Source organism: Pantherophis guttatus, chromosome 2, assembly GCF_059756535.1.
Source record: "Pantherophis guttatus breed Tessera chromosome 2, ASM5975653v1, whole genome shotgun sequence".
NCBI classification, from domain to species: domain Eukaryota; kingdom Metazoa; phylum Chordata; class Lepidosauria; order Squamata; family Colubridae; genus Pantherophis; species Pantherophis guttatus.
The window spans coordinates 115,271,467-115,415,645 of NC_142064.1; the positions used below are offsets into that span (position 1 = coordinate 115,271,467).

General features: G+C 39.9%; 4 protein-coding genes across 10 annotated transcripts; 2 read left to right on the top strand and 2 right to left on the bottom strand.

The window, feature by feature from the left end:
* Positions 1-5,437: 5,437 nt before the first annotated feature.
* Positions 5,438-18,527, top strand: PODNL1 (podocan like 1). Its single transcript, XM_034434400.3, has 11 exons — positions 5,438-5,509; positions 6,951-7,211; positions 7,368-7,461; positions 8,110-8,174; positions 11,330-11,439; positions 11,699-11,855; positions 13,101-13,216; positions 13,365-14,022; positions 14,440-14,588; positions 14,860-15,028; positions 17,376-18,527. Exons 1-10 carry the CDS (start codon positions 5,507-5,509, stop codon positions 15,008-15,010), a joined length of 1,764 nt encoding a protein of 587 aa, XP_034290291.1. The 5' UTR covers positions 5,438-5,506; the 3' UTR covers positions 15,011-15,028; positions 17,376-18,527.
* On the bottom strand, positions 18,394-74,251 carry CC2D1A (coiled-coil and C2 domain containing 1A). Of its 6 annotated transcripts, none has more exons than XM_087888602.1 (31): positions 74,049-74,251; positions 71,535-71,657; positions 69,298-69,430; positions 68,117-68,226; positions 67,825-67,893; positions 64,532-64,669; positions 63,478-63,844; positions 59,343-59,467; positions 58,067-58,139; positions 56,092-56,205; positions 53,893-54,023; positions 52,656-52,728; positions 47,325-47,440; positions 43,326-43,458; positions 41,113-41,285; positions 39,464-39,586; positions 36,578-36,636; positions 34,936-35,052; positions 32,497-32,570; positions 31,573-31,631; positions 30,889-30,940; positions 28,698-28,797; positions 27,388-27,478; positions 25,951-26,082; positions 24,368-24,423; positions 23,109-23,175; positions 21,755-21,881; positions 21,554-21,630; positions 21,326-21,373; positions 20,850-20,890; positions 18,394-20,261 (listed from the first exon to the last, which is right to left on the bottom strand). In XM_087888602.1, the coding sequence occupies exons 2-30, from the start codon at positions 71,604-71,606 to the stop codon at positions 20,885-20,887; spliced, it is 3,015 nt and encodes a 1,004-aa protein (XP_087744728.1). In that variant the 5' UTR covers positions 71,607-71,657; positions 74,049-74,251; the 3' UTR covers positions 18,394-20,261; positions 20,850-20,884. The 6 variants fall into 6 exon arrangements, with proteins under 6 accessions (XP_087744728.1, XP_034290289.1, XP_060539440.1 ...); XM_034434398.3 differs by lacking the exon at positions 74,049-74,251 and adding an exon at positions 73,278-73,451; XM_060683457.2 differs by lacking the exon at positions 20,850-20,890.
* Positions 74,252-75,619: 1,368 nt separating this feature from the next.
* Positions 75,620-102,873, top strand: BRME1 (break repair meiotic recombinase recruitment factor 1). Its single transcript, XM_060683370.2, has 8 exons — positions 75,620-75,700; positions 79,678-79,855; positions 86,055-86,130; positions 90,073-90,171; positions 90,993-92,687; positions 93,675-93,799; positions 94,356-94,445; positions 102,574-102,873. Exons 1-8 carry the CDS (start codon positions 75,670-75,672, stop codon positions 102,731-102,733), a joined length of 2,454 nt encoding a protein of 817 aa, XP_060539353.1. The 5' UTR covers positions 75,620-75,669; the 3' UTR covers positions 102,734-102,873.
* Positions 102,874-103,111: 238 nt separating this feature from the next.
* Positions 103,112-109,078, bottom strand: NANOS3 (nanos C2HC-type zinc finger 3). Of its 2 annotated transcripts, XM_087888604.1 has the most exons (3): positions 106,339-109,078; positions 106,210-106,251; positions 103,112-103,934 (listed from the first exon to the last, which is right to left on the bottom strand). In XM_087888604.1, the coding sequence occupies exons 1-2, from the start codon at positions 106,813-106,815 to the stop codon at positions 106,246-106,248; spliced, it is 483 nt and encodes a 160-aa protein (XP_087744730.1). In that variant the 5' UTR covers positions 106,816-109,078; the 3' UTR covers positions 103,112-103,934; positions 106,210-106,245. The 2 variants fall into 2 exon arrangements, with proteins under 2 accessions (XP_087744730.1, XP_087744729.1); XM_087888603.1 differs by having other exon boundaries at positions 103,796-103,934; positions 106,210-106,967.
* Positions 109,079-144,179: the final 35,101 nt, after the last annotated feature.

Below are 144,179 nucleotides of genomic sequence, written 5' to 3' on the forward strand. Positions count from 1 at the left end.
GAGAAGAATCAGATCTTCAGACCTTTTTAGAAACCAGGCAGTGGAAATGTCATCCATAGAGCAGCTGTGCAAATATTCAATGGCAGGAAAATGATAATCTACATTCTAAACTGAATACCTTTTAAACTGTTGCCAGAGTATTTTAGCCTGGACCAGATTAATTTGGTTTGGAATCAAACTGACAGGCATGGCATGGTGGGCATGGCTTGGTGGGCGTTGCAGGGGAAGGATACTGCCAAATCTCCATTACCATCCTACTCCCGGGGGAAGGATATTGCAAAATCTCCATTCCCTCCCCACTCTGAGGCCAGCCAGAGGTGATATTTGCTGGTTCTCCAAACTACTCAAAATTTCCACTACTGGTTCTCCGAACTGCTCAAAATTTCCGCTACTGCTTTTCCAGAATTTGTCAGAACCTGCTGGATTTCAACCCTGATTTGGCCATTTGGGGGAACAGAGCTAATTGACCTATTTACTGTGTAATCCAATGCATGTTTATCAGATTTTTCCTTTTTTGATGGGATTTATTCCTAGAATAAATCGTTGTGTTTCCAGCTAAACTTTTCAGTGCTAGATCTTTTTCTGAATGCAAAATATTGCCCTTTTTAGATTGAACTTCATAACAGATTGAAACTCATCAAGCTGAATGCAACTATGTCTAAGCCATCTGTCACAGATGTATTAAATGTCTTATCTTGATGCCTCCTGAAACTGCCAAGAAGGAGTTGGAAATTGAAATATCTGGTGAATGTCAATGTATTAACTGAACAGTGTTTGGCTAGATGAGCCTACAAAGAAAAGGGTATCTTATATGAAACAGGATTAAATTTGGAGTTGAGATAAGAGCCGCTGAATGATTAGTATTTCTCTGTTAAATAAAACTTCCCTCAAGTCAAGTTTGACGCCTCGTGACTAACTGGAGACACCAGTGTGGTTTTCTTGACAATAATAAGGAAGTGGGTTGTCATTGCTCATTTTCAAGATGTACTTTTGTTTTTTCCAAAGTAGCCTACGCTCCAGGATTCCCTGGTAGTTTTCCATCCAAAAACCAACCAAATTCAGCGCTGTTTTGCTTTTCAGTATCAGCTGAATTCTACTTGATGCTGTTACTTGCTCCTGGATTGATATTTCATCCATGTCGGCATGCATGCTATGCATACATAAGGCCTAACAGATCACATGATGTATTGTTTTTAATTTACTGTTTGGGGAGACAGTTTATCCACAGTTGAGCACTCCAGCATAAATATGTTAACACCAAATTTATATGTTTAGGGGCTGAGTGTTGGCACAGAGCTTCTGAAATTTAGCTGTGGGTCAGATTAAACTTCATATGTAGGAGCCAAATAAAACTGAGGCCTTGCCCATCACTTTACAGCATTTTCTAATCTCGTACGTAATTTTCAGGAAATTATAAATGAGGGTTCCAGCGTCTCTGGGAATATTTGGCATCAAACATTGTATAAATATGCATGACAACAGAAAAACCAAAACCGCCTGCTCTTATTTACAGACTCTGTCTTTGCATAATCCATTACTTCCCAAAGATGAGTTGCCTGACACCTTCAGGACAAACCTTTAGAGACAAAGGCTGGGAATGCTTTCAGTAAAATTGCAATTGCTTAGCTTTGTATCGCACATATGTCTAAGGTGCAATATTTAATTTGCTAGCAGAACTTTGAGTTTTTAAATCCTGCTGCTTCTTTGATTGATCTACAGAGAATGGAAGAAACAGCATAGGACAACTTTCTTCTAGGAAAAAGAACCCATTAAGATTAGTGACCATTTAATCCAGCTCTCTGATTTCAGTAGTAGTTAGCCAGATGTCACTGCAGAGTACAAGGCCCACAAACACACTCTTGCAAAAATTCATTCCTGATTATTCCCTAATAGCCAGTATTTGGAGGTAGGCTGTCAGCCTTGGAGGCCATCTTTTTCTTTGGATCTTCAGGGCTGCCACACTTTGGGCTGTGGGAAAGTGGAAGGGGGGGTTGCATGGTAGAGTTATTTAGCCATAACAACATTCTTTTCTCTGAGAGTCAAGGACTATGAGCCTGCACCTGGAGAGGTGTGACTGGGAGACATCTCCAGTTGGGACAGTGGATTGATTGTACCATGTGATGGACATGTGGGTGCAGGGGAAGGGACTTGGACTTTCCTTTGGGTGGAGAAAACCCGGGAATTTTCAGATTCGGGTTTTCCCAGATGTGCCAATATGACATCTCTAATAAAATGGATCTTTAAGGAACTGCCAGCCTCGGAGTCTTACTTGGTTGGGGGTGTTACTTGGAACCCTGACATAGGCTTCCTCCAAATATGGACATTCCTTTTTATGCAACCATAGCTAATATCAACTTCTAGTCCACAAACTTGTATAGTTTTATATAGCTTGTGGCTGTTACCACATTTTAAGGGAGCAAATTCAAACACTGTTAATTGTATGTTGTGTAAAAAAAGGACTTTCTTTTGTCTGTCTTGAATCAACCACCCATCAATTTTGCTGAGTGAATGTGCACTCTAGTGTTTTGAGAGAGAGAGAGATGTCTACTCAACATCCTGTTTTTAGTTATTGTTCTCTTAATGTCATAGAGCAGGGCTGTCAAACTCAATTTCATTGGGGGCCACATCAGGGCTGTGGTTGACCTCAGGGGGCCAGGCGGGTGTGGCCAACTCAGTGGGCGTGGCCAGCTTGACACCACTCACTGGGCATGGCCAACTGGATGGGTGTGACCAGCTTAATGCTACTCCCCAAACTGCTGACATGTTTCCTCTTCACCTTGGGTAGACCGGGCCGAAGCCATGCTGGCCTGATGTTTCCTCTTTGCATTGGGTAGACCAGGCCGAAGCCATGCTGGCTGTCCCCTTATATTTTCCAGGACAGCCCCGTGGGCCAGATCTGACATTATCAGCCTGCGAATCTTGAGTTTGACACCCCTGTCATAGAATATACATTAGGAATCAAAGAATATTCTAGTCTTTTATTGATTGATGTATTTATTGTGACATAAAGTTTTATATCATGTTCATCAGATGTAGTTAATATTATCTTGAGATAGTTGCACTTAGATTAAACATTGGTTAGGAAAATGGATCAATTGCATATGTTGAAATAAAAAGGAAATTAAATGTTAAAAATTAGAATTATTACTTGATGCATTACAAAATGGGGTGCCTTCAAGTCAGTGTGGATTCTTGAACAATTTGATGTAGTTTTCTTGGTAAGATTTCAGAAGTGGTTTGCCATTGTCTGCTTCCTAGGGCTGAGAGAGTATGACTGGCCTAAAGTCACCCAGTTGGCTTTGTGCTTAAGGCAGGGCTAGAACTCACAGTCAGAGGGGTCTTTGGGAGTAGAAATTAAAATGTTTTTCTAGATGAGCTATGAAGATGTTGGCATGTTGTGGAGCCATGCAGTGTCCCATGGCTGTACCACTAATTTATAAATATATGTTGTGCCAAAATTAAAAAATTATCACTGGGCACAAAAGGAACTGCTGTACTGGATGGTTAAAAGAAAAGCCTTTGTCTTTGCACAAATCACAGATAAGAGCTGAACATTTTGATATATTGTACTCCCTTCTTTGATGTGGAAATATGCTCTTGATGTCTTACTTAAGTCAGAAATTACTTAGCAACAGAAATTTTAGGCTCAATTATAATCATAAATCAAGGACCACGATTTTGACATTGGAAGATGAGCCAGTATACACGCCTGATATTCTTGGTGAAATTACTGATTAGATCCTATATTAACATTGCCAGAGTACATACAGAAAGGCATTGGCATCTGGCTCTGATTCTGAGTTTGGATGTATGACTATGTCTAGGTTCACAGAATCTGCTAAATTACAAACAAACCACATGAATGGTTACTTGTCTGAATCCAGACATTGTCGTTTATTCAGTAACTTGGTTAATGGAAGGTTTAATGGAAAGTTACCATATGATTCCCTGTGGCATAGCATTGCTAGTAATATTTTAGGCTTCAGAGAGGAAAAGGTAATTGACAAGACAGCAGATGTCTGTTTCCATCCTCAGAAGACTTAACTCCATAGATTGGAGTCATACCCAAATGTCTTGCAATCTCAAAAAAAGAATGAGTTATGTTCAGGACATAATCCTTTTTTCCCTCCTCTTATTGATATGCGTGCTCTTAAATATATGACCAAAATGAGATATGTTTGAGCTATAGTATTCCTAAGTGTGTACATTTGGAGGGGAGAATGGAGAATTGGACATTTGTGATTAAATTCAGCTATTGGATCAAATTTTAGCTATTAAGCCTCAAGGCAGAAGTGATAGTGGTTCTCTTCTCTTCCAGAGCTAAAGAAACAGACATTGGTGCCATCTGGGCGAGTGATAACATTCATGCTGTCAGGGTCTTAACAGCACTTCTGCAGAGGACTTTTAAGTGTTTCTGGAGAGCAGGAGCTGTACAAAAATGCACGCAATGTTAATATTACTGCCATCTTATGTGTTATTAATTTCATTACGATATTGACCTTAGCATTTTTACAGTACAAGTTTTGACTATTGAAGCTCCAACTTTCAGGTCCTAGCAGGTAATAACTGGTAATCTGGCTGAGTTTATCTGAGCTTGGGAACTAAGCAAGGTTGGGTGTGGTTATTCATTGGATGGGAGATGATAAGATCTTGAAGGGATTGAGCAACTGAATAACAAGCTAGACTAGCAAATCAGAAAATGTTTTGGAAGGTGAGAGCAAACTATTTATTTGGCCTGTTGTCACCAAAAAAACCCTGCCTTGCTTTCCTGCCTTTTGGCAGTTTGTAGAGTGTTTTTCCCCCCCAGCATGTGTGGGATAGGTTTAGAGGTATTGAATATTCACTATGATGCACTAATGGTAATTCAGGTCAGAACAAACTTTTTCTGCTACTGGTTTGAGGAGGGCTGCAAGGTCTGATCCAGGAAGTATGGTATAGAGAAAGCAAAGGTGTACTGCATCCTGTAGCTATCAGAGGAAGAGTTGAAGAGATGCCTTGGAGGTTTTGTGGCTGTAGCAGAAACTTTCTACTGCACCCGAGAAAACAAGCAAGGCGCGCAGCAGGCGAACCGCAGCTGATCGGTTCCCGAAGAGTAGCGGCTGGTTGGCAGTCCCCCAGCCTCCTTTGGCTAACTGAACATTATGCAATAACAGCCCCTCCTTCTTGACTTTGATCGGGTGAAAAACAAAGAGAAAGAAACATACCATTCTTCTCCCTCACCCTCCCAGTCGCCCGCAGAAGTGACAGCTGCACGGCTGGAGCAGGTCCGCCGGTCTGTCCCAGGCGCCTTAGGGGAAGAAAAAAGGGAGGAGGAGGGTTTCTTTCGTGCGCTCTCGGGACTCCTCCGTAAGCCGCCTATAGGCAAAAGAGTTTGGCTTCGGAAAGAGAAGGGAGGAGGTCGCGCAGGGGTCGTGGGGGAGAAGAGGTACCGCCCTGCGCAGGTCTAGATCCCATCTGGGATCCGTGGCATCCGTCGGAGGAGAGACGGCTCCGGCCAAACAGGGCGATGGTGAGCAAGCATGAACGTGGCCCGGGAGGTTTCTAACCGCGTGGTACCCAGGCGCCCGGCAGCTGCACGACAGAGACGCCTGTAGGGGCGGAGCGGGCTTTGGACGGCACCGATCTGAGCCGTAGCGGAGGCCGGCAGGGTGTGCACTCCGCCGCTCCCATCTGGGGCTGAACAGGAGGAAGAGGAAGGAGATCCGCAGACAGGTCACAAAGGCTTGAATGGGAGGGCGGAGGTGCGGCTAATTTGGCTCTTTAATTCAGATGCGTTACCTCCGTTGCGTGGCAGCTGCCGAAGGGCGATCGGACTCTTAATTCTAACCACGCATGCCGACTGACAAAGTGGGAATCTGTATTCGAAATGCTTACGTCGGGAAACAGATTGTTTCGAATTAAGGAGTGCCAGCGTTTTTGTGTGATTTGTGGATGTAGCAAGAAAACAGGGAATCTCTCTTATTAGTATGAAAATTCTTTGCAGCTCACGAAGTTCATGCGCACATCGAACAGCTATATCAGGCAGAAATTCTACAGCTATTTGGAAGATTTCTTTTATATATTTATAATTTATTTAATTCGATTTCTGTGACACCATATGGAAGAAACTCTACCTATGAAAATTGAAACTGTCATAAAGATGTTAAAAGGAGAAGACCTCCTCCCCACACCCCAAAAAAAGAATCAGAAAGCAGATACTTTAGGAGCTAGGACCAGGAATGCTAGCTTGGATTACTTTTGCTCAAGAAAGTGGTGTCTAAATGGGTAATATTGATTGGTTCCTGCTTCAACAAGATTATAGAGTCCCCCCCCCCCAATATTTTCCCCCTGCACTGTGGCACCTGTCACAGAAGCCCCTTGAATATCAACATACTTTATTTTTTCTCCCTCTTTCTCATTTACCCAGTTACAAATGTAATGCTCTCTAGATCTCTCTGTTGCACTTTGGCCTTTAATTTTTGCTTGAAATTCCTCCTTGTAAGGTCTATTGTGTGGGATTTTGCTCCCTCTTTTCCAATAATTATTCAATAAAGCATTTTTCCACGCCAAGTTAATGAAAATCTTGTGTAAGCCCATTCCCAACACTTTTGACACTGTTCCATGTGTGCATGAACTTTACCCAAACATTTAGTGCAAGCTTCTGTTGTGCCTACCCTGCATGTGATATTTTTGTCATCCTCTATTTAAAAAAAAAACAAAACCATCATTTGCTTAACACTCCAAGGGAGAGACAACAGCCTAGTGGCTTTCGGGTACCCAATGTCAATTAGTAAGGCATTTCAATACTATGAAGGACCTCTGTCTACATTCCCAAAGGCACAGACTTGGGAAGGGAGAAGGGAGGGGTGTTTCTTGGCCTACCCAATGGAGCAGACAGGAGAAGCATTGAGAGAAAAGCACATTATGATATTATATAGAGCACCATTGATTAGCCCTCTCTTCTACCCTAGCAGCTGTGTAGTGGTCATATACTACTACTCCTGGCAAGTATTCCTTATAGCTTTCTGCTGAAAAACTACGAGGAGGATGAGGATGAAGATGATGACCTGTCACTATCAACATCCCAGCCCCGTGGGGACCCTGCCCAGAAAGTGTCTGGCTGTCCAGCTAAATGCACATGCCCAACAGAGGAGACAGTGGATTGTGGTGGCCTTGACCTGCACATTTTCCCCAGCAATATCTCTACAGATATCCAGCATCTTTCATTGCAGGTGATGTTACCCTGATAACTATTGGGGCAGATGAGCTTTGCTCTGTGGGGTAAAATAATAGCTCTCATAAACTGCAGGTGTTCAGAGAAAGACCACGCCATGGTGGTATGGATGCCTTCCTACCCTTGTTATACAGTGCTGATCTTCCTTCTGTAGAATAACCAATTGCAAGAGCTACCCTACCATGAACTATCCCGTCTGATCAACTTACGAACCCTCAATCTCCATGACAATCTGATCACTTCTGATGGTAAGCGGGTATTCCTTGGTATTTCCCTGTGTTTCAGAAGGTCCTTCTGAATGTACACAAGCAATAGTTAATCCTTAATCTGTTTAAGATCATTGTTCTCTTTAAGAGTAAATGGCTTGGTGGGTGGAAGGGCTCTTTCAAATGTGAAGTATCACTTGCTTTTCTTCCATCGAATAGAGGGTTAAAAAACTGAACTGGTTAGAAGAAGGCCAGTCCATCCTAAACCACAGAAGCTCATTAGGTGACTGTGGGCCAGTCATTCCCTCTCAGTCCAACCTCCTCTTACAGGGTGTTTAAAGGGAAAATAAGAGGGAATGCTAGATACAATATGTTGCTTCAGCTCCTATAAAAGGCAGGATACAACTCAAGTATATTTTGCAGGAGTGGGGGTGGGGTGGGGCTGCTCTGTGTGGAACGGCTGATAAATAGCAGCTTGGTCTCAGTCATAGCTGACTGACTCAGCAGGAGACTGTAAACCAGTTTTCTTTACTTTCTGAGCATGGCATCAGTGGATAGCGAGAGGTGAATACTAAGTAGATGAGTAGATACTGAGAAGTCTTGCATGGGGTAAGAAATCTAACTGGCACAGCAATTTAGGCAGGATCCCAAATATAGATAGACCTTATCCTAGTTTGTCCCATTTTAAAGGTCTCCCGGATGAAGCCTTTGAGTCACTGCAGTCACTTCAGTACATCTACCTGGCCAATAACAAGGTGAGTATATATAGATCAATAAGCGCATACAGTGTAATGATGTGGGTTTTTACTTGCACAAACACAGAATAAACACAAATATCAGCAAAGAAAATTAAAAATGCTAAGTTAAGGAACCACAAGATGAAAAAATTAGGCTCCGAGATTTCTATATAAAAATCAATGGTTAATGGATAACAACTAGGATTGTTTAAAAGAAGGAATCATTGATTTTTTTAAATTACACTTTTGCCCACTTTTCCTCCAAAGGACTCAGGGTAGACCATTGGATCACTGGACTATGGTCACCATGTATGACCATTACTTTACCTCACCTGGCCAAATCTGGCTGGTTTAGAAAAGTAAACAGGGTTTGACTTGGTTAGTACTAGGATTGGAGACCACCAAGGAATACCAGGATTGTAGGCTAGACTGAGAAGAAAAAAAACCCCAACAACTCTTGATGAAGGCAGTGACAATTCACTTCCAAGAGAATTGCATGGTTATGTCTATGTAGCCAGTAGGCATCAATCTTGATTTAAAGGGTTTTTTTTCCTCCCAGGCCAGAAATATATAACTTCCTTGGCTGATAAAAAAAAAACAAAACCAAAAATTAAGAACAGACATAATTTATGCAAAGATGGACCGCCTCCCTTCCTATTTAGATTTATAAATTTGAATTGGATTTCTTAGATAGATTTATTTGGATTTCCAAACTGCTGAATCAATTCAGAAAAACAATATTCTTGTAGAAAATCCCATTAAATTATCTTTAATTTTCAGACTATTTGCTCAATCTTTTTTCTAACCCTTTGATAATAGTCTCCTCTCGAAACTCAAATCTCAAGCAGGGAATTATAGCCAGCCTAACTATCCCATACATGCTTTGGCATGCTCTGGGCTAGAATATTGGCTTTACCTCCCAAATCCAATAAAATAAAAAAGCAAAAATTAAAAAAACCAAACCAAATTTAAAGCAATAACTAAATACAACAAAGACAGTGGAAAATAAATGTAATTAGGATTTGAAAACCAAAGAATGAGGAGATTTCAATGAAATGCACTAAAACCGCATGAATAATAAATTAGGAATAAAGAAAATAAAAATAAAAACAGAAAAACATGATGTCACCACTCTACGATTAGGACTTTTTATGCCTTCTTGCAGAAAGCACGGAAAATAGAAACTCAGCATCTCTATTAGGAATAATAGGCTTCTGAACTATGAATGGAAAAGTAGCTTCACCCTCATTTTTGTTAAGATTTGGTAAGAATAGCCTGCATGGAGAATAGGCCTACTTACTTCCCATCTAACACCAGAGGGTAACTTCATGATTGAATTCATTTTCTGCAATACTTCTTTGTTATTTTATTTACAGCCCATATGTAAGAAAATATAGAACGGTGATAACACCCTAAAAACTCTCTATAAAAAATAGAATAAAAATACAAATGGAAGTTAGCTAGATAAACTTCAGCATTCTTAAAGTACAATAAGAGCTTATTCATTGTAAAAGTTTCTCAGAAAAGTAATTAGATTTTGGCATATCTATTATGTTTAATAAATTTCATGTTTATGATATATAATCAAAGGCTTGTCATCAATAAAAAGACATACATATCTCCCTCTCATATTCTTTTGCTCTCTCCATTATTCTTCTTAAGTATTAGCTATCTGGTGTCTTTCTCTATTTTCTGAAGCCTAACTAGTTTTCCGCTTTATTGGAATTTTGGTATTTATTTGTTCAATTGATATTGCCACCCATCTCACAAAATAAGCGATTCTTCCTTATTTAGGAACTCCGAATGTTTTTAAGCTGTTTTTCTCAGTAGTTTCTACAGCTTATATTTGTTGTGAGTTCATTAACATTTGCTTTTTTGAAGTCCAAAATATGTATTTGACTATGCTGTTTAAGTTTCTCTTTTTTTTTCTCAGTTGAGTCTTTCCTACTGGTTAACAGCAAGTCAAGAACAGTTTGTGATTTCTCCATTTTTTGAAGGAAGTTTGTTCAGAACCTGTTTTATCTTTAAAAGCTCCAATAATTACATTTCCAGACATGTAATCCTCTTGCTCCTGATTGATACTATTGTCTTCTGCCCTTGCTTCTCTCTCTGTTTTCATATTAAGGTTATTTCCACTGTGCTGCAAATTTATCTCGTTGTTTCTAGGCAAGAAGACCTGCTGCAAACATTGCAAATCATAGTTGCCCACTGTTCAGTTTCTTTTTGTCTTCTTAGAATATTACCAGTAGAAATGCTTTTATTTCATTTTCTAACTCTTTTTAGAATCCTTAGTTAAATACTTGACTCTTGATTTAGATGAAAATTTGTTAGTGACTTCCCCTTAATCTGCCTTGACAGACACTTATTAATTTCCACTGTTCGCTTACTCAGTGATCTTTTATCTCTTTAGAGTCTCTTTCATATAATTTGTCCACCAGTTAAAATCTGGTACATCTAGCGAATTAATTTTCAAAGTTTAATCCATATATTAACATTTTTATTATTTTATTACTTTATTAGTTTATTACTCATGCACAACCTGAACCTAGACTGGATTATATTTCTCTATATGGTTGGTTTTGTTGTTATGTTGCATGAAGTAGAGGTTAGTGATAAAGAAGCATTCTCTTCACAAAACTGCATTTAACTTAGTTTCTGTATTGTTGTGTTTACCTAATCCATTTTTCCTCTAATTCCAGGTTTCTCCTTTCTTCCAACTTTTTCATTCCAATCACTCGGTAGTAGCACATCTATCTTGATACCATATTCAGCACCTCCTGCAATTTGCCATGGGCTTCTTTGGAATCTTTCCCCATTGTATCTGTAGCTGGTGCATTTGGTTATACAACATCAATGTTCATTGAATGTTCACTAATTTGAATAGATGCTATCGTGTTATTTATTGGATTGTAGCTGAACCCTCACTTAGCAAAATCCTTTTTGAATATTATGGCTACTTGATTCCTTCATATGCTTTCATGTTCTGAATCATGCATCCATGATCCCAGTCCACCTAAGTTCATATTATTAAAGCATTCATTTTAGTACACTTTATTTCCATTTTAACCATTTTGGGTTTTTCCAGGCTCATGTTTCCCATTTTCCATGTTCCAACTTTATGCATAAAATGAGAAAATCTTCCTTCAGTACATATCTTCATGTTTCTTTTCCAGCTATCCGTGGCACCACAGTTCCTACCCCACACACTACGCATTGTGGACCTTGCTGCCAACCGCCTGACATGGCTCTATCCACTCACCTTTGGGCATAAGCCTGGTCTCAGGTAAAGCTAAGATAAAAAAACCTCCACATTTTATTAGAAGTAAAGCCAGCACTACCAGGTGCTGGCCAACTCCTGAAAAACTACATGACAAGAATGGCATCCTGGGGCAGGGGGTGGGAGGATGGGAATAATGCCGATTTTTGGAAAAGTCAAGCCACTGGAAATCACACCCATTGTTCAAGAAGCAGCCAAAGGCCTGACCTGAATTACTAAACAGGGAAGGTTGAATTTTTTCCCCTCCATTTTTTCCTCCATTCAGGTCTGTTTATCTGCACAACAATTACTTGAACAACACTGGTCTGTCCTTTGATGCTTTCAATGGCTCGGATGCTGTCAGCACCCTGATCCTTTCCAACAATCAACTCACTTATGTGCCCCAGAATTTGCCCCGTGGTGTTGTTCGCCTCCATTTGCAGGTCTGTAGCTCTCTCCCATCCTGTCAGGATAGGAAAAAAAGGTTGGCTAGAATTATATGAACTGAAAAGCTGTAAGTGAGGGAGTGCTGTTAGCAGAAAGAAGGCAATCTTTTGTGTTAAACTCAGTTTTTCAATTGTTTCTCAATTGTACAAGCTCATTCTCCATAGTGGAGAACCTGGAACGGATAGGAAAGGGCCCCAAAAGTGGCATAACATATATGCTCACAATCTTTTATATGTTGCGAATTCCTTGTCTGATCTTGTCTCCTGTGTTAAATAGAAATGTTAACTGATAATCAGAGCTAATTCCTTTTTTAGGAAACGCAGTTGTGGGCTAACATAGGAAACCTACAGAGCTATGAAAATTGCTCTTTAACAGTATCCCTTCAGAATGTCAAGGGCACTTTCCGTGTCTGAAGAGACTGTATTTTATTTATTTATTATCCTGCCTTTATTATTTTTATAAATCCCTCAAGGTGGCAAAATATCTAATATAGGTAGCCCATTTAGCTTGAAGATATGACAGCACTAAAAAAAGTGACTTATGACCATTTGTGGCATCCCCACATGATCACACGATCAAAAATTCAGGTGCTTGGCAACTGACTCATACTTATGAGTCCTTAGGGTCCTGGGGTCATGTGATTAACTTTTGCAACCTTCTGACAAACAAAGTCAATGGGAAAGCCCTATTCACTTAACAACTCCGTTATCAATTTAACACAAATGAGGTTGTAAAATGGGGCAAAGTTCACTTAACACATCTCACTTAACAACATAAATTTGGGGCTCAATTGTGGTTGTACCCACAATTGAGGTCAAGGATTGCCTGTACTCTTTCTACCTGTACTAGATAAACTATATTACTTGACTATTAGAAAATGTCTAAGCATGAAAAACATGCACATTCTTCCATGTTCTCCACATTTTAATTATGAGGAAATATATTCAAGAATTTAGGCTCTCTGCAGCTGGACTCAGTCCTGGAAGGTTAAAATTGATTTCTCTATTTAATATCAACTGCCTGAAAAGCCAAGGATTTTGGTTCTGAGATTCTGAGGAAGATGCCAGAGTTGTTATTAGTTACCACAACCCAGCTATGGATGTTCATTTCCTATTTATTCTGCTTCTGCGTGATAGCAATACCACAAGAGCTTTTTGGCCATTCTCACCTATAATGCCGTTTTAGATTGTTGGGGCAACGAGAGTGGAGCATTTCTTTGACCATAAGACTTCCTTTTGCAGAATAATCACATTTCTCGTATCCCTAAAGGGGCCTTGAGCAGCCAGGGGCGCCTCCGGGAGCTTTACCTGCAGAATAATAATCTATCCAGTGAGGTCCTGAGCCATCCTACCTTCAGGTAAGAATGGTAAAAAGTGAAACTGGCTGTGGCAAAGAGCAGTATAATTTAAAATCAGGGCTTCTGGATTTTGGGTAGAAAACTTGCTGGAGTAGGGGGCATTGGAAGACTTTCTAGGCTTTTTATCCAGCATCCTGTATCTCTATAGCAAGCTGAAGAGCCTCGAATACCTGGATCTTTCCAACAACAACTTGACGGAGGTGCCTGCTGGTCTTCCTGCCAACATAGTAATACTACATTTGGGCCGAAACTGCTTGAAGGGACTACCGCCTGAGCGTCTTAGCCGTGTGCGAGGCCTGCAGTATCTCCTATTGCAAAGCAATGCTTTAACAACTTCAGGGATACACCCAGAAGCCTTTGCCCACTTGCGCTCCCTGCATACACTCCATTTGTACAATAATCAGCTAGATGGAATCCCACCTGGACTTCCGCGGCGTGTCCGATCCTTGATGCTGTTGCACAACCAGATTGCACGTGTTGGCTTGAATGACTTTGCGGCCACGTATGCTTTGACTGAGCTCAATCTCAGTTACAACCGGCTTTATAGTGCCCACATCCACCGTCTGGCCTTCCGCAAACTTAGGCTCCTAGAAACTCTGGACATCTCTGGCAATAGGCTCACACTTCTCCCTGCTGGGTTGCCCATCAGTCTTCAAGTCCTCAACCTTCAGAAGAACCAGCTCAATGCTCTTTCTCCAGAACGGTTAGTTAACCTCACCATGCTTAAAGAGCTGCACCTGGCACACAACCGGCTGAAGATCAGCAGTATTTCTCCAGGCACTTGGCATGAGCTGCATGGGCTCAAGGTGAGGCAAGAAGGAACAGGGAAGGAGTTGACTGCTCAAGTTGACTGCTATATTTTTGTGGCTAAAAAGGTCATTTTAGGACAGCAAAATGGTAGAGCTTTTCAGAATAAACTCCTATGTGTAAGTAAAGCAATTGGGAATTGACATTCAAAATCAAGTTGAAACAAATATAGACACATACATGCAAAATTAAATTTGAATTTGCAAATAAATAACATCATATTTAGTTTAATCTAGTAAAGTTATATTATTATGGATTCAGGACAGACAAAAGGAAAAGCTGCTTTACATAGTGCATTATGAAAGTCTGCAGAAATTACAGATTAGGTAGGTTTATGGAGGATAGCTTCTTATCTCTGGTTATTGCCATTGTAAATGACAACCAAACCTAATATTTAGTGGGTTTTTCCTTTCCAGCTCCTGGATCTGAGTTTCAATGAGTTGTCATATGTTCCACCAGACCTTCCAGAATCACTGGAATATCTATACTTGCAACACAACAGAATTATTGTCATTATGGCTAAGACTTTCCTCACAACATCCAATATACGGGTCATCTCTCTCAGGTAAATGAAAGACCAACTAACTGCCTTTTATAAAAGAATGAATACCTAACTACTGTAGTCTAAATATTATATGCTTACAGCTCATAAATTAAGGATCTGTGAGTTTAGTTTGTGTGTACCTCTTCCTCTTTAAAACAATTTCAAACAAAACAAATGGTCTGTATTTTAAATGAAAATAGCCTCCTTTGGAATTCCCTCCAAAAATCTTTTAAGAACCAAAAATGTCAGGCTCCAGTTTTTGTGACATTACTCTACCCTCCTTGTTTTGTAGATCCAATCGCTTATTGGCAGCCAATGTGTCGGAAGTGGCATTTGCAGACCTGAAATTCTTGGAAGTAGTAGACCTGGCAGGCAACCCAGAGCCTATCAGCACCTCTGTCCTGCAAGCTGGACATCAGGCCCAGACTCAAATGGGCACCTAGGAAAGCAGCCTGGAAGAGGTTAGATTTAGAGCACACCGTGGGCCTAACTTATAAGTTTGCATTTATCCTATATACACTGCTCAAAAAAATAAAGGGAACACAAGCAGAAGACATCCGAGATCTGAATGAATGAAACAGCCTTATTAAATACTTTGTTCGTTGCATACAGTAGTTTTGTGTTCCCTTTAGTTGTTTGAGCAGTGTATAAACTACTGTATGTAATGAACAAAGTATTTAATAAGGCTATTTCATTCATTCAGATCTCAGATATCTTCTGCTTGTGTTCTCTTTATTTTTTTGAGCAGTATATTTTTCAGCTCTAGTGGAATCAGAAATTTCTGATAAGTGATTTAATGATATAAAAATTATTAAAATTATTAACTGATAACAGATTCCTTATAGTTTTCAGCTGTAGAGGAGCTGGATAGGAAAAAAAGTATAGAAAATTATCTCTTGAGTGTATGCTTGAAAGTTGAACTACAAAGCTGAGTGAGATTCATGAGACTATACAAAATAGCTTTCATTTTCATCACAGAGCAAGTACAAGAAAAATTGATGCTGTTCCCTACTATGGTAGTTGCCTTCAAGGAAATGTGTACAGGTAGTCCTTGCTTAACAACTAGCCACTTAGTGACTGTTCAAAATTACGATGGACCCACAAAAAATTACTTATGGTTTGTTTCCAGAGTTCTGACAATTGCACCTCCTCATGGAGACATGATTGCATTTGGGATGCTTGGCAGCTAGCTTGTATTTATAGCCATTTGTACTACAATTCTTGCTGGTTTTTGGCAGTACTTTCATTGGATTTATTTATTTAATGACTGCCACATTTGTTTAATGATCCTGGCATTCACTTGATTGCTGCAAAAAAAAGGTCATAAAATAATGACCACAATTTATGGTCTTAAGTCAAGGACTACCTGTCCATATAAAAACTGACAGGGGGAAGAGTGCCTTCAAGTCAGTGTTGAATCCCAGTTGTTTGCCTGGACAAATCTTTGCTGTTTTCTTGGCAATATTTCAAAAGTTTGCCATTGCCTCCTTCCTAGGGCTGAGAGCATGCCTGGCCCAAGGTTACCCAGTTGGTTTTGTGCCTAAGATGAACTAGAACTCAAGGTCTCCTGGTTTTTAGATTGCACTAAGATGGCTTTCTTGTATGAATGATAGGATGTAAATGCCACCTGCAATTTGATACAACCTAGTTGCAGATAGATCGGTGGTTGACCTAATCATTTGTACATTGCTTTTTAAGTTTCCCAAAAATGTGTATGAGTGTAAATCCAGTGGTTTATAAACATCTATACAGTGTAACAGAATGAAACTGCAGCAAACTGAATATCCACAGAAGCTGTAGTTAATTTTATTAATGTCTTCACCCAGCACTAAAATGATAGCAATAATTGTGCCAGATCCTACCAAAATGGGATAATCCCCTGCTGGGATTGGATCCTTGAATGAGGATCTCATTACCCAAGGTTTGTTTGGCAATTTTTATCAGTTTGAGCTTTCCTTTCGCACCCTAGTCTTTTCCCAGTCCACAACGCAGTTCAACCTAAATGTGTAGTATTGATGTCAGTGCTTCCCGTCACTTCTCGTCTGGACTATTGTAATGCTCTCTACATGGGGCTCCCCTTGAGGAGCACCCGGAGGCTCCAACTGGTCCAGAATGCAGCCGCGCAAGTAATAATGGGGGCGATTCGTCGTTCCCATGTAACATCCCTCTTGCGTGAGCTGCACTGGCTCCCGGTGGTCTTCCGGGTGCGTTTCAAGGTGTTGGTTACCACCTTTAAAGCACTCTGTGGCTTAGGACCTGATTATCTACAGGACCGCATTCTGCCACCCATTTGCCTCCCACCGACCAGTACGCTCCCACAGAGAGGGCCTCCTCAGGGTGCCGTCAGCCAAACAATGGAGGCTGGCGACCCCCAGGGGGAGAGCCTTCTCTGTGGGGGCCCCGGCCCTATGGAATGAATTGCCCCCGGACATACGAAGGATCCCCGACCTCCGCGCCTTCCGTTGTGCTCTGAAGACCCTATTATTCCAGCAAGCCGGTCTGACAGGATAAAGGATTTTAATTGGGTTTTGATAGGAGTTTTAAATAACGATTTTAGCTGGGTGTTTTAAATTTGGCCAGTGATTGAATTATTTTAATAAGTTTTTAATTTTTTTGTTTTGTATACTGTTTTTATCATGGCTGTTCACCGCCCTGAGTCCTTCAGGAGAAGAGTGGTATATAAATATAATAAAAGTAAAAGTAAAGTGCTGCTTCTGCATGTGCAGAAAATCCCGTGTTATAAGTATAAATACAGCCAATCTTTCTAGACATGTCACATCCAACTGATTGTATCTGTTTCTTCTGCAGATTACCATCCGGAATTCTCTGCACTTCCTCAGGCCTTTTGATGAACCTAACCTACCTGCCAACTTCTGGAAGGGGTTTTGTTGTATAGTGTTTACTCTTGTGGTTTCCGTCAGCCAAATACAACAAAGCCAGTGCAAGCAAGCTGCTTTTCTTTGGAGCAAAACTGGAATGCTGATTGCCAATGGCTTGGAATGCCAATTGACATTTGGCTTGGCTAAGCTTTCCAGAAACTAATGTGACAGTCCTACCCAGAAGAAGCTAGTGCATCCTCCTGCACTCATTTGCAATATTGGCAAGGACATATTCAGTGGAGCACTTCCCCCACAGTTCCTTCTTCTGCATCACTTCTTATATGTATTTCCAATCTAAGAGCCCAGCTTGCTGCAGTGAGCTAGAAAGTTGCAAATGCCAAGGTTTTCTTCCCCATGTGTCAAATCCCATTTAATCATTTTGCAAAGAAGATGACAGAAATGACAGCTAGGCTGTTCACTATCACATAGAATTACTAAGTCAGTGTTTTGATCTTCCACATTTATGACTGGGGGCAACATTCAAAAGAACTTACCTCTGGAACGTGCCTCCAAAAATCATAGGTGCTCCATCACTGAAGGTTTTCAAGAAGAGACTGGACTGCCATTTGTCCAGAATGGTATAGGATTGCCTGCCTAAGCGGAAGGTTGGATTGGAAGACCTCCAAGGTCCCTTCCAGCCCTTTTATTCTATGTTCTAACTAAGGGTCCATCATTACAAGACTAAAGTCATAAGGCTTGTATTTTTCTATGGAGAATATAACTTTAATTGAGATCAAAGGCACCATGCCTGTATCAAGGATGAAGCCATAGAAACTAAATTATTTCAACATCAAATGACTTCATAAACTAACTTGTGTTATTTTAGCAGATTAAACTCTTTATACAGAGATGGATGGGGAAAAAAAGAAATTAAAGTGGTAAAATAAATGGAAGTTTCCATAAGAATGGCATCTTACTGTTGAGCAGACACATAAACAGAATCCAGATTAAAAGGAGGCTTGGAGAATTTATTACTGGTACATTAAAGATTTTTTGTTTTGAACAAAGTTTCTCCCCTCCCTCCTTTAAAAATGTTATATATTTATGTCATCCTACACATAAAATAAAGCCATAACACAGATTTGCAGCCTTTGCTTTTAACATTAATTCTGAAAACCTCTGGCTGAACAATAGTTTCAGAGACAGGCACTTTTATAAAAATGAGATTGTGAAAATGGGTCAGGAAAGAAAAGGGTATATAGTACATTTGTTCTCCTTTTGTCATCTTTACAATAAACTAAAATTTGGTTTTAAAAGGTATGTAGGCGGAGGCAGGGAAGACCACCTGGATACAACCCACAGTTCATCACCTCATTTCATCCTGAGTAGCAGCAACAATCCTGAGTTATTTTCTTATACTCAAATCTTACAGAAAAAAGAACTAGGAAAGATCACATTTCCATCTGTCAAAATAGATTATACAAAAAAAAAAAGAAAAAAAAGAAAAAAGAAACACCCCAACAGGTTTCAGTAGCTTCTCTCTTGTCTTTGTATGGGGAAGAGGGAGCTAAGTGACGCAATCTCTCTCTATAATGTATCAGGAAGTAGAGGTTATCAGACACCATTTCCCATTCAACAGAAATAGTACAATTACATATATTATGAGAAGAAAATCTAACCTTCGTAAGAGTACCATGAATGAATTCCATAAACTGTACACCAGAACTGAAAAGTTATTCCTTCCTTAGGAGAAAGACTGCTCTGCTACTCTCTATACACTGAAGAAGGGAACCATCTCATTTAGCAGTCTCATAGATGCTTTGCCTCTTGGTCCCTCCAAGACAAGGTAGAAACAACGAGAAAGTGTATGTTACAGGTCCAGACCCATCAAAAAGTATGAGTCTTGTGGCTACGTTCTTCTCCATATTAGAGATTGTTTAAGGAGCAGACTAGTTAGCTCTCAGTAGAGAAGGATACCACATATGCAGGACCCTCAACTGGCATATAAGACTGCACACACAAGGAATCCCAACTAGATCTATTTGACCACTGAGAAGTGATTACATGAGTCAAAAGTGAATTTTCAGTTGTCAGAAAAGTGAATTTTCAGTTGTCAGAAAAGTGAATTTTCAGTTGTCAGAATACACCAGTAAGGGCCAGAAAATCAAAGAGTGTTCAAAGTGCCTGGTGCAAAAGAGAGCAGAGTGATGGATGTAGCTATAAGGAAATCTAGGAAATGAATGCAGACTATATGGCTTCTGGAATAAACTCATTAAACACACTGAAAGTGCCAAATTCCAAACTAGGCCAACTCAGTTAATTTGGGATGTGATGGAATCTTTCCATCATTGCAATTGATATCTACATTACACACCTAAAACTATTAAATACCCTGGTCAGGGGAGAAAGACCATGTGAACGGGACTTCTTTCTCAACCGGTATATAAGGTAGTTTTAAAAACTGGAATCCCACAGGCCTGGGCATATAAGACTTCATACACAAGGGTCTCCTTGACCACTGAGAAGGGGTTAGATTAGATCAGGTTAAAAAAAAAACAGAGCTCAAGTGGCATGTGCAAAATGCTTAGTGCAAACGGAAGGAAGGAGTGGTGGATGTAGCTATAAGGCACCTGTCACGTGGATTGTCTCTTCAGGTCATTGGGGTTATAATGTATTTATGGTGAAGCCTAGGAAGAATTTTCTGCAAAGTCAATTAATCAAGAATCAGCTTGTGGCATTACTGATCCATCAGCATACAGCCTATGCATTTTGGTCTTTCCACTACCCTTCACCTGTAACAGTGAAAAGACCATGGTTGAAAGCATTGTTGCTTGGATAGATAAGTGGCTTAGCTTCATTTCCGAAACTTCTGCAGCTGAAAGACAAAAACATGCAGGCACATCAATGTTTCCAAGAAAAGACAAAAGTATAGGTAAACCATCTATGGCACTCATAAGAACCAGTTTGGTCTAGTGGTTAAGGCACTAGCGTCCCACCTTATCATGCAAGGGGTGACCGTGACCCAGTCATTCTCTCTCAGCCCGACCTACCTCACAGAGTTGTTGTGGAGAAAATAGGAGGTGGAAAGCATATTAGGTATGTTTGCGCCACCTTCAGTTATTTATATAAATAGTACAGGAAGGATAAAAATATATATAAAAAATAAAGACCACTAACATATAAATTTTCCCAAGGCTGATCAAAAGCTGGCATAAAAATATAAAAAGTAAAAAAATTAAAATAATCCAGGGTGGACACACTGAGATTTTAAGAACCACCGTGAAGACTGTCTCCCTGGCAGCCACCAGCCTAATATTTGATAACAAGATCACCTAAGAAATATCTGTGGAAATTGGCAATTGTTTAAATAACCTCCCTCAAAAAGTACAAAATAGCACTCTTAAATTGGACTCAACTTGGGAACCAGTGCAGTTAGTATAACGTAGCCATTGAAGTGACTTACCACTTAGACTGGGAAGACCTCAGCAATGAGCATTCCTATGCCTATGGAGACAGGAGAAAGAACCTGCCCCAGTCGCAGCTACAGGAAAACCATGCACCCCAAAGTGGAGAACATTTTGATTTAGGAGGACTTGGAGACATGGCCTTATCGTATGTAGCAAGGGTTGCCAATATTGACAACTTTGAGACATGTAGACTTCAACTCCAAGAATTTCCCTTTCTGGGATATGAAATCCACGTGTCTTAAAGTTGCCAAGATTAGGTACCCCTGATTTGTAGAACACTTTCAGTAGTACAAGTACTCAGTTAAATTGTACAACTTAAAATCCTTCAGGAAAACCATGTCTTCCCGCCCAAAAGAAAGAAGGGACTCCCCAAAGGGGAACCCATGACACAAGATGGAAAAGGTTCCGGACTTGTCTCAATCTATTCTGACCAACTGGGCAGGGAAAAGGAGAATCTGCAGGCACTACTCACCTCCCTCTCCACCAGATTGCGCTTGTAAAGAGCATCCTTAGCTGCCTCCTGCCAAACAATAGAGGAGATAGTATTGTAGCTGAGGCCTGTGTTCAGATACTGCCCTAGTATTGACACAGATTCCGTGCTCTTTTAAATAAATGGTCCTCCACTGAAAACCAAGTTCAGGGGTTTGAAAATGAGTCTTTTCCCCTCTCCCTACCACCATTCTATACAATCACTCCCTACCCGTTTTCCGTCATTTCCAAGGCGCCTTGCTGCCTCTGTGTACCATTGGAGGTACTGCTCCAATCGAGTCAGATATTCTGTAGAATGAAGATCAAACATGGTCAGGAACAGTCGCTTGGATACCTTAGGGCTGATTGGTGTACCAAGGTCAGTTTGGAGGAGAAAGACAGGTTTCATAGCTGAGCCTTCCTATCAAAATACCTTTCATGATTGCAGCTCCTCCATGCTGTAGCTGGGACTTTTGCCAGTTGATCTTCTGAATGATGCTTTGATGCTGCTCTACCAGGTCACTGGGTGGAGGCTGACCAGCTTGATTGTATGTCACTATCTGTTAACAAAAGTGAGGTGTTTGTAAATCCCTAACAAAATCATTGGAGAGTGCACAATATACAATAAGAGACATTCTAGGACCAAATTCTAGCAAGTTAATTGCTATACAGGTTGAGTAATCAGCCCCCAGAAACGTCTTCTTTTCCAACCTCAGAGCGTTTCTGAGCTCTCTTGAACAGGTGCCAAGGGGGAGACTTACAGACACTGAGCACCAGAGGCCTTGAACAAGCACTTGAATCTCCTACTGTCTCTTTTAGTTTGGCACAAGTTTTTTTTTTTTCAAAATAAGACCTTAGGAAGGTTAGATATGTTTCATAAATCAAATCTAAAATCTAGTTGTATTTTTCTTACTTTGAAAATAAAACAAAACATAGATTATGAAGCAGCAGGACCAGAAAACAAAAATAACCCACAGCAAAAATGGGCAGAACATAAAATATCCATCCATCCATCTCTCTCTCTCTCTCTCTCCAGCTGTGACCAATGCTATTCTCAGTGCCGTGCTATACAGGAACCAGGGTTCTGATTATGTGTAGAGTGTGTGTAGATATGCAGTGCAATCAATATTTGGTTTGCAATTCTACTCTGGAAAGTTCTCATGACCTTTATTTTTCTATGAAAAATAAAGGTGAGAACCAAAACCTTTTTTCTATGAAAAAAGATGGTGAGAACCAAAACCACAGAATTTTCCTAACCTATACAGCATTTGTTGCATGTTTCTTACTTCTTATCACCTATCTGTCTCTCGCCCTGTCAAAATTTAGTTTACATTGTACAAAGTGAATAATTACTAAATATTGGAAATTTAAACTGCTTGTGATCAAACTCACATGCAAGAAGAACAAAAGAAAAACAGGGAAATGTTTGGTAATATTAGGGCTATTCATTTCTCATTTACTGAATTTTGTGGAACAAATATTATAATACCTATGCTTATGAAAAGATAAAATGTTTATAAAAAGATAAAGTCAACTGAAAAGACACTCCCTTGTTGTGTAATTATGTATGTATGCAGGCACACATGCATCTTCCTTTCTTCCTCCCTCACTTCCGAGAAATGATTTAATCTGAAGGGCAGAAAATTGGGGGCCTGCCTTTTGGTGTAAATTAAATTAAAGCAAAGCAAAGCAGTGTATACTGAGGTTGTGCAATGTGACTGCCTCATCCCCTCCCTGCGTGCGTCTGTGCGCATGCACACACATACAGAGAGATCCACATCACTGACCTTTTTCTCCAGCCTCTCCTTGTCCAAAGTTAATATGCTGAAGCTTTGCAGAGAACAGGCCGGCTTGCTGGAGGGAAAAACAAACACAGCATAACCTCAAAATTGGCCAATCACAGAAACACAGTTACAAGGCCTAAAAAACAGAAACCAAAAACAGAAACCAAAGGCCATTACCACTACTTTTGGAGAAAACATACTTTCAGAGGAAAATTATTTCACAGAAAGAAAATTGTCTGAGCAATCTCCCAATCTCTTCTATAGGGGAAAAATAATATTCTCTTTGGATTTTCTACCGCAGGCATCAAAATATCCCAGGTGGACTCTGATTTAGTTATTCAACATGTATCTCTCCTCTTAAAGACTGCTTAAAAATGCCTGCTTAACATTTTTCTCTTATCCAGAGAGGAACAAAATACTCCTTTGTGGAGTGCAGAAATGGAGCTCAAATCCTGAATTTTTGAGCTCCTTTCCTGCACCTTGCCGAAGGAGTTCCCTTCTGCGCATGAAAGGGGAGCTGCTCTACAAGCTGCTCTTTCACCCTGCCCCCAGAGATGAGATGGAGATGAAAGCCAAGCAGAGAGGCAGCACAGTAAGGTGAGGAGGGTGGGGTGGGGTGTCTCAGACAGGTGAGGGAGGTCCAGTGCAGGCTGCAAACATATGTTTCTTTGCTTAAGGGCTGAAGATCCTTTTTGGATTTCAGCAGGAAGAATTTTAAAGTTCCTGAGCGGAGTCTCCTAGGGTCTCCCCTACCTCCTCCTGAGGAACTCCATGCTCCTTGCCTGACACTGCAGCCACTTAATGACCCACGAGATTGCAATTGGAAGTCCTGTTGTTGAGCGAAGCAGTCATGTGATATCTTAATGACTGCTTTGCTCAATGACTGAGATTCAGGTCACAAATGAATCGAGAACTACCTGTGATTGTTTATTCTCATCTATTATTATTTACATAGAGGAGGGTACACACATGCAAGAATGATTATGTTTGTATGTGTGTATGCATATGTATGTGGTTATAGAGCAGACATTACATGTTGAAGGATGCCAATGGCTCAGAAATGCAATTACAAACCCCCATAAGATGGCACCTTGAGACATTTGATAGCAATATCCAACCTGAACCAGGCAATTCTCATTTTATCCTTTGTGCAATCACTACTCAACAGGCAGGCATAATATAGTATGTTTTAAATTATAACACAGATCACTGTGTGTAGAATTCAAATCCTGAAGACCAGTATAGTCAGAGAACATACCTACCTAGTGCCTGTATCTTTCACAGGAGCTACTGCTGGCTTAGGTTTGGGAAAGGCAGCCTACGTGAAGAAAAGAGAGTCTATTAACGTCTTCTGTAAAAATGGTCATTTTCTTTTTTTTTTTCAGCCAATAAAATCTTTACTTGAATCATAGACCAGCATATACACACATGTATATGAAAAATGGTCATTTTCATTCAGATGTCTCAGGATGACATAAACCATTAGTGTAAACTGTAAATAATTATATACAGTAATGGCCAAAATTGTGGAAACCTTTTCGGAAAAGTGTATTTTTGAGGTTTGATGGCTAATAACACCACTTTTTTTTGGAGTTTCAAGATAATCATATTCCACTGCTGGAATGGCCTGGGAATAGCCCAGACCTTAACCCAATCGAAAATCTATGGAGCTGACTAAAGAAACTTGTTAGTCAGAAGCGACCCAGCAATAAAACCCAGTTAATAGAAGCAATCATTCAATCTTGGTTTCACATTATAACAGCTGGAGAACTAAAAGACTTGGTTCACTCCATGGGAAGAAGTTGTAAGGCCATAATTCATGCTAAAGGTTACCCAGCTATTAACTGACATGGTGATAATTCTTGTATATCTTGTTTTTTCTACATGTTTCACTTTTCTTTATACTGTAACTGCTATTCTAATAGCAAATCCTTCATAAAAGTTATTGCATTACATTCTTGATTAAATTGTCTTTCCATTGATATATAATTTTATGGTACTACTCCAAAAAAAAAGTGGTGTTATTAGCTAGTTTTAGAAAATACACTTTTTCCAAAAGGTTTCCACAATTTTGGCAACTACTGTACATATTAAAGATTCTATGGCAGCACAGATAAAGATAGAATATGTGGTTCTGGGCATGGAATCCAGGTTCCTATTATTTCAATTTTCATTTGAAAGATGAAGGAGTAAGTTTATGGTTCTGATGGGTTGTGAAGCTAGAGATGAAATAGTGTGAAATAAGGTCTGGTAAAATCTCAAGGGACAAGCATCAGAGGCAGAAGACAGAGCTTTAATGCCCTCTTGGATATCTATTAACACATCAAATTCTTACAAAATTGAAATACAATATGCAAAGTAATTAACTGTTGCAAAATAATTTACGCAAGCCAACTCACACATATCTGCCAGATCTGTGCACACTACAGAGTTTAGGATACCTTGGTGCAATTTTTTTCCTTATATCTCTAGAATGCACAGGATTGGATGCAATCTGACCCTTCACATCCCACAAGCTGTCCCTGAAGTATAAGGAAACCAGCCCCATAAGAGCAATAAAGGCTGTAGGCCTTGAAGTCTCAAAGCCAAGCGGGGCCCCCTGAATGTGAAGCTTGGAACCCACATCTCTTTCTGAAGACATGGCCTGAGATTTGGCCTCCGGATGTGCAGCTGGAAAATGGAATTGTACTCACTGAAGGGAACATTATAATCAGACTTTGCATAGACAGGAATCCCAGCTACAAAAAAGCTCAGACCAAACTGGAATTCTATGCAAAACCATACATGGAGGCTTTGCTGTCACTGAAAAAAGCCGCTAGAATGCACAGAGTGGTTCAGCTCTTACTGGGGGCCCAGTGAGAGGATCAATGACCAGCCACTTCTCCGTTGTGGTCTCCAGCTGCTGAGATGTCAATGGTTCTCTGAGGCGGACAATCACTTCTAACCTGCCTCCTGTGGGTCGTCGACCATCCAAAAGCTAGAAAGGGGAACAGGGAAAGATTGGCGATTGATAAATATGATGGCTTCTTCAAATGAAGCTGTGAGGCTCTGAGATACATTAAATCACTTCCATATGAAATCAGAGCCTGAGTGAATCCACATTATTTAAACTTGCATCTTAAAACCATTCAGCATATTCTCCCAAGCCCAGTTAAGGAATGAATTATCATATTCATCACAGATGAGAAAACACTTGCTATCAGGACACCATTTCTTTTTTATACTATCCCATTTTTCTCCAGGAGTTCCAGGAGACTCACTTGGAAACTTTCCTTCATGTTATTCCCACAACAACCCTTTGCAGTAAAATAAGCTTAACTGGAAGACAAGGACTGGCCTAAAGTCAATCAGGAAGTATCCATGGTTGTAGGTGAACTAGAACTAGCTTTCACATGTCCTAATTTAAAACCTTATTCATTCTTCTGCACACCATGATGGCACTCAGGGAGTGAACTACCCTTCCTCATGAGAAGCTAATTTGAGGCACTGAAACCCATTAGACACCTACAATTATATATCCTCTGTCTGTCCACTGTATTACCTATGCTACACAAAATTAAATCAAGTAACAAAAGTTGGAAGCCCAGAGAAACTTTAGGCACAGTGAAGACAGGGAGTTATTTTAAATGTATCAGCTTTCACAATGACAAAGGGGCCTAGTTTTTGCCTAGAATAGGTTAAAACAGCTTCTTCCCTGGAAGCTGAAATAAAATAACCTAAAGGTACACCAAGCTAGAATGCAAATAACGAATTTAATCAATTCAGTTTTTAAAAGTTTTAACAGAAAGTAGACAATAAACAATTGACAGTAAAAGGACCTTGATCTTTAGCACCGAAGGTTAAAGAACTATGCTTATGTCAAAAGTTAAAAAAGCAGCATAAAAACATAAACACTATCCTGTCGGATCAGACCTCCAATCCATCTAATCCAGCAGTCTGTTCTCATAACAGCCAACCAACTGCACAAGGAGTTCTACCAGTTTCCCAGAAAATGGCTTCATAGACAGTCAGGCTGCCAGCAAGGCTAACAGCCACTGATCCCCATGACTTCTGTGAATTAATCCAACCCTTTTTCGAAGCTAGCACCACATCTTATGAGAGCAAATCCCAAAGTTTAATTATGTATTGTACAAAAAAATACTAATCTTTTCAGTAAATCTTGCATAGAAACTGAGAGGCCAAGCAAAAGCAGCTTGCCCAATCTATTCTACCTAGTCTGGCCATAGGGCCCAGATTTTCATGGCTACTGACTCTCAACATTTCACAAAAAGAGAAGACTTACTTCCAAAATCTCCCGAAGCTCACACTTGGTCTCCAGTGCTTCCAACTTCAATTGAGCTGTTCCCACCACACGGTCATTTTTGAACAGCCCCCTATAGAGAAATAGCAATAATTAATTCCAGCCTCCATTCCATTTCAGAAAGAAAAATACCACAGAACCTCTCCAAAATAACCTTGCCTTATTGGTTATGAGTTGTTTTAATGATTTTTTTTTTAAATGATTCAACAGTCAAATCTACACAGTCAAATCTACACATCACTCAAAGCCCTAATCCAGACTTTGTATCTTTTAGAAGAGTTACCTCCTGGAGTACAGCCAGTTTGGTGTAGTGGTTAAGGCACCAGGCTAAAAATTATGAGACCAAGAGTTCTAGTCCTGCCTGAGGTACAAAGCCAGCCGGGTGACTTTGGGTCAGTCTCTCTTTGTCAGCCACGGGAAGGAGGCAAGGGCAAAGCACTTCCAAAATTGTTACCAAGAAAATTCCAGGGACTAGTCCAGGTAGTAACCAGGAGTCAATACTGATTTGAAGACATATAACCATCCTCTTAACAGATTTTGAGGTTTTGATGTAAAATCTAATTAAGCTTATGACCTTAGATGTGCCTTTACACAGCAGCCATTTTCTGCTCACAGATACCAATTGGCATTTAAGCAGCTCTGCTAACATAGAACCTCCGAATTGGAGAATCTTCTAGTCCAATCCCTGCTCAAGCAGGAGACTATATACCAGTACAATTTCAGACAAATGGCTGCCCAGTCTCTTCTCAAAAGTCTCCACTGTTGGAGCACCCACAATTTATGAAGGCAAGCTGTTCCACTGGTTGATTGTTCTCACTGTCAGGAAATTTCTCCTTAGTTCTAGGTTGCTTCTCTCCTTGGTTGGTTTCCATCTATTGTTTCTTGTCTTGCTTTCTGGTGCTTTGGAAAATAAATTAACCCCCTCTTCTTTGTGGCAGCCCCTCAAATATCTATCATGCCACCCCAGACTTTCTTTGTTGCTCTTCTCTGCCCTCTTTCCAGAGTCTCAACATCTTTTTTATATGTTGCCCAAAACTGGATGCAGTATTCTAGGTGTAGTCTTATCGAGGCCTTATAAAGCAGTACTAACACCTCCCACCTGTGAAACCCAAACAACACCAAGCACATAATTTCCCAGATTTTATTAAAAGGCATACGCTTTTATGACATGTAGCTGACTTCATCACAAAAGCTTCTACCTTTGAATAAAGTCTGTTAATTGGAGAAGTTACTACCGTAGCAGACTTCTGATTTCAAAGCTGTCTATTGGCATTGAGACGCATCTTGCTTACCCTTTATGGACAACTTCAAACTTGATGCCTTTGGACTGAATGGCTCTCTTGAATCCTCGATGGCTCCGATTAATGTACAGTTTGAACTTCTCTTGGAACTCTGCCAAAGCAAAATGGCAAACCTAAAGGTTAGCTGGGTTGAGATGCAAGTCTATAGCAACCTTAGCAAGGTCTATAACAAGGTCTATGGGGAGGAGTCATGCTTGCATTACTTGGTAGGCTGAAATCATTACCGACCTCAATTCAAATGTTTTTTTTTCTCTTCCTCCCCCCCCCCAAAAGGCCCTGAATATATGTAAATCAATGACTCAAATGAACGCAGTTGTGTTAGTTTGTGAGGCAGATGCCTAACCTCTACTTGGGAATTCTTCAACAGACTACATTATCCAAAAGTAAGGGGCAGGAAAAGTAGTAGTCCTAGTTTGTTCTTTAATGTAACTTGATGAAAATTTCTGAGGAATTATAAAATTAGCATACAGATAGTTGGGTGCGTCTTCTAAAGTTGTCACTGCCTGTGGGCTTTTATAAGTTAATTTAAAACAAATTAAAACAGCCACAGAATAAAATCAAAGTAAAATTAGCAATACATGTATAAGGTTCTAAAAAGAATCAGCACATGTTTAAAATGGAAAAGTTAAAAACTTGAGAAAACAGAGAAGCATTTGTTTGATATAAAAACACCAGTTGAGTCTCTTTTTGAGGAAGGCAATTATATCTGGGGCTTAGGCATTAAAAGCACCCACTGTTCTCTAGATAAATTCACAGAGGTAAATTGAATATGGGAGGAAATGATCCTTCAAATAAACTGGTCTCAAAATTTTTAAGAAATCTGAATTCTAATATGCTGAACTGGGGGCAGGAACTGACAGAAAGGCAAACAGAAGACTTAGTCACGGAATATTTTTTAGTTGTTCCTTTGCAGGAAATACATTCCCAAAGGTAACAGTCAGCAAATTCCAAGAAATGAAGACAAAGTTTGACAACTATATCCCCTTCTGTTCCAGTTTCTCCCCAAAAAAATTATGCTTTCTGGCTTTTAGCCTTGTCTATCAAGAAAGAAGATTGTGTTGCAATCCTCGCAAGTCCATGCCAGTAATAATGTTCCAACAGCCTTTCGTGAATTGCTCATAACCAACAACCCTCTCCTTTGTCTTCAAATTTCAACTGATCACATCTTTTTTAACTCTCAGCCAGCAAACAACTATATCTGCAGAAAGTTTCGCCAGGTAACAACAACTTCAGAGAAAGGAACTAATATGTTCTGAAGCCAACAGCAAACTGAAGGACCTGTAATAGCTCATCAAAAACATGTCTGAGGGATTGTTACTGCTCAAGAACACATTATGTCAAAGACTTTAAAGTCACAACCTTAAGAAGGAAATAAATGAAATCTGTGAAGGAGGGTCATTTTTAACTTTTCCTCTTTAACCAGGGGTGAAATGCTCCCGGTTCGGACTGGATCACCCGATCCGGTAGCGATGGAGGCGGGTGGTTCAGAGAACCAGTAGCAAAAATCCCTGCTGCCCCCCATGCCCAGCTGAGCCGCAAGATCATCAGAGGCTTTTTTTTTTTACTTTTAAAAGCATTTTTTCCACAACCTCTTCCGAAGAAAAAATGCTTTTAAAAGTAAAAAAAAAAAAAAAAAAAGCCTCTGACGATCGTGTGGCTCAGCTGGGATCATCAGAGGCTTTTCAAAGCATCTTTTTCTGCAACCTCTTGGCCAAAGAGGTGGTAAAAAAAATGCTTTGAAAAGTCTCTGGCAACTCCCAGCTGAGTTGCCTGATCGGCAAAGAGGTATTTTTTTAAATGGCTCTCTGACGATCCCAGCTGAGTTGCCTGATTGGCAGAGGTTTTTCAAAGCATTAGAAAAAATGCTTTGAAAAGTTTTTTTTGAAAAAAGTTGGCCATGCCCACCCAGTCACATTAACCCCCCCCCCCCACCAAGCCACGCCCACAGAACCGGTAGTAACAAATTTTACATTTCACCCCTGTCTTTAACCCAAATAAATCACAAATATCTAACCTGGGTTTCTATGGAGGGGAGTTAAAAATACAGTTGAGGATGATCTTTAAGAAAAGATGTTAAAACTTATTGTGTTTCCAAATACTATCTGCCAATGCACTTTTAACCTAAATCCGGAAAAATAAAATTTGCACTTGCTCCGTTTTCAACTCATGCATAGAGATTTACCAGGACAGTTGGAGTTTTTAATCACGCTTGTCTTGTCTTTCTGAGCTTCCTCCTAGAAAACACAGGAATGTGAAAGGCAATTAAGAATCACTGCTTCTTTGAGAATTAACAAGGCTCTGATAACCATCTGACACAAGCAGTTTTATCCTTTTATCTATTTTTTTCTATCTCTGTGTTACATCTCTTCATGTCAACCTTAATAAGTAATGAGTTCGTGGGGTTTTCTTGGCAGCAATATGGAATTAATTTGCCACTGTCTTCTTACAGGATACTCTTCTGACTGCAGTCTAGCCTACAATCTAGATAGGTTTGATATGATAAAGATATTCTCTAGGTTTCTCCCATCCAGCCATACACAATAATAATCAGGCATGACCCTGTTTAGCTTCCCAATCCAAACAAGATCATTCATAAGATGCCATCTGCAGAGACATATTAAGAGAGATAATTATAAATATTAAAAGTTTCTTTCACTTCCCAAGGGATTGTTAATGCAACACCATGCCTACTATAACATACTACATTGTTAGCTTGACACTCGTTACCTACGATAGCCTTTCCAAATGTTTTCATAGGCTCAAAAAGGGCAAGGACCGTGGGTACTATCTATGAACTCACTGGATGTTCAGATAAGCTAATTTCCATGTAGATGAAACAGTAGCTTTTAAACCAGCAGGAACTTACCGCATTAGGATAGTGAAACTCAAAACGCACAAAAGCATCCAAATCATCAGGAGATATGCCTGAAAAAAAGGTAACAGGAATATGGCAAATAATAGTCAAGAATTTTTTTTGACAGACATCTGAAAGCTAAAAATAAATCTTCACAAAACACAATCTTGCATGACAGCAGCTACAAACATTCATTTCAAACCACAAACATGATTATCTGCCACTTGAAGGCAAACAAATTTAGACTAAGGTGTGAAACAGAAATAGAGTCAGATATATTTTTGTACACCAGGGTGATCTCTACAAGAGAAGCTTGGCCTTTGGTAATCTTCAAATCAGCATGATTGGAGTCTAGTCCATTGGACATAATTGCTGAAGGATGCCCTTTCAGGCTCTTATTTTGTTTGATGATGCCAGCAACAGATTTGTTCAGAAATCAACAAAATTATGTACTTTTTGACTAAATATTCTATTGCAGTAACCAACTAGAATAGGTAACTGAAATTAGATAATCCAATCATTTCATATGAGGTTTATTGCTTTTTGGTTATTTCTTTTTTGCTGTTTATTTTTCTGATCCTTCTTTTGGAACCAAAGGCAGGGCATACACTGAATGAAAAATCAGCTCTTAAAGACAGCCACATTGTTGAAAAAAGGCAACAGAGACAAAACCATGCTTTCAAGCATCCATCTTGTCAATCTACTGGGAACAGCCAAGAATCAATGATTGTACCAATGATGAGGATAAATACTGGTGAGAATATTTTGGCTTCTGCCACTCTTAGAAAGCCAAGAGAGTAATAACACAGAAAAAGGACCAACAGAGGGGTATTTTACAGAACACATGAAGAAGGAAGTCAGTCATTTCAACATCCTTAAAAAGGATGGCAGCATTGGGGGTTCCCCCTCTTAGTTTAGTCTCATTTTATAGATTACCTGGAGGAGCTGGGAGGTTGATTCCTTTCACTATTGAAAGAATCATATCATTGCTGTTTAATTCTGGAAAGATCCTAAAAGGAAAAAAAAGGGGGGTGGGGCAGCAAATAGTTTTAGTCAGTTTTAGACAACTCATTGGGTCATCAGTTCAGAAATATTTCCTTACCTAACATTTGTGCAACTCTGCACACCCTCCCTGTGCTACCTTCACATCCCCACACTCCCTTCCTAACCCACATTGCATCCCTGCACAATCTCCCCAATTCACATGGCATCTCTTGCACAATCCACTCACTCTCCCTTCCTGCACAGCACCTCCCTGCACACACACACACACACTAAACCCCACAGTGCCACTTGCATACCCTTATACGTCATTGTTTTTCAAGCCAAGCATTTCTTCAGTCCAATAGTTTGGATTGCATATGGGCAACCAAGTGCATTTTAGAAGCTTCTAAGAATGGACAAGAGAGCCTCTGCCCTTTTCTACTGGTATTTGCAGCAGCTGGTATTTGAAATATGCTGCCTGTGATTAGAAAATTTATATACAACCACTGAGCCTTAACCTCAATAAATAAAATGTGGTTATGAGCACATCTAATGTCCAAGAAATGTCATGGTTTAACTATACACTATATGTGACAGCAATTTATTTTATTGGTACTGACAATTGATTGGTTCCCTGATTTGATTTCATTTTTTCCATTTTTAATACTATGGGGGGGGGGGGATCTTTTTACCTATATTTTCTATACCATGCATGTTTTTATATATCTATGTGTGTTCTCTTACCTGCTGTTGCCATTTTTCCTTTATAGGAAGATAGTCTAGCCTTTAGTAATATCAATTGCCTTTTCTCCTTCTTTACTTGAACTAAAATCTCTGTCTACAAGTGCTTTGGCCAGAAAGCCAGTTTGATGTAGTGGTTAATGTGCTGACCTGGAAACCAGGAAAGTTCTAGTCCCGCCTTAAGACATGAAAGACAGCTGGGTGATCACATGACCCTGGGACACTGCAACTGTCATAAATATAAATCAGTTGCTAAACGTCTGAATTTTGATCACATGACCAGGGGGATGCTGCAAAGGCCGTAAGTATGGAAAATGGTCCTAAGTCACTTTTTTCAGTGCAACTGTTACTTCAAACAGTCACTAAGTTGAATTATTGTAAGTCGAAGACAACCTGTATTTCCAGTTGTTTTAATGATTGCCAATACATGTAGTCCTTGACTTACAACAGTTCATTTAGTGACCATTCAAAGGTACAACGGCACAAAAAAAGTGACTTGTGACTGTTTTTCACAATTACGACCTTTGCAGCATCCCCAGCATCATGTGATCAAAATTCAGACACTTGGCAACAGGTTCATATTTATGACGGTTGCAGTGTCCCAAGGTCAAGTGATCACCTTTTGCGACCTTCTCACAATGTCAATAGGGAACCCAGGTTTACTTAACAATTGGGTTACTAACTTATCAACTGCAGTGATTCACTTAACAACTGTGCCAAGAAAGGTCATAAAATGGAGCAAGAACACCCTGTAATGGGTTTTTTCTTTTTCTTGTACAATAGCTACACATCTGAAGTCCTTTTTAGCTCCCTGCCATGAAAATACCTTTGCTTTCTATTTTTGTTGTAAGTGCTAGACACTGAGCCAGATCTATTTAAGTGAACAGTCCCCGGACGAGGGATGTCCATTATCCCTAAAAGAAATCTAGGAAAAAAAGAGAAAACCCAGTGCCATTTATCCTAATGATAAGGCCCCAATCCTTGTGTTCTTCCTATTTTTCCTACTGTCAAATCCTCAAAACAGTCATAGATTAGCATAATCAAGGATGAGCGCAGTCATTAAAAATGCATATAGGATATATCAAGAGTAAAAATAAATTCTAAACAATATAAATGGTTATCTTACTATTGTGCCTTCCAAGCCCCTTCTACAATACCATTCAAGTCCTGTGCCAGCAAAATAATTATAATCCCCACTTTAAGAATCTAGGCTTGTTGTTCTAAAGCCCCAGACCCACGTCAAGGCTGGCAAATTTGCAACTCATTCAGGTCACAGAAACAATTCACAAAATCAATTTAAACCATGATGGGCTTCTTGCAACCTTCAATAGTATTATCTCAATGCTTTGATTAAAATGCAATCTATGAATTTGGCAATATACCAATTCAAACTGTGGCCATTTCTATCCCATGTCAAACTGGGGATAGTTCTTCCTCGCTCCTAAACCCTACCTTGCTGGCACTACTGAACATTCAATTGTGGCAATCTTATGAAGACTGGATTGCACTCTTCTGGATTGTTAATTGTTGGGGCTCAGAGAGAAACTTAATCAGGATGTTCAAAACCTGAAACCACTTCTGATGAGGAAAATAACTGAAAAGCATTTCCTAGCAGGGAAAAATTCCCATAATCATGACAAGTTCACACACTTGATCATACTGAAAGTCCGCTGCTCATAATGATATTTTGGAAGTGGAAATCCTTTGGTGTGTGCTTGTTTTAAGATCTCCATATTTTTTTTGCAGTCTTCAGCCATCTTCTCAAATCTGGAGAGGGGAAGACCAAAACAAACATCTAGTTTATATCTGATTCATGAAATTTAACCAGACACCCTTCACATGCTCAGCTGGATGGCATGTCAATAGCCAGTTTACACAATGAATTGCACTGTGTAAATTTGGAGACTATGTTACCATTATCATTTTGTAAGTTGTCCAGAGTCGCTTCAACAGTGAGATGGGCAGCATATAAATTTACTTATTAAATAAATAAAATATTACAACATGTGAAGTGACCATTGAAGCAAAACGATCATCTAAAACTGTGAATGGTTGAGCTATAAAAGCAGGAATACACTGAAAATGTCACAGCACTAGATAGGCTATATCAGAAACAAGATTAGGTAACTCTAGACCCCAGTAAAAATTAGCTTTTAGTTAAACAAGAAGCTGCAGGTTTCCCCATTACCAATGAAGGAGCCCACACTGAATCATACAAAGAAAATCAGAAACTCTCTGTCCTAATGAGACATCACTGAAGACTTATTCCTAAAAAGTCCTCAGGAATGGCCAGAATGCAAATAAAGCAAACACAAATACAAATAAGATAAATAATATAAACAGAGATAATAGTGGTATTATCTGAGAGCAATTCAGTTGCTGGAATTCCTCCAACCCCATCCTCTTCATCACAATGCATTTTCTATAGAAACTTTGGCTTTTAGATAGCTGCCAAAGAATATGAAAACGCCCAGAGAATTCAGTCTAAAATAGTTAATTTTGACCCCAGCAAACAGAAGCAGTATTATTTGCAAACAGTGAATAAAACTGGAACTTCTCCAGTCACAGCTAACTGGCAGTGGATCTTGACGTCTGGGAACAAGTTGTGTTTTGCGAACTGCGTTGGCAAAGTGGAACATTCCAGGCAAACCAGAGTGCTTTGCATCAGTATTGGTCCCAGATCTGTCTAGCGAATGCAAATTTTTACCAAACACTGAGTAACACATCAGGCATATGATCCATGAATCATGCCATAAAAGCTATATACAAAAACGGACCTTTAGAGGTGAAAAAGATGGGACACATAGGGAAGATGTGATGCTTTAGATGTGGTACCTGAGAAGATTTAGTTATATTCTCATGATCTGGGGCAAAGAAGATCACTTCATCATTTACTGCTGTTTTCTAATTATTACTTTTGATTTAGGAGCTAACTCTCCTTAGCGTCAACAGCAACTAAGGTTTTAAACAGTAATATTTTCCAGCAGGGTTTGAGAGATGCTGTGAGTGAACTTATTGCATGAAAACATGCTTCTTGGCCTCTCCTGATTATTGATTATTTTTTTCCAAGAAGTTGCAGCTTTTCCTAAGGCAAAAGGCTTACTGTTATCTTTAATTACTGTATTTGCTTCAGGAATCTTTGTGGTTGTTTTCTCAAATCCAAAGGAAATCTAGTCAATGGCTTAACTCCCCAAAGGAATATTCATTACAACAAGGACATGTCTAGCCAATGTGAAGATCGTATAACAGTAACAGAAGAGAAGCGCATTGGTAAATTTACGGATATACTTACTTGATAGTTTCTGTGATGTTTCCTAAGTGGGTGAACTGCTTTGAGTAACTGATGCACATCTGGAACAAAAAGGAAGCCACATGAGGAACAGACAAACATGTGATAGATTTGGCTGCCTCCTCTCCATTCAAAATCCCTCAAGCAACACTCATATTCCTTCCCTTAATAAGCCCAACTCTTACGCAAGAGTCTGCAGCCTCCTTCCTCACTGAACCCAGGAACATATTTTTGATGTAATCCATCCCTCATCCAGTAGCTGTAGTTAACTCTATCCTGAGCCTTGTGGACAACCTATTCACAGTTGCTACTGGTTGTCAGAACTGAATCTTTGGGGAGATCAACAGACACATATATGATCCACTCCAATCTGATGTGCGGGAGCTAGATTTCTTTAGGTAGAGATTACTGGACCATCACCAGTTTCTGCAGAGCATGGTGCACTGAAGAGGGCACAGAACTGGCAAACAGAATATTTCCACCTTTCCCTCACTGTCTTAGCTTTCTGCTAAACAACACAGGATGTAGAACATGAAACCAGGACACTCTGGAAGTTGTTACACATCATGTGCAAATGAGCCAGCGGTGAAATCCACTTACCTTCACTACCATTTTGGGAACGGGAGCGTGCGGGAGTGCGCACGCACGCTATGTGCACATGCACCTCTTCTGCACATGCACAGAGGGTCAAAAATGGGACACAATGATGTCCCGGAGGGTGGGAAGAGCCTCCAGCTGCCAGTGCTACTAGTTCGTGCAAGCCGGATAGATCCGGCCGGATTTCACCACTGAAATGAGCTAAACATTTACATTTTCAAAGCATTAGATCACAAATAGTATTTCAGGAACTGCTACCTCATAGTCCTGAAGGGGCTTGCACATCCCAATGATGCTGTAAGGCAGGGGTGTCAAACTGGCGGCCCACAGGCCAGATGCATCATGTGCAGGCCATGCCTACCCCAGCTCCGCGAAGAGGAAAAACATCGTGATATGTCGTGTGACAGCAACATGACACTGCAAGTTTGACACCCATTCTCTAAGGCTATATTGCTGGGAGTGGATCCTAAAGAAGGATGACCCGTGATGGGTGCATCACAGATGGAAGAACAGACTAAATACAATCCAGTGGAATGGGAAATGACAAGAACACCATGTTGGCATGATACTTCAAGATGGGAGGTATTTAACAGGTGACTAGGGAAGAGCAGAGGGAAAATACAAATAGTACTGGTGCTGGCTTTGACAAGCAAAGTCAGTGGGGAAGTCAGCCGGAGATTGTAAATGACGATCATGTGATTTTGCATCTAATGGCCCTGCAGGATTCATTTAAATATGCCAAGTGAAACTACTGCAACTGCTCTGGTAAGTTGATGCAGTCACCTGATGCCACGCTTTATGATCATGTCACTTAGCATAGAGTTTCCAGTCCAATTACTTTCATTAAGTGAGGACTACTTGTACTAGGGAGAACAAAACCACAGATTTAGGCAAAATGCAGAGAAATCACAAATACTGTTAACACCTGGCTGTAAATGCTGGACAAAGAAAAATAGATGTCTCTGAATTATGGTACTGGAGAAAAATGTTGAGAATACCTTGGACCACAAGAAGAATCCAAATGTAATTCTATATAAAGAAGAACAAGTCTTCTCACTGGAAAACTAATAAGGAAACTAAAGCTTGATATTTTGGACAGTTTGAAGAGAACAGTCTTTGGGGGTAATTGCTAATACTTGGGAAAATCAAAGGCAATCAAAATGCGGTCAACAGAAGTCAAGGTTATTAGATGCTTTCTCTGATAGTGACAATATAATCTTATACAATTCAATTCAAAGCCTTTATTGTCACTGTTCATCATGTATACAACGAAATTGATTTAGCCTCTACTGATGCAGTCCATACAAGAATATAAGACAACATGAACAATATAAAGAATAATCCTTATTCAAGTAGTTAGGGGGGGAAAAACTAGTCATACGTTTCCATATGTACGTCATAGTACTCACGTACTCAAAATAATTCTTGCTAACAGACAATCCTGCTGAAATGATATCCATTGGTTCATTAAAAAGTGGATGTAACTGAACAGCAATGAAGTGAGAATCAAGTGAATGACTTTAGGCAGTTTTTATTTTCTTTTTTAAAGTTTTTATTTTAAAAACCACTGAACTGCCTCCAAATAAATTCTTTCCTTACACACATAACTTCTCTAATATCCCTTGGAATGGTAAACAACCTAAGAAGCCAAGTTCATCTTAGCCCAGACATCTGCTCCATATATGAAACAGGATTTTTAAAACAAAAGTAGCAAGTAGACAAACAATTCCACCCACTCCTAGTCTACCACCTAACTCTTTACCTGAACACGGTTTATACCAAAAATGAGTTTGGTGAGAGAAAAACTGCTTAAAGAATGCAGAGACATTTTCTCACCTAATTCCACACATCCTTTTGGATGAAATTCTCACTTCCCACCGCAAAAATGCACACATACATGCATACTGACAAGTCAGGTAAACAACAAATGTGGCTGCTACCATTAAAATTTTGCTCCCATAAAAGCTCTTTTAAATCAGACTCTCTTTCTAAGGGGCTGGACTCTTCTCCAGATGTACTGGATTATAACCAAAGGCCAGCAGGCTCCCTGAATAATTTAGGAGTTGACGTCCAGCACATTTAGAGAGAGGGCCTTTAGGCTACAACCCTTCTTCATCATTTCTGTCCAAGATCCAAAAAGAACGATCAGAAAAATGGTTTGGATGAAGAATGAAAGAACTACAAGGGTACAGGAAGAACCATGTACACAGTAAGGAAAGGTTAGAATCTCTTTTATCTCATCTCTTAGAAGAGAAGAGCTTCATGCCCCTTTCAGGCTTCAGCTTTTACTACCTCATGCTGCTGTCTCATTAGCTTCACAAGCTCAGTGTACTGGGCAGCTGTTGCTGGGGAAATGTTGGCTCCACTGCGCTGCACAAGCATGAATTCTTCCTTGTTCACAGGAGCCGAAGGCACCTAAATGAAGGAAAGAAGAAAGCAAACATTGGAATTAATCACTTCTAAAATACTATGTCTTAACGGATGGCATTTTTTATATCCCAGCAAGGGGAAATCATATTGGGGCTGTTTTACTTAAACCAAATCGATCTCTACAAAAAAGTGATGTAGGCTTTTCTTGATCATGGAGGAAGAGCCTTGGTGGTGCAGCAGACTAAAGTGCTGTTAAATAGCACTTAGCTGCCAGCTGCCTGCAATTACGGCAAGTTCAAATCTCACCAGGCTCAAGGTTGACTCAGCCTTCCATCCTTTCTAAGGTAGGTAAAATGAGGACCCGGATTGTGGGGGCAATAAGCTGACTTTCTATAAAAAAGAACACCGCTGCGGGGAGCGGGGGGGCGAAAGCCCTACTAAGCAAGTATATACAAAAGTATGAAGGCTATTGCTTAACGCATTGTAAGATGCCCTGAGTCTCTGGAGAAGGGTGGCATATAAATCAAACCAATAAAAATAAACAATAATAAATAAATAGCAGAACTGCTATACTTCAGCAATTTATCCTGAGGAGAGTTGCAGAAATATTCTGCAGCAACCAGAGACTCTAAGAAGATGCTTAGCTGGAGGCCCTTTTCTGACAAGGGACCATAGGGATGTAATATAGGGAGTACAATGAGCTCAAATTCCAGCCCATTATCCAACTGTCAGGCTTTAGGTGAAACTCTCATTGTCCCCTAAACTTTCCTCCAAACCTATTTGGCTTGCACCTCATTTTTCTCCTCAAGGGGGAAATAGAGGACAGAATTAAAACCAGTCAGCACTAAGAGGATCGGCTCCACTTTGCCCAGGCTCCATTCTCCCACTTCAAAGAGAAAGCCAAGTCCTCTCTGCAGGAGGATTTCAGAATAATGGTATTGAACAAACAAACAAACAAAAAGCCTTGGTGTGAAACTTCTGGCTAGAGATGAGGTTTTCTTTCTGAAAGCCCAGTTCCTAACATGATCTGGCAAATCCATGGAGGTGAAGGACCAGTCCTCCAATCTGATTCAGTTTCCATACCTGACATAAGAACTGCCCTGCTGGGTCAGACCAATTCATTTTGATTTGGCCCAGGTTCTATTGGTCTGATCCTTCTTACAAAGATGACATTCATTTGTACATTTGAAAACTTAAGCCATACCTAACTGAAATGAAGATTTCGACAGCCGTCGTTTCTTTAAAATCAAAAATGGCAAAACAGAGTAAAATCCTGGCTGCAGGCACTCAGATTAAATGAAAACATCCAATTGGCCAAAATCTTCTGAGATTACAATATTCTTGCATGAGATCATTAAAATCTCATCAGATTTCAGGCATTTCCTTGAGCTGAAAAAGTTGCCAAACTCATTTTAAATGAAGTTGTCTTGGAAATTTCATAACCCAGATACTCCAGTTTCTGCCATCAAAATTGCTTCACACTTAAAAGAAGATTGTACTAAACAAGTGGGATGTTTACAGATCATCTATGAGTCACACTCCCTCCCTAGATGGACAGAAAAACAACTTGCCTTACTTATGTCGACGGGAAGCCCACTTTGTGATGCCTCAATCATGGGGTCCAGCCCTTTGGCCTGACATAAGAACAGCTTGGCCCCCTCAATGTCATTCCGCTGCTTTGCTCGGAGAGCTGCCTGTCTCAATTGCTTCTTCCGGTTTTCTAAGAAGGTCAGCTGCTGTTGAGCTGCAGAGATGAATGGCAAGCAGAGGAAATACTATTCAGAGTAATTGGTAAACCCAAGAAAGGAAATTTTCCATGTGGATGAGGGAAATTCGTTGTACAATCCATTCTCTAATTTGGTCATGCTCTGTGCAAAACAGTTGCCATTTAACAACAGCACGGGTAGTATGAGAAGACATGTACTCAGATGATTTTGAAGATTTGTAAATCTATCCCCTTCTCAGGTCTTGCTATGTTGCCTCAGTGTGATGGGTATGTGTGTGTGTTCCTGGGAGGAATGAGTGAAGAACGTGTACACCAAGAAGATATACTCCCAACAAGAACACCCAATGGTGAAGGTCATCCTAGCTATCTAGCTAAAGCATGTAGGTACCTATTATTGGGCAGATGTGATACACAATGATGCAGGAAGGGAAAAGCTAAAGTATAATTTCATACTGCATGGTTGAGAGAAAGCAAGGAGAAACCTATAAAGGAACTAATACAGTATGTAGCTGGAGAGTTGCACCAGTACCCAAATACAAGAGCCTGTAGTACAGTGTACAGTGTAGTACAGTGGACTAAAGCACTGTTATTAACATCTGCTGCTTGCAATTACTGCAAGTTCAAATCTCACCAGGCTCAAGGCTGACTCAGCCTTCCATCCTTTCTAAGGTAGGTAAAATGAGGACCCAGATTGTGGGGGCAATAAACTGACTTTGTATAAATATACAAAAGTATGAAGGCTATTGCTTAACGCATTGTAAGCCACCCTGAGTCTCCGGAGAAGGGCGGCATATAAATTAAAGCAAATAATAATAATAATAATAATAATAATAATAATAATGATGATAATAATAATAATAAGGAAGTAATTTAAGGAAGTAAATAAAGGAGGCCTTTTAAAGACAACTAAAACAAAAGCAGAATATAAGAAAGAAGTAATTGAGCAGCGAGCTGAAAATTGGAAACACAAAGCTCTGCATGGCCAATACTTGAAAAGTATTGAAGGCAAAGCTGACCAGAAACTAACTTGGAACTGGTTAAGATCAGGAGTACTGAAAAAAGAAACAGAAAGCTTTATTTTGGCAGCTCAAGAACAAGCCCTAGCCACAAACTGTATGAAGGCAAAAATTCAACATGTTACCACCAACAGCAAATGCCGCCTCTGCAATGAAAAAGAAGAGACAGTTGACCACCTGATCAGTGGGTGCAGCAAAATTTCACAAACTGACTACCTACAACGCCATGACCGTGTTGCTAAAATCATTCACTGGAAATTGTGCCAGAAGTTTGGATTTGAGTACAGCAAAAACCACTGGGAACATCAGGTTGAGAAAGTTTTAGAGAATGAGAAACTCAAGATCTTGTGGGACTTTAGGATTCAGACTGACAGGCACTTGGTCCACAACACACCTGACATAACAATAGTTGAAAAGAAAAAAGTATGGTTCATTGACATTGCAATACCTGGTGATGTACGAATTGAAGATAAGCAGCAAGAAAAAATCACAAAGTACCGGGACTTACAAATTGAAGTTGAGCGACTGTGGAAAAAGAAATCGTGTGTTGTCCCGATTGTAATTGGAGCCCTCGGAGCAATACCCAAAGGGCTACCCCGCTATTTAGAAATTCTAAATTTGCCGGACTTGAACATTTTGACTCTACAAAAAACCACCTTACTCGGAACAGCTTACATCCTCCGACGATACCTTAACAGTTCCTAGGTCCTTGGTTAGGACTCGAGCTGCTGAGCTATTAACCAGCCTCAAAGGCTGTGAATCTCACTAAAGATTAACCAATAAATAATAATAATAATGGGAGAAATTTCTTGAGAAGTTCTGTCCATCCTAGTCAACCACCTGATCATCACCGAAAAGTGCAATGGAACAGATACTTAAATTTGCCTACTTTCTTCTTCCATCTCTGACTCACAATCTTTATGCACTCCAAAGAATGCAAGCCACAGGTTTACATTATTGACTGGGTTGAGGACACCAGCAGCAAGATGATGCAGAAGAAAAAGGAAATGAGTACAATTTTAAAAAAAAAAAACCCACTTACCTTTTGCAATCATCTTTGGGGCACTTTTACCAGTTGGGGCTGGTTTTGCAAGGGCAGCTTGTGGGCCTGGCTGATGGGACAGTTTCGGCTGGACTGAGGGGGCCAGCTTGGATGACGCTGGAGAGGTGTCAGGCTGAAAGAGCAAGGATTATGCCTATGAAATAGTTCCTTATGTGATTCAGCACCAATGTAACAATGGTATATTTCCACAGTTTAAAAAGTCCAAACAGTATTGGAGGTATGGCAGATGCTTTCACAGGTATCTATTGAAGAGTGCATTACTGCAATAAAATCACACAATCCTAGAATTGCCAAGGGCAATTTAGATCAGCAAGGCCAACCACCTGCTCAGTTCAAGACTCCAAAAGGAACCCACTACTTATCCAGATAATTGGTTCCACTATCAAACTGCTCATATCCCATTTTTTTTTTTCTTTTAACATTCAGCTGAGATCTGCTTTTTTATCATTCATTCCCTGTGTAGCATGCTGGAACAAGGGCTTTGATTACTCTGTCACATCCTTTCAGATATTTGAAAAGTGCTAGGAAATCCACACACACACACACACCAGTCATCTTTTTTCCAAGGTTAAACATACTCAGCATACACACTAAACATACACTTAAATCTCCCTTCAGGCTCCAGTGCCCAGCCCTGATCATTCTTGCTCCCATTTTCTCTTCTTAGGTGTGGTAGTCAGAACTGGCCACCATACTCAAAGTGGATCTGACCCATGCAGAACAAAATGAAACAATGACTTTCTCTAACTTCTAAAGTGCATTTGCCTTTTTTCCTATCCAGATTACAGAATATCAGAGTTACAGGGTTACAAGGGACTTTGGAGGTCTTCCAGTCCAACCCCCCACATAAGCAGGAGACCCTCTAACATTCCAGGTAAATGGCTTTCCAATCTCTTCTTTAAAAAACTCCAGGAATTCCCACAACAATCTTGCCTCCTCATGTTCAGCTTGAGACAATTATTCCAAATTCTTTTTCAAAAATACTGTTACCAAACCAGGTATTTCCCATCTACACATGTGCACTTCATTTCTATTTCATTCTATTACTTTTAATCAATTCGCTAATCTATCAAGATTGCTTTAGAATCTATTTCAATCTTCTTTTGAACATTATTTCTATAATGTTCTTCCTCTCAGCGGAAGACCCCAAAGATGAAACCATCCCCCCCCAAAAAACAAATGAGGTTTAAAAGCAATAAATATAAAAAATTAAAATAAGTTCATCATACAAAACAAAGAAAGCAAATCAGGCAATCTAAAAGATACCCAGATTCTGGAGTAGCAAACAAACACTCCTCAGAAATTGCATAATTGGGGTGCTGTCATTGAGAAGGTTCCACTCTTGGCCACTACACTGTAAGCCAAACTTCCTAATAGACCATAAGCAGGGTTTTCCTGTCTAATCTCAATTGTTGAGATGGATGGTATTGGGATCTGTCACTTTTGATCAACATTTTAAACTAAGTCCAGTAAATCACAGTGATCTAGCACAGCATTTCCAAGACCAATGATATGTGGTCCCTATTATCCTATTTACAATGCCCTTGTTGTAGCTTCCAGACCTTTTCCAAACACCTCCAAAGGATGAGTGGGAATCCAGTCAAGGTTATATTATGGTATGGATCTCTGATCAAAGCTAATCTGATCCAGGTTGGGTCGTAGTGGTGCACTAGCTGAAACTGGGTACAGATCCTTCTTACTAATAAGGTCACTTGTGCCTCTAGTGACAGACTGGCATTAAGGACACTTCCCAAACCACACATCTTTTCCTTTAGAAGGAAAAGTACATCATCCAGAACAGACCACCTGTGGCCAGGCCTGAGAACCATTTGAACCCAAAACCTCTGAAAGGTTTTGGGTTCAAATGATCACTCTAGCAAAATGGCTTTCAGTGCTAAAATCTAGATTACACAAATGGCATGACCCTGTTATCAACGGAACTTCAAAAAAGAACACTAATTATTCTTCAAATATTTGGGCTTAATTAATATATGCATGCAAGTTAATTAGGTGTCAGCAAGACAGACCTGTGTCCTGTTAACTGCACAAATGTTTGACATAGTCATAATCTGAATCTCTTCAAAGCATAGTCTTGCTATTTCTTCGATCCACTACATCCACTTTATCTGTTGTCCTCCCCTTCTATTTTTCTCAACCTTGCCAACCCTAGTTATTTGCCTTTTTTTTAAGTCACTACCTAAGTGCTATTTTAAGAGAAAGATAGCCATCCCAGCTCTCAAGAAGATAGAGGAGAGAACTCCTCAGTTATGACCATTTCGGCCAAGTAGAATACTGATCTTTTGTAACAGCCTTTTTGGTGAGCCCTTGTTGTTGGAATATGTCTGCCCCTCCTTGTTAACTGCAAATTGCAAATTTTGCCTGAAGGGGAAAGTGGAAAATGGCATGGTGCCTAGGTTCCCACTAGGTTTGCTTCAACTGTACACATGCTGAGTTAGGATGTCAATATGTACAATATGAGGTTCAGGGAGGGAACAGGAGACAGTCATTGTTCTACCCTTCAGTAACAGATTGCCCCACTCCCCTCCCAAGGCCAGCTAACTCTTTCCCTGGCGGTGGGTAGGAGAGCTGAAGACCCCAAACACTTCATTTTACTTAGCTGCCTTCCCCAACCATATCTCACTTCATAAAAACTTGGTAGTTTTAAACACTAATTCATAAGAACTGTTCTCTACAAGCTTTTCAGATTTGCTTTTAAACTTTCTATTTCTTGGTTTCTATCACCTTTTCACTCTTGCAATTTCAAATCACACATCCTCCTCTATTCATATAATCCCACGTTCCAAAATAAACCTCGTTCCTCCCAACTTTTTCATAATTAGCCAAAAATATAGTGTCACACCTTTGCTAGGAAAACATATTACCTCCATGGTATTTGTGGTTGGTTTTTGCTCCCTTTAGTTTTAAATTTCAAATCACTGTTTGCTAAGATACAAAGTGGATCAAATTCAGTTATCTTTAAGGCGCAAGACACTCTTTCACATAACAATATGCACCTCATTTTCACACACTCATTTCAATAATTTTATATGCCCTTATATAAATGATTTTAATTTATCTCAGTGCTTATTCAACAAAGTAAGGCTTTTCCCCTCAGTGTTTTCTGGCTTTCTACTTTTGGGAATGTCAATTTTTCCTCCGTGTCCAGAGTTTAACATTATAGATCTGTAAGATTCTGTCTGTATAATTCCCAGGATGCGCTATAAATGCAAGAGTGAAAATTAGCAGACACATAGTGAAGCTCTCTTCTTCTCACATGTACTTGTCAAACTTTATGAAATCAACTTAGCACTCTCAAGTGGGAGATGAAGGAACATCTTTTCTCATATCTTGCTTTAGTCGTGCAACATAGTAAGAAGTACAGTATGGCATAATGTTTCTATTCAAGATGGTCTTTAGCACTGACTAAAGAAAAACCTAGATGATTTTGATTAAACTTCCTCCCACCTCTGCACAGTAAGATAATTAGAGGAAAGTTTTTCTTCTTTGTCTCTTGCAAGTTCATTTGTCACCTGCAGAAGAAAAGGGGCCCTCTCTTTGGCAACTTTGAAAGTCATCCTGTGATACAGAGGCTCCATTCCTCCCGGACTATTCTAGCAAGAGGTGGCAGGAACTGCAACATACTGCTGGCATTCCTGATAAACAATACCAACCAAAGCAGACATGAAAGGCTGACGTGGGTCAGGTTTGTGAGCACTTTGGCTTTTTTATAGTATAAGGCGCAATTGATGAAGGTAATTTAAGAGGTGATTGTGTTGGTTAGACAATTTAAAATAAAAAAGGAAAGAATATAATCAATTCTATCCAGAGAAGGTGGCAGTTACAAACAGGTGGAAATATTGTATATACTTGGTCTGATTAGGGTTTCAAGCTACTCCCAATTTATACCGAGTTCTGTCAACCATGGCGCACACATGCTGGAGAAAAGCATTTAAGATCTTGCCTAGTACTTAGTCGAACCTTTTTTGTCTCTTCTGCATCTTCATCCTCGTTTGCTAGTTTCATTGCTGTTTCAAGGATCCCTCCCAAACTCTGATCCCCTGGCAAAGATTCCATTCCTTGGATGGGAGGGAAACCTGCCGAAGAAGACAAAAAGCTAAAGGTGAAAAGACAGTTAATTTAAAAATGGCATCATTGCCAGCTGCTTGGTGTCATTCTTGGCTACTTGGCAGTGACTCATTCACTAATTAGTAAGGAATCAATTTCTTCATGTATTTGAATAAAACTATAGAGTTTTATCTACTCAGAGTGCCACAGACTACAATTAGATTTCCAAGATGCCATTCACAGAACTGAAGATTTTGTGCTAAAAAAAGAGCACAACTGAGATCACAGCCTTTGCGCTTATGAATGGAAACAAAGTCCACATGGGTTTCAGCTATTTTGGCATTGGTTGCTTTGAAAAACTATAGAAATCCTTTCCCAACCTGAGACTCCCTCAGTTGGGAGCGTTACAGCTCCCAACATTTCCAGCCAGTATTATTATTGTTAGCCAGAATTGCTCTGAGAGGTCTTTAAATTTAATAAATAAATAATGAAAACTGAAAATTCAACACTGTGGGATGGCACTAGGTTGGCACAGGTAAAGTCAGAGTTAGAAAAATCATCTATTGACTTCCTGTTTGCTGCTGGCCGCCGCCAGACGTTCCTTTGGGATCGTCAGCTTCCACTGCCTGTCAGAGCCGCCTTCACAACGGAACGGCGGCTCGAAAAAACTCCGTTTCCATGAGGAAACGGAGATAGAGCCGGCAGGGGTGGGTAGAACTCTCTGCAGAGTCCCAAAAGTTTTTCTTTTTCTTTTGGGACGGAGCGGATGAGATGCCCCATATCCCCAGCCGTTGCTCCGGGCTTTGGGAGACCTCTGCTAATGCAGAGCCAGGCGTCAAGAGCAAGCCTGTGAATCTAACAGATTACTCAAAGAAAATGTGAGCTGGATCTGTAATACTGAACCGCAAGTATTTTACTTATCTTTTAAAAAAATTACTTAAGAGAAAAGACGAAAGGAAAGGGGGGGAAAAAGCCTTTTAAAATGGCGCTTGCAGCAGCTGGAGAAGAGGCAGAAAGGAAAAGTCCTTCCGTTTTCTATTATTACAATGTAGCGGAATAAATACCACTGGTTACATTTGTAGACAAAACTTCGCTCCTGTGTTTTTTTTTTCTTTTTTTTTCCTGAAGACTTGATATTGTTGTTGATTGGAAAGAAGTTTTTTCTCTTGTTTTTTTTTTTTCTTTTCTTTTTAACAAAGCCTGCCTGGGTGGAAACATGGCACTGAGATTTACAAAGTCAGATAAACAAGTAGGGGGGGGGATTCCCCCACCAACAATTTAAAGGAACAAGTTTTAACTCTTCAGTCTCAGAAACCTGATTTTAATATAATAGAATTTCTCTTAGAGGAGATTGAAAGAAGGGATGAGATTGTGAATCAGCATCTTGAAAAATTTAAGCAGGAAATTAAAGAATTGGTAAAATCTAAGTTTGATTTTTTGGAGCGAAAAATTTTAAAAGTGGTTAATGGATTTTCAGAATTTATGATACAGTTAGATACAAATACTAATTTACTAGAGTCTAAAATGGATGAAATTCAAGATAAATTGGACAATAGAATTCAAAAAATTGAAAATGATTTGATAAACACTCAGGATAATAGCTCAGAAGAAAAACCTAAAATGGATGCTGACCAAAAGTCTGGTAATGTAGAAAATCTGCAATAGAGGATTGAAAAAGAGGTTCTAATGGTACAATATAATTTTACAGAATATGCGATAAGACTGCGAGGTTTGCAGGAAAATAATAGAGATGATTTAAGGAAAATATCTTCTGAATTTCTAGCTGGGATTCTAAAGGTTCAACCTGATGAAGTGTTTAGTAGGATTGACAGAGTTTTCAGAATAAATTCCTGGATTGCTAAGCAAAGGCAACTGCCTAGAGATGTGGTGATTTATTTTACGGACAAGGAAATTAGGAATAATATTGTGCAAAATTCCTTCAATTCTAATTTGCAATTGTATGGAAGAAAGATATGGATCTACAAGGAACTCCCACCTAAGATATTAACAGAAAGGAAGAAATTTGGTTTTCTGGTGTCTGAGTTAAAAGAGAAATATCCCATATAGGTGGAACGCCCCAGTTGGTATTATACTGAGACATCAAGGAGAAAGATATCAGTTAAATACTATTGAAAGAGCGGAAGAATTTTATCAAAATAGGTTGAACATGAATTTAACATCTTCAGGTATAATACAGGATAAGCAGAAGGAGCTGGAAATAAAGGGAAAATATCGAATTACAGAGACTGTACCAGATAAATTGCCTTTGGATTTATCGGATACCCCAGCTGGATTATCTACAAATTTGAGAGAAGTGCCATCTGATTTTAATGTGATGACTTATCAAGGCAAGGACAAGCATGGAAACCAATTAGGGGATATACAAGGGATAAAAAAGAAACATGAGACACAAAAACAAAATCAACAAGACTAATCTACAAAGCAGAATGAAAACCGACCAGTTGACACACAATCTGTAGAAAGGAAACCAGGATGGAAGTCAAACCCACAAAAAGAAAACAAAAAAAGAAATAGGTTGTACAAAAATAGAAATTTCTAACCCAAGCAACAGTGAAGCCAGTGACTTTAAAATATGAATGATTATGTGAAAACATAGAGGAGGCGACATATTGGTCAATATTATTCTGAGGATAGTGGCAGATCTCTGCATTGCCGTAATTTTGGGACGTGGAAAGAGCCTCAAACTGATGGATTTGAATTATCTACTTTGAAATTTCTTTTTGTGTTGATAAATATATTATAATTATCTTGAATCATAAGGCAAGAGAATCATGCTGGGGCATGCAGAAGATCCGGTTGTTACCCACTACGATGATGGAAATCAATAATCCTGATGAAACCCACAATTATTATTATATGGAATATAATCATAATGTCACTCGGGTGGTTGTTTTTACTTTTATACATATAAGAAGATATTTACTACTGATGGGGGCAGATATGATTGAAGATTTTGAATAAACTGTTGCATCAGCAAGCTATGTTACCCTATTATGGATGTTGGTTTTAACAATCCAGTGGAAAGACCTCAAAGAAGATATTATATGGACTATAAAATTAAAGTTATTGTCTTTTCTTTTTTTTTTTTATTTAGATATAATGGAATATATATATATATATTTTTAAGTAGTGTGGGCAGTGAATTAAAGATATTAAGAATTGTTGTGTATGGTAAATTTGCAGGACAGTGGGTGAATAAGCTAGCTACAGACTGATTAGTTTAAGAAAAGGGATTTTTAAGTGATACATTTAGGGGAGTGGAGGAAATGGATAGAGTGGAATAAATGTTAAATTAGATTTTATGGGGAGGCCGCTTTGAAATGTTATAGTAATATATATAGAAGATTAAATATTAAAGTAGGACTTATCGTATAGTTTTAAAGTGGAAGGTGGTTTTGAATTGTTGTAATAATATATAGATATAAAACATTATTATGTTAAATTAGAAGTTATTTTACAATAGTTATAGTATAATGTTTTTTTTTTTCTTCTTCTTTTCTGAAAAGTATGGACAAAGGGGGATGTTATAATATTTATAATATTTTTAGTAAGTAAAGGTCAGTATTTTGAGGAGGGAGTAAGTAATCTGTTATGAATTAGGGTTTTTTTTGTTACGAAGAAGTCACAGGGGGGGATGGGTGGGGAGGGGGGGTTAGGGAGGGGGAGGGGGAGGGGGGAAAAAAGGGCGGAAAAATTTGTATTTGAAAACTTTTTCAATAAAAAAAAAAAAGAAAAATCATCTATTTGGGAATTGTTTTGTGTTCTTGCATTATACTATTGTAACAGGACGGCATTTATAAAACATGTCTTTTTCTTCCCTCAGATCAAGAGGATGCTTCTGTAAGCATGTTATAGGCTGGATGCAATAATATATTATATTCTATCACCACCTTGTAAACTACGTCCCAAAGGTGCTTTTTCAAGAGGCAACTGGACTTTCTGGTTTTTCTTTGAAGATGTTTGCTTCTCATCCAAGAAGCTTCTTCAGCTCTGACTGGATGGTGGGGAATCGGACAGGGATTTACACTTCTTGCAGACAGCTGGTCATTTGCATTCTTTTAGCAAGTCGTTGAGGCCACCTGGAGGTTTATCTGTGCCATCAGGGTCACCTGAGTAGTGTGATTGATGTGGAGTCTTCTTGGAACTGTTGAAAGGACTGTGTTGTACACTGGAAATAGATCAAATCCCTCCCCCTCTGTTGAAAGAGGACCGTTCAATTTTGACATAGATGGCTTCTTTGACCCCTCTTTCAAACCAACTTTCCTCTCTGCCCAAAATGTGGACTTTGCTGTCTTCAAAAGAGTGGCCTGTGTCTTTTAAATGCAGATGGACTGCTGAATCTAGTCTTGATGGTTTCGTTCTCCTATGTTGTGCCATGTGCTTATGAAGTGGTTGTTTTGTTTCTCCAATGTACAGATCTGCACATGGCTCACTGCATATGCAGTACAATGCAAGGAGTATAAATCCTTCCATTCCCCACCATCAAGCAAGCAAAGAAAGAAAAATGGTGGGGTGAAGACATTTCCAAGCACCTGGTGATCTTCCCTGCCAGCTTGCCCACTGACTTTGCTTGTAGGAAGCTGGCAGAGGTCAGTGATCACATGACTGCAGGATGCTGCAACTGATGATCATAAATGCAAGCTGGTTGCCAAATACCCGCATTTTGTTCGCCTGATCATGAGGGTGTTGTAATGACTGGAATTTTGAGGACCATTTATAAGTCCCTTCATTCAGTGCCATCACAACTTTGAACAGTCACTGAACAAATGGTCGTAACTCAAAGACTACCTGTAGAAAATTATGAAAGGAAAAGAAGCTTCCCTAAAAGCGTTCCAGAAAGCAGTCTCTGCTCACAGAGGCCAATGGTGAGACCAGGCAATCTTGATTAGCACTCTTGTGAACACAAATCTGTCTAATCAAGGAAAGCAAAGCCTCAAATGAACTGACATACTTCAGGCTGAAAATGAAACTCTCACATGCTGTATATAAAAAGATTCTTGCATAGCCAACCAGGAGTGGGTAAAGTTTAAAACTCTCTTTACTGTGAGTAGGAGAGCTTAGCAGGGGAGTTTTCAAAAGGGACAAGGCTACCTGTAGAGGGAAGAGATGTGATCTGCTCCATTACCTGCCATACTCCTGGATATGCTTTCCTAACCCTGACACTGAAAGTCTAGAAAAATCCTAAAGCAAACAACGTAACCAGCAGAATTGGAAATTAAATACCTGGTGGCACAGGAAGATCAGCAAACTCCACAGGTTTCCCAGCTTTATGAGCTCTGATGGCCTCTTGATATTGCTGGGAGAATAAAAAAAAAAAAAAAGCAATAAACTACAAGATTCCTTTAAGAATATGGTCTTTGTATAACAAGATTGGTTCTGTCCAAATGGTTGCTTATAGTATTATTTTTACATCTTCATCAGGAGCATCAAGAGTATTCTCAAATAATCATTCAGTCAATACTACTAAGAAACAATATAACAACTCTCTTGATATATTCCATATAACTCCTAGGATGCTGGCAACAACAAATGGGATTTGTAGCCCCACACACCTTATTTGTTGTTGGAGAAGGCTACTATAAGAAGTTTTCATTAAAAGGCCTGGCTTGCTTTGCTGCCAATTGTCAATGACAACAATACCAAGGGGCTGTAATTTGAAATCTTTCTATTGCACATCAAAAGCAAGCACCATAGAATAGAATGCTCTTTGATGAGCTGCCATGGAACGTTTTAATCCATATCACTTGAATATTATGAAGCTATTCTGCAATTCCCTCTGGAATGTGTACTTTTTAAAATATATAAATAAGTTGCTTTGTTCAAAGACCTATCTTGTTAACTTTCTGTCTACAGTGGTGAATTTCTGAAGGAATTCAGGCTGAAATTCCCCTTTCAAGAAGCAGAAAGTCTAGAGCAGGGGTCTCCAATCTTGGCAACTTTAAGACTTGTGGACTTCAACTCCCAGAATTCAAAGCTGGCTGAGGAATTCTGGGAGTTGAAGTCCACAAGTCTTAAAGTTGCCAAGATTGGAGACCCCTGGTCTAGAGGCTTCCTTTTTTCCATAAAGAATTAAAAACAGAAGAAATGGGAGAGGGGAGAGTGGAGAGCAAACTCTAACAGTTCTGAGAATAGCCCACTAGAGATCATTTTTCTAAAGAGCAATCAAGTGGCACATTTGACAGTAATATTATAACTGATCTTAGACACTGAATATTAACAAAAGCATCAAGCTGCTTTAGTCTCCACCAGCTCTTCCTTGGAGCAAAACCCGAGTCTTGCATGGTTGCAGTATCTGTGCAATTAATAGAACCTATAAAATAATTCCACCATAGGGAGACAATAGGAAAAAGCAGAAAACATTCAAGAATTTCAAATTCTGCTCTACTTGCTCTTCCCAGTTACAGCCCGAGGCTTGGTACAGCAAATGAACATCCAAAGTCACAATATGCAGCCATTTCACCTTCACAATCCGTTCATGCATTCTGGCCTTCCTGTCCTCTCCTTTGCTCTTTGCCTGGGCTGCTGCTGCCTTGTATCTGTCCATCCTCTGCTGCAAGGCCTCCATCATATCTCGAGGGGGGGCTGGCCTCTCTGGAAACCAAAGATAGAATTTTAGGTAGCATGCTGGTAGCGAAAGATCTATCATGTATCTTATAAAAGCTTGAGGCCTTCCAGAACCCAGGGAGATGATGATGATGATGATGATTTATTTATTTATTAAATTTTTATACCGCCCTTCTCCCGAAGGACTTAGGGCGGTGTACAGCCATATTAAAACAAACATATACCCATAAAATTTAAAAAAACAATTTAAAATATATAAAAATTTGGCCCTTGTATTAAAAATGACAGACACCCAATTAAAATTCATTTTCTAAGCCAGCCCGGCTTGTTGGAACAAAAGAGTCTTAAGGGCAAGGCAAAATGAACTCCGGGGGCAGTTCATTCCAGAGGGCAGGATATGCAGAGAAGCGCTTGGTTAGATCGCTAACCAGGGGTGAATACTCCCGGTTCTGACCGGATCACCTGATCCGGTAGTGAGGGTGAGGGTGGCGGGTGGTTTGGAGAACCAGTAGCAAAAATTCCTGCGCGCCCCGCCCCCCCAATGCCCAGCTGAGCCCGCACAATCATCAGAGGTTTTTTTTTTTCTTTTAAAAGCATTTTTTCAACAACCTCTTTGGCCGAAAAAATGCTTTTAAAAATAAAAAAAAAAAGCCTCTGATGATCCGCGGCTCAGCTGGGATCTTCAAGAGGCTTTTAAAAGCATTTTTTCCTGCAACCTCTTCGGCTGAAGAGGTTGTAGAAAAAATGCTTTTAAAAGTAAAAAAAAAAAAGTTGGCTACACCCACCCGGTCACATTACCCACCACCACCACCACCAAGCCACACCCACAGAACCGGTAGTAACAAATTTTACATTTCACCACTGCTAGGTTCTAAACCCAAGAGTGGTCACTTTCGACTGAGGGTGGAAGGTCACATGACCGAGGGTACCTCCCTAGAAGCAATATTTTCTAAATATTAAAAGCACAAATTTCCCTTACTTAATATTCATAGGGACTCAAAGGAAGGTTTAACTAAAGAATCATGTCTCTCATATAAAATAGTTGTTCTGTGACGGGACTCTACTGGTCTTATTAAGACACAGAGGGAGCAGAATAGAATAGGTTTAGAAAGTTTTCAACTCTTTTCACAGGTAAGTCAAGTTAGATAGTTATGAATTTTGCTCCTTTCTCTATTTGTTTTCCACTTCCTCATTCTTTGAATGAGAAACCCAATACTATCTAGTCTGAGATATATTAATTCTGGAAGAACTGGATTTGAGACATCAGGTCTGAGAGGTCCAGGAAGTACCCTGAAACAAGATGTCTTTTTGTAGGAAAGTCACCATGCTAACCACAGACGGAAAAAGCAGCAGCAGCACATATCCCTTCACTCATACGACAAATTAAACTGCAAACTCTCTGTGTAAAAGAACATTGCATAGGGACCCTCTCACTTGGGGGCTAGGTAGTATGGGTTGTGGGAGGGTGGGTTTTCTGGGGGGTTAAGGTTGCACCACAAGAACTCTGTGGTGATGGTTGGGGTGACAGAGCGTGAGTTGTTCTGAGAGAACACGGCCACAGTCTCTTATCCTATTGGGCTAGACCTATAAAGTCCTTTATGGCATGCAGCCAAGTTATTTGAGGGACAACCTCTCTGATTATCAGATATGGCAGAAATGGTATAGTCCCAATCTCATTTATTAGGAAGTGCCATATGGTGGGACCCAGGAAGAGCGTCTTTTTCTTGTGGTAGCCACCCTTTGAGTCAACATCCCCTTCCTCCCTGAGTTTAGGTTGGTCCTCACCCTGCTGGCTTTCTGTGCAGCCTTAAAGACATGGTTGTCTCACTAAGCTGAGGGATTCAGCTGTGTGGCAGAGCCCATGCAATGGTTATATTGATTTTTTGCTGTTTGATTTGGTTGTTACTTTGGCTGTTGATTATATTCAGTATATATTATTACTATTGTAATCTGTTGTTTTATGGTATTTTAAATTGTTGTTAGATACCTAAATGAATTTGAAATGGGCAGTCAAATAAATTGAAATAATAAATAAACAAAGCAGCATTATTATCAAGAAACAAGAAAAAAACCCAAAGTATTTTGGAGTTCCTACCTGCTGTCCTTGAGACTCCTTGGGCTGGATGATTTACTGCTTGAGCAAGTGGTGCTGCTGTTGCCACCGGAGTCTGCTGTACACGTGAAGATAACATCTCCTTAGGTAACTGATCTGTGAAAATCAGATAACCAACAAAAGTAAGTTAAAAAACTAATTAATCTGTCTGCATTTCAGCTCAGGAGGTAAGATGCAGTTATATCACCTGCCTCTGCCAGGCTCAAAGAACCAAGAACGACATGTGGAGTTATTTCTGAATAGCTTTTTTATTGTTGTTCACCTAGACACAGGAATCTTGCCGGACTAAAGCAATTACCTTCAATAACTGTAGGTATACTCTGTAAATTGCCAGGTAGGGTCCAACCTTGCTCTCTTCCTGTCTACCAGACATTCCAAGCTCCACTGTCTCTCTGAACTCTGGGAAACAGACCCTCCCTCCTGTGATTCTTGATTACATTTCACCCCAGGCCCTAACTGGCCTCTTCTCAGCCCATCCTAACTCAGGCACTCAAAGCATACTGATCAATTCAAATATACATTAACAATGCTTTCTGCTCCAATGCAGTTGCTTGACATGGTAAAATGTAAGGAAGGACTATGGTATCTGCCCCTGAATGGAATTTCTGAATTATATGACTTGAGAATCCACTTTATTACAAACCATGTGATGACTTCAGATCATTCAAATAAAAGTCAGGACATAAATCCTGCAGATAAATGAAAGTTCTGAGCTGGATATGAATCTTGAGGATTTTATCATCTTTCTACAGAGATGAGAGAATTCTCAGTTCTCACCACTAAGCAGACACTACAGTGATACCCATGTACCTTTAATATCCCCTTCTACCACAACAGCCCACCTTAAAATTGCACTGAAGCAGCAGACCAAGCAGTTCAACATTAGAGTCAATTTCATTTATATCTGCCAAAGTTAGAAACAAAAGCACAGTTTGGATTCTTAGTAAGAACCTGAAATGAGGAGTCCTTGGTGCTCTCTGAGCTGGCTTATTTTCTTGCAAACTAGATAACATCCTCAGTGCTAGTAAGGAGTACTGTTTGCTGTCAGTTTATATTCTAGTGGCTTGCCTGTCAGTGTTTGTGGGGGGTCGTCTTAGAGATTCTTTGGTTGGGTTGTTTGCTATTGGCTTCCTGGGCAGTTTCTTGATTGGGGTAATTGTTTATTTGATTATTGGCCTGATGTTACCTAGTTTGGGTAATGAAACGTCTGCAAGAAAACAAGCAAGCTCATAGAGCACCAAGGACCCCCTCATGTCAACCCTGAGCTACAAATATTCTGTTTTATAAGAACCTGAAATGATGACATAAAAATTGGTATCAAGCTAAAATAGATTGCAAAATTAAAATTGTCCTTCTTTCATTGATTGCAGCTAGGACCACACAGAAGCCGCAAAGAATCAAATTCCATTAGACCTTCACCTTTTCTTTACAAGTTCCAAACACCTGCCCTACAGACTATTGCAATTCTACATGCCTTAGTGTTTCACAATACCTTTGTGTAAATCAGAAACATATCCTACGCAAAGTCTACTGAATTCCCTAATATTTATTTCCACTGAAAATAATTTATGTCCTGAAAACTGCTGAGAAATTAAGAGCTATATCCACTTCACTGTTTATACCTAGATGAAAAGCAGTTGTCACTCAAGGATTATTCCAGTGTTTTGTTAAAGGTCTGTGTTTAGAATGCCTAGCTTTTATAATAACTAATATCTTGTTTGGGATTATTCCATACTTTGGGTTGAGGAACAAATCAATAAGCTTCCACTTACTTTCATCTAGTAATCTGACTAATGTTTCATGTTTCAATGCAGGCACTTGACAATGAAACTCTAAAAGAAACAAGACTTACTAACTTCACTGCCATCTGATTTGACTTTCTGGTGCAAGATCTATATAATCAAATTCTCAACAAAGATAATGCCTAAGACAAATATAGCCTATTTTCCATTCTCACCTGGAGGTGGCGGCAGATTGCTGAGATCTACAGCTTCTCCTTTATCAAGAGATTCTAAAATAGGCTCAAAACTCTGAAAAACATGAATACAGGCAAGTAAGTGTTTGTTCTTCTATACACATTGTCCTCGACTTACAGCTCCTTATTTAACAACAGTTCAAAGTTATGATGGCCTCAGAAAAAGTGCTTTATGACCTGTACTTCCATTTATGCCACTGCAGCCCCACCTATGGTCACATAATTGCAATTTGAGTCAGGTAAATTACACTCTGCATTCTTTTATACTGGTTTCCAGCAAAAAAAAAAATCCATTGGAGAAGCTGGATTTGCTTAAAGACTGCGGTAAAAATGGTAATAAAATCACATCCGGTCAGATGATAAGTAGTTTTACAATCGCCCCAATTTATGAAGGAAATTCCAGTCCCAACTGTAAGTCAAGGATTACCTGTACATTTTTAGATAAAAAACTACTGTGACTGAGCAATTAAATTTCACATTTGAATTTTGGATGAAAAAAGCATGAAACCTAAATCTGAATTTTGCCAACCACTTCATAAGAGGAGTGGATCAGAGAAGTTGCCAAGCAATAGAGGAAATACAGCAGTTGCTTCATATTCTACTTACAGTTTCCCCAGCAAGTAGTTTTTACTGGCTGCATGAGACAGAAACATTCCACATTCATTATCTCGGTTATCTGTACTTTCAGCCTGTCAGACAGAACCCTCTTATCCAAAGGGGGGAAGATGAAAAAAGAACTACAGGAACAGTGGCAGGAGACACAGACTCTCCTGAAGCCAAAATACTACATAAGCTTTCATTTGAATGGCTGCGTTTGCATAATTGTCATAAAAACTGGACAATTCAGGCAAAGGCATTGGCCTAATTTTGGTGATGTTAGTGAAGTGAAGTGACTAACATCAGAATCATATGATATATCTGAATGTGAGCCATCCTAGAATATAGAGCAAAACCCAACCTATGCAAATTCTAGCTTTTGTGCCTGCTCCATATATTGGTCTGGTTTATCTCTTTCTTTAAATTATACCTTTTTTCATCATCATGATTGGCTCATACATGGATTACAAAATATAGCAGCTGGGTTCCCATGTTATGCCAGGCCAAGCAAGCCACATTATTTACTGGGTATAACAAGAGTTTTGAGAGCAGGTAGAAAAACAATGGAAACGTTTTCTTCCTTGCTAATTTCCCCAGTGATGATTTTTTTTTCTTTTTTTTTTAAAAAGTCACAGTTACTTTACTGTGAAAACACACCTACCTTTGCCAGGCGGTAATATTTGGTGGCCATTTCATTGTCACCTTCTTGCTTAGAACGCAGGGCAGCCAGTTTATATTCCCGTACTCTGGCTTGCAGGACAGCTTGAGTGCTGGAGCTCAGAGCATCTAAGGGCAAAGAGGGAAGCTGTCACAATTTATGTAGCCATCTAAGAGTGCATATATGTGCATGCATTCTACTCAACAAACCTGCACAGAAGGTAAACTGAGCATACAAAAGATTAAGTTACCCCCTAATACTAATTTTGGTGCTACAAAACTCCAGGCTCCTGAATTGGGGTTTAGTAAGAGTCCAACCCAAGCTCACGACTCTGTATGAACGGCGACTGTGAGGGTCACTCGGCACAGACTGGGGAAAGCAGAGCAGGCAAGCAGGCCTTTCTCAGGCTTGCAGCTAGTTTGTTTATTAAATTTGTTTGCCACCCATCTTGCTGCAAAGCGACACTGGGTGGCTTACATTAAAAGAAATAATCATAAAAGTATTATATCTAATCACAATAAAAATAGAGATTATGACTGAAAGATGGGGAAGAAGGGAGCAGAATGAATGGGGCCCAACTAGAGCCACACTGCCATGACCCCAGAGTTTGCCCCAACGTGAAGGGGCATTCAACTCCTCCAGCCAAAAAAGGTTGAATTACCATGTGTTGAATTTCAGGTTATACAAGGTCCATGATCATAGGTAACTTCACAGAATTTTCCTTAATGGACTTCTGCTGACTAGGACTGAATGACAAGGTTTTAAGGATTTGTTTATAGGTAAGAGATGAGATAGGGGATGAAGAGATTGTTTGTTGTATTTTTACAGAAGGTGATAAGTTGTTAAAATTGTTTATCCTGATTGTATGGAGGAAGTCACTTCTTTTTTATTATATTTATTTATTTATTTATCAAATTTCTATACCGCCCTACTCCCGGAGGACTAAGGGCGGTGAACAGCCAAGATAAAATACAGATAATACAAACATTAAAAGTCCCTTAAAATTATTAAATATTTTGGCTGAAACACAAATTAAAACACCCAATTTATAAAACAAATCAAACGATTTAAAAATTTAAAAGGGAGAGTTAGGCCAGGCCAGCCTGCTGAAATAAAAAAGTTTTGAGAGCACGATGAAACGTGCGCAGATCCGGGATCCTCCGTTATCTCTGGGGGGAGCTCGTTCCAGATGGTAGGTGCTCCCACAGAGAAGGCTCTCCCCCTGGGGGCCGCCAGTCGACACTGTTTGGCCGACGGCACCCTGAGAAGCCCCTCTCTATGGGAGCGTACTGGTCGGTGAGAGGCTATTGGTAGCAGAAGGCGGTCTCGTAAATACCCCAGTCCGATGCCATGGAGCGCTCTAAAAGTGGTAACCAAAACCTTGAAGCATACCTGGAAGACCATCGGGAGCCAGTGCAGCTCACGCAGGAGGGGGGTCACATGGGAGCGCCACGCCGCTCCCATAACCACCCGCGCGGCCGCATTCTGGACCAGCTGGAGCCTCCGGGTGCTCAAGGGGAGCCCCATGTAGAGAGCATTGCAGTAGTCCAGGTGGGAAGTAACGAGAGCATGAGTGACTGTATTTAACGAGTCCCGATCCAGAAAGGGACGCAACTGGCGAATCAGGCAGACCCGATAAAAAGTCCCCCTGGCCACAGCCGTCAAGTGCTCTTCCAAAGACAGCCGTGAGTCCAGGAGGACATCCAAGTTGCGAGCCCTCTCCGTGGGGGCCAATGACTCGCCCCCAATAGTCAGTGATGGCACCAACTGACTATATCAGGATGTCTTTCCTATTCCTATACTCTTATCTTTTTCTTTTTTGTATTCTTTTTCAATTCTTTTTGCGCTATTGTTTCTTTTTATTCTTTTATTTTTTGTAGTCTACATTAGTTTGTGTCTGTTTAGCTATAATGTTTAATAAAAACATTATAAAAATCTTCATAGAATTTTCCATCTTTAAATTAATAAAGCATGTAGGGAAGAAGGAAAGAATGGGAGGAAAAATTAAAGGGAGCTATCCAATTTATTTATTCATTCAATCTCTATAGCAACCCATCTCAATCCAATTCACATTGGGTGGTGAACATCATCAATTAAAACCATAAAAACACAGTTAGAAATAAATACTTTTTATATGTTTTTCTTTTTGCTAATTTTTTTTCTTTCACTACAAGTGAGATAAAAAAAATTAAATGCTTACAAAATATGGACTGAGTCAGTCAGTATTGTAGGCTGATTCTGCTCATTGCCAGGAGTTATGACCAGCTCAAGATTGACTCAGCCTTCCATCCTTCCAAGATGAGTAAAATGAGGACCCAGATTGTTGCGGGCAATATGCTGACCCTGTAAACCTCTTAGAGAGGGCTGTAAAGCACTGTGAAGCGGTATATAAGTCTAAGTGCTGTTGCTATTCCTAATTAGTTTATATTATAATTGTAAGCATCTAAATGTAGAGCCAGTTCAGTGTAAAAGTTAAAGCACTGAGTTAGAAACTTGAAGACTGTGAGTTCTACTCCCAATGTAGACTCAAAATCAGCTGGGTGACTGCTCAGCCATAGGAAGAAAAGCACTTTTGGAAAAATTCTGGGGCTGTTGCTAAGCATCAAAAATTACTTGAAGGGTGTATGTGAGAGACATGCTATTATGCTTTCCAGCTTCTATACTTTAATCAAGAATATAAATATATATAAATATTTGAACAAGTCACTATTGCAATACATGTATTTGCAATTTACTTTTCTACTTATATTGCGGCACACAAATTTATACTTGGTGTAGGAAGAACTGCATAAAATACAGTTCTAACGTATCAGAAACTAGTGGCTGATCACAATGCTATCTTCTCTATCAAAGTGATCTGATGAACTGGGAGTAAGAGACCCTCACTGATTTGTTCCAAGAATTGTATGTCTCTAACTACCCCTTTTGATCGGCAGGCCATCATGAAATTTGTCAGATGCTTTTCAAAAATCACCTCTGTTTCAAAAGCAAATTACCACAAGGAATAGTGGCTTAAGAACACACCATGAGTACGTAAGCTATTCTTTAGATCTCGGTGGTTCTGCTAAGGCTATGCACTCCCAAAAGAAAATATTAGCACAAGGTTTTACTGTGATTTATGCTCTGGCCCAACTTCAAAGGTTTATGATTGGCAACAGATTTTTTTAAGTGGTTTCTATCAAACACAAGACATCAAATGCATGGGATCTGAGAAGAACAAAAATAAAGCTTGCTTTGATTCTATCCTTTTTAATCCTTTCAGCTGCTGTTATCAGACCTAGTCAATGAACAAAAAGCATGTTGTATCTTGGCTACAACATGCCAAGTTTCTTGGTGAAACTAACTGAAGAATCCTAGCTATACACAAAATTAATGCTAAATTAAGTTCCAGGCAATTCAAAATGATGCAAGGAAGATTAAATCAAATCCAAATCTCAGACATTAAGGTGCTGAACATTAAAAAAGATCCTAATACGAATAATGGTCCAAAAGTAAAGTAATAGTTAGACATAAGAGAAAGAGAGAGCTCCTATATACTTATTACAATTACTTAGCTAATATAAATATTAATCCACTGAGGTCTCTAAGTCCTGCAAAACAACTTACTATAATTGTTCTGTATTCTAATTTTCTTTTTCAGACTTCTTTCCGTTTTATTTTCATGAGCATCAACAGGGTTGTACCTAAATCTCCCTTCTCCTGGCCCTATTAACAGCTCTTCTCTGTAATTCATTATGTCAGTCTGGAATTTCCAACCTGGAGAATCTGCTATAGTGTCCTAGCTGCATCTCTTTCTTTGTTAGATGACTGTGTGGGATGGTTGACATATAGACCTCACAATCATGATACCCGATAAAATTGACAGATTTCTCTACTGCTTTTTCTCCTTTCCTACCTTTTGGGCTGACTGAGATGATAGAGACTTTGGAGAGCTAGAAAGCTTGTCACTTTCTCGTGGCATTTTAGTTAGTCCTTTGAACTACCTTGTACTCAGCTCTTCAAAAACAGTACTGGATCCAGAATCAAAGCTAAACTAAGCTTTAGACTGTTTCTTCTGCAGAAAATTATATTTCCCAATATGAATCACATCTTTCCTCTCTTAGACACTTTAAGCTGGGTCATATTTTTCAGTACTAACCTGATGAAAGGGAAGATGCTGTTGGGGCAGATGTTTCCAGTGGTGTTTCTGAGGAATTGAGTGGTGGGCCAGTTGTTGGAGAAATCTTTGGTTTTGGAAGTTTTGGTGGTGGAACTTTGGGAGGCAGCTGTAACCCAGGGGATGATATAGATGGTGATTGTTCAAGAGCTGCAGTTGGTGGCTCTGGAGTAAAGTGATTGGTTAACACTTCACTTTCTTCTGCTGTGGAGGGTTGTGAGATTGGAGCGGTCTTCAAAGAAGCAGCCTGCGGGCAATTACTACTCTTTCCTGTAGCTACTGGTGGAGGAATCTCATCTTCATCTATCTTTTTGCCTTTCCGTACAGAGGTCAATAGGTTTTCTAGAGTCTGGGAAAAAAGGCTTCATATAATAAAAGCAGCTTACAGGTTCATCCATAAATTGAGTATGCCCCCGGTAAAAGGACATGGTTTTTAAAAATCACATCCTTTACCCACACCAAAAGGATCTTCAAGACAGATAAGACTGGAGCATTATAAAATCCTCATGGGAAACAATGGTTATCTACCACTGAAGTTAGAAAAAAGCATTTCTCGTTTCATTTATCAGCTGCTCATGTGACACTTTCCATATCTGTCAAAGCTCCATCTTTATCTTGGGTTTCCTCCCACTGGCCCCATCTACTTATAGCTTTGTTAGTACCTCCAAGAGTCTTGTAAACCTTACCCAAGTCTTTCCATAACTTCTGCATCTTGCCAAGATCAGTAAAGGTTTTAATTCTCAAATCAGGTGAGATCCCAATGGCTAACCATGTCACTACTGTACTCTAGCATCCTGTATAGAACTGACATTCCCTTGCCACTCTCAAAGCTAGCACTAAAAAATAGACTTACTTGTACTACTGGGCAACGAAACATGAAATGATTAGTGATGGCTTCCAATAGAAATACTTTCACAATGGAAAGTTCTAGGTGTGAAAGGCACAAAAGTCCTTTCCAGCACAAGCTTCCTATTAATGTTATTAAGAAACACTAAAGATCTAATACATTTATCCCAGCAAATATTTGGTGACTTACTTTGAGGCCTCTTTCATAGCGACGCATTTTGGAACTTTCCCCAGCTTGTTTTGCATTAGCAATAGCAACCTTGTACATAGCCAGTCTTTCCAGCAAAATGGATTCAGATGTGTTGGAAGCAGCTGGAGCACCGTGTTCCTAGCAAAGCACAACACCAATTCTTATTTTTTACAGAAAGCCAACATTAGTTCAATTGCAGAAGAGTTACTCTGTGGCATAGTATACATCTGAGGTCAAACCAGGAGTCCCAGGATATGTTTTTCCCCCTCCAGCAATAAACCATAAACAGCAATATAAGAGAAGGAAAATCATATTCCTGGCAAAAAAAGGGGACAGACTACTAACTTGGAATCAAAATTATACACTCTTTTACACTCTTTTAAAAAGAAATGCTGTTCTATCTTTCTAATTTATTTATGTCCACCCAGAAATTTGCACAACAACTGCTCAAACAGATTGCTTTTTAGATAAGCTTTTTATTTCTGGGATCCTTATTGCCTTAATTCAAATTATTGTTATATTCTTTGCCTAGGGACACATGATTAATTGTTGCTGGGTTGTACATTTTCTAGACATGAGGAAAAAAGCTACAGCAAAATTTATTACTATGGATTTTATAGGTCTGCTGTTAAGATTGTTGCATAAGTGCATTTAAGACGGTGTCTGGAGGGGTAGTGGGTTGATTGGAAAGCCTGACAGTGTGAGTTCTAGGAACTGGTGAGGGGGGAGGGGGGTTAGATGTGTGATTGTGGGCAGATGGAGCAGGGTCAGCTTGATTAGTTGGGAAGAATTTGATCCTGTTATTCTTGAGTAAACAGGACTCTCAGGTGCTAACTCAGCCACTTTTAGTAAATCTTGCACTTCATCAAATCTCAAAAAAGACCCTCCAGGAGCTCCTCCACAACAGATAATGAAGAAAACAATAAACGAAGCAACCTTGTCATTCCGTATGTTGCAGGCATATTGGAAAAGCTCAGGAGGATCTTCAGCCAACATAACATACGTGCACACTTCAAACCCAAGAATACAGTAAGGCAGAAGCTTGTCCACCCTAAGGATAAAACACCAGACAGAAACTGAGCAACTAGGTATATGCAGTACAATGCAGTGAGCCATGTGCAGATCTGTACATTGGGGAAACAAAACAACCACTTCATAAACTCATGGCACAACATAGGTGAACAAACACATCAGGATTAGATTCAGCAGTCTATCTGCATTTAAAAGACACAGGCCGCTCTTTTGAAAACAACAAAGTTCATACTTTGGACAGAGAGGATGGCTGGTTTGAAATGGGTTAAAGAGCCCATTTATGTCAAATTTGAACAGTCCTCTCTCAACAGAGGGGGGGGGGATACGACATCATCTATCTCTAATCTATAACAGTACTTTACTTACAGGGACTACCTCTCCTAGCTAGTGACATTAGGGAGATCACATGGTATTGGATCCATAAGATAGAATCCACTTCCTTGGGGGAAGAATGATTCCATGAGCTTTGAAAGAGGCAATACAGGTAGTCCTTGATTTACACCGGCAACTGGCACTGTCCATCTCTTAGTGATATGGATGTAAATGTGACTGCATTACTTAATGATGACAATCCGTGTCATTGTCATTGTTAACCAAATCCCATTAAGTGAGGCGACTTCTTCCCACAACCAAATCAGTGGTATTGATGGCACAAAATTGCAAGCCCACAGTGGCTTTCAAGCAGGCAGGCAGGCAGGCAGGCAGGCAAGTGGCTGCTACTGGATGGGAGAGGGCACAATGTGGTGCGTGGAAAGCACAGGGAGGGTGTGTAGAGATGTGCAAGGGTGCGAGCAAGATGTGGTGAGGGTAAGAGAGTCTGCAAGAGTTGGGGAGGCTGCATGAGAGTGACAAGGGATGGGAAGCGTGTAAGAGGGTGCAAGGAAGGCACAGAAAGCACTGCAAAGATATGTGACCCAAAGGTGCTTTTTTCAAGAGGCAACTGGACTTTCTGGTTTGTCTTTGAGGATGTTTTGCTTCTCATCCAAGAAGCTTCTTCAGCTCTGATTGGATGGTGGGGAATGGGACAAGGATTTACACTTCTTGCAGACAGCTGGTCATTTGCATTCTTTTAGCGAGTCATTAAGGTCACCTGGAGGTTTATCTGTGTCATCAGGGTCACCTGTGCAAATGGGTGTGGAGCCTTCTTGGAGCTGTTGAAAGTACTGTTATAGATTAGAGATAGATGATGTCGTATCCCTCCCCCTCTGTTGAGAGAGGACTGTTCAAATTTTACATAAATGGGCTCTTTAACCCATTTCAAACCAGCGATCCTCTCTGTCCAAAGTATGGACTTTGTTGTTTTCAAAAGAGCGGCCTGTGTCTTTTAAATGCAGATGGACTGCTGAATCTAGTCCTGATGTGTTTGTTCACCTATGTTGCGCCATGAGTTTATGAAGTGGTTATTTTGTTTCCCCAATGTACAGATCTGCACATGGCTCACTGCATTGTACTGCATATACCTAGTTGCTCAGTTTCTGTCTGGGTGTTTTATCCTTAGGGTGGACAAGCTTCTGCCTTACTGTATTCTTGGGTTTGAAGTGTGCACGTATGTTATGTTGGCTGAAGATCCTCCTGAGCTTTTCCAATATGCCTGCAACATACGGAATGACAAGGTTGCTTTGTTTATTGTTCTCTCCATTGTCTGTTATGGAAGAGCTCCTGGAGGGTCTTTTCTGAGATTTGATGAAGTCCCACTTGGGATAGACACACATTCTGAGGGCTTCCTTGATGTGTTTACGTTCTTTTTCTTTCCCATCTTTGCTGGTAGGCAGACCTTCAGCTAGGTGATGTAAGGTTCTGATGACCCCCATTTTGTGTGCCAATCGGTGGTGGGAATCAAAATGTAAATATTGATCTGTGTGGGGGTTTTCTGTAAACTTCAGTGTTAAGGCTTCTGTCTTCCTTAATGTGTGCTGCACAGTCCAGGAAGGCTAGACTATTTTCCTTAATATCTTCCCATGTGAATTTGATGTATCTGTCCAGAGTTGATGTGTTTGGTGAATGCCTCCAATTCCTGTGTTTTGATCTTCACCCAAGTATTGCCCACATACCTATACCAGTGAGTGGGCGGAATTCTTGTGAAGGAGTGTAGGGCTTTGGTTTCTACCTTTTCCGGTGAAAAGGTAGGGGTTACAATGGGGGATACCAATGAACCCATGGCACAAAAAGGTACACAAATTACCTTTTGGGACAATTTTTTTGGAGTTGCAACTTAAAAGTAAGCAAGAACAACAAAGCCAAGTTGATATGAAAATATGCACCTTAGTAGCAGCAGGTACCACAGCATCTGGGGCCTTACCATCTTCTTCGAGTACTTCTGTTAGTTCAGCCTGCAAATCAGAGCAATATATTGTTAAAACTACATATGAAATTTAAACAAGAGATTTTTTTTCCCTATTTCTAACAGAGTATGCATGCAGAGTATGACACTATAGCATAACACCTAGGAAATGTTATGAAATCCTGTTCCGAACTACATTTCTTTCATTTCCACCTCTAACATAGTATGTTTCATAGTGACTGGGTGTTAACTAGATCTCAAGGTATTATTACCATTAGTTCATCATCATCTTCTAAATCTTCCTCTTCTACCCCATCGTCTTCATCAAGGTCCTTCATACAGAGGGCAGCCATTTTTTCAATAGCTTCCATTGGCAAAGGAGCTAAGAAAGAAAAAGTAGCAGCATCAGCCAGCAGTCACTCTCGTGTGCCATGAAATCAGCTCAAGATTGTATTACTTACAACTTACATAGATACAGCAGAGGGTAAAATGGATAAATACATAATCACACAGCTGTGATGCACAAAATGATAATCTTAAAATAAAAACTCTAAAGGGATGATTGTACTTGTCTGAAACTTGGAAGACTAAAGTAGATCTTTCATCAAATACCCAAGAGAGGCTACAAGTCTATTTGCTTTAGCATCAAATATTCATAGATTTACTCCAATTTATATGTAGGTACTGCTAGTGTACTCCCTTTAGTCAGACATCAAACACAGGTTGAATTTACCATGTGAGTACTCTATAATCCCACCAGTGTTGTTCAAATGACATTAGCTTCCTTAGAATATTATATATATGGGAGAATGTATGTATGTATGTATGTATGTATGTATGTACTGTATATATATGGGAGAAACTTCTGCATGTATTGGATTTCATGTGAGCAAGGATAATGACAATGCTAGATCTCTTTTTTTTTTTTGGCCTGGAAGCCAATGTATATAAAGCCATAGATGAAGATTTTCTCTCAGCAATTATTATGCTGAATCTGTAGCACTCAAGTAGTCCCGGCTTCATCTGAGCATTGGTGATTGGATTATTCTTTCTATTCCTGAATACTGTATCTGAATAGAAGTATTGAGTCCCCCAAAAATATGAACAAGGTCCATTCCACCTTTCTTAGCGGTGGTGTTTTTCCCAAGTAATAACTTATCCCTGCGTGTAAAAACCCCTTCCTCCAACTGAGTTTCTGAAAAGAAGTGAAAACATGTCTCTGAAGGACAGTATTTGATGGATGTTAAGTTTTCTTGTCTTTATTTCTGTTGTAGGCCAGTGGAGCTGGTTTGGAAGAGACCAGCACAAAAATACCAATAATAAAATTCCAGAAAGATGCAAGAAAGCAGCAGCAATTTTTAAAAAATAACTCCGCACATATCCACTTCATAGACCTCATAAATCACTACTTTTAAGTCATAACAACCCCATAAAAACCCTAGAGTCCACTTACTTTTTCCATTTGGCTTCTGGTTGGGATCCGGTTGGCCTCCAACAATAGCCAGGAATTCAGCTTCCAGTTCTTGATCATCCTCTCCATTGCTAGCCATCATGTTTTCAGGAGAGAAATCCAACAGCAAACCCATCTGTATAATAGGATTCAAGCATGTAAACTACAAAAGCCTCTTTCTTAACCAAGTTAGAGCTTGCTTCATAGATAAATTCTTATGGTGCTAATTTTATCATAAGGTTATATTAGCATATATTTCAAGGGAAGGGGATTGAGGACATATAAAAGGAAGTAATTTATCTAGAACACAGTTAAACTGTGGAATTCATTATCCTAGAACTGTGATGGCGAACCTATGGCACGCATTGCCCCAGCTCAGCTCCACCATGCATGCGTGCGCGCCTCCCACCAGCCACCTGGTCTTCAGGTCTCTGCTGTGCATGCACGGGGGTGGGGCACATGCAGGGGGCTGTGGGCACATGTAGGGGGGCTACATGTGCATGCGAGGAGTGGGGCACATGAATGGGGTGTGCACATGAGCAGGGGGTGGAGAGCATACGTGGGGCGTGCACATTGCATTTTGGGGGTACACGCACACACACATGCGCTTTCGGCACTCGGTCCAGAAAAGGTTAGCCGTCACTGTCCTAGGATGTAGCCAACTTTTTTTAAAGGTCAATTCATGGATAAAATTGTCAACAGTTATTAATCATTATGCTTAATACAACTGCTATAGGAAGTACCAGTTGCTAAACAGTATATGCAGTCCTTCCATCTAGCACTCAGTTGGCTTCTTTGGGAACAAAATGGCTTGGTCTGGTATAGGATCTCTAAAATAACTAGCATCTCTGTGACAGATCAAAGATCTTACTAAAAGTTTTTGTTAAATAAATCTGGCTGCTGTACAAAAAGAAAGATGGTTTTAATGAAAACTTGGAAGTTATTGTTTATACACATAAAATTGCAGATGTTAATGTGGGGAAGTTGGGTGAAAAACTGTCCCAACAAAAGTTTTGTTTTTCTATATTAATAATGGCAGTCATTTGCTGCTGAGTGTCTCCAATGCCCCCAGGCCTTACTGACATCACCAGCTCAATCAATAACACCACCCTGGTAGCTACTGAACAGCTGATCAGAGCACAAGTTCTTCCTATGTGGCCTGTGATTATTTTTAATTTATCAATATGGCCCTTTCCATTTACAACTTATGCAGGTCTGCTCTAAATTAAAACATCCATGGCATTTAATATCAGTATCAATATATTCATCTCATTGGATAAGATCTTTTTCAAGAACTTTTTAGGACCTAAGAAAAAGAACTATTGTATTGTGGTGCCCTTTTAACTAACTCCATGCATAGCTGTATTGGGATTTAAGCTTTATTTTTTGTGCTCTTGTCAAAACCATTGACCCCTCTGTTGGAGCCTAATCATAATGGCTTAAAGTTGTCATTAAAGAGTCAATAGAGTCACGCTGTGTTAGGAATAGGAATTTAGGAATCTTGTTTGATATGTATGAGATTTCATAAAATATGCCATCTCTTCCTGTACAAGGAACAGCAGGATCCAATTCTTGGATTTCTGACGGACAATTAGAGCACATTTTCAACAGTCATGATAATAAAAAGCATACGTCACTTTCAATTGGCAATGATGAGCACTACGGTGATGAGCACTACGGTATCCCAAGGACCAGCGATATGCACATATTATTTTTCAATATTACATGTATTGTTGCAGGATGTAAAGCTGCCTTCTGCAACTGACTGATGGTGATTTTGTCAGTGCCAATGGTGTTCAAATGCTGCTCTTGATGTTTTGGAATTATTATTTATTCAATTTGTATGTCTGCCCATCTCATCTAAGCAACTCTGAGCAACTTGCAACAGGTAAAAAAACCCAATCCAATGAAAACTAATATATAAATATATAACCACCATCGGTCAGAAAGGTCGGCAGTTCGGCGGTTCGAGAATCCCTAGTACAGGTTTCCTGCGTGAGCAGGGGGTTGGACTAGATGACCTCCAAGGTCCCTTCCAACTCTGTTATTGTTACAATCAAAGTAAAACAAAAAAAATCATGATCATAGGCAGAATCCATCCTTACAACAGCTCAACACAGCCATTGTAAAAGCTTCCCACCATCACCAGAGCCTCAGAGATGGTGACAGAATCAAGTATCAGGGCCTTCCTAAAGATTCCACATGTCAAAGGTTAGAAGAAGAAATGTATAATGACTCACTTGTCTGGCTGCAGCAGTCCCCTTGCCTCCCCGTGAAGGTGGTGGAGGTGGTGGCTTCCTGTTCTTCTTCATTTTCCTTTACTATGCCCTCAGTAAGTGCAAGTTAGCATTAGACAGATGGATCTAAGGATATTTAGAAAGCCTTCCGTAAGCTCTTGTCTCTGTTTCTCACGTTCTCATCTCCCTTTCTGTTGTCAGCCCTTACTTCCTTCTCCACATAGGCTTCAAACAGCAGGAGACAGTTAAATTAATACCTTGTAAAATGAAGTATCAAGACTGCTTTGAGCAGAGTCTAACTCACAATTAGCACTGTAAATAGACAGATCCATGCAGTTTTCTTGGCAACACCATGGAAGTGTTTTGCCATTCTTCTCTTCCAATTTTCTTATTTCAGTCTAGATTATAGTTCCATGTCATCCCACCCTAGTACTGACCAAGTACAACTTTCTTAGCTTTTTCAGAAACAACCAAGGATGCCTAGGTATTGCCATCTATGATGACTGTAATATGTTTTAAATCAAGAAGCACCCGCTTCTTGCCACACCCTAATATCTCCCACATTCTTTTGTCAACATGCTGTTGAAATCCATGCAAGTTTATTTATAAGAAAATCTGGTGTGAGTTGTGTAGAGTATCAATTTTAACAACACCTATGATCACTGTGTTATGAATCATATTATGTTACTATAAAGGACAGTCCTTTATTTCAGAATGCTTTCCTTTAGATTTATTATCTTGGTTTTGCTCTGGAATAGGATCACTGTACATATACATCACCAAACTCAATGTCCCAGCCATCCTTATAAATAGATTCCAGAAAGACTTTCCAGAAATATACGTGAGACCATCTTTCCAACCTCTTATTCCCATTAACAGTCTATGCTAAAACTGTAGAATTAGTTGTACAACTAAATTTAAAAATAACAAATAGCATTTAATACTTAATGGGAATTACCTTGCTACCTATGTACTTGGTGTGATATTTTTGTCCTTGTAAGTCAGCTCATATTTTGCCTCTATTAATGTTAATCAGAAAACACCGCACCGAATTCCGTTTGTATTTATTTATTTATTGGTTCAATTTATATGCTGCCCTTCTCTGGAGACTCAGGGCGGCTTATAATGTGTTAAGCAATAGCCTTAATACTTTTGTATATACCTGCTTAGTAGGGCTTTCGCCCCCCCCCCAAGCGGTGTTCTTTTTTTATAGAAAGTCAGCTTATTGCCCCTACAATCCGGGTCCTCATTTTCCCTACCTCGGAAGGATGGAAGGCTGAGTCAACCTTGAGCCTGGTGAGATTTGAACTTGCAGTAATTGCAGGTAGCTGGTGCTACTTAACAGCACTTTATAGTCTGCTGCGCCACCAAGGTATTGAGAGCTTGTTCCCAAGTAAGGGCGTCCTATTTGGCTTACCTGTACCACAAATCAGGACAAGAACTACAGGACAAGTACTACAGTCCCCTTAGTTCTTCAGTGGAAACTCCGATTTTCTCTTTCCGTAATATAGGAATCACAATACCGTTCTGGCTTACAGGACACTTGCATAAATAACAAGGAAGTGAATATGCAGGTTTAACAGGATTATCTTGATTTGTGGGTTCCCTATTCTCCCCCCCCCCCCAGTAAGCTTTCATGCAGCGATTTGTCGTGTGTGTCCCCCCCCTCCCCACGCGCGCGCAACATGTAATGCAACAGGGGGCCATGTCTCCCCTCCCCCCCCCTTCCCATTAAAAGGCACTCACTTCCTGCTTTCTCTCCTGAAGCCTCCCGCGACACCGCGCTTGGCTTTACGGCTCCCTTGCCTTGATTTTTGTCACGGCAATGCCCTTCCTCCCTTTACGGTACCTTCTGTCTTTTGCTAATTGGGAGTCGTAGCTCCTTTTTCTCTTTAAGGAAGGCAGCTGCTGGGTTTTCGCCTTAATGGGGTCCAAAAATAAAATAAAATAAAATAAGCCCTGGGCGTTATCACTGCAGTTCTTAAGGGCACAGTGAATTAAGGACCAAGCAGCCGCGGCATTCTCAAAAGAGTTCCAAATTTAAACTTGACGCAGCGGAACAAACTACTAGATCGGTGTTTCTCAACCTTGGAAGCTTGAAGATGGGTGGACTTCAACTCCCAGAATCCCCCAGCCAGCAACGCTGCCTGGGGGATTCTGGGAGTTGAAGTCCACCCATCTTCAAGCTACCAAGGTTGAGAAACACTGTACTAGATCATGTCTCAAAACTGAGATGTTGCCTTCCAACTGCTTTCTGCTGCAAGAGGGGAAAAAAATAGTCGCACATAATTGTCCTTATTAAAGAAGGCTGGTGTTGGATCTTATTCCGATTGGAAAGTCTGGGCACAGAGGCCATCAATCTCCCTAATTATTAATTTATAAGTCTCTCCAGAACCCTGAGACCGAGAAGCCGGTGAGAAATAGACAACGATGAAAAGAGCTTACAATTTAGTCCCAGTTGATGCTCCCACCTTCCGATGAACTGGTTGAAACGGAGTGGGGGGGGGCAATACGTACCGAAAGCTTTCCAGAAGAATGTCTTCGTCCCGCTGAAGAGAGCAGAACAATTCGTAACAATTAGGGCTGCGCCTCTGCTGGCATATAGGAAGTATTGTTACCCCGATTTAGGAAGTTCCCTCAAGTAGCACCGCAAATGAGACGGCGCACAACTCTTGGAGTTTTCTACGTTTATCTTCCTGCCGATCTAAGTGGAGTAAGGCAGGGTTTCTATCAGGGGGCGTGGCGTTAAGAAATAGAATAGGAGGAGCCACGGCTAAATGAGGAGGTGAAAGGCGGAGTGGATCGCGGTTACTTTAAGGCGCTGTTGGGAAAGAAGGGCGTGCTTTGGTTTGGCGGGAAAAAGCCTTTGTCGGTTTAAGCAGCTGGACACACGTGGGATCAGTTACGCGCATAATCATAATTTATAAATGCTCCTTAGCACAAATTTCCTTGCATGGAAAGGGAGTGTAATTTTTGGATTCTTTGTCTTTCAAGAAACAAAATTTGTCTCCACATAATACCCCAAGCACACAACAACAGTCCCAATACAGTCATTTTCAAATATACTGATTCTAAAGACAAAATCCTACTTTAATAATAATCGATGAGATGAATGTTAATGAACTTAAAAAGGTGTTTTCTTAAGCGGGCTGCAAACATAAATGTTATTCTTGAATACAAAGCTTTTTAAAAAAATTATATAACTGGGAATACATTTATGTGAATAAAAGCAAAGAATAAGATGTCTTTTTCTACTATGGATGGTTTTATGTGGAGAAAAAAATAAAATATTTTTTTTTCAACATTTCAGTCTACTTTACATCAGTAGGCTTGTAGCCACATATTTTTCACTGCATCATCAGTTTTATTGTATTAGGAGTCTTTAGGACCCAGATTGTTGGTAGCAATATGCTGACTCTAAACTGTTTAGAGAGGGCTGTCAAAGCACTGTGAAGTGATATATAAATCTAAGTGCTGTCCAGGGGTGGGTTCTACTTACATTTACTACCAGTTTGCAGCAGGGCCGCACACGCTTGCTTCGCTTGCGTGTGTGCTTCTGCGCATGCGCAGAAGCGTTTTGGTGACGTTGGGGTCGGTGGGTGGGGCCTCCCACCGGTTTTACTACTGGTTCTATAGAACCGGTGTGAACCATGGGCAACCCACCACTAGTGCTATTGCTATTGCTATTTACATAATGTCTCTAATAAGCCACTCTACAAACAATGGACATTTTAAAAAATGAACTGAGTATTTGAAGGAAACATGCATAAGTTTTCACATTTTTTCCAGCAAATATAGTAGGTCCCATTAAGTTGTTAAACAACTTGAACCAGCAGAAAGTCTTATTTTCATTTATCAGGGTGGGGGTATGGCTATTCCTATTTTGCTGCTGCTTCACTCTCAGGAAAAAAAGTAAGCCAAGAAGATTAATTTCAGTTTCAAACAGAAAAGTGACATATCAGAATTGTTTTGCTCAAACTTTAATATTGAAGCATACAAAATGTAAACCAAAATGTTTATTTTAAAACAAGACGTTTCAGCTTCAGTTTTCAAAATATGAAATGTGATATGTTTTTTTTAAACAGAAATCTGTCACCTCTGCTCAAATTTCCTTTTCAATTTACCAAGCCTCCCCAAAATGAGTAAAAGAAGAAAGACTCAGATTTCAGGTAATAGAAACATACATATATACATATATATATAATTTTATTTATATCTTCTTAAAATCATTAATATATGACTGGGTGCTACAATATAGCTTCCTATATCCTTCAGTTTAAGCACTAGGAAAAACAGTTCAGAACTTCAGATTAAATATTAAGGCATTCAGTATTGAAATCAAATTCTTTAACATCAAAGCATTCTGAGTTGCAATAGGAATGATGAAGGCACATATAGGACAGAGGCTGCCCATTTCTACTAGTCATAAGTTATGATTTGATAAATTATAGTGGTTGGGTTCACCCAACATATTAACCTAAATAAATGGAAATCCAGAAAATGAGTTTGAATCTATAATTAGGCAGTCAAGTACCTTTCCGCTAAATATACTTTTTCACTATAAATCTGCTTTGCTAAAGATATAATAATTGTTTTTTCTTTATGCTCCTATATTCCAGTAGTGTGTGTATTTAACATTTTAAATACCATGTTTCCCTGAAAATAAGACCCTGTCTTATATTTTTTTGAACCCTGAAATAAGCGCTTGGCCTTATTGCCATGTGCTCAAAAGCCCGATTGGGCTTATTATCAGGGGATGTCTTATTTTGGGGGAAACAGGGTAGAGTAGAAAAATCATGTCACATTTGTGAACTGAATGTTCAAACCAAATAGTTTATTACATTTTAATTTCATATTTGTTCACTTTCCCATTTTTGTATATTTTCAGTTGTACAGCCATAAGCACTTTTAAAAATGTTTAAGTAGTAAAACTAATAGTTGTAATATAGAATTTTTAACAATTTTATCTATGTCCAGCAATTGACAGTTGAATTCATAATCATACAGTGAATAAATGCAGTGATCTAAATCCAGTTCAATCCTTTTAAAAAGATTTCAGTGATGAAGATTGTTATTGTAGTTGTTGAAGGGGAGCATGATTTTAAAACTACACCTACAATGTTAAACAGTGGATATTTTTGTATTGCCTCGCCTAATCTTACTGGGGCATTCACTCTTCTACACCACAACTAAAAAGCGTTAATTTGCAATATATCCTAACCTATAGTTAGTATATATATGTATTTGTGAGTATCCTATAGACATCTAGTTGGCCATAGGTAGAAATATTAGTTCCATTTCTTGAATACTCTTGAAACAGATTATCTTCTGTAGAAACTTTTGTTCTACAATCAGTTAGTTACTCTGGAATCTGATGCACCATTACCTGGGAGTCAAGCCACTTTGAAATACAATGCAATACTGATGACCTACCATTTATTTATTTATTTATTTATTAATAGCATAGCATGTCAAAGTCCTTTTAAATTTAACTTCCATAAGAAAAAAAGATGTTGCTGACCAGTCCATGCATAATCATGTATTCACTCAGACACTTACAGTACTTCCCTTCCCACTCTCATATATGTGTACATAATAATCGAATAATAGTTGTACTGGATTAAGCCAAGGTCCTTCTTACTCCAGTATTTTGTTCTCACAGTGGTAACTAGAGGCTTCTAGGAAACTCTCAAACCTGCTCTCCTATAACTGGTATTGCATGTATATTGGGAGCTATAGTGGTGCAGTGGTTAGAATGCAGTATTGCAGGCTAATTCTGCCAACTGCGGGCAGTTCGATCCTGACCAACTCAAGGTTGACTCAGCCTTTCATCCTTTCAGTAAAATGAGGACCCAGGTTGTTGGGGACAATATGCTGACTCTGTAAACTGCTTGGATAGGGCTGTAAAGCATTGTGAAGCGGTACATAAGTCTTAAGTGCTTTTGCTATTGCTGTTTGCAAGCATGCTACCCCAATCCAGAGGTACACTGAGTCTCCAAAATCAGTAAGTCTGCACTACTACCATGTTTCCCCGAAAATATGACATCCCCTGATAATAAGCCCAATCGGGCTTTCATTTATTATTTGTCGCATTTCTATGCCGCCCAACTCCCAAGGGACTCTGGGCGGCTTACAACAGAGAATAAAATAATGCAACAATATCCCATACAAAAGTTAAAAGAAGACATTAAAACATTAAAACGTTAAAACACATACACTCCAATTTGTGGCCGGGTCTCGCAAGATCACTATAACGAGATCAATGGCCCCAGGCCTGCCGGAAGAGCCAGGTCTTCACCGCTTTCCGGAAGGCCAATAGGGTGGGGGTGGTCCGGACTTCAGGAGGTAATTGGTTCCAGAGAGCTGGGGCAGCCACAGAGAAGGCCCTCCCCCATGGGCCCGCCAGCCGACATTGTTTAGCTGACGGGACCCGGAGGAGACCGACTCTGTGGGATCTTACTGATTGCTGGGAGCTATGTGGTAGAAGGCGGTCTCGAAGATAGCCTGGTCCTGAGCCATGTAGGGCTTTAAAGGTAATAACCAACACCTTGAACTGGCCGATAGGGAGCCAGTGCAGCTCGCGGAGAATTGGTGTAATGTGGGTGTATCTAGGTGCACCCACTATAACTCACGTGGCTGCATTCTGGACCATCTGTAGTCTCCAAACACTTTTCAAGGGTAGCCCCATGTAGAGCGTGTTGCAATAGTCCAACCGTGAGGTGATAAGGGCATGAGTGACTGTGAGGAGAGCCTCCTGATCCAAGTAGGGTCGCAATTGGTGCACCAGACGAACCTGTGCAAAGGTCCCCCTAGCTACAGCTGTCAGATGTTGTTCCAATCTCAGCTGTGAATCTAGAAGGACCCCCAAATTGCGAGCCCATTCTGAGTGGGTATTTATCTATTACATCAATCCTAGTAGAATGTTGGCAGTGTGCATTATGTGAAAACAAACTTTCTTTAGTCTTTTTAAAATCTCTTTCTAATCAGTTTCATTGGGTAAACCATAATCCTATTGACCCACTTTCTCCATACCAGCATGATTTTATGTAAAGATGATTTTCTTTAATATAAAATCTTATGCCCAATCATTTGATTTGCCCTCTTCTGTACTTTTTTATTATATCCTTATATCCTTTCTCAAATATGGCAACTAAGACCAAACAGAATAGTCCAAATGCAAATATATTAAAAATTACTAAAAGGGTAATACTAGGTACATATTTTTATTTTCAGTTTTTTCCCTAATGGGAAGAATTGAAGGATCTGCCCAAAGATGCAATGAGAATACTATGCAATGCCTGTCATTTTTAGAAATAATGTTGATAGTTATACTTTAATAAAGTGAGTATAGGTTATTTATTTATTTAAGAAAAATTTAAAATTTAAGAAAACCATGGCTGCCCAACTCACTCTCAGTGACTCTGGATGACTTACATACTTAAAAACCCAGTATATTGAATTGAATACTTTATTTGGCCAAATGTGATTACACACACAAGGAATTTGTCTCTGGTACAGAAGCTCCCAGTATTCATGCTAAGCAACAAAATCATAATAAACATAAAAGCAATAAAAAACCAATAATCCTTTACCCACTTAGTGGCAACAAACATTTGATGGGCTCCATCCCACTCTGGGGTCCTCAGGCTCATTGACAAAACTAGGTCTTTGCGGCCTTGTGTCAGAGGCTGCTAATCTCATTATTTCCAGTGGGAATGACGTTCATGGGGAGCATTTAATTGAAGATTTATATTAATAAGAATTATATGCATTATGCATCATATTGTGTAGAGCCATGGTGGCGCACTGGTTAGAATGCAGCATTGCAAGCTAATTCTGCTGACTGCCGATTGCCAGCAGTTTGGCAGTTCAATTCTCACTGTCTCAGGGTTGACTCAGCCTTCCATCCTTCCAAGGTTGGTAAAATGAGGACCAGATTGTTGGAGGCAATATGCTGACTTTGTAAACTGCTTAGAGAGGAATGTAAAGCACTGTGAAACAGTATATAAATCTACATGCTATTGCTATGTAATATTTTTAATTAAATCAATAGTATATTCATTTTCATTTGGTAAGTATTAACCAGTTTGCTGTGTTTCAATAAACATTACAGCTTATTGATATTATTTTCCCTCTCTCTCAAAAGAAGAAAATAACGAGGAAGGCATTTCTAAGCCAAAGAAGAATACTAGAAAGAAAATGAATTTGACAAGAGAAAGTGATCTAGAAATGTTAACCCAAGCTTCTCAGACCAGTCATTCTCTCTCTATACCAGAAGTATATGAAGAACATAAAGAAAATTTGGAAGAAGATCAGGAACTAAGGTAACAATTTTATGTTTTTTATATATATATATATATATATATATAAGAAAATTGATACTGTGCCTTTACAGGGAGGATATGGGTGTGGCCTACTGATGACAGCTAACGAGCTAGAAATGGATCTATTTAGGTCTCCCACCTAGCAGTTAGAGCTTGCTAGGTGTTAGAAAGAAAAAAGCCCAGAACCGAGTAGATGTGATTCTACTGAGCTGGAGCTACAAAAAAACCTTGGCTACGTAGGGAAAACCTGGCTAGAAGAAAAACACACATAAACCCTACGAAGAAGTAAGAAAATTGATATATATATATATATGTGTGTGTGTGTGTGTGTATATATGTATATGTATATATATATATATATATATATATATATGGTAATGCATCTTCTCCTCCCCCACCTAATTCCAAAACAGTCCCAACCAGGTACTCTTGAAATAGTTTAGGACCATAACTCCTGAATTTTCAGCCAGCTTATTCAAATACTTATGAAAAGTAAGGCACTAAGTGGGAAAATTGGCCTAGATAAACTGTCCCAAAGGTGCTTTTTCAAAAGGCAACTGGACTTTTTTTTCAAAGTGGACAGTTTTTTTTCCCCAGTGGACAGTTATGATGGCGATCATATTCCTGTCAGATACAGACTAGATTCTAGCAGAATGAGAGGTAGCACCATTCAGAACAGTGAATATAGCTAATTCAATGATGTGGTTGGTACATTTTTCCCTTTTCTGTTTTAGTGTTACCTGTTTACTGGGAGAGGTTGGTGCCTGACAACTCCCAGTAAATTGATTTGTAACCCCTGCCAATAAGACTATAATGGTTTCTCTCAAAATCAATCTTTCTTTCTTCAATGAATGGATTTAAATAATAAATAATAGTTAAATTCAGTAAAATCAGGAAAATAATCTATTTCTAAAACAACCTTCAGCATATTTTATGGCCTGCAAGACTAATTTACTTCACTGCTTTAAAATGTTTGAGAAGGATTCAGCAATGCTCAGCAATTCCTGAAAACAAATACAATTACAATATTAATTTAATACTAATTGCAAACCACTTGCCAATTACTAACTTGAAGAAATTACTAGAGTAATTCATGTTTATGCTTTGGTTTTTACAAAATTCATACTCCTGTCAGTTCATGCCTTAGTAAAATGTATTTGGAAAATGACTGTTGAATTATCCATTTAATAAATCAAATAACTAAAATTTTGCACTACCAATCAACATTACTATTGAAGAACAAGTTGGGGATATCCTATTTCATATTCTTATATTCATATTCTTCCTGATAAAATGTTATTTTTAATTTTTTTAAAAAAAATTGATTTATATGCCGCCTTTCTCCGGAGACTCAGGGCGGTTTACAAGGCGTTAAGCAATAGCCTTCATACTTTTGTATATTTATACAAAGTCAGTTTATTGCCCCCACAAACTGGGTCCTCAATTTACCTACCTTAGAAAGGATGGAAGGCTGAGTCAACCCTTTGAGCCTGGTGAGATTCGAACTTACAGTAATTGCAGGCAGCTGGTGTTAATCACAATGCTATCAGTCTGCTGAGCCACCAGGCCCTTGTTATAGCATCATAGAATTTATAGCATCATAGAACTTTAGGGCTGGAAGAGACCTTGGATATCTTCTAATCCAACCCAAGGCAGAACACTTTATATCATCCTGGGCAAATGGTTATGCAGTCTTTTCTTGAACACCTCCAGCAATGGAGCACCCATAACTTGGGGAGGCAAGCTGTTCCATTGATTAATTGTCTTCACTGTCAGGAAATTCCTCCTTAGTTCCAGATTGGATTTCCCTCTAATGAGCTTCTACCCACTGCTTCTTGTTCTGCCCTCAAGTGCTATGGAGAATAAATCAATCCTCTCTTCCTTGGCACAGCCCTTCAAGCTACCATGTTACCCCCTAATCCTTCTCTTCGTTAGGCTTAGCCCTTCATCATTCAATCTGACTTCCAGACCCCATATCATCTTTGTTGTTCTGCTCTGCACTCTTTCTAGGGTCAACACCTTTTTTTATATCATGGAGTTGGACACAGTATTTCAAATGTGGCCTCACTAGTGCAGTATTTAGTGGTGCTACCAGTATTGTTGTGGTCCGCCAGCAGCCTGCAGAGCTGGCAGTGGAGTTGGACAGTGAGGAGTATGCTGCAGTATACTGCTGACTCATACTTGTGATGGTTCACCAGTACACCTAGCTCCCTCTCACAGGCACTCCTGTTGAGCCAGGTACTGCCTATTATGTGCCTGTGCTTTTGTTTTTTTCTGCCTAAGTGTAGGATTTTCCTTTTCTCACTCCTAAACTGTATCTTGTTGGATAGGGCTCTATACTCAAGTCTGGCAAGATCCTTCTGAATCTTGAGTCTCTCTTCCAAAGTATTACCAATTCCCTACAGCTTGGAGTCATCTGCAAATTTGTTGAGTGCCCTTCAATCCCCTCATCTAGATCATTTATGAAGATTTTGAAGAGCACTGGCCCATGACAAAACCTTGAGGTACTCCAATGCATTCTTCTCTCCAGGTAGTTGTACCAAAAAAACTAATACAATCCTAGACTGCATTAATAGAGGGATAGAATCAAAATCATGTGAAGTGTTAGTACTGCTTTATAATGCCTTGGCAAGACCACACTTGGAATACTGCAACCAGTTTTGGTCACCACAATATAAAAAAGACATTGAGACTCTGGAAAGACTGCAGAGAAGAGAAGCAAAGATGATTAGGAGGCTGGAGGCTGAAACACGAAGAACAGTTGCAGGAGTTGGGTTTATCCAGTCTAGTGACATGATAGCAGTGTTCCAATATTTGAGGGGCTGCCACAAAGAGGAGGTCAACCTATTTTCCAAGGCAGAAGGCAGGACAAGAAACAGTGGATGGAAACTAACCAAGGAGAGAAGCAATCTAGAACTAAGGAGAAATTTCCTGACAGAACTGTCAACCAGTGTAATGGCTTGCCTTCGGAAGTTGTGGGTGCTTCATCATTGGAGGTTTTTAAGAAGAGACTGGACAACAATTTGTCTGAGACTAGAAGACCTCCAAGGTCCATTCCAGCTCTGTTATTCTGTTCTATTACTTCTAGTTTGAACTCTCAGATAACACTGCTCCCAGCCTTGTGATTCACCATCCAGATCCTCTTATTCTTCTTTTATTCATTATTACTGAATAATAATATTCCCCTATAATAACATATTCCATTCTAACAAAGGTAATGATTGTTCCTGATTGCTGAAATGTCCATTTATCACAAAAAGGTCACCAGTCGCTGTTGCAGTGTGGCAAGAAGTTAAAAAACATTTTTCTTGGGGGGGAAAAAGTTGTAGCTGGAGATATATGCCAGGAATTGTGGAACTCTGCTTCTGGATTTCCACCTTGCAATGTTCTAGAAAATGAAGGATAGGGAATATATTAGTTAAATATCCTTCATTCAGTTTGGGCAGGCAAATCTATTGCTGTGTAGACACTCCCTGGGTAATGCTGGTGGGTGGATTATATCCAGTAGTTCCTCTACTGCCAGCTGTGGCACTGGAACAGCCAACATGAGATATCCCAGTGCCCTTTGACAAAAACTAAGAGTCCAGTAAATGCTGTTCTGCAATCTTGTAATATTGTAGGACTGAATTTGCATCTCCTGGTGGTGTGTTTGAAACTCTCCTGGTTCTCGGCCTATGGTCTGCAGACCCTGGGGATGTGTGTGATATCATCACAGGGGGTCTGCGAAGGCTTGAAGAAATGTCATGATTTAAATCTTGTGTTAAGTCTTAGGGATCGCTGGCCTGGCTCCATGGCCACAAAAGGTTTGAGTGTCGCTGGCCAACCAGCTCAGCAACAGCTCAGTCAGGGAAGCTGATAGAGCAGCACAAATCTAACTATTGCCTGGGGTCCATCTTAAGCTACAGTGTTAAACTGTACATCTGGTTAAACTGCAGAGCAAAACTTCTGAAAGCCACTAAAAGATATTTAATAGGGGGTCCACGAGAAATAAAAGATTGAGAACCATTGCTCTGACTTCTTTAATAAATCTTTCTCTTCACAGCTTGACAGGGCTCCAAAGGTAGCAACTAATTATGCCTCTATAAATTCAACTGCAATCTATCCTCCTCCTTCTGCCTGAAGTTGCTTATCTGAATAAGTGACTCCAGAAGACAGAGATGGTTTGTTATCTTTGCAAGAGAACCACTCTTTGGTTCTCATTACAGCCCATCTTATTAGGAGGCCACTCCACCAAATGTATGTCAGATGCACAGTAATGACATTGAAGTAACCAACTTAGGGAATGAGTATTACTTTCTTTGAACCCCACTGTTTACTATTGAGTCTATTAAGAGTGATTTGTAGGTAAATCTGGTTGTTTTGCAATACACAGTTGTTTTGAGTTTAATTTTCAACCCTTCCGTGTCTCAAAAGTAAAAGAACAAGATTTTTTGGGGGGTGGGGGAGTGGGGTTGTTCCCTTTTCACAGTAGATTCAGCAATAAGACTCAATTTCACTTTGGGTTACAGCGTCTTGATCATTTTTGGATTCAGGTTTCTGCTCCAGTTAATTTATTACATCCACACACATAACAAAAATACAAACCAATAATGGAGATGATAATCTCATAACTCTTACATTCTTTATATTGGAGCAGCACAGTGAGGTTTTAAACTAGTCCCCCCCCCCAGTAGAAACATAAGAGTTAATTTATTATGATAGGACTGAGTAAATACATCAAGGGGCTCTTTCAGTGAATCCACTTTTATCTTTATTTCTGTTAAATAATGAACAATTTACAAAGCAGTCTGCACCATCAGTAAGCTTTGCCTAGACATGACATTTGTAGTTTTATTATTAGAGATCTCTTCCTGACAATTTTTTGGAGTACATGCTGCAACTAAACCTGCTATAGTTGCTTCAAGAAGAGGAAACGGTTAGAGGTGCAGGGAATTTGATTTCTAATGTTGTTGGTGGGATGATTCACTACACTTTCATCTTGTGAATCCCAATTCAACATATCATTTTTGTCTGGAATCACTTGGTTTATTAATAACACTAATGCTGGTGGTTGTCATTACTTAACATTATCTTCTTCAGCCACCTTTTTAAATTCCATGAGGACATCTAGTTTTTGTTGCTTGTATGTTTTAAGCAATGTCTACACACCAGAATTCATTCTTGTCGTGTCTTCCTCTTTTCCATGCTGCAATCATGTCTTGATGGTAAAATATACTTTAATCACCAGTGTTAGTATTGAATAGTAGCGTTAGCTGGAGAAAATTATATAAACTGCCATGGTCCCAAAGCTAGATGTCCCAACAGTATTGGGGTCGGTTGAAGACTTGAAGAGGTATTCCAAGTGCTGGTAAAATCCTCCTAATTCTCAGCCTTCAAGTAGTAGAGATGTCCAAAGCCATGGCTACCTAAATGCCTGTTCCCAGGAAATGAAATAATTGTAATACACATTTCTTTTCTAGCCAGAGCAATGTATGCAGTTGACTCCCTTCCCATTTTTTAAAATCCAATACTGGTATGCCTTATATCCCTTTCTAATCCCACATAACCGTTAATACACACTATCCTGAGCACAATTTATCTGACATTTTCATTTTCCTCTTCAATGTATGCATTATTTCCTCATACAAGGTTTTAAATTGAATTTGTCACAAATGGCTTATTCCTTAACAATTTTATCGAGGATGAAACTGAATACATTATTTTCTGTAGTAGAAGGAGGTACTCTACAGTAATTCCTTAAATGAGACACTGTTTTAGTGAAAAAGCTCAGTGGAAGGAGATCTGTCACAGTTTCCTTCCTTGGGATTTAACTAAGGAATGGAAAATGAGGGAAGCCGCAGACCTTGGGAAACTGGACATTAATTGATACATGCATACAACAAGCAACTAAAAAAGTGCAAATGGGCATGGAGCTTTCTATTAATAATTCAAGTTTCTTTCCCTTTGAACAAATTTATAATGTAAGTGCTCTATAATCGAGGGGAAAATGAATGTGTGACTGTAATATACAAATATAATAAAACAGAATGTGAATATAGAAGGAAGAGATGTGGGCTTCTTGTTTCGCTGCAATTGGCGAGAATAAAGTTTATTTATGGGAAGGTGGAAACCATCTTTTCCCTATTGCAGGATCTTTCTTTTGGGTAATTTAAATTAGAATTTTTTGTTCCTAAATCTGAATTAATTTTTTTCTTTCCAGCTCTGCCAAGTTACTTAAGGCTGGTTCTGAATGGAAAGAGCTAGATTACACTAAGGTTGCAATATCTTCTTCACAAGTAAGTATGTTCCAATTTCAATGCAAAAATGACATCTTAGTAGTGTAATTGCAGTTTATATTGTCTTTTTTATCTGGAGGTTTCCGCCTTCCAAAGTTTGCAGGTAATCTTCCCTTAACTATCAGTTGTTCAGTGATCATTTAAAATGATGATGACACTAACAAATAGTAGTTACAACCAGTCCTTGAGATTATGGCCCTTGCAGCACCTCCACTTCCACCACTTCCACGGTCAAGTTATAACTGTTTAGACACTTGGCAGCCCACCAATTACAACGTTTGGGCTGCCAACATTTATAGCACTTACTTCAACTCTTCCCCTTCCACCTATGTCTCCCTCATTTCTGCGCTTTTGGCTGCCCTGCACTCCACCTTCACTGACCTTCACCGTCTTCTTCCTACTGCTGGAAATTTTACTGTAATTTCTAGTTGTGATTTTCTAATTAAGATGACATCTGTTGTCAGAGAATGTTGCCTTTCAAATCTTTATCAAATTGTATATACTTGAGCATATATTTTATTTACTCTAGGGGCATCTCTTGAGGAAGTAGCACTGCTGGACTTATAACTGCTGTTGGAAGAGCCAGGAGCCTTTATATATATAGCCAACATATTTTGTGTACAGTGTAATGACTGGGTCAATGTATTTTTTACACAGTGCTAACAATAATAATACAATTACATATACATAGTTTTTATCTTCCAACTTCTAATATATGCTTATATATATGCTTAATATGCTCATTATAATTATAATATAGTTATAATATAGTCTTTTATGTATCAATGTATATACTATTTTCCAATTTGTACTTATTCTCCCCCCCAACTTGTTGGGGTTCTTCCATATTCACCTTTTTATCTTTAAACAGTGCTATTCTCTCTATGATTCTTTATCACTTTCTCCAAAAATATATTTAAAAATCAATTATATTTCTCCATATAATGTGTTTGTTGGCCCCTGTTAAATCACTAATATTTTAATATTGCTCAAATTTCCACCATATTTCCAATATCTCAGTTTTCTATAAACACCAATAAAACCAATTATTAATAAGATTTAATCAGTCCTGGGATTATATCTCTGAGTCTCCTGAATTTGTGATCCTTAAAAACTATAGATTCCAGTATGTTTTTTGCACACTGTTAATCATAATAATACATTTAAATATACCTAATCATAGTCTTCTACCACCTTAGATTATATATCTATATATGTGCTACTATTTCCCAATTTATACTTTCTACTTATTTCTATTAGTTTTTAATACAGTCACAATATTACAAGATATTTTATCTCTATCCGTCATATCTCAACCTTTTCAGAATTTCATTGTTTATTGACTTTTTGATGATTCTTTTATATTTCTCTCTTGGGATCCTATATTTCTTTCTGACATTTTTGCACAGACTGAATGTTCCCTCTGCCTTACCCCTTATCTCCTTCTGCTGTATCATTTGGATACCCATCCATAACCCTTACATTATTTTTGGAAAATCTTCCTTTTTCCCCTCTGTTCTATTGTAAGCTCTTAAAGAATTATCTATTTGATTCTTTGTATTTATTGTTACTACCTTTTTGTTTCTTTGCTTTCTTGTAACTTATTTTGATTTGTCTCCCCCACCACTTCTTCTAGTTTCTCATCTGTCTTCTGAGTATTATGTTCATCTTTTCCCACCATTTGTTGAGGGTCTTTTACACTTACATCTTTATCTTTGAACAATCCCATCATCTCCTTATGATTCTTTGTCACATTTTTGTAAATACTTTTAACCATCACCAACATTTCTTCATAGAACTCTGTCATCTCCTGCTGAGTCATTTTGTACCAAATTAATATATTAAAAATTATTCAATATACCTCTAATATTCCAGTATCCCAATATCTAAAAAATTCCAAAAAGTCAATTATTAATTAAATTTAGTCAATCCCAGAATTATTCCTCCAAGTTCCCTAAATTTCTAGTTCTTAAAAGCTATAATTTATACTTTACAGTCTTTATAATTTCCAGTTTATACCTTCCCAATTGTCCAAATTTTAAAGTCTTTTTTGTCTTTTCTTTTCCTTTTTCTCCCCACCCCCTTCTATCACTTTTCTTCTTTCGTCTCGTAGGATAATCTAACAAGTTATGTTAGTAAACCAAATCCAACTTGATCCACAAGATTTACTCAAATCTTCAAATCCACCATTCAATGAACAGTTTCAATAAAGTTTTAGTATTTACAGTTCAGTTTGCCTTAAAGATCTTCAAAAAGCTCACTAAATATTTCCAAGCATCCAAATTGTCTACTAAGATAGAGTCAAGGTCAAATAGCCTTCCAGGTGTTGTTTACATTCTCTCCTCTCATCTCTTTCACTTAAATTTCCCACATTGCAGTAATCTTCTTCCTCCAGTAGATGGCCTCCCTACTCCCAATTCCAGCATACTACAAAGTGTAAAAGTCAAAACAGCTGATTGTCAACCAATCGGGGGTTAAAGATAGAGTTTAGAAAATCAGTTTCTCCCAACAATCACTTTTCACAATGTTATTCAACTTTTTCCAGGTTTTCTGTGTTTTAAAGCATACTTTAAGTATTTCTTTTGCATCTGAGTCTTTAATCTTTAATCTTTCTCTTTAGTTTTTAGTCTTTAATCCTTCTCCATAAATCCAATAACGTTTGGAGATTGTTTTGGGGAATTTTTTACTTGGGTTCAATCTGTAAGGTAAAAGTTGGAAGTTATCTCGCCTAGTTTCACTGCTCTGTCCACAGACTGCTCCAGCACAAAATCTTAGTGTCCCGGTTGTCCCAGCTTTTGACTGACAAAAATGGCCATCGTTCCTGCTGCCGTTCAGGAGAGCTTTCTTTGGATCAACGAGTAAATTGTGGTTTCCTCGTGATTGACGAAGCACCTATCCTTTCTTCACCACCCCTCCAGGGCGGCTTGACCCCATAGGGTTTCCTGGCAAGCAGTTGCCGGCTGCATTTCACAGAGCCCGGCAGAGCTCCGCTATTTTCCAGCCATTCCAGCCGCAACATCAACCAGAAGTCTCATTGACAGGAGCCTTTTTGTCCAGATCCAACTGCTATGCCAGTTGCAGACCTTCTTGAGCGGGAAGATCTTGCTACAATGACTTATGCCCTCAACACTGCACATCACCATTACTGCACCACTCTCTAAAAGGGCTGCCTCTTAAGACCACTCAGAAGCAGCTATTGGTCCAGAATGCAGTGTTCTATGAATTGTCTAGTGCTCAATGATATAACCATATGACACAGTTCTGAAGAAGCCTAGCCTTGGGATCTTAATTGTAGCTTTTCAGGTATAATTCAAAGTGATGTTTTTGGATACCTCAGAGATCAACTCCTTTAATTGAATTTGTCACATCTGAGGCATCTACCAGAGTAATTTGTTGATAATGCCCCATTCCTGGGAACTTGAGGTCCAAAGCTCAGGTGCTTCTCTTTGCCCTAGTCTTCTGAAATGGTCTCCCCATAGAAATAAGATTGACTCTACTAATAGTCTTTTGGAAGGTAGTTAAAGGTATTTGGGATGTGGGATTGTTGGGGTTGCCTTACATGTTAAGACATGTAATGTTGATGTTATAATAATCTTAATGTTAACTTAATTTTTACTTCCTGTGTACTCTGGAAATGTGCAATGGTGAGCATGGAGGAGAATGATAACAACAGGGAAACTGACCTAGTGAGGTATAGGAAGAAGAAAGGAAAAGTAAAAACTGTTTCTCTTTCTGACAGAAAAACTTTCTGCTGAATTACAGAACCAATCACAGAACCAACTAATCACAGAACCATTATGGCTTTTCCATGGTGTATTTTTCTAGCTTAAGCGCTAGACGAAATCTTCATGCATATGGAATAGTTTTACCGGGCCAAATTGAATACTTTAATTTTAAAAGTTGTTGAGGAAGTGAATATGACTGTCTCATTTTTTATTATAGAATAGGAAGCTCATACCAACATTTACTAAGTCAAAAAAATCATTGATTAAAAGACCAGAAAAATGTTTTGAGAAAACTACAGTAATTTGGACCGAAGAGGTATGAGCTGATATTTGCAACAAACTTTCTGCTTGTTTACAATATAATGTAATGTAATGTAAACGTTTCTATTTCACCAAGCTGGGCTGGCGTAACCCCCCCCCCCTAGATATTTTAATTTTAACAGATTTTAGTTGGGATGTTTTAAATATGGGCCAAAATTTGTTTAATTCTTTTAATAATTTTAAATTTTGTATTGGATGTTTTTTATTCTTGGCTGTTCACCAGCCTGAGTCCAGCAGGAGAAGGGCGGTATAAAAATTTAATACAATAAATAAATAAATAAATAAAATGTAATAGATATTTGTCATCATGAAAAAGGGGTTGTGGTTAGATGAGAAAGAAATATTTCAAAAGTAATTAAATACAACTAAGATTATATTTTTACTGCTATTTACAGTTATTTATTTGTGCAGTAGTAGAGCTTTGTAGATGTTTTTCTGAAACTAAGCATTTTCTTGTTCATGTTGAGCATGGCGTTAAAATATTTTTATTCAAAGGCCTTTGATTTTGATGACTGCTGACTTTGACTCTGGGCAGGTCACAAAATAAGGAGTGACATGCACACAACAAATGAATAGGAATGCAATAAAAATTAATCTAAAAATATTTTAAAGACTTTATTACAGTGTTTTTGTAGCTACCGGTATATGGTAAATTTATATTCACTGATATTAGAAGAGAACTTGAAAATGGATCAAAATATAAATACTGGATAATTAAACACATTTATTTTTATGAGGTGAGAGAAAAAATATTCAGAAAATGCTAAATGTTTGCACTGCTTTTTTATCTTCTCATCTTTTTTTGCCTTTTGAAAGGGTCAACACATGGATAAAAATGTATCTAGAACAGCAGAAAATACTGTCCAGAACCCAGTTATATCTGCAGAATCATCAGTGACAAAAATGGAGAGTGCTAGAGATCAAATAATCCCTCATTGTGAAAGAATAAATGAAAGACTAGATGTAAAAACACAAGATAAATATGGGATTAGAAAAACAAACAATGATGTCGCATCAGGATTATCTGATTCTCAGCAAAAAGCAGTAATTGAACCAAATTCACAAGCAAGCAACTACAGAGAAGAAATATCACAAAAACAAGTTTCTTTTTGTGTATCAAGTAATAATGATGTGAATAATTCTGAAAAGAAAACTCTCCCTATAGAGCCACTTAAATACCAACTGGCGAAGCAGATGAATGTAAGCATGTTGCTAGAAGATAGGAGAATTGACCATATTAAAAGTGGCCAAAATGAAGAAGAGTGTCTGGATAGTTCAAGCATAAATGTGCAACAAGTTAAATCGATGCAGATTATCTTGAAAGCAGATGAAACAGATGACCCTAGCTGGATTAATAATGGAAACGGGAAAGATTCACATTATTCCGAGTGCATGGATAGCCAAACCCAAAAGGTGACCAACATGAGTCAACTCCCAGTTATTACAGATATATTCATTCCTACATCAGGAAAATTGAACAGTTCTCCATGTACAACTAGTGCAAATAAACAGAGAAATGCTGATGCCAAAGAAACAGAGGGACTTCCAGATAAAAGTGGAAAAACTGAAGAACAAAATGACAACTGTACATGTAGCAATAATGAAATTTCTGCACCTGGAACCTATAAATCTGTACTGATTAAAAAAGCTTTTGATCAGCAGAACCTCGAATTGAAGGGCAAACCTGTAGAGAAAGACATTAGAAGCATAGACTCTTGTAGAAAAGAGTCAATTCTTGCAGAGCAAAATAGCATCAAAAACCAAGGTATTTCTGGGAAAGAGTTTCTATATGTTCAGCCTGTTAGTCCCTATTTAGAAAAGGGAGTGGATCATTCTGAGCCAATTTGTGACCAGATCCTTTTAAAAGGAAGTCTGATTTCCCCAGAGTTTAATGAGGATGTTCTACCTGAAAGCAGAAAAAATTCTTTGGAGGATATTGCTTGCATAAAGGAGAGCATTTGTAACTCGACTGAACCAAATGTTCCTACTCTGCTGATCCAAAAAGAGAATACAATTTGTTCTGAACATTTGGTGTTGAATATGCAGCAATCAGAACTCAGAGAAAATAATTTGATTATAGACAATATTATGAATGTGTTGCCAAGCAGAAATGTTGTTGAGAAAACAGTAATGAAGGTTTCCAAGGCAGAACCAAAACCAAGGAAAAATGTCTTCTTTTCCAGTGATATCTATATGGCAGATGAAGAATCAGCTCAGTGTGAAGGAAACAGGAGCAAACCTGACCAGGTGGAAAGCAGCCTCCATTCTATAGAGATTCTTCCACCACAAGTGTTGGGTGACCCCAATAAGGAAATTAATGCACAATCAAAAATGCAAGAATCTTTCGCTGCATATGGGCCAGATTCCAGCATCAGTGCACCAAATGATCTTGACATGGTAGCTCAAGCATATTCTTGCCCAGCTTCCTTTTCCCTGGATCTGGAATCTTTGCCTGACACTCTATTGGAGGGCGTCCTGGAAAGCCATGGTGTTGAATTTCAATCACAGAAAGTAAGCTGACTACTAATGACTAATTTTTTTAAAAAGTGCCATTGTTATTCAACAGAACAGATGAGGTCTTAAAATTTGATTAACATTATTAATGGTGTTTAGGTCCTTCACAATTAACAGTCAATCTCATATTGATTTGGAAAGAAATGACCTTGTACTTTATTTATAAAATTTATATGCTGCCCATCTCACTCTGCAAAGGAAGTCTGGACAGCTTTATATACTTTATTATATATTATATATATTATATAACTTAAATTCTTGTTATTGAAAAACTAAAACAGTTTCCGAGGTTGAATCCTTAAAGCTGGGTATATCATTTATAAAGTGCAGTACTACCATTAAGATTGAGGTGCAATTTTTTTCAATATTTTATATAAATTTAAATGTAAAAAATTCTGCAATTAATTGCTGATATCAAGTCAAGTCCCAGTTTTCATTTAATTCTATGGTTAATCCAATCTTCACCCTTTTTCTTTTTTGCTTTTCAGAAACATTCAGCTTCTTTCCCTTATTCTCATTTCTTAGTTCTATTCTGCGCTTTCTTGGTGGCATCTGGGTGCAAACAAAAGGCTTTTTGCCTCTTACTTTCATCCATTTCAAAGAAGATGAATTATTAGAAATAGATAGGGCTACTACTTGGCTGTCTATAATTGTCTTCCTCCTCTTCATTTATAAAGGGGTACCAATAGAAGGAGGACAGAAGAAAAAGGAAACACAGTGTCCGGAATTCTGGAAATAGTGGAGAAGAAAAGCTTGCTAGCAAAGCACACTGAAAATGAACAAGATTTATTCCCTTGCCACATAACAGATCCTTCCCAAATAGCTTAATCTCAAAGATAACTGGAAAAGGTCTTTTTAAAAAATTCCTGCACAAAGCTGAGATTTGTTACTAGCAGAATAAAAATGAAAATGACACCCCCACCTCCAAGTAAATTCTCTGTTATGTAGAACACCATTGTATCTCTTCCATTTCTTTCCTTTCAGACATGTGTTCTGAATGATTTACAGACATGTTTCACGGACAAAAGTAATCAGTATACCACAAGGAAACAAGGAGAAAATAAAAACTCACCCCCTGATTCGACTGAAATATATGCAAATAATCTCAGGTTAGTGGATTTCCTAAAGTGAGTTTTTATTTTGCATTCCCATTCCACATGGTCTGATTAAGGACTGCATTTTCTGTATACACACAATTACACACGTGTATATATGTTTACCTGTATCTGAGTAAACATTTATGCTAACATTCCATTTTTTTGTCTACTATTTTTCTCATGCTTTTAGCAGACTGTTAAAGAAAAAAAAGCAAAAGAACAAAATGCAGAATTAAAATGCTTATTCTTGAAAGGATGTCTACATTGAGTGTAATACCGGTATCATAATAATGTTTGACAGCTTTGTGCTACTCCTTTGTCCTATATTAGGCATTTTGGGGCAGGAACAGAAAGTTTTATGAATAAGATATCTAAGATTTGGTGGTAAAAGCACTTGCTAAAAACATATTTAATATTAAAATGTACTCTAAAATGTACTTTAAAATGAATTTAAAAACTACAATGCCTGATAGTCACAACATTTAAGGGCATTTTTACTATTGAAAAGTCACGGATATGCATTGATCTGATGCCCTAATTCTTTTATAATTGTTTTTTAAAAAATCAGAGATGAAATGAAGATGATTTGTGATCCGTCCAAACAGGAGGATGCAACAGAGGTTGTTTATGGACTAATTAAAGAACTGTCCAATCTCAAGTAAGACTATATTTGTTATAAAACACATGAAAGAGTTTAAATATAGTAGACAGGCATCTTCATAATATCCATAGTATGGAAAGATTCTTTTTACCAAAGGTTCTGGATTTATCACTTTCAAAGGTCTTTGAAATTAGTCCAAAATGAAATTATGTCACATGACCAGAGGTTTTCCATTCTTGAACTAAATATCCTTGTCTACTAACTGCCTTGTTTAGCAACCATTCAAAAATATGAATAACAGGTTGCATAAATGACAGCTTGCACTCAGATTAAATTTCCCACCAGACAAATCGGTAGAGACAAACCAATTCGCAGGGAGGACCTATTAAAAATCAGAATGCATAACACCCCATTGTCACTTATAACTTGCAACTCAAGCCACTAAAACCGTGATGGCGAACCTATGGCATGCGTGCCAGAGGTGGCATGCAGAGCCCTCTCTGTTGGCATGCGCACTGTTGCCCCAGGTCAGATCTCCGTGGCGTTTCTTTGGTGAGCTTCTGTTTCTCTGCAAACAAAGAAACAAGCTCACGAAAGAAAAAGATCTTACCTCTTGCTGCGCTGCCGGTGTTGGGATGCCCCAAGTCCCCCTGGCCAGCTGGTCTTCGGGTCTCTGCTGCGCATGCTTGGGCATGTGCATGTTCGCACCTTTCAGTTTGGGCATGCGCACACACGCAGTTTGGGCACTCGGGTGTCTAAAAGGTTTGCCATCACTGCACTAAAACATACAACCCATAATGGGCAATGACACTGCACTTTCTCAGGCACTGGATGCCAGTTCATGCTTGTCTAATTTAGAGAAAGCCATCAAACCTGAAGTGGGTTCTCACAAACAGTAAGAAATGATAACAGCACAAGACCCTGCAACAGATCTTGACTTCCTGTTGCTCACTAATCTTTTATTTCATCTCCCCACATTAAACTCACATACATCAGATGGTCGCAACAAACAATGGGTTTTTAACCCATTATAATTGCTAATTGATAAAGATACAGCTACTTGCAATCATGGTACCTGCATCTATAAAATCACTGTCTCCCTTTAAATCTTACATCAGTTTAGCCTTGCATCTGATGAAATGAGCCTGTTAACAAAAAACTTATTCTTTCATTAAAACCTGTTAGTCTGAAAAGATGTATCACTCTTCCTTATTTAGGGTATATTAAAGGTTGTTTCTAGTATGTTTTCAATGCCTGAGCACTACTAATATATTGAGGATGTTCCTAGGTGAGACCAAAATGCCCACTAATTATAATAGTATAAATAATGGCAATAGATAAAATGGAAACATAAGATTAGATAATATTTTGATAAATGTTTGTCCCTTTATCTCCTAGTGGAGGAAAGTACAAAAAATAACCAAGCAATAGTGCTTTGTCACTATATAAAACCAAAAGCATTTGGAAGATTATTTTGTATAGAAAAACCAACTCAAGAGTTATCCTGTAAGATAAACACAATTATCCTATTTTTTGGAGTATAAGATGCACTTTCCCCCACAAATGAGAGTAGAAATGTTGTCCTTTTGGGTATCCAATACTCCATTCCAGTCACCCATTAATATACACGATTTATAATCCCATTGTATTATTTTGGTATGCAAAAGCTTGTAAAATTTTTCTTGCTGTTGATTAGGAGCATATACTCCAATTAAAAGTGTTTTCTTCCCTTCTCCCTTCCCTTCGGTGTCGGAACTCCTCGCCCTGCGAGATTCTCCCCTCTCACAGGTTTGGCCCTCCACATTATCGAGGGCCTATCTCGATGACGGACTTTGGAGTCCGGAGAGATGGCATGGAGCAAGGAAGAACTTATGGGGTTTTTTAGGGAAATTTTTTAAGATTTTAAGGGGTTCTGGGGGGGGGTTGTAATTATTCTTTTAGAGATACTGGGAAGACGACCTGCCTGGCACAGGGTAACGATTTGGGGGGCACTGGACGAGGGATTGTGAAAGGGATGGGGGACGATATCTATGAGGGTCGTACCATCGGCACGGTAGATGGGAGGGGCAGATATGGCGGGAGCAGGGGACCATATCAGGTGTTGGGGGCTCACACTCGCTGTCTGAGAGCAATTGCTTGCCCCGGTCCCCAAGGCTCCACTCGGATACTAGGTGGCTTAGATACTCAGGATCTGGACCTTTGGCTGATGCTGTGCAACGCCAGGTCCGTGATCAATAAGGCCCCCCTCATTCACGATCTTATACAAGAGGGAGGAGCGGACCTGGCGGATATTATGGAGACCTGGTTGGGCCCGGAGGGTGGTGTCCCTCTGGTTGAAATGTGCCCACCAGGCGTCAGAGCATTCCATCAGCCGAGGGCCCAGGGGAGGGATGGGGTGGTGGTGGTTATTATTAACAAGGATCTGGGTCCGAGGGAGACCACTGTGCCTCAGATAGCCGGATGTGAGTCCCTCCTTATGAGGTGGGGCCGTGGGGTTCAGATGGGCTTGCTGCTTACGTACCTGGCTCCCTGCCGCGTGGCAACAGCCCTATCTGAACTACTCGACGTGATAGCCACGGTGGCAGTAGATACACCCAGGCTTTTAGTCATGGGTGATTTCAATTTGCCATCCGTTGGTGAAACGTCTGAGGTGGCTCGGGAGTTCATGGCTTCCATGAAGGCTATGGACCTGACCCAGTTAGTTCATGGCCCTACTCACAGGGGAGGTCACATTCTGGACCTGATTTTTGTCTCTGGCCAGTGGTTGAGTGGTCTTGTTATAGGGGACATAGACATGGAACCCTTGTCATGGACTGACCACTCACTCCTTTGCCTAGATCTTCGAACCGCGACCCCTCACCGCAGGGAGGCGGACCCAATTAGATGGATCCGCCCCAGGCACCTGATGGATCCTGATAGGTTCAGGACAGAGCTTGGGCCATTTCCTGAGGATCTAGCACATGACTCGGCCGAGGACCTGGTAGCCGCCTGGGATCGGGCGGCTGGTAGGGCCTTGGACCGAGTCGTGTCTTTGCGGCCTCTGACCCAGTACCAATCCCATGCGGCTCCTTGGTTTACTGAGGAGCTGAGGGAAATGAAGCGCCGGAAAAGACGCCTGGAGAGCGGTTGGAGGGCCAGTCTCGCTGAATCTGATCGAACACTGGTAAGGTCGCATATTAAGGCCTACCTAGTGGCGATAGAGACGGCAAAGTTTAACTACTTTTCCGCCTCTATTGCGTCATCAGGGAATCGTCCGGCCGCCCTGTTTAGGGTGACCTGCTCTCTGCTCCATCCGGGAGGATCCCTTAGAAGACAGGGCGGAGGATTTCGGACAATACCTGTATGACAAAATCGCTCAGATCCGGGGGGATTTGGACTCTGACTGGGTAGATCAGGGCAGGGTGACGAGGAACAGTCTTGAGAATGTTATCTGGGAGGAGTTTGATGCTGTGACTCCCGATGATGTAGACAGGATTTTGGGGAGACTTAGTGCGGCCACATGTTTACTGGACCCGTGTCCCTCCTGGTTGGTACTGGCTTCCCGGGAGGTTACACGAGGCTGGCTCCAGGGCGTTATTAATGCTTCGTTGAGTGAGGGTTATTTCCCCGCTGCCTTGAAAGAAGCGGTGGTGCGGCCTCTCCTCAAGAAGCCGTCCCTGGATCCGGCAATATTGGCTAACTATCGTCCTGTCTCCAACCTTTGCTTTATCACGAAGGTTGTTGAGAGTGTGGTCGCGCGACAGTTTCCATAATTCCTGGAGGAAACATCTTATCTAGATCCGTTCCAGTCGGGTTTCAGGTATGGGCACAGCACGGAAACGGCATTGGTCGCGTTGGTTGATGATCTCTGGAGGGCTCGGGACAGGGGTTGTTCCTCTGTTCTGGTCCTGTTAGATCTCTCAGCGGCTTTTGATACCATCGACCATAGTATCATGCTGCACCAGCTGGAAGAGTTGGGGGTGGGAGGCACTGTGTTGCGGTGGTTCTCTTCCTTTCTCTCCGACCGGTCGTACTTTGTGTTGGCAGGGGGGCAGAGGTCGACCTCGAGGCCTCTCATCTGTGGAGTGCCGCAGGGATCGGTCCTCTCACCCCTTCTGTTCAACATTTATGTGAAGCCGCTGGGTGAGATCATCCGTGGCTTCAGGGTGAGATACCATCAGTACGCTGATGACACCCAGCTGTACATCTCCACCCCAGGCCACCCCAACGATGCCCTTGAAGTGATGTCTCAGTGCCTGGAGGCTGTGCGGATCTGGATGGGGAGGAACAGGCTCAAACTCAACCCTTCCAAGACTGAGTGGCTGTGGCTCCCAGCATCCCAATATAGTCAGTTGACTCCATCACTGACTATTGGGGGCGAGTCTTTGGTCCCCACTGAAAGGGCTCGCAATCTGGGAGTCCTCCTGGATAGGCAGCTGTCTTTGGAGGAACATCTGACGGCTATTACCAGGAGGACCTTCTGTCAGGTTCGCCTGATTCTCCAGTTGCGGCTCTTTCTCGATTGGGATTCCTTGTGCACAGTCACTCACGCCCTCGTCACCTCTCGCCTTGACTACTGCAATGCTCTCTACATGGGGCTCCCCTTGAAGAGCACCCGGAGGCTCCAACTGGTCCAGAACGCAGCAGCGCGGGTAGTAATGGGAGCAACATGGCACTCCCATGGAACACCGCTCCTGCGCGAGCTGCACTGGCTCCCGGTGGTCTTCCAGGTGCGCTTCAAGGTGTTGATTATCACCTTTAAAGCGCTCCATGACATAGGGCCTAGCTATCTGCGAGACCGCCTGCTGCTACCGACGACCTCCCATCGACCCGTGCGCTCCCACAGAGAGGGCCTCCTCAGGGTGCCATCAGCCAAACAATGTAGGCTGGTGACCCCCAGGGGGAGGGCCTTCTCTGTGGGGGCACCTACCCTCTGGAATCAGTTGCCCCCTGAGATAAGGAGAATCCATGACCTCAATGCCTTCCATCGTGCCCTTAAAACCCATCTTTTCCAGCAAGCCGGGCTGGCTTAAGAAGAAATTTTTAAATTCTTTTAATCAGTTTGTGATTTCTTAACTTTCGGGCCAAATTTATATATATATTTAACTGTTTTTAATATTTGTATTCTATGTTCTTATCTTGGCTGTACACCGCCCTGAGTCCTCAGGGAGAAGGGCGGTATATAAATTGGAAATTAAATTAAATTAAATTCTATTAGGAATTCAATTGCAATATATCTTCCTTGAGCATCTGCCTCAATAAATTTGGCTGCTAAGTCTGTCCTTAGGTATATAACTATACCATTTTTCTTCTCTGGAGCAGATGCAACAAAATGTGTCCCCAATCTTGAATTTATCAAATATTTTTGATCTGTCACTCGAATATGTGTTTCTTGTAGGCAAATTACATCGTTTTTAAACTGTTTCAAATAATGAAATATTTTCTTTCTCTTTTGTGGTGAATTCAAACCATTGACATTCCAGGTCAAAAATTTAGTTACCATTCTTGGCACCTTGAAGCTTTAAGAGCGCCAGCTGACGATCCTCCATCACCTTTCTCTTCGGCCTTGCTCCTCCCACTGCTTCTGTTTTTGTAGCTTCTTGAGCTTTCATTTGGATTTGCTGCAACTTTAAATCTTGTTCTTTTCGCTTCGCTGCAGCGCGAGTCTGCCTTTGATCTTTTGGTTTTTCTCTTTTTTCTACTACTTCCAAAGGTTGATCAGTACCAAAAAATTGCAATAAATCTTCAATAAGCGAGGTCTCTCCTGCAGCTTGTGGCTGTTTCCTTCTGTCCCTGTATCACCAGCTCTTCTTTTCTTCTCATTTCCTGAGATGGTGGGCATCCAGCCTTTAATACATTAGTATAAAAATCTCTTGCCTTCCAAATTGTGTTAAGGCGATACCTTTCTCCCATATAATTCACCACCAGTCCAGCTGGAACATCCCATCTAAACTGAATCTGTCGATTTCTAAGTTCATTCACCAAGAAAGCAAACTCCCTTCTGCTTCTCAACATTTTGGGGGGAATTTCTTTCAGCACTAAAACCTCTTGTCCTGCAATTTGAAGTTTATTTTTATAGAAAACGTGTAAAATTTCATTTCTTGTCCTCCTTGTTGTAAAGTAAATCACAATGTCTCTTGGCAATTGATTCTGTCTGGCAAACCAGGAATTAACACGATATATTTTGTCAATTTGCAATGAGAGATCTGCTTGTTGCTCCCCAGTTATCTTTGCAAAAGCCTCTGCAAAGATCTCTCTCAAGTTCTCTCGATTGTGTTCTCTCAGACCTCTTACTCTCAGGGCAAATTCCATCGCTCTATATTGTAACATCACCACTTCATCGTCTGCCCTATCTACCTTGGTCTGAACTTCATCCATTTTATTTTCCAAATTCAAATTGGACTGATTAATTTCTTCTACTCTTTCATCCAACAATTCAATGTGTTTTGCCAGACCCTGAAATGCCATTACTATGTCTTATTTCTTTATTCCGAATTTGTATAACTTCTTTAATTTCAGCCATTTCTTCAGACACGCCCTTAATTTTCCCCTCTAAAAAAGAAGTTTGTTGCTTCAAAGCGTCCTGCAGGGATTCCTGTAGAACTTCCAAAGTCAATATTTGTGGGTTTGAAGTAGACAAAGATTGCAGTTTTGATGGTTGTGCTAGCGATCCTCCAGCACTTTTAAAGCCAGATTTTATTTGCTTAGAAGCCATTTTTAGCTTTCAATTTATACTTCCTACAGCAACCAAATCAATAAATCCAAATATTTTTAAGTCTTGTTTAAGTATTATAGTTTATTTAAAGTCCAAACTATAGTCTTTCCAGTTTAAATCTTTCTTTGTTGTAGAATCCAATAATCTTAAGCCTCAGAAGCGCTAACGATGTTAACTATCACTTTCACTATAACTTTCACTTTCATGCCCTGTTACAGTTCAGGCGCCATTTTTGCTTTCGTTTTAAAAGTCTTAGAAGGAAGAAGTATAGACACAGAGTTAAAGTTCAGTACTTTTAGTTGCTAGGACTCCTGTTTTTGTTCTGCCTGCTTTAAGCTTATTTTGAATCTGAATGTTGATTGCAGGGGTGGTCGCGTCTTGTTCTGCTTGAAGCAGAAAAGCCTCGGATTCAGAGCTCAGTCGAACTGCTAGGGCAGTGTTTCCCAAACTTGACCCTTGAAGATGTATGGACTTCAACTCCCAGAATTCCTCAACCAGGCATACTGGCCGGGGAACCAGGCATACTGGCTGGGGAATTCTGGGAGTTGAAGTCCATGCATCTTAAAATAGCCAAGTTTGGGAAACACTGTGCTAGGGAGCTCTCAACCTCCAAGCCCCAGAATTGTTCCTAGGGCTTTTGGGGAGCTCTACCTTTGTCCGGCTGCTCTCCTCTCTTCTCCAGAGGGGAAGGTTTCCAAGCCACCAGACAGCTGATTTGCGCTGTCTTGGCGGTTTTAACGAAATCGCGGGGCTGACGGTCCGAAAGGAGCGTCTGTCAGTGCCTGTGGTGCCACCAGAAGTCCCATTTTTGGCTTCCTGAAACCCCACCCTGCCTGTCCCATTTTTTGCAAAAATGGGATATGCAGAGGATTTGGGAGGCTTGCAGAGTGTTCCTGGGGGCTGTGGAAGGCAAAAATGCAACATGTGGAAGCCAAAAATGGGCCCATTTTTCACAAAAACAGGATATAGAGGGTTTGGAAGGCCTGCAAAGTGTTCCTGGTGGGTGGGGAGGGCAAAAACACGACTCATGGGAGGTTTGGGCCCCCAGGAGCACTCTGCAGGTCTCCGAAACCTTCTACAGGCCTGTTTTTGGCAAAAATGGGATGCGCAGAGGGTTTAGGAGGCCTGCAATGCTCCTGGGGGCCAGGGAGGGCAAAAACTTTTTTTCTTGTTTTCCTCTTCAAAATCTTGGTGTGTCTTATACTCCGGAAAATACAGTAATATTTAGAAATTAACAATCATCGGATTCAAGGCAATTACCAATGCATATTCACTTCTAATTCAACTAGCATGAAGTTTACTGAAATAAAACTATACAAATGTCTGGTTTTTTTTTAAAAAAAATGATAATGGTTAGGAATTTAAATAGTGTGTGGAAAAAAGACATTCTGGCCTAATCATGGTTAAATGGAGCTTTGAATTTCAGACTGCTTTTTTGTTACGTCTGTACAACAATGAGAATTCATAATTTATTTGTTACCTTTTTTCCAGCCGATTGATCATGAGTACACACAGAGATCTGGATTCCTTCAAGAGACTGAAGTCTCGGAGAAACAAACAACATGGGAGGCTCCTATCCCACAGCATGAACAATATGACAAGTATGTCTTGTGCAGTGAAAAAGAAGAGAGAATTACAGTATAACATGTAGATTCTGTTATTCCCTCAATATTTATAAGAATGTTTGTTCTACTTTTGGCAGTTTTCCTTAGCTATGTCAGCCTATCAGGAGGCATGGTATTTATTTTCCGACAGTTACTTTTCATTTCAATAAAATAGTTTAACACAAAAGTACATTTTATCTTTGTTTTAGCATTACCTGGTTATCTCAACTGAGAAGAATTAAAGCTAATGTCCTGAAATAACAAAACTTTCCCACTACTCTCCCATCTCTTAAGATGCACATTATTTGGGTATTAACTCTCTCCTATGATTTCTTTATACAGAAGAGTAGCATATCTGTTGCTTTTTAAATAAAAGTAAAAAACTTCAGTCACACTACAAAATACTACAGATATTATGTACAGCATTTTGGTTAACTATTTAATAGTTTATTAATAAGTTAGAAAAGCCTTGTGCAATGAGATTCCATACAAATATATTAGCTTTACAATTGCCATAATTCTATATCATCAAGTAGATTATTAGAAATCTGGACAGTACAAAATTGTGGAAGGCAAAATATATTCATTTTGTGGGGCTGTAGGGAAATCTGAATCCTTTATTTGGGCACAAGTCAAACAAAGTGGAACATTTTAAAATAATACTGATTACGAGGCCTCTAGATGTCTCCAGCTGAAACAATTGTGATGCTTATTTTATTTTGCAAAATTTCTTGTTTCTTACACAAATCTTTTTGTGGATTTATGTATTTTTTTAATTCCATCATGGAAAATACCTCCTTTTTTAATTCCAGAGTTAAAGAAAAATATTCTGTATTCATACAAAAACAATAACTATACAAATTTAAAATCAAACAATTGGTTACAAAAATAACTTATAAAACAAGTATACTTTAAACAATTATAAACACAAATAATAAATATGAAGAAACTTAAACAAACGAACAGCATTCATGTTAGTTGAATGCAGAAGAGCAGACTGAGGATATCATAAAATGTTTTGCAACATCAAATAGTTGTAACAAAATGTGAACTCAGGTGGAGGATAAAGAAAGATTTCTTGATATCAGGTGTGCTAATGATGGGTGTATTGCTTTTATCAGATTTGTTAACTAGTCCTTTCTGCATCTTTTCAAGTTGCTTATAAATTGATTTCTGAGCACCAGTGACTTCACATGAATGATTAGTCCTACAGTCTCTCCATTCTTCAGAAAAGTGCTATTACGACACCTGAAAGAAATAATATACATATCATTAATTTCAATAACATTTTCCTCACCCAGAAGAAAGCATAATTAATGTTTGCTAACATTAACTCTTAACAGAGTTGCTTTGGGTAGTGAGATGGGCAGCATATAAATTTAATGAATAATTCAAGTCCAGTCTTCTAAAAGGGCAAATGAGCTTTGTGGATTATACATTACCAGTTGTGACTCCTATGACTGAATGCCATGTTTGGAGGCAATCCAAAGAAATATGTATGATCAAAAATGGGCCCTGTATTGTAGTTTTGAGAAAATGGAATGGGGTTCTCTCTTCACAAAACAAGATCAGCAGTCATAAACAACAATGATAAATTTAATACTATGAAAAAGTAATTTCCCATTTAATTCTATAGCAAAGATGAGGGGGCTCTAAGTCTATAAACTGCCAGCCTTATAATTACAACTTAATACCCCAAGAATTGTTTTAATATATCTTGACCTTTTTCATCCCAGAGCACCGAAAACCCACTCTGCTAGCAGGGACACAATTAGATAAATGTACATTTTCTGTTTTCAGAATCACTCTCATTAAGTAAACAAGCATCCAAATCATACACAGCTCTTTCCCATCAGTTCCATGCCTCTTAATCCTTTGTAACAATCACACTACTGGTTGCAGACTTTTGCCTAAAGAATCACAAAGCAAAAGAGCAGATCTCTTTTTTTACTAGAGAAGTTGGTTTTGCCATCTAGAGATCATCAAAAAAATTGCTACCCTTTCAAAGTGTCTTATTTGGACAACATAAGTAATTTCTCTCCCAGTGTATCTTACACAATAATTTTGCAAAATAATTAGACTGGGAGATAGTGACTGAGTTCACTGATTCATTCATTGATCCAGAGTTGAACGGAGTATAAATCCGCAATCTAAAACACCAACAGCATCTTTTTCTGATATGATTTGCCAGCAGTACTATTCTGGGTCTCCACAAGAAGGGATACAAATCTGACATCAGAACTAAAAACAAGGACAAATAACAAAATATTTGACCTTCCAGGATATTCCAATATAGATAGCAAAATAATAGTTCTGGAACCAAGTGGCTTTTCCATCACAATGGAGTGATGAGAAGCCTAAAACTTTTTGATGAGAGTTAAATATCTCAGAAGGCCATTAGAGGGATTAACTGAAAAAGTCTTTCTCACATGATTTTCATTTGCATAACTACACTTCCATTTTCCCCTCATCTTTTCCCAATGTATTTACATTCTACACATCAATTAAATTACTTCATGCAACACAAATTTTATGCCCTAGAGCCTTAAAGAAATGTTACCAGAATCTTTTTGAGATGTGGAAATTATTGAGTGGAAACTATTGTATCTTTTAGCTCTGCCTGACTTTTTAGTCACCACGTCTTTTCCTTCCATGTTTATTTATATATCACATTTAGAAACATATTAATATATAATTTTTTTTATTGTATGCCAGTTTTATGCTGGGCCTGTTTTTTATCCCATAGAGGAGCCTGCAATTCTTACTCTGATCTGCATATTAAAAAGTACCAAGAATTTAATTGCTTGAAGTTTTAAAAATGTTTCTTTGGGAAACCTATGCTGCAGGCCTACATATATCTATATATCTATATATCTATCTTTGGGAAACACAGATATATACAGGCTCCTCTATGGGATAAAAAACAGGCCCAGCATAAAATTGGCATACAATCAAAAAAATTTCAACATGTTGCTAACTAGATCCTCTCCCACTTCCCCCCAAAAAGTTTTTGCCCCACTCGGGAATTCAAGTTTCTTCCTTATTGCTGGGCCTGTTGTTATTATGTATCGAGATTCCCACAAAAACTTCAGTCAGATACCATTTGTTGAATAAACCGCTGTAAATCGTTCCACTATAATCCAGGATCGTCTTTTGGGTAACCACCGGCAATCGGAGGGGGGACGCTATAAAATGGGCAGCGCGCTAAACTCATGGCCTGTACAGCAGCAGGGCAGCGAGGCTTGTTTTTTTGCACCAGGTAGGGATTCCTGAATGTCTAAACAAAGTTTTCGATAAACCGGAGTCAGCCCATTCCTGTGCAGCGTTGAAAATGGGAAGATGGGATTAAAAATGCCACCCAGAGGTAAAACGGGCAAATTCCCGGTCCTTCTTCGATTTAGATTAAAAAAGGAACAAATTCCCAGCCCCACGGAACGCCAAAAGCAGCATTTTAAGGGTTGTCACTGCTATATATACGTTATCTAGCTCCTTTGGGTACTTACAAACAACCGCCGATACTCACCGATTAAGAGTCGCTGCCGATCCATTTCGATGGCTTTCAAATCTGGGATGGGGGGAAAGGATTTTTTTTAATATATAAAGTATATGTCGAGGGGGGAAACCACGACGGCTCGCGTTCTCCACGACTTGCCTTTTTTTTCCTCTTCCCAGCAGAGTTCCTGACGCAGCTCGTGTAGACAGATGTGTAACCCTGCTTGGTTAAAGGGCAAAATCTCCTCGTGTGTGCAAAATCCTCCGACGCTCCGCACTGAGGACACTTGTATTTTCTCAAAATAGGGCACTGCACGAGGCCGGCTTCGTCCTTCAGCCGATGCGAGGTGTAGACGGACCGCGACTCGCCGTTCTGCTTGCAGAAAGAACAACTGAGCTCATCCCACCCACGCGCGCCCGAGGGAGCCTTGTCCACGAGCTGCTGCTGCTGCTGCTGCCGCCGCCGCCGCCGCTCCTGCTGCCGCGGGAAAACTTGGCGCTCCTGCTGCTGCTCCGGCGACAATTCCGCCGCCTGCGGTCCGGGCTCTTCTTCGGAGGGGCTGTATCGGCTCATCCCTTCCACCAACTTGGCCAGCTGGAAATAATCTCTCCAGAGTTGGAAAGCGGCCGGACTCATCCCTGCTCACTGGGCTTCCACCCGGCCCCCCGCGGCTTTAAAGTGGGAGACCTCCTGGGTTTCTCCTGGAGGAGCCAATGGCTTTCTCCGAAGCGGCCGGTCACCACCCCCGACAACTGCTTGGAGCCCAAGAGTCTGATTTGGCAAAGAAAAAGCGAAGGGTTGGCGGGAGAGAGGCGCTGGGACTTCCTGGCCGAGAGATCCAGCGCAAGATAACTGTACAGTTAAGGAGGACAGGCGGGCTTTTACAGCACTTCAGCGACGGCTCCAAGATGCTGGAGGACCTTGTAAGTCCTTGTAAGTAAGTTAGCAGGAAGGGCCTTAGCAGAAGGAGCTCAAGACGCGCGCAAAATCTTCTTTTGCAGGTGTGTTAAAAGATATGATTAGTCTTTGGAAAATAAGGACCCTTAGTTTAGCCCAGAAAATGATTTAAAAAAACTTTCTAAAACTTTCTAAAATATGATTTTTATCTATCTTTAGAGCAGGAGATTTCTCAAATTGTAGGGAAGACTGCATTGCTAATTGCTCTGTCTTATTTGGAATGCAAAAGTCTAGAGGTTCACTAGTTATCAGGAAAGGGCTTGTTTTCTGGATCTGATGGTTTCCTCCCCCCTTTTAAAGGCAGCTGGCTTGATTGTTTTCCTTCCTGCCTGCTGCCAATTTGGCCTTGCAACAGTGTTAACAGTTATAGGAAGGGGAGTACCCTACAATAAACTGAATCTAATTTTGGCAAGAAACATACTTTTTAAAAAATATATATATACAGCTATAGTTGTATAAATACAGCTTCATATAAATATAGGCAATCCTATATTTACATACACAAAGGTACACATACATATATACAGGTGCATGTAAATATTTAGGCACTCTTGAATCCTTAAGTAAACAAAAACCAACAGAAAAGAGAATCTAAAAGGTAAAAAAATAAACCAGAACACCACCAGCAGCTATCAATACACTGATAAGAAGAGATTAACACCAGAATTAATACTAGACCAGCAATCAAGCAGTAAACATTACCTGAGTCAAGGAACTACCAAGAACACTGATAGGGCAAGCCCCTTGTATACAGGTAGTCCTGGACTTACAACCACAATTGAGCCCAAATTTTCTGTTGCTAAATGAGACAGTTGTTAAGTGAATTTTGCCCCATTTTACAGCCTTACCACAGTTGTTAAGTCAATCACTGCAGCTATTAAGTTAGTAACATGGTTGTTAAGTGAATCTGGCTTCCCCATTGACTTTGCTTGTCAGGTGGTCACAAAAGGTGATCACATGTAAATCAAGGATTGCTTGTATAAACAGAGCACAAATCTCACTTCCCTCTAGCACTGATGATGTTAGTTGGGTATAATGAAACATCTTCAACAAAACAATCAAGTTCAAAGAATACCAAGGATTTTGTATGTTACACATAAGATTCCAGTTGATTCAGAATTACTTTCTTTTTACTTTAAAGTTGTTTTAAAAGTCTCTTCCCCCCCTCCCCCAAATTCAGGCTCATTCTGGGACATTATTCATTAGCACTGCTTTGCAATATAGTCAAAAACAACAATGTTGCATATATCTATATTTGAAAGAAAGCAGAATCTACTGTAATCTATTTCTGGTGAGGAACATTCTTATTTTGTGTACATATATGACTATATTTGTATAGTCATATATGTACTATATTTACTTATGGTAGTTACATATATACATTTATATATATACGTACATACCCATACACACATACACACGTACACTTACATACACATGTGTTGGAAGAAAGATCCTTCTGGGTCCAGTTCCAAGTGGGGAAAAAGACACTGGAAACATGGAGACCGTTTGGAAAGATGGTTTTAATGGTGGACAGGATCACATGCCTTGAAAATGTTGGGTAAAGAAGAAAAAAAGGGCGGAGATGCTGAGAGTGCCTTGGTTTTATGCCCTCTCTGGGCCCCACCCCAGAGCCTCTTGCTCCTGAGTAAGAAATGCACTCTGATTGGTGGTCAGACTCCCAGGGAGCCATGCAGGGGCAACTGGCTGAGCCTTGCTGGGGTATGATGTAATGAAGGGGCTTTGGGCAATTCCTATTATGGCTCTGCTAGAAGGAGCTAGATCTTTGTTATGTAGTTTAGACTGGCCCAGGCCTTAATGGCCCATTGACAAAGGTGGGGGCTGAGTTTCTGCCTCCCTTTTAGGGGAAAATATTCTGCCCTTTTAATATTTCCTAAAATATCTCATATTCCTAGCAGAGGGGTGGGTGCTAACTTCCTACACATGTATTACAAAAACCTGCCTGTAAATATTAGGCACTCGGTCAGATTGTATATGCAGTGAATCCTTAAGTGAATAGAAACCAACACAACGTCTGCATATTACAATTGATTAAGGACTACTTTTTTAACTTTAAAGTTGTTTAGACAGCCCCCTAAAATTGCTGTTTAATGTATATCTTATTTGTAAGGCTAGATGTTAGCTAGGTCTAGGCATTCACAGCCTAGTTTTTATATGACATAATTTTCATTCAGATTGCAAATATACATTGCATTGATTTTCTTCCTTTTTTGTGATTTCAACTGCTCTTTAGTCCCTATTCATTAATTTTCTAAAGGGAAGGATACATCAGAAATAAAATCTTGATTGTATGTTGTTTTCTGTGAACTCCTCTAAACAGATATTTGAAAATTTGAAAATGATGTCAATTCACTTTTAGAAAGCAGGTTAAAGCTGTTTAAATCTCTGAATGTTTCTAGTTGACCATGTGAGAAAGATTATCAAAAATTGTAAATTACATGTAACTGTTGAGATCAAGAAAAAATCTGGGAAACCAAGAAAAATCTCTGCTAGAATTGCCTGGAAAAAGGAAGATATCAGATGTCAGAAAGACATCTTTTATTTGATATTATTACAAAAAAATGGCATCTAAATTAATCAAAAGGAAACCTGAAGCATTTTGGACTGAAGAAACAAAAATCGAACTGTTTGGCCACAAGCACAATAGATGTATTTGGAGAAAAAATGGTTAAGCATTTCAGAAAATGAATACATCGCTGGTGGGTTGTTTTTTTTTTTAGAGAGGTGGCTGCATTATGCTCTGGGGTTGTGGAGTATCCAGAGCAGGGGTGGGTTCTACTTACCTTTACTACCGGTTTGCAGTGGGGCCACGCGCATGCTCTTCTGCACAAGCACAGAAGCTTCTGCACATGCTCAGAAGCTTCCTGATGATGTCGGGGTCAGTGGGCGGAGCCTCCCGCCAGTTTTACAACCGGTTCTATAGAACCGGTGCGAACCGGGGGCAACCCACCACTGATCCAGAGGCACATGAAAGAAGAATGGATTAAACAAAGAAACCACGAAGTTCTTCTTTCCTGGGAGACTATCTCAGTTAGTGAAGAGATGGAAGCTGAAAAGCAATTGGATATTTCAGACAATGACATGAAATATAACCAAGCAATATTTATAGGGAAGAAGGTTCTGAAAAGGCCTTCATAATCCCAATCCTGAATACTATTGAAAGTCATTGGGGAAAATAACAAATATGCTGTACAGTTATTTCTGGGCTAGAAGTGTGCTCCAAAATAGAGTGAGAAAAGCAATCCAAAAACAAGAATAAAAATATTCTTACAGTAATTAAATCTAGGACATATTTGGAAGCTGCTTGTGGTCATGCTACCCAGTGTTCATAATACTGACAGCTACTTCCTGGTCAGGGAATAGACAAAGCCACTGTCTCCAGCAGGATATGGCCCAAGGAGATTCCCCCAGCCTCTTGTCTTCTACAGAGGACAAGACTTTAGTTTTCTGAAGTCCAAGAGAGAAGCTAGATACTAGTTCGATAGGTAGGTGTGTGTGTAGGTATGTTTTCTGGGTTTTTTCTTTTTCTTTTTTCTATTTTCTCTGTTCTCTTTGGTCTTTATATTTGTCTGTTTTCTTTTTTCCTTTTCATTTATTTTAAAATATTTTCCTTTCTTTGAAAGTGTTTTTCATTAACTATGTAAAATCTTTTAATAAAAATTATTTTTAAAATAAATGTAGATTAAAAGGTAGCAGCTCTTTGTATGGTTTCCCTCTAATAGAGGAAATGCAATAAAATGTGGAGAGAGAGGAAGAGATAATTGGATTTTGGTATTGATTCTATCAATCACTGTCTGGAAAAAGGAAAAAAGATGGTGCCTTGTCTGCCATGGCCCGTGCCCTGTGCCATAAATTCCCCTGGGATCCAGGAAGCTGTCACCTTCCTGGGCCTCCAAAAGACTATGAAGACCTGGTTTTTCTTCCAAGTAGTGAGCCAGAATGCTAGATAATTCCAATCTAACCGTGGTATGTGAGACTGAATCTTGCTGTTTACATACTGTAATTATTTTAATGTTGTGTTTATCTGAATAATAGACTCAGTGTTTACTGTGTTTTCCCGAAAATAAGACCCAACCAGAAATTAAGCCCTAGCATGATTTTGTAGAATGCTCCTAATATAAGCCCTACCCCAAAAATAAACCTGTTAAGATTGTCAGCCTTAGGGGGGAGGCATGGCTGTGAGACAGAGGACTGGGTGGAGATGGCGCCATGCCACAGCCCCTGTGCACTTGGCCCCACCAATTTTCCTTGAATACCATTGACCGTAATCTAACTTTAAGCAGGGGCCAAGCACGCAGGGGCCGGGGTGTGGATCCCCTCTGCCTCGCCTTGTGATGGTGGGAACAGCACCAGGTGGAAGCAGAAGCATGGGGCTGCCCACTCTGTGACCAGCAGCCACTGCAAGCACATTTCAGGCAGCCATGAACTCAACTGGCTCTTAGTCCCTCCCAAATCACCAGCAGTTAAGAACCTTCAGCCAGAGCAGCTTGGTGAAATTTAATGCTTTTAATTTACAAATAGAAAGCCTAGTTACTAATACTACTACTTCTTCTTTCTTGGCTTCACTTTTTTTCTTTTCCTTTTCCTTGTTATCTTTCCTCTCCTTCTTCCTTTCCTTCTTCTCCTGCCCCTCCTTCTTCTCAGCATTTCTTTTGGCAATCTTGTTGTTGATGAGGTTGTGCAGCGCAACAGAGATTGAATCAGGTGAGGCAGGAGGTGGGACTGGGGTGGCGCCATGCTGTGGCCTCTGTGCACTCGGCCCCCATCGTCCAACATCCTCTTTCAGCTCAGCTGCACACATGGGAGCTTCCTGTGGCTGCCCCCTTACTCCATCCCACTGTCTGTCTTTATGGCCGTGCAGCACGTCCAGCAGGCCAGATCGTGTCCTCCCCCCTGTGCCTCTGCTTCCACCTGCTGCTTTGAGGACCGGCCCAGTGATCACAGCGCTTGGACTCACCTGTAGTGTGTGGGCTACACAGTCCCAGAGTGTGCTGGCCAAGGGACCAGCGGGCTGGGACAGCTGCTGGACACCGGTGGCCTCCACATGCTCGCTGCCTCTTGTGCGTGCACTGGGGAGGGTGCCCAGCCAGGCTGATCAACCTGATACCATGTTTCCCCCAAAATAAGCCCTAATGCATCTTTTGGAACAATATATATATATATATATATGACCAAGTCTTATTTTGGGGGAAGCGGTACATATATTGTCATTTGGACTGATAGAAATGCCACACAAGAAACATGTCTCAAACAAGGCTCAAGGTTGACTCAGCCTTCCATCCTTTCTAAGGTAGGTGAAATGAGGACCCAGTTTGTGGGGGCAATAAGCTGACTTTGTATAAATATACAAAAGGATGAAGGCTATTGCTGAGCACATTGTAAGCCGCCCTGAGTCTTCGGAGAAGGGCGGCATATAAATCAAATAAAAAATTTTTTTTGAAAAAATGTCATTGTATACTTTTTTTTAAAAAAAAAATCCTCATGACTCTCGAGTAAATCTAGCAGCAATAGGTTATCTATTGCTAACCAAACAAGGAGTAGAAATAAATGGGCAGTTTTCTCAATGAGAAGTAAAATGTGCATTTCTTCTGCTGGCCAAGTGTTTTTTCCAGTCACAGTTGCATTCACTGATCAGTGAGCTTCTCCTCCAGCATAACAACCCACCGACAGAATGAATGTTGATTGTGACTTTTTAGTTTTGGAGACTCTGCCCAATAGGTAGAAGATTCTTCCAGCAATGGTTTCCCAGAAAGAATTTAACCTTCCCAGCAAAGTGTGGGTGGGGGAGAGAGTTAAGGGGGATTAAAGCTTGCTGATTTGCACTGGGTTGGAAGGAGGCAAAACAAGTGTCACTGAAAAAGTCTGGGACAGAAGTGTGACCTGCTGATGGGAGCAAGCCACTAATTTACTCCAGCAGTGTGGTGGTCCTTCAGTGAAGCGATTTCACTTCCAGTGTCTGCAAAGGCCGCAGGGTACACTCAACAGTCGATGGTTTGACCTCATTGACAAAACTCACCGACAGCGTTGAATGTTCCCAGAGAACTTTTATCAGTTGGGGGGGGGGAATAAGAGAGAGAAAGAGAGAGAGAGAGAGAGAGAGAGAGAGAGAGAAAGAAAGAAAGAATGTCACTGGAGCAGTTGTTTAGCACTCTCCCGAACTACCCACAAAATCCTTGGTGCACTGCCCTCAATAACCTTTGGATCACAATATCATAATCTGTAACCATGAGACAATGGTAATTGCAACTCAATCCACTGGATTTTACCAGATGTTGGAAGGCTCTCCTAGCACTAGTACCCCATCTGTGAAATAAAAAAGGAAAAAACTACCTTTTATCCTTCTTCTGTAGTTGTGGTATCTCCAATTTGTAAACATTTATCTTGTTCTTTTGCAGATTGGAAAGCTATCTGCTCAACTCATTTTTGGACAGAGGTTCTGTGATTTGCAGAGCTAAAGAATAGGTAAAGGAACACAAATACATATACTGTTAAGCTGGTAAATTTAATACACAAAGTCCAGTAGTAGTGAACAGCTTCACCTGCTGACTTTCTGTCTGTCACATAGCAACAAGCAAAAGATGGAGTTAAAGCAGAGTAGTCACCAGTAAAAAAAAATCATAATTGAATCTCCTTATATGTGGCTTTTGTGCCAAGCAAGCTGCTCTGTATAATCAGAAAAGCTGAAACAACACCTGCTATTTCTACTGAGGAACAGCTGATCATTAGCTTGTTCCCAAATGTGCATCCTTCCGACTAACAGCCACTAGCTGCTGCATGGATATCGTAATGCATTAATGGCAATACTAATATTTTCCTGTATTGGAACTACTCCCTCTGATTAGGAAGTACTGCATCGTTCTCACAGTATCTTGGTTTGCCCATTGGTTCACCTAGCAGTTGGTCTTCTATTGCCTCCTCTTTTGAATGAAAGGGAGACAATGCATAATATAGAATGGAATGAACAGCTCTGGAACTCATCCACCATTTTTTTCTCAATAAGGATTACCAGAGCTGGACATTAAAAACTTGGACAACTACTAGACGGCTGCAGAAAGGTATAGACTCTTGCTCATCTGGTGGTGTTTATGTCAAATAAGCTATCAACGGACACATATAAACAACATCTATATACTATCCAAAAGAGACCATCAAAAAGCTAAAAAGGAAACAGAAACAGAAACACCAGAAACACCTCCTCACCCCCAATCAGCACCCAGATAAACAGAGATTAATGCCAGGATTAATAACAGATGAATAATCAAACAGTAAACCATACCCCAATCAACAAATCAGCAAGAAAAAAACAACATTCCCGCCAACACTGACAGGGCAGGCCATTTGTATATAAACGGAGATCAAACTGTACTTCTTTCTAGCACTGATGATGTTACCTAGTTGGGTAATTAAACATCTGCAAAAAATAAAAAATAAAGCTCAGAGAGCACCAACGACCCCACAATGTTATTGTAGATATGGCAATGATCTTCTAGTTGTTACCCTCAAAGGGCAATGTTTAGTAGTTCAGTGGTTTTGGTGATATGAGCAGTAGGGTGAAAGAGGGTGAGAAAACACATAAATAGGGCAAAAATAAGCAGGAGGGTTTGTGGCAAAAGAGGGACATATATGATGATGAGATATACAGAACTGTACATGGAAGATGACTAGAGCTGACTCCTGAATTTTCACCAGCACCATTTATTATATGTGCCAATGTATTAAAAATCTAGTAATCAAAGACTGGGGATGGATAACTTTTAATAAATAAATAAATAAATAAATAAATAATTACAATAGTTCTTGTAGACACATCCCCATTACACAAATGTGCTTGTTTTTTGTTTTCTGTTTTGGCTGATGTGACTCATCCCCACTATTCTAGTTGAAGAAAGTCTTCAACTACAGGTAGCTCTCAATTTACAACCACAGCTAAGCCCAACATTTCTGTTGTCAAGTAAGTTTTACCTCACTTTTATGACCATTTTGCCACCATTGTTAAATGAATCACTCCAGTTGTTAAGTGAATCATGTGGTATTAAGTGAATCTGGCTTCCTCCATTGACTTTGCTTGTCAGAAGCTGGTTGGGAAGTTTACAAATGGTGATCATATGATCCTGGAACAATGCAACTATCATAAATAAATGGCAATTGCCAAGCTTTTGGATTTTTGATCATGGGGATGCAACAATCACAAGTGTGACAACTGATCATAAGTCACTTTCTCCAGTGCTGTTGTAACTTTGAACGGTCACTAAACAAATGGTTCTTAGTCAAGAGAGTACCTGAATTGAATTCCTTCTTGATACGAGTCTCTTAAAGGATACAGGAGTCCTGAGAATTGTGGTGGTGCAGGATAGCCAAATCACTATGAAAAAGTTAAAATCATGGGGGTCCTATTGGGTGAGAACTGTGGCTTATAAACAGCGTATTTGTGGGTTTTTCCAGAACACCTGCCTGAATATTGTTGGAAATAACTGCAGGGAACACAAATATATAAATTGAAACAGGACTGAAAACTAACATCCCTAGTGGGGGAAAAACTCATTTTTAATTATCCTGAGATAATCACTATAGATTCACTACTTATACTAATTATACTACTTAAAGCATTCCAAAGCTTTAAACTAGTGTAAAATTAGTTGTAGACCTCTTCCATCAGCACAATCTGGGAACCAAGTTGATTACTAACTCCACTGTGGAGTATGTAAAATTACAGCTAATCCAGTTTTTTTATTTCTTTTGAAACATTGAAAGGAAAGTTTCTTCTCCCTCCCCCTGGGGGGAATTCTCATAGTTAACATTTAATGCACCATGCTTTCTGTGAAGACGATTGCAGGAAATTGTAGTCTGGTTTTTGAGGGATGAGGAAGTGGTAACGGTTGTTGTATGGAATTGATTTTCTTGCTTATGAATTCCCAAGAGAAAAATGTTGTGTTCTCACTATTCTGACTGGTGCTGCCAATCTAGGATACTATTCCTGCTAATTCTATTGTTTTTTTCCAACTAGGAGAGAAGGGACCAGTCTTTCAGATTCTTTAAGGCTGGCTAGTCATTGATCTTCCCACCAGATGCAAGGAGAAGAATGCAAAACATCCAGGCAGAGAGAGACGTTAGCAAACAGCTAGGCTGCTTCCACAGCCTTACTCCCATCCTTTTTGCAATTCCACTGATGCTTTGGCTTTAAGCTTGTCATGTCAACTCCCCAGAGGATAGTTTGCATGCAAAAAACAGCTGGTCAGGAAGATCCAAAAGAACTACCTGCAAAGAGAAACAGAAGGCAAATTTAATCTACAGCAACTATCATTTAAAATGGTAATGATATCCTTTATTTATTGTAGCTTGTTGAATAAAAAAAGTAAGTCATTTCTATGAGTAACTCTACAAATAGAACCATGTATCTAAGGGATGGAGGGACACTCCAGTACTGAACACTCCATCTGCTAGGGATGTGCTGGCTCTAATTTTTTTCTACTGAACAGGGGTGGAAACCTCATCCACTTATTTATCATTATCAACATCACTACACTGCAGATTGGGGAGCAGACAATGGTATTTACTGGAAATGGGATGGAGTGGATGTGTCAAAGCAACATTGTAATTTTGTGTCAGAAGATCCCATCCTTTTTCTAGATATGTTGCAACTCTGCATGTCTGCCTCAACAAAATCCTGCAGATGCCAATGTGTGCATGGAAAGTCGGGTGAAGAGAGGATGATTTGTCTAACTCTAACTTCTTTTAGTGAACCAGTAGTAGGGAAAAGAATTGAATGAGAGACCTTCTGCTTCAAAGTTCATTGTGTGAATTCAACATAGTCGTCAATATTTTCTAAAGTGGAAAGAAAAATAAATAAATTCACAAAGAATATTGGAGTACCAATTTCTCAAATGGCTTGTAAAGTTAGCAATCTGAAGTTTTCATAATGCAAGTTAGGCAGCCCACTTCTAACATTAACAGTTTATTTCTACAAGTTGTAAAGACATCGCTGAATGAATGAATGAATGAATGAATACACAAATAATACTTCTCAACTGTGGCAACTTTTAAGATGTGTAGACTTCAACTGCCAGAATTCCCCAGCCAGCACCACTCTAAACATTATGTACAGAAATTGGTTCAAACTTCAACCTGCTTCTGCCTAGTTTGTCAGTCCTGCCTATCAGCGTGCCGTATCCAATATAGGCATAACACTGGGCCAGAACTTTTGTGTTTGTGATTTCTACATGGGCTAGAAGGCTCATTACACAAATGGGGCACAATGCAGTGCAGTTCAGTGTCTTAAGAATTGTGAATTGAAAATCTAGAAATACTAAGACTCTCAGGAAAGACTAAAGCTTATTTAAGGCCAACGTCTGATTTCTTACCCTGAGTGATTAGAGTTCTGGAATAATCAACTCTTCTCTACTGCCTACCTCAAAGCAACTGAAATTTACAGATATGCAGCCAAACACAGAGATCTACTGAAGATGACAAAACTGCCCGTCATGAATCAGTCTAATTTAATCTCACTGACAATAGCAAATCCAATCACAGTTATGACTTGCTGAAATGGTACCTTCTGGTGCGTTTCCTGTCCTTTTATTGAGTGAATGAAACCCCCAGCAGACTTCATTCATCATCTCAGCCTCCTTCCCAGATTCACAGATGTACAGTATGTACAACTGAGAGATAATACTAAAGCATGCAAACAGGATGTTGTGATGCCATCATGAGACAAATCCCACCCTTCTCTACTTATTTATTTAGTGTACGACATCTACAGTGGTCATGCATCACTGGTAAACATATTTAAATAAAGCATCAGAATATATAAACCCCTCTCTGCTATATCATGGCAACATGATAAACATTTTGTCAATTGCCTCCTTCATCTCCCTGTGGATACCCATCCATACAGCCATCCCTTGAAGGATTCTCATTTCTGCTGGGCTACAATAAATAGATAACATCCAGGTAGTATTTAATTGTCAAATGCATTTTTAAAAAATTCTTATCTTTTTCAATAACTGCTTTATATAAGAATTTAAAAAATCATAACAGAATTTAACAGATTAACAGAGTTTGAAGGGATCTTGGAAGTCTTCGCTTCCTGCTCAGGCAGGAAACCCTGTACCATTCTAGACAAGTAGCTATCCAGTTTCTTCTTAGAAGTAGCTGTCCAGAATCACCCCATGTTCAATCTTTCACTTTGGTACTGCTTTATTTGCCTTCTATTGCTTATTTGCATTTGAAATAATTGATGGTAAAAAGCGAGGCCAGCATATCTGGCCTGAAGAAATCCATTAGACAGCCACAAAATATTAGCCTTCAGTACTATATACAGTATCTTGGCTGTCATCTAGCATGTGCCTAGATGCCCTAGAATTCTGCAGCTATGAAAGAGAAGTTTTACTCAAATGGAGTTGTACACCAAGTATTCAGTGTAGAGGCATTACATTGCCAACAGAAGTATGTAGTGTTAAGGCTGTGTCCTTCCCACTCACAAGTCATAGTTGGATCACCCAAAGGGACGAGCAAGGAAGAATGGATATCCTAGGAATTGCAGTGCAAGAAAAAATTGTTGAAAGAACCTTGGACCGCCAGAACCAATAATTCAATCCTAGATGTAATAAAACCAGAAACTCACTGGAATAACCAATAATGAAGCTAAAGCATAAGAATTTTGAACGCATAATATAGGAACCAGAGTTCTTGGAGGAGATGTGATGGCTGAAAAAAAATCAAAGGCAATAGAAGAACCCAGCTGAAGACAAGATGACTGGAAAACACCTCTGATATCACAAACATGAACTTTTAAGAACACAGAAAGCGATCTGGCAAAATGTTATCTATCATGTCACAAAGATTCCGAAGCAACTGAATCACAACAAGCCAACGGAGCATGATGAAGACCAGCTCTCTGCAATTGTCCCCATCAGTATTACCCAGTTTGGCCAACAGATGGCAGTTGCCAACCTCAGCACACAATGGCTTAAAACAGAAAAATGATCTAAGGAAGTTTAAGTGCATGTGAAGATGTATGAATTTACTTGAAACTCTCAAGCTGAATGCGGCAATAGAGAGTGCAGAATCCTGGCCTCTGGATCTGCCATGGCAATTCTACCCACGCTCCCTAAATTAGGGATCTTGCTTCTTTAATAGTTATAGGCCAAAGATTCAGAAACAGAGTTCATGCAGATCAGTAATGCAGTGGAGCAAGAATGAAAGAAAGTGATGCCTGGTACTTGGCATTCCTCTGGCTGTAGAAGTGGATATTGAGCTAGATTCTACTGCTGCTCTTTTTTTGGCCTCTGTTGGTATCTGTTGTGAGCCAAGGAAACGACATGAATGTCCCTATGTAATTAGAATCAAGTTCAACTTGAAGGAGACTTTTCTTATCAATCTGTCTGATTTTTGGAGACCCATCTTATGGTTGCAACTTTAAGAGTCCTGGTGAGATCTCAAACTTCAAGATTTACCCTGACACTAGGGCTAAATTAATTTTACACTAGCTTTGTAAAGTCCTGCCTTCCAATATCTTAGATATTTCTTCCTCTTATCTCAGTTGCAGGACTCCCTTATACTGCACCAGGTTAACTAGTTAGTTTAAGTAGCTTAACATTACAACCCAGATTGTATACAAAATGTGCTTTATAACATCAATTGGGACACCAATCTGACTTCTTAAAGCAAATGAGTCTTTTCCTTTAGAATGTGCAGCAGCAGCAGCAGCAGCTGTAGTCAGGAAAAAATGTTGCTGCTCAAACAGACATATGCTAAATTTGCATGAATTTGAAACATTGCAAGCTCTGTTGCTTATACTGGTTGGCAGCAACAATTATCTAAGATCTTTGAGAATAGGAGGTTCTTCCCCAACTCCTGCAAGGGATTGGCGTTGTGATAGATGGCTGACTTGTGGGTCTCCACTGGCTCCTGTACTTTAGTCAAAATGAAAAAAGCAACATCAACTGTCCTCATGTGTGATTCAAGTTTTGAACCTTACGCTTTGCTAAAATATTAGTGCAAAAAAAAAATAATTGGTGGGGTATGCAAATAAATAAGAGCTTTCAAATGACTCATTTTTGAACAGAAGATCTATCAATTGTCATATTTCTGTAATAGGGAGGCCAAGTCTTTTGAAGGTCAAATACTGAAACTCGGGGAGCAGAGCCTCAGTGGCCATACTTGCTGTGCAGAGCAGAGCAGAGGGCCCTTGATAGAACAAGTGCAAGAAATGCTGAAAAGCCTGCAGCCATGGCTCAGAAGCAAAGCATGGGCTCTACCTGCAGAAGGGACGCACATCATGCCCTGGCATCACAGTGTACAGGATTAGGAATCAGAAAATCTCCCCGCCCAGGAGCAATCAGAGCAGAAGATATTGGTCTACTCGTAATTGGACTCATAGATCCAAACCAAAAGTTTCCTGGCAGTGGCTTAGCGTACTACATAAGCCATTGTGGTTTACTGAATAAATAAACCATGTCTTAACATATGTGAACTCACTGGGAAAATAAGCCGTTAAATTATACAGAAAAGAGTTTAGGTCCTTTAGATGCTACTGGCTCCTTATTGGGATATTATAATGTTCTATTGACATGGAAGAAGCTAAACTTGTGGAAAGTCAAATCTTCTGAATCTGCATCAAGACGTTTCCCATCAAATTCATAGTCATCATGTCTCTGCTGCATCTCTTGATCGGGAGATAAAGAAGTGTTTTAGCTTGGGAATCCAGCTAAATTTCACTCTAATTTTTATAACACTGAAAACATTTCACAGTGGGCAACTTTCGACCACCATGGAAGAGACATGGGCAGACAGAAATTCAAATCCATATTTTGTTATTTTAAAAAAAGCCCTCCAGTGATTTAAGTGTTTTTTACATATTGCACTAACAGTCTTGATTTGTATAATTACTTATTTTCCATTTTAAAGGCAGGCCTTAAATGTTGGTAGCCGAGAAATGACAGAAGAGGGCTACAGTTAGTCCTTGACTTACAACCATTTGCTTAATGACCTTTCAAAGTTACAGCCGCACTGAAAAAAGTGACTTACAACGGGTCCTCGCACTTACAACCATCAAAGCACCCTTATGTTCACGTGATCAAAATTCAGGTCCTTGGCAATGTATTTATGATGGTTGCAGTGACCCAGGATCACATGATCATCATCTGCAACCTTCCCAACTGGCTTTCAATAAACTCAATGGGGAAAGCTGAATTTGTTTAACAACTGTATGACTCGCTTAAGAACTACAGTGAGTTGCTTAAAATTTGTGGGGAAAGGTCATAAAATCAGGCTCGACTCACTCAACAACTCCCTTATCAACAGAAATTCTAGTTCCACCTATGGCCATAAGTTAAGTAGTACTTGCATTGAACAGCAGTCCAGATTAGTAACTTCCCAAAAATATCTTGTTGGTCATAGCATGATAGTGAGTGTTGGACTTGATTGGCTATGGCCTGATCTATCAGGGCTCTTCTGAGGCTCTTTTTTTTTTTTTTTTACTTTCTCTTGGAGAACTCTGGGGAGTTTACAAAAAAACAATTAAGAAGCAGCTTGAACAATCATGTTCATGTTAAACCATGAACAATCTAAAAAAAATTATATTTCTAAAAATTTAATATCATTTAAAGGTTCATTTTAAAAATTTCTATCTAAAAAGTCTCTACAGCATTTGTCATCCCATAAATAAGTTGTGATTGATGCCTTGGTTCCTATGTTCACATTACTATAAAGCACCTACAGGTGGCTGTCTTTGAAAGATACAAGAAAGCTGCACCAGATCCAGAGTAGAGTCGCTTGAGACCGTAACTGCTCATTTCCCCATGTAACCCCACTCTTTCATGCACTGCACTAGTTAAGCAGTTTGTTTCCAGGTGCAGCTCAAGGTTCTGGTTGTCATTTTTACAGGGTGTCATAGTTCCCAACATAGATATCTATGAGTCTGCCCTCTTCTAACAGTCTTGGGGTTATGACAATTTGCCACGATGCCAACTTGCCACAGCTAACTTTCCATGGCCAACTTGCTGCAGGACAGCTTGTCATGGCCACCTCGCCACAGGACAATTCGCTGCAGGACAAGAGTTACACTAATATCAAAGAAATGATGGAATAGAATCATTATAGAATAGATGCAAAAGGAGGGACAAAACGAAATACCCTATGAACAGCAAAAAATAAAATATTTTTTATTTTATTTTAAATAAATGGAACTGTTAAATTGTCCCATGGCGAGTTGATCATGGAGAGTTGTCCTGCAACATGTTGGTTGTGATGAGTTGGCTGCAGCGAGTTGGCCATGGTGAGCTGGCTGCAGCAAGTTGGCTGTGGCAAATTAAAGAGCCTGTAGTACAGTGGACTAAGCACTGTTATTAACATCTGCTGCTTGCAATTACTGCAAGTTCAAATCTCACCAGGCTCAAGGTTGACTCAGCCTTCCATCCTTTCTAAGGTAGGTGAAATGAGGACCCTGTTTGTGGGGGCAATAAGCTGACTTTATATAAATATACAAAAGTATGAAGGCTATTGCTTAACGCATTGTAAGCCACCCTGAGTCTCCGGAGAAGGGCGGCATATAAATTAAAGCAAAAAAAAAAAAAAATGTCGCACTCCCGCAGTCTCTGCCTGTCCTTCAGAAGAGAAGGCTCCCTCTGGGTCACAACCCTAAGGGGATAGCTCTACAGGGATCCCAAGTAAGGCCTTATCAGTCACCAATCCCTTTTCTGGAACATCATTCCCCCTGATATCAGAGGAACTCCAAATCTGTTGGCCTTTTATAAAACTATTAAGGCTTTCTAGGAGGGGCTGAAGGAGATATTTTAATCTCCCCAGATCAGGATGGTATTACGGTTGTGTCTCAGTTTATAGGTTGTTATTTACCCTATTGATATTTCATTATTATGTTTATATCACGACCTCCATGCAACTATTCCGTTTCTTTTGATCCAGGCGGACAAGAGAGGGGTAGCTGAGTGTTACAAGCATCATGATGACCCTCCACATCAAATTTCCAGATTGGTGGCCATCAAGCAGCAAGGGGAAGAGGAAAGAATTCTGTGCAACTCAACTTAATCATAGTTTCCTGGTGGGTCGCAACTGGCTGGATTTGTACATGCTAAGCTATAAAACATGTTTTATATAAAAAAAAGTAACAGGTGAGTTCATACAACACACTAGCTCAAAATCTAGCCTTATGAGTCAGTGTGACGCAAGCCACTATTGTTCATCCTGATCAATTCAGCAATTGTTTTTGTGAAAAGAAGGAAAACATATAATTTAGACTTCCTTCAAAAAAAAGGGGAAAAACAGAACAAAATAAGATAGGGAGCAGGATTTTTTAGTTTAAAACCTTGCTTTTGAAAAGGGGAAGAACTACCTTACACCTGGAAATGAGACACTGTTAGAAGGGGCAAAGTACCCTGGAGTTTTTATATGTTGCTTCAGAGAAGATGGAAGGCAGGAGAGAATGGGAGAAAGAAAGAGAAAGAAACGAGGGTCAAAGAGAAAAATCAAAAGACAGATGAAAGGGATGCCAATGGCCTTTCAGTCTTTCCAGGCCAGCTGCGGGTTCACTTTGTAACCTGAAGTCCCGTCAGAAAATGAATGAGAAGGAATAGCATGTGGGGGCGGGCAGGCGGGTAGGTGGAGAGCAGCTGTCTAGACATAGCCAAGCTGCAACAACAAAACCTTGTATTAACACACACACACACACACACACACACACACACACAAACATGCACAAACACATACAGAGGCATGCACCCTGCAATTTAATTCTGTGACTTTGCAGCTTGTGGACAAATATGCAAGATAGTGTTAAAGAGACATGCAAGATAATGGTAAAGAGATGTAATAAGCAGTAGCAGCCAGAAAACTTTGCAGTGTATCCCCTCAACCCCAGAAGGAACTTTGTGAGTGCCATTCAGGCTGGGGTGGGAGATGGAGAAGAGGGGAAAGAGACCTCTCACACAACACACCTGAAGCCTTCTGCCCTAGGTTCAGAGTATGAGTCAGTGGCCAGTTCAAAATCTCAGCATTTGATACCTAACATTTTTTGAGGGAGAAAAATGGCAAAGAGAAGAGCTGTCCTCCTCCTTTTCTTCCATCCTAAACAACAAAAGGTGTTAAAAAAAAACCTATGATACACATCCTCCAAGCTCTAATTACTCCCCCAAACAAGTTAATTTCTTCTTCCGCCTCCATTTCTCACTCCTTTTTTCAATTGAGGATGGTGTAACATTTTGTGTCTCAAATGTTCCTGAACCAGTCAAATACCGTATATGTCAGTTTTCCACACTTCCTGCTTTCCCCTTGCCGCCACCCCCCAAGATGGGGGAAGTGATAAGGAGTTCATAAAAAATCAAGGAAGGAATCTGGGGTTTGAAGAAAACAAAAGAAGCAGAGTGCCCTATTTCTTATTTGCATTTCCCAGAAAGATAACCACAGTTTCTATCTTTGGCCTTTAAAGTGAATTTAATAATCCTTTGCCCCCCCAAATGTGGTTAGTTTAGAATTTTCCCATCAATATTCCGTATCTCCTTGGAGCTCAAAAGGCTCTTCTTGTGTCATTTCAAACTGTTTTTGTTCTAACATGCAAATTCTATACATTGTCATACATACTATGGTAGTGCATCTCCCCATCAAATGCTGGGGTGCGGGAGTATAGTTTTCTTCCAAATTCTTAGCAAGAATAGGTGACCTTGTAAATCAGTGTTTTTCAAACTTGCCAACTTGAAAGTGTGTGAACATCAACTCTCAGAAATCTACACATCTTACAGTTGCCAAGTTTGGAAAAATACCATTCTAAAAATTTAGGGATGCAGTGGCTCAGTGGCTAAGATGCTGAGCTTGTCGATCGAAAGGTCGGCAGTTCAGCGGTTCAAATCCCTAGTGCCGCATAACAGGGTGAGCTCCCATTACTTGTCCCAGCTTCTGCCAACCTAGCAGTTCGAAAGCACATAAAAAATGCAAGTAGAAAAAATAGGGACCACCTTTGGTGGGAAGGTAACAGTGTTCTGTGCGCCTTTGGCATTTAGTCATGCCGGCCACATGACCACGGAGACGTCTTCGGACAGCGCTGGCTCTTCGGCTTTGAAACGGAGATGAGCACCGCCTCCTAGAGTCGGGAACGACTAGCACATATGTGCGAGGGGAACCTTTACCTAAAAATTTCTGGGCTACAATTCCCAGCATTGGCAAGGCCATCTGTAGCAGCACAAATTGCCTATCCCTCTCTAAGTCCTCAACCATTTAGCATGCCTAAGATTTACTCAGCGAATCATTGCCATTTAGAGACATCTTTTAGAGTTTTTCCGGCACACCAAAAGAATGGAAGCTATTTGGTAAAAACTTCTAAGAGAGAGAAAAAAAATCCTTACCTGTTTCAGGAGGAAATCCTCTATCCAGTTATCTGGAATGGAACTTATTGACTTCAATGAAGCTTAATTTCTGAGTCTGGAGGAATGCCTTTGTATGCCCATTTATATGACTGTACCGTTGGTGTCTAAAAGAGCATTAGCTGCAGGATAATCTAAGCTCTGTGCAGCTCACGTGTGCTGCAAGTAGCACTAAGTCGCTTTGAACGGCTCCCTTGTCTCCCCACCCCAGCGAGTGTGAAGTGGGAAAAACCTGCATATAAAGCAAGAAGCAAACTCCACTTTAACCTTTGATCCCCTAATAGCACAGAACAACATACAACATTCAAGTTGCCTTCTCTATTTTCCTTCAGCCAGCCACCCCATAGAGCTTCAGCCTTTCCTCCTTCTCTTCTTCCTGGCTCCAAAAGACTGAGGGGAGCCCCCAGCAGCTCCCCAGTTCCCTCCCATACCTTCCTCATTGATTTGCAAAATCCGTTCTCAGGTGTCAGACTTTCTGAGCTGCCGCTTTGAGGCTGGCTCTGCTGAACTTCGGCTGTTCCTTTTAATATGTCAGCAAGGAATTCATTTGCATGCATACAGAGAAAAATTCTGCCTGTAGCGTGTGGAGGGGGGAGGTCTCCGCTTAGCATGGCCTGAATTAAGAGCAGCGATTCAGGAGACCCGCTCGGGATTAATCAGCAGGGGATGAGCCCCCCTGCCTAGCATTTGGCCATTCTGCTGACAGCCATCTCTGGGAATGTATTCAGCCCTGGCAACAAATTAGAAAGGGAGTAAGGAGCTTAAGAAAGCAAGGCAACTCTGTGCCCCAGTTTCAAGCAGGCCCCCTAATCCCAGGGAGCCTGGAGAGGAGGTGGGGTAGAGGCTGGGGAGCTGCAGTACTGGGCACCATTTCCTTGGCTGGGCCTGACTATCGGGGTATTCGTGGAGGCAATGGGGAAGCCGCCTTGCTGGAACTCGGCCAGCAGCAGAAACTGCCCTTGAACTGAAAGGAGCCTGCAGTTGCTCGGGGGAGAGTCTGAGCCAGCCCCAGACGTCTGCGCCTCAGGCAGAAGGGCAAACAGCCTCCCTCATTTCAAAGTCAAGGTGCAAGAGGCCCAGCCAACTGGTTATTTTGACACTGGAGGAAGAACAGCTCCCCTTTCCTGGCAGTAAACGTGCAACTAAAAATCAATCACAGCCATCCCCATTCTTCGCACCTTTTGTGAAGCTGCAAAAAAGAGTGGAAGGTGTTGCTGTTTGTGATCACCCAACTTGGGCTTCTAGTGAACGGCTTCCTCTGTTCCTTTATTTCATAAACCTCCACCACCAAGGGGGACAAAAGAAGCAAATATATCCATCAAGGAAAGCCCAGCAGAGTTCTTTTCAAACTGCTTTCAAGTTTCCGCTAGGAAGTCCCAGCATATATTGAATGCTCTGGTAAACTCCAAGGGGTTCACGGGTCTTGCTAATTTATAGATTCTTGCCTTGAGTAGAGAATTGCATCAGTTGAGCTCCAAGTCTCTTTCCAAATCCTCTACAACTCCCAAATCCTCACCACAATCCTATTTGTTTGGTTAGTATTATTCTAACTGGGCCAGAGGGACAATATACAGAATAACAGAGTTGGAAGGGACTGGGAGGTCTTCTAGCCCAACCCTGTGATCAAGCAGGAGACTCTATACCATTCTAGACAAGTGACTGTCCAGTCTCTTCTTAAAAACCTCCAGTGATGGAGCACCCACAACTTTTGGAGGCAAGCCACTCCACTGGTTAATTGTTCTCACTGTTAGGAAATTTCTTCTTAGTTCTAGGTTGCTTTTCTCCTTCGTCAGTTTCCGTCCATTGCTTCTTGCCTTGCCTTCTGGTGCTTTAGAAAATAGTTTGACCCCTTTTTCTTTATGGCAACCCCTCAAATATTGGAACATTGATATCATGTCACCCCTAGTCCTACTTTTCTCTAGATTGGCCATACTAATTCCTGCAACCCTTCTTCATATGTTTTTGCCTCCAGCCCCATAATCATCTTTGTTGCTCTTTTCTGCATTCTTTCCAGAATCTCAATATCTTTTTTATATTGGGGTGACTAAAACTGGATGCAATATTCCAAGTGTGATTTTATGAAAGTATTATAAAGTGGTACTAACACTTCATGTGATCTTGATTCTATCCCACTATTAATGCAGACTAGGATTGTGTTGGCGTTTTTGGCTGTTGCCGCACATTGCTGGCTCATATTTAAGTGATTGTCCACTAGGACACTCAGAACAGAAGTCAAGAGAAGATCATTTATTTATTTATTTATTTATTTATTTATTTATTTATTTAATTAATTAATTTCTATACCGCCCTTCTCCTGAAGGACTCAGGGCGGTGTACAGCCTAATTAAAAACACAAAGACAGACAATATTTAAAATAATTAAAATAATTAAATAATAGGCCCAATTTATAAAACCCCAAATTTAAAATCCCATTTAAAACCAATTAAAATCTTTATATTGATAGCCCAGCCTGGCGGAACAACATGGTTTTGAAGGCACAGCGAAATACACGGAGTTCAGAGATTTTACGAATTTCTGGGGGGAGTTCATTCCAAAGGGCAGGGGCTCCCACAGAGAAGGCCCTCCCCCTGGGTGTCGCCAGCTGACATAATTTGGCTGATGGCACCCTGAGGAGACCTTTTAAAGGTGGTAACCAACATCTTGAATCGCACCCGGAAGACCACTGAGAGCCAGTGCAGCTCGCGCAGGAGGGGTGTCACATGGGCACAATGAGTTGCGCCTATAACCACCCGCGCGGCCGCATTCTGGACCAGTTGGAGCCTCCGGGTGCTTTTCAAGGGGAGCCCCATGTAGAGAGCATTGCAGTAGTCCAGTCGGGAGGTGACAAGGGCGTGAGTGACTGTGCGCAAGGCGTCGCGGTCCAGAAAGGGCCACAACTGGCGGATCAGGCGAACCTGATAAAAAGCCCCCCCCGGCCACAGCCGTCATATGTTCTTCTAAAGACAGCCGTGCATCCAGGAGGATGCCCAGATTGCGGGCCCTCTCTGTGGGGGATAAAGACTCACCCCCAATAATCAGTGATGGCACCAGCTGACTATATTGCGGCGCCGGAAACGACAGCCACTCAGTCTTGGAGGGGTTGAGTCTGAGCCTATTTCTCCCCATCCAGACCCGCACAGCCTCCAGGCAGCGAGACATCACATCAAGGGCATCGTTGGGGTGGTCTGGGGTGGAGATGTACAGCTGAGTATCATCAGCGTACAGATGGACTCTCACCCCAAAACCACAGATGATCTCACCCAGCGGCTTCACATAAATGTTGAACAGAAGGGGCGAGAGGACTGACCCCTGCGGCACTCCCCATGCAAGGCGCCTCGAAATCGACCTCTGCCCCCCATCAACACGAACTGTGAGCAGTCGGAGAGGAAGGAAGAGAACCACCGCAAAACGGTGCCCCCTATTCCTAACCCCCTCAACCGCTGCAGCATGATACCATGGTCGATGGTATCAAAAGCCGCTGAGAGATCTAACAGGACCAGGACAGAGGAGCAACCCCTGTCCCGAGTCCTGCAGAGATCATCCACCAACGTGACCAATGCCGTTTCTGTGCTGTACCCCTGCCTGAAGCCAGACTGGTACGGGTCCAGATAGAATTGACTACTCCAGTGTTTTTCAACCTTGCAACTTCAACCATGGGAATTCTAGGAGTTCAAGTCCACGCATGCAATATGCCAAGATATAAAAACACTGGGCTAGACATTATGCAGCATCAGTTTTTATTATTTTTTTCCAATGACACAACATTTAAAGAAAATAAATAAATTCTTGCCTGCACACATTCCTCTTCAGAAATGTTTTTTTCTCAGGAAAAAGCAAGAAAAATGATGAAAAAACTATTCTAATTCAAACCTATCTTTAGTTTAATGCCAACAGATGGGGATGGGTGCAGGTAGGGGGAAGTTGTCATTTGGATGAGCAATTCAGGAATGTAACAAATTGCCTAGGGAGGCTGTCAAATCTTATATGCTTTCATGAAATGCTTCGAAAGATGCTTTGTCTGGAGCGTCTTACCCCCATCGGTTATTTCCAATGACTTGGAAGTGCAGGGTTTCACAACGGCTCTTTTTGCATGTGTGTGTGTATGTGTACATAAGTATATAATCCACTATTCTCCCGTTAGAAATAGAGATCTTCCAAATACGAAACATCAAGGATTCTGAGGGCATTTTGTTTTATCAACCACAGAAAACCCAGGTTTTCCTTGCATCAAATATCTACTGACAGGAAACATCAACTGAGCCAGTCTTTAACTAGAATCCTACTGTGATTTTTGTTGTTATCAGTGGCAAGCATTTCCTTCTTTCATTGTTTAGATAAAGGCACTTCTAAAACAGCAGCATTGCAATTACAGATTAGATACCTAACAAAGTGCAAAGAATTTGCTGGAGGGCAGCAAAATATAAAGAATACAAGGGTTAAACGTGTACCCACTCATTCAATGACAGCCAGGGTGGCATCATAGTTAAGATGATGGACCAGGGGCAGGGATACAGAGGCTCAGGCCCGTCTTGTAAACTCCCTGGATGACCTTGGGGTAGTCATTCTCTCCCAGCCCCACCTGCCAAGTAAGAACTGTAGTTATGAAGGAACAAAAGAGAATACAGGAGATTTGAATGAAATATGGGCTTTAAATTTAATTAATCAACATATTTATCTATCAATTAACTCTAAAATGCCTTGTCCCCCAGTGGAAGATTCTCTACAAATAAAAAAACAAGGATTGCCCATATGAAGTTTGTTACAAGCATTTGGATGTGAGTTGACTGCCATTCGTGTTGTGGTAGAACTATTCATGTTCAGAGACCACTTACTTTGGAAATATGGTTGCTGGGTGCTGTTCCTGTCAGATAAGCCTCTTTGTTACAAACGCATACAGCTAAAGAGGGAGGAGGAGGAATTGGATCTCTTATCAGATCGCTCTTCAGTCATAGAATGTAGCTCTCCTAAAGGAGAAATGGGCCAAGGACCAGAAAAGCATGTTCGTTTGATAGCAAACATAATAAAAGGAAATTACATTTTGGTATTATATATCTTGATATTTATTGCTTTCTGATGTTGTGGGCTAGTTTCTCCAACAGAATAACTCACCTTATGTACACATTTTTGAGAGGATTTCTGAGTATCCTTCAAGCCATTGCTTCTATTATTTAAATCTGTGTCAATCTCAAATGACGTCATATACTCTGAAAAGCACACTCAGGATTTCTAACCTTACTTTCCTAGGTGCAGGTTTTATTCATCCATAGGAAATCTGTTAATTCAATGTGAATTATTTATTAAATGATGTCATGTACAGAAGGGTTCTAAAATAGATTTCAAAGATCCATTAAATTCCATGAGTCTTAGCATCTGTACACGTACAGCAACTTGAGTTAACGTATTAGATATGACTTATTTTTATGCTGCTGTTAAATCCTTGTGTCTCTAAAAATAAAACTGAATACAGTTTGAAATTATGTTTGCACAAATTACCCTAGCATTAATAAGACATTACTGTACTGAATACATTTATTTTGCAATGTTCTAATTTATGCAAACATTTTCTCTATTTGAACTTCTGCTCAGTTAAATAATTATTTTCTAACTGTACCTATATTTGCTGCAAAGGAAATTAGAAGCTTCTCTTTTCTATTTCTTTTATTCTTTTATCCTGCACTTTTGCAGACATTTCTTTCTTTTCCTTTTTTACTGCTTTTCTTCTTTATTGGTTTGGGTTAGTTTTTTTGTTCTTTGTAAACTTTAGATAAAAATTTACAAAAAAAAAAAACCCTACTCAATTAAAAAGCACTGAAAAATACATGCTTCAAAAAATGAATTATTTAAAATGTGAATCTTGCCTCTGAGTGCAAACAGAGCAAATATAGAAGCACGAAAATGGAAAAAATAAAGATGACCTGATTTTTTTTGTCACGGAATCATGGGCTTCATTGACAAAGTAGCCAGCAGAAATTTCATCAAGGGAGACCTCCACGTAGGGTACCAAATTCCTGAATGGCAAGGGAAGGCTTGGGAGAAGAAATCCAGCCCCTGCCTTCCCTGGGGGAAGGAGGAGGGATCATGCCAAAGGTAAACATTCAGAGCCTGGGGAGGACCCCATTTTTTTGACTTAGTACACTTAACCCTGGCTTCTGGTGAATTCACTGGAGCACCTATGAAGGCAACCCAGCCATGCCAGTTTGTGGGTCTTCTAAGAGACAGGTCTGAGCTTTGGTTTGGTGTCCTTCCCTCTGCCACCACTCCCACAGAAACCTGTCACCCCAGCAGACATCCAGAAGGCCAAGCAGCTGCAGCTCCCAGACAAGAGCCCCCCTTTTCTCTTTTGACAATCTGCTGCTGGAGGTGGCTCTAGTGCTCTCTGCTCTCTGAAGGGAACATCTCCAAAGACCTCTGTGGCTGCAGGAGAAGCAGCAGCAGCAGCAGCAGCTCTTCTCTTTCATTCCCCTTTGGGCCTTTGTGAACTGGCTTACCTCTGGTACTGTATATGCATCTAAAGAGGAGGGAAGGAGCCTAAAAGAAACGTGCAGCAAAAACAAGACACACCCCCTTTCTACAATTTACTTGTAAGTGCAAGGGAGACAGCTAGACTAATCCAAGTACAGGGTTAAGGACTTCAGAATTGATTTCCCAGCCATCTCCACCTTTCTGATCAGTAACCAGACACATAAGATGAGCAGAAAAAGAGGACTTCTTAGTTAAGCCTATAGGCATGCTACTATAGAGCTGTCTTCATGTGGAGCACGGTTATTCCTGTGTCGAAAGGCATGTGCACAGACAGTTTTCAGATGGAAGACATGATAGACATCCTGCTATTGTTATTTCCTGTCCTGGCTCCTCTCCTGCATGCTCACTTGCAAAGTTACTTGAGGTGAATAGTTGACCAAGACAGAGAAATGCTACGGTACTAAATATGCTTCTTATCAGGCCAGAAATTATTAACAAAGATGGATGTGGAAAGGTTTTATTTTGGTTTATATAAAAACATTTTATAGCTACAAATTTTATGACAGAAGCATTAAAATCTCTGGGCAATCTGATTTTGTTGTTTTTAGAGGATATCAAGATGTAAACTGCAGAAATGAAGAAAGGCATTGCAACTATTTGAATATGTGTGATCATTGTGGTTGTTCTAGTTAATGACTAAGGAAATCAGTTGTTTCACGAGTGCTTATACAGATGTTTAACAATAGTCTGCAAATTCAGTTTCAAGCACACACATATAGATACATCCACATACTATACACAATGCAACAACCTGTATAATTCCAGATTAATTTTCTTATTTGAATTTTTTCTCTGTACTGAAATTGACGAGGTAATTATATTCTAGTCTAATCAAGATAATCCCATGTATATGGAGGGATCCCAGGGAGTCACCCACATTTAGAGAAAAAGGTGTTCTACGTGTCCTGTTTATATATTTCTAACTTACCAGGGTTAAATTAACATCTTAGGAGTGAAGAATAAGGCAAAACTCCTTCTGCTGTGCTCCAGAAAATAACCTGGTCATGATTTGATAACTGGTGTTGTGAGACAATGATCCACATCATCTGCTGATGAGAAGACCAGTTTTGGAGGGTAGGCTGTTTAGAATGGGGAAAAGGGTGGCAAAGGGAGAAAAAGAGTAATAGAGAAATGTCTTCATTTCATACCCAGCAACCCATGACTGAAACAGCCTTCAATTGCCCTTAGCAATACCAAGGTTAAAGGAACAGTTCCCACCTCTCTGCCTGTTGAAGGGCTGCAAGTTAAACTTGGATGGAAGACAGTGCCTGAAAACCGAGCCAATAGAAGCAGCAGGAATCAGCAACAGCTAATTTCATTCTAGTATAGTTTTTTGTTAATCCAAAAATGACCATCCTTCAACTCAACAGAGTGGAAGGGTCTTATGTGTGGCTTGGACTTTATCCCATCTGAAGAAGCTGAGAACTTAGAAAGTACAATGCACATGTCAACTCATAAGGGGCACTCAGAGCCAGACGTACAGGAACCGGATGGCTGGCATAAGGCAAGTCACACTATAGTATCTACAGAAGGCAATTCGGCTGGGAAATGGTCTGCTGAAAAAAAGGTCTTTACCTTCAGGAATGTTGGGTAGTTTTAGGATTATGGCATAGTTGAAAGTTGGGATAAGGCTTGGATTAGGAAATTAAAACAGGAAATGAAACTGTAGTTAATGGAGTTTAGACAAACTTCTACTCTTTGCAGCTGTATACAGTGTTTGTAAGAAGAAACTTTAGGCCAAAATAGATAAGAGTGGAAGTGAAGAATGTGCTACATAACTCATTGATTTTCCTATGGTTGGCTGAAGCAGAAGAAACTAAGAAATACCACCAAGAACTGTACATGTGCACATAACATTTATCTGGCATAAGATTCATGTTATCTTAATATAATTCATTACAGTGCTTTGGATTTTAAACACATCTACCCATGATCTGCATATGATGTACATATGCCACAAGGCTTCTTAGCTCTATTGACCATTGCATTCCATTAATTAATGTACTATTTCAAAATTTCTATCATCCCAATAAAGGATATTCATTCAGTTCTTCTTGGGTTTTTGGCTGAAACATCTCAGACTTAACAGACTTAACTGCATAGTAGTTTCCAACAGCCATTTAGATGAAGCTAGGCCTGAGCCAGTCGAGATCTAAAGCCTTACTTAGTATTAGTTTCTGTTAGTTTTTATATTCGTGTTTAAAAGTCTTAATAAAAATTATATAGAAGAAAAATGGAAGAGCACCAGCCTTGTCTGCCAGATATTCCAGATTCAATTTCAGACATCCTTCCTTAGGGTGAAACTGGCTTAGGTGACTTTGGTCCAGTCACTCTTTCTCAGCCCAGTTCATCTCGCAGGATGGTTATTGTAGGGAAAGTAGGAGAAGGAAGGAATATTAGGCAGGTTTGCTATCTTGAGTTATCTATAAAAAAATAATAAAAGCAGGATTTTTTTTTTTAAAAAAGTCTAAAACCTAAAAGGCAAAGGGAGCAGGTGACGGAGGAAAATCCATGTCTGAGACCCAGGAGAGCCTCCAACACTGTTGGAGTCCAACAGTCAAAGTGGATTATAATAGGCCAGATAAATGAATAGTCTGATTTGGCCTAAAGCAACTTCCTGTAATGATATGCCACTTGGTTCAACAAAGCAAAAGAGATCCAGGAGACCTGGCTGACTGCCATCACCATTTGCCTAAAAAAACCACTTAGCTTACTCCCTCCTCTCAATTAAAACTCTCCTTGCAGGGAATATAAAACTTGGCATTCCCTTGAGGGAATTTTTTTAAAAAAGACATTTCTATAAATATTGACTTCTTTCTTTCTGCGTTTTTGTAGCCACACTTTAATGTTTTCTAAAATGATTCCATAAACCCATAGCTCTGCCCAGTACAGCTATTGCTCCCCTTGCCCGTGATTGGTCTGTGATGAGGTCACTGAGTGTATATTTTAAGGAACCACGGCTCCAAGAGAGGAGAGGGAAATCCCTTTGCAAGGGAAATTCTGGGAAGGCAAATTAACAAGCACTGAAACTGTCAGCAGGCAAATTTATACAGGCACTATTCTTGCCTGCCTTGGCAGAAGGACACTGGGGAAAAATATTTTCTTGAGAAAAAAATCTAGATGCAAAGGGCATTAGATAGCTGACATTGGGATGGCTATTTTGATAGCTGAGGTGGACAACAAAATGACACCTGCCAATTAAAATTGAATACAATCCATCAGGAATTAACCAGCAGAAGCCTGATTGGAAGAAGTTGAAGCACTTTATTTCTTGCACTAAAAGTTCATGTCGGAGGCATTGTTTTAAGGTGTTTCTGGGGTGAAAGGAATTAGATGGTGACATCACCACTGCTGAGGGATGCCTTTGGTGGCTCCTTTCATGTCCCTGTCAAGGAGCTGGAGCAAATGACAGGAGCTCATCCTGCCATACAGCAGCATTCAGGTCTCGAACACAGGTTTGCTAATCTCCAACTCAGCATCCTAACCACGTGAGCCATTGCGCTCCTGCAGTAAAAGGAAAAGTTTTCCCCTTTTCAGTCGGGTTCGACTCTAGGGGATGGTGCTCATCTCTGTTTTTTTCCGAAGGAGCCAGCGTTCTCTGAAGATGCTTCTGTGGTCATGTGACTAACATAACTTTATGCCAAAGTGCCCACAATGCTGTTACCTTCCCACCGAAGTGTTACCTATTTATCTACTCACATCTGCATGCTTTCAAACTGCTAGCTGGGCAGGAGCTGGGGCAAGTAATGGGAGCTCACCCATGGTATTTTTTTTTTAATTTGATTTATATGCCGCCCTTCTCCGGAGACTCAGGGCGTCTTACAATGCGCTAAGCAATATATAAGCAATATGGCACTTGTGTCTCAAACTGGGACTGTCAGCTTTGAAGCTGACTTGCTCAGAGTCTTTAAACTGCTGAGCCATCATGCCCCTTCCATTCTTTGCAGTGGGACTTAGATAAGAGAATTTCCTGGCAGAGCATATCCTGTGGACCAAATTCATTTCCCGTTTCCTTACCAGGATCCAATATCCCTTTCCAGTCACCTTATCATAGGATTAATAGTTAGTTAAAAAGTCTAAAAATTATAATTTTCAAGATCTTCAGTGGAAGCAATAAGGGCAGGAGATAAGACTTGATAAAATAGCGAGACAACCTTAGCAGACTGCAGCTAATGATGAAGTAAACATCTAAACAGAAAGCTTGAACCAGATGGCAATGCTACTGATTCTACATTGTCATACTTAAGTCAATCCCACAACAATACTACACTAGTGTTCCTTCATCAATGTATATTATTTCTTCATCCACTGGAAGAATCCAGAGTCAAAAAAATTATCCTTGCTTTACGACATGTTGAGTCAAAACTGCTGTAGAAGCTACAGAAACTTTAATTTACACAGAGCAAAATAGGGAAGCAATAAAATGGTGAATGAGTAATATAGTGAATACTGCACATGAAAAATGAAACAAATGTTTTAAAAAGTCAAGGCACAAAATCTGCTCATATTATACTTAAAGCAATGAAACATTAGGGAGGATGTCTAATCACAGGATTGCTGGTCCTGACTGAAAAAGGGACATAGAAATAGAAATGAGAAATGTTTCTTTTCAGGTGTTTGCAGTAATAATCTAACCTTGTAAAATAGATTTTCCTATGACTGTTAAAGATGATTCATAGAGTAATATACAATAAAGGACCCAACAGTTGAAAAATATGCTACAGACTAGCACTGAGAAAAACATGTAAGCCCTTAGAAAGATTTTCAGATGCAGGGATGTGGTCATATCTACAAAGATCAAAATGGTTCATGCAGTGTTTTCCTATGACAATCTACAGAAGAAAATATTGGACTTTGCAAAAGCCAGATGGGAAGAATACTGATGCTTTTTGGGAGAAGATTCCTGAGAATTCCATGGATAACCAAGACAATAAACAAATAAACCAGTGTTTCCAATCTCAACAAATTTACTATGTGTGGACTTCAATTTCCAGAAACCCTCAGCCAGCAAAAGACCAGACTGAAATTATCATATTTTCAACATATTTTACAAAGACCTAGCTTTGTTGACAAACCAATAAAGCTGGGAAAGATGGAGGGATAGAGAACAGAAGGATGATCAGTTGCAAGAAAGATGGATTCAGTTACAATGGTGATGGGTGCAGCATTGGAAGACCTGAAGGCTAAGGATAGATCATCATGGAGAAAAACTATCTACAGGGTCACTAAGAATCCATGCCAACTTGAATAATCAATCAATCAATCAATCACTTGATACATAAGGCTACCCAGACAACCAAGGATGAAACTGTTACCTAAGAAGTAACACCAAAGAAGTGACAAAAATGATTTGAAAGCCTATACTAGCTTCTATCCTCTCTCTGGCACATTTCTATATAGGGGTTGAAGAGATGCATCTCCCATTTCTTCCCAGTAAGAAGCACCAGTACTAACTTACACATATGCAACTCATCTTCTTCCAAACCCCATATTTCCCAAATCTGACTATGAGTCCCAAAGAAGAACTGTAAGCATTTCCACCTCTTTCTGAGAAAGAAAAGAAGGAAAATTAAGGAAAGGAACTAAGATCCTTGAAATTAGCAAAGGTTCCTATTTTGGGGGAAGAGCTCTATAAAGGTGCTTTTAAAGTGTTTCAATTATTCAACAGCTCATTGGAATAGGAGTTCTGGAAATTGTGTTGTGATGGTTATCAGACTGCATATTTTCCTTTAATATGTCTTTTGCTCACAGTCCTTCCTTGAGCAATAAATACATCCCAGTGGTCCCTACAGGTGATTTCCTTTGGAGAAGAATACAACAAAACATTCATTTCCCCACACACCAGCTGAGAAAGATTTTTATCAGAGCAGCAGCCTGTAACTTTCTGCCAGAGAAATGAGTAACTCATGTCTAAGACACAGCAAAGACTGTGCGCTGGGGAATCAATTAGATAGAGCTCCACTTCTTCTTTGCACACTTTCCAAATGCCTCACTGCCCTTCAAGTCCTATCACTCCTCCTGTCACATTTTGCTTTTTTAATATGGCAAACCCTCTTTATGTGCCTTTGGTGGTCTTACCTTTGGAAATATTTTCCATTCCTATTTACCTAGAACAGAGCTGTGAAACTCCTGGCCCGTGGGCTGGATGTGTCACACGCTGGCCATGCCCCACGCCCCGTTTAGCAAAAGGAAAAAAGTCCTGATATGTCACGTGATGCCACCGTGACATGAGTTTGACACCCCTGACCTAGAACATTGAAATCATATGAAATCTTATGACCTACAGAATCCTAGAATAGAGTCTTCTCCCAGAATTGATGGAAGAAAGATTGATATTTATCAATTTTATGGGACTTTTATAGAAGCCATATTGGCTATATCTAAGAACTTGAGGATATGTGGAAAGGAGAGGAGATGATGTATTAAGCACAGGCCTTCTCAATTCCTGGCAAATAGATGGGAAAGAAATGGAGGTAGTGACAGATTTTATTTTCCTGGGCTCCAAGATCATCGCAGATGGGGACAGCAGCCAAGAAATTAAAAGACTCTTGCTCCTGGGGAGGAAAGCTATGGCAAATCTAGACAGCATACTAAAAAGCAGAGACATCACCCTGCCAACAAAAATGCGTATTGTCAAGGCTATGGTTTTCCCAGTTGCAATGTATGGCTGTAAAAGTTGGACCATAAGAAAGGCTGAGCACAAAAGAATTGAGGCCTTTGAACTATGGTGCTGGAAAAGACTCCTGAGAGTCCCTTAGACTGCAAGGCGATCAAACCGGTCAGTCCTAGAGGAGATCAATCCTGACTGCTCTTTAGAAGGCCAGATCCTGAAGATGAAGATGAAATACTTTGGCCACCTAATGAGAAGGAAGGACTCACTGGAGAAGAGCCTAATGCTGGGAAAGTTTGAGGGCAAAAGAAGAAAGGGATGAGAGAGAATGAGGTGGCTGGATGGAGTCACTGAAGCAGTAGGCATGAGCTTAAATGGACTCCAGAGGATGGTGGAGGACAGGAAGGCCTGGAGGAACATTGTCCAGGGGTCGCGATGGGTCGCAACTAACAACAAAATCTATGGAGATATTTGTTTCCCTGAATCTTTAGCAGTTCATTTAATACCTTAGCTCCTTAGACTGTATTCCAAGAGGATCTAGAACTAGTTCAAGATGACTTATGACCTAAAAATGGAATACTAAAAGATATTTGCTCCAGAAATCAAGACCAGCTATTATTTTGGTGCTTAGGGCAGAAAATCTCAGGAGCACTGCTTGTCTTAAAGCCTGTTGCCATTACTATATATCCAAATCAGCTGCCTCCATCTGCCTAACAGTAGAACTGACCTAGGACTGAAGCAAGTATTTGAGTGACATCCATCCATCACTGCAGGAAAATCATTTTTCTCTCTCCCTGTATGGAAATTATTATAGCTAATCTATCTAATCTAATGTAAGAAATATATTAGCTAATCTATCAGATTTAGTGGATTTAATTTAGCTTGCTGTTTCACAACAGCTCCATGTAATATCAGATGTCTCACTACAGACCTGAAATAGAGAGAGAGAGAGTGTGTGTGTGTGTGTGTGTGTGTGTGTGTGTGTACACACAAATATATACATATATACACACATGCATCATATACATAAGACTATATTATATACAGTGTTAATATTTTATATATATATATAATATATATACATGGCTTAGGGCCAGGGATATTTACGAGACCGTCTTCTGCCGCCAATAGCCTCCCACCGGCCAGTACGCTCCCACAAAGAGGGATTCCTCAGGGTGCCGTCGGCCAGACAATGTCGGCTTGGCGACCCCCAGGGGGAGAGCCTTCTCTGTGGCGGCACCTGCCCTCTACCCCCCGAGATACACACGATACCAGACCTCCGGACTTTTCGTCGGGCCCTGAAAACACATCTTTTTCATCTAGCCGGGCTGGCTCGATCCCATCCCTTCGGTTTTTAATTTGTAATTGGTTTTAATCCGGGTTGTTTTAAATGGATAGCCAAAATTATTTAATGTTTTTTAAATTGCTTTTAAATTTTATATGTTATGTTTTACCATGGCTGTTCACCACCCTGAGTCCTGTTGGAGAAGGGCGGTATACAAATTAAATAAAAATAAATATATAAATATATATATATATATAAAATAGTGAATTGTGATTTCACTGAACTAGGGCTGCATAATATCTTGGTTTACGTAGGTAGAACCTGGCTAAAGAGACTATATATATATATATATATATATATACACAATCAGTGATGGGAAATCTGTGGTCCTCCAGATGTTCTTGAACTCCAGTATCCAAACAGCATGCCCATTTTCAGGAATGAGGGGAGCATCTGGAAGATCACAGACTCTCCACCCTGAGGCAGACTCAATGTCTACGCAGATTGTTCTTTGGCAGTGAAACTTGCACAAGATATCATTTACAGTACTGCAATACAATATACATGGTGCCATCTTTAAATGCTGTCTACAACTACAATCAGAACAAAATATAGCAACATAGCTATTAAATGTGATGAGACAACTTGAGCCTATCTTGCCAGTTTTGAAAACAGATACACTAGTTTTCAGTCCACTTCTGGGCACAATTCAAAATGCTGGTTTAAATGCACCTGGAACTGACCAAGTATCCCAAACACCCTATGTTTCCTAATTGCTAAGAAGGGATGTAAAAACTCTGCTTTATGTTTCTCCATCATCTGACAGCAGGAAGGTGATGAGTGGAAACAGGATCTTCTCTATAATGGCAACCCATTTGTCTTAGATTTCTCTGGTTTCATCTTCCTCTTTTTTAGCACAAGATGAAAGTCTTCTTGGCCATAACACTTGATTTTATTATGCCATTCTATCTAGTGTTATGGGAGAGTTTTAATGCTTACTCTGATTTTTTGCTACATTTAAAGCAATAGTTTTTTTTTTAAAAAAGGAAAGGATGGGTTTATTTCATAAAATATATATTTTGAAATCATTTGCTGAAATGTGGCTCAGCCTAAAGGAGCCTTAAATGATCCTGGCCAAGAAGAACACTGCAAGGTGAGTGTTGGTTATAACAATTGAATTCATGCATCACACTAAACTAGTTTTCCTAAGCCTAGTTACTAATCACAAGATTCACAAAGCCATGGCAAATGATAGACCAACCACAATGACAGAATTCGTGCAACACATTAAAACATCAGAATATTGTATGATGTCTAAAATCAGAAAAGTATAGTGTTTCTATGGTCTCTTTTTGAATGGGAAGACTGTGAGAGGTTCACAGCTTCCCCTCCTTTTTAATTACTTTTATGATGATGAGATATGAATAATCCCAAAGTTTTAGGTACAGATCACATCTTTGCTATCTACTAATGGCCAGCCAAATGCCTTTGACAATAGGAATATCAATATGATTGGGGACTGCTGGCTCTACCTTGTGGTCTGTCTCCAGCTAACACACACACACACACACACACACACACACACACACACACACACACAAATTAAGATTCCCTGCATGGGTCTCCCTTGGTTACTAAATCTTCTGGAAATCACCGTTTGCAAGATTTGCAAGGAATCTTGATGACAAGTCATCCTGGCCCCAAAGCCATGCAATTGATTTACAACTGCAGCAAACAAAGGACTTTAGGAATTTGGCTGAAAATAGAAATGGATCATGAAGCAGATGCCAATACAGGGAGAGAAAATATATTTGAGATAAAATTATTCTACTAACCTCTTCACCCTCACTCCTACAAAACTGTTAAAGAAAGCCCTTCATCCAGCTACGATCAACTTTTATTTTCTTGCCTACAATACTTCTTTCTTCTGTTCCGGAAAATGTGAAGTCTCTTGTCATTGAGAGCAACTTGGCACTTCCATCACCTTCATCAGGAATTCTCAGAAGGGTATTTTTTCTTTCTCCCAAATAATCAACCCCCTTGGAATCGGAATCCAGGAAATCAGATCACCTGTTTCCTTAGAGGCAGAAAAAGACTTGAAAAGGCCAAAGAGTTTGGTAGAAGTGATTTCTGTATGATGGATGCTTTTTTTAAAGAGCAGGTTTGATGTAATGATGAAGATGTTGAACTAAAGACAGAGCAACCCAGGTTCAACTCTACCCTTAGCCATGGAAGCAGACTGGGTGACACTGAGCCAGTCCCTGTCTCTCAGTCCCAGCTCACACAGGCTGAAATAATTGGCAGATGGAGCACTATGTATTCTGCCTTGAGGTCCTGAAGGAAGGAGAGATATAAATAAATAAATTAAAAATAAATAAATCTGATTTGTGTCTTCTGGGATTATAACTGCAGTCTGGGATAATGGGCCGCTTCCCAATAAAACGGCTTATTTTACCAAAAGCAAATTGGCAGCTCCAGTGCCTTCCACCATCTGGCTGGCACCTTCCAGATGTATTGGGACTGCAGACCCCAGGATTTCCTACTGGTGTGCCCTTTACACATGTGCAGCAACCAGGATGTGATCAAACATAGTTCCTCAAGGCAATGTATTCCAAGGTAATTCAAGGTGCATTCTATTTCCCACTCTCAGATTAAATTGTAAGGAATACAAAAACTGCATGGCCTGGACAGTCCATCCAACAGCATGATAAAATAAAGTTAGTGGAATATAGCATAAAAGCAGATAAAGGCCTTTAGACTTTTATCAGCTACAAACTCCAAAGTTGCAGTTGGAGCAAACCTCTCACTTGGGAATAAGTTCTAAGGAAATAAGTGATGGAAAGTAAATTCTGAGCAAAGATAAAGGTGGGCCATTCTCAATCTCATTTTCCTCATTGATCTGGAGTTGGGAATCACAACTTTGCTTTTACCTCACAGTGGAACCATTAAAGGTTATGGAGATCACATATAAAAACACTTCGAATGCAAATCATCTTCTTCTAGACATGGTCATTGAAAACTGCCCTTATTGAGTTCAATGGGATTTACTCCCTAATATGCAAACAACTGCTCTAAATGGCTTGGGCCTAGGACATCCCTTCTTCATCTGCGCTAAAGTTCTTAAGATCACAAGGTGAGATCAGTCTGTGTTCCTCAACTAAGGTGGAGGCCCAGCTGATGATAGCAAAAGACAATGTTTTCAATAGTTGTACCAATATTGTGAAACACTTTTCACTATGAATCTCAGATAGCTTTTTCTCAGTCGTTTCAATGACTGTATTTTTTTGTTATCTAAAGGATGCTTTTTCTGTATTCAGTATTATTTTTATACTCATTCTTTTAATTGTGTGACTTACTTTATATTGAAGAACCTGGAGATTGGATAGAAACTACATCCACACATTTTCTTGGCAATAATATGATAACTGTTTGCCATTGCTTTCATCTCTAATTTATTTTCAACTTCCCAGTCTTAAAAATTATTGGAAATCTCCCATTCAAATGTTAAACTGGTCTGATTCTGCTTAGTCTTTTTTTTTTTTTTTTTTTTGAGATCAGCCAAGGTTAGCTGAATGCTGCCACCTACTGTGGCTATATTTTACACTGTACTATATTTTATATCACTATAAATTGCTCTGAGTGATGAAAAATATGCAGGGAAATAAATAAATTAATTCAGCAATCATAGAGTACTTTATTTCCCCAGTCCCAAGAGTTTATACTTTTGGTATGCCCATTTTGCTATTTATTTAAAGCAGCTATTTTGATCAGGTCAGATATAAGATAACTTCAAAGCTTTCATACTGTTGGGGACAGTGCCAAGAAGAAACCAACCTTATAGAACTTAAGAGTTAAGGCTACTGAGCAGAATCCCTCCTCTAAATCTTCTCATATTCTCTCTGATTGACTCAGTTGGCAAACAAGCATTAACCTAAGAGAAATGGACATGACCATCTGGATGCTTTCCATGCTGGCATCTGGCATAATAACAGACTCCAATGTGTTCCAGTATACACCTCACAATGTTAATTTGGGAAGCTGCATGGGTTTTATTCTATGAAACCCATCAAAAATGTTCTCTCTGTCATCAAATGAGCCTTTATTTTTTATTTTATTTTTTAAATTTGATTTATATGCCGCCCTTCTCCGGAGACTCAGGGCGGCTTACAATGCGTTAAGCAATAACCTTCATACTTTTGTATATTTATACAAAGTCAGCTTATTGCCCCCACAAACT

Coding starts and splice junctions, on each gene's coding strand:
- PODNL1 (XM_034434400.3), top strand. Junction 7,212..7,367: donor TCCAGCATCTTTCATTGCAG/GTGATGTTACCC, acceptor TTCCTTCTGTAG/AATAACCAATTGCAAGAGCT. Junction 8,175..11,329: donor TCTACCTGGCCAATAACAAG/GTGAGTATATAT, acceptor TTTCTTTTCCAG/CTATCCGTGGCACCACAGTT.
- CC2D1A (XM_060683457.2), bottom strand. CDS start 71,606: ATGAAGAAGAACAGGAAGCCACCACCTCCACCACCTTCACGGGGAGGC. Junction 69,431..71,534: donor GGACTGCTGCAGCCAGACAA/GTGAGTCATTAT, acceptor CCTATTATACAG/ATGGGTTTGCTGTTGGATTT. Junction 36,637..39,463: donor TAATGAGACAGCAGCATGAG/GTAGTAAAAGCT, acceptor TTTTTGTTCCAG/ATGTGCATCAGTTACTCAAA.
- BRME1 (XM_060683370.2), top strand. CDS start 75,670: ATGAGTAAAAGAAGAAAGACTCAGATTTCAG. Junction 79,856..86,054: donor GAAGAAGATCAGGAACTAAG/GTAACAATTTTA, acceptor TTTTCTTTCCAG/CTCTGCCAAGTTACTTAAGG. Junction 92,688..93,674: donor TTGAATTTCAATCACAGAAA/GTAAGCTGACTA, acceptor CTTTCCTTTCAG/ACATGTGTTCTGAATGATTT.
- NANOS3 (XM_087888603.1), bottom strand. CDS start 106,815: ATGAGTCCGGCCGCTTTCCAACTCTGGAGAGATTATTTCCAGCTGGCC.